Source organism: Lagenorhynchus albirostris, chromosome 4 (genome assembly GCF_949774975.1).
Source record: "Lagenorhynchus albirostris chromosome 4, mLagAlb1.1, whole genome shotgun sequence".
NCBI classification, from domain to species: domain Eukaryota; kingdom Metazoa; phylum Chordata; class Mammalia; order Artiodactyla; family Delphinidae; genus Lagenorhynchus; species Lagenorhynchus albirostris.
This window is the reverse complement of record NC_083098.1, coordinates 55823968-55968146: the sequence shown is the minus strand read 5'-3', so window position 1 is coordinate 55968146 and position 144179 is coordinate 55823968.

Genomic DNA, 144179 nt, shown 5'->3' with positions numbered 1-144179 from the left:
GAGCTCAGGGGCACTGTAATTCACAAACCTGCAGAGTTATAAATGACAGCTATCGTCCAAAAATATACTGAAGTAAGGCTGCCAAGAGGACTTGAAAGCGGGGCAGAATTGCAGGAAACCGATTTCAGGAGGTAGACTGGAATTGCATTTAAAGCATAGGAAAAGAGGCAGAACGTCCACAATGATGCACTTGGCCAAAAAGGGCGTATGCGTTTTTTCCTGAATATATTCAGGAAAAAACGCATACGCCCTTTTTGGCCAACCAAGCAAGCTTGCAAAGGAAATCTGCACTACAATGAAGTCTCACTTCCCCCCGGTCCAAAGGGCCATCTGAAAAAAGTGTAAAATCCAGAAAGGCAGGACAGGCCATGGAGAACTGGGAGCCTTGTTAGGCTGATGGGCGGGATGTAAATTGCCAACAGCCACTCGGGAGAAGTGTATGGTGTTTCCTGAAACATCTAAAAAACAAAGCAACAGAGCCTAGGGCACTTCCACTTATGGTCCTATAGCTTAGGGAAATTAAAATCAAAAGACACAGCCACCCCAAAGGTTGGGACGGCTCTGTTTACAAGAACCTGGTTTACGGTACAAGTTCAATATCGCAGAAAGTGAAAAATGGATAAAGAAGTTGTGGTACTTACGTACAATGCAGTATCACTCAGCAATGAAATCTATGTCATCAGGCCCGTAGCAGCATAATGAGTGGATTCAGGTACGATGATTCTAACTGAAATAAGTCACACAGGAAAAGAAACATCATAAGATATCACTAATACACGGAATGTAACCTTGGCTACACAGGAACTGAATTACAAAACAGAACAGGGTCTCAAATTTAGAAACCCAACTTATGCTTGCTTAATGGGAAAGGTGAGTTGGGGTGCTGCATAAAACCAGAGATTGAAATGAGCACAGATAAAGTTCCTTAAGCCAAATATGGAATAGACAAGAGCTACTCCTTGCTCAACGAAATGGACTCAACACCCCATATTAAATGCCTAAGAGTGTACCTGACTAGGAAGTATCTTAAAACCTATGGATTGCTATGTCTCTGAAAGAGAATCAAGTGTGTGTACAGGGGCATAAACGCAGCAGTGATAGGATTGGAGAGGTTCGGTGAGCAAATGAAGACCCTTTGAAGTCATATTGCATGGTACCCATTCCATGGGTCTCAACTCTCCAGGTTTAAGGTATTCTTCCTTCAGTTAAAACATGCATGTGGAACCCAGAGTATGATCAACCGTGTGATCGGGAGACGTGTTCCAATATGTCTCAGTTTTCGTCCCCTGGTACTCGGGTGCAACATTCCAGACGCTTTACTAACACTCTCCCGACTTGGAGAGTCAGTGCCTTTAACCTCCTGTTTGGCCCAGTTTGCAATTTCTGCGGAAGATGAACAGGAATAGGCAGAACCAATGACAGACTAGCTGGAGGTGTCTGGACGGGCAAATTTAACTCTCATTTCCCACCAGGAAGAGGAATTAACCAAAGGCTCAGCGTGCCGTGCCGGAACCAGATTAGGGCCTGAAGCCATCCTGTGGTGTTGCGGTCAGCTCACGAGAAAGCGAGTTGAAGAAAGGAGCTCAGGGGCACTGTAATTCACAAACCTGCAGAGTTATAAATGACAGCTATCGTCCAAAAATATACTGAAGTAAGGCTGCCAAGAGGACTTGAAAGCGGGGCAGAATTGCAGGAAACCGATTTCAGGAGGTAGACTGGAATTGCATTTAAAGCATAGGAAAAGAGGCAGAACGTCCACAATGATGCACTTGGCCAAAAAGGGCGTATGCGTTTTTTCCTGAATATATTCAGGAAAAAACGCATACGCCCTTTTTGGCCAACCAAGCAAGCTTGCATAGGAAGTCTGCACTACAATGAAGTCTCACTTCCCCCCGGTCAAAAGGGCCATCTGAAAAAAGTGTAAAATCCAGAAAGGCAGGACAGGCCATGGAGAACTGGGAGCCTTGTTATGCTGATGGGCGGGATGTAAATTGCCAACAGCCACTCGGGAGAAGTGTATGGTGTTTCCTGAAACATCTAAAAAACAAAGCAACAGAGCCTAGGGCACTTCCACTTATGGTCCTATAGCTTAGGGAAATTAAAATCAAAAAGACACAGCCACCCCAAAGGTTGGGACGGCTCTGTTTACAAGAACCTGGTTTACGGTACAAGTTCAATATCGCAGAAAGTGAAAAATGGATAAAGAAGTTGTGGTACTTACGTACAATGCAGTATCACTCAGCAATGAAATCTATGTCATCAGGCCCGTAGCAGCATAATGAGTGGATTCAGGTATGATGATTCTAACTGAAATAAGTCACACAGGAAAAGAAACATCATAAGACATCACTAATACACGGAATGTAACCTTGGCTACACAGGAACTGAATTAAAAAACAGAACAGGGTCTCAAATTTAGAAACCCAACTTATGCTTGCTTAATGGGAAAGGTGAGTTGGGGTGCTGCATAAAACCAGAGATTGAAATGAGCACAGATAAAGTTCCTTAAGCCAAATATGGAATAGACAAGAGCTACTCCTTGCTCAACGAAATGGACTCAACACCCCATATTAAATGCCTAAGAGTGTACCTGACTAGGAAGTATCTTAAAACCTATGGATTGCTATGTGTCTGAAAGAGAATTAAGTGTGTGTACAGGGGCATAAACGCAGCAGTGATAGGATTGGAGAGGTTCGGTGAGCAAATGAAGACCCTTTGAAGTCATATTGCATGGTACCCATTCCACGGGTCTCAACTCTCCAGGTTTAAGGTATTCTTCCTTCAGCTAAAACATGCATGTGGAACCCAGAGTATGATCAACTGTGTGATCGGGAGACGTGTTCCAATACGTCTCAGTTTTCGTCCCCTGGTACTCGGGTGCAACATTCCAGACGCTTTACTAACACTCTCCCGACTTGGAGAGTCAGTGCCTTTAACCTCCTGTTTGGCCCAGTTTGCAATTTCTGTGGAAGATGAACAGGAATAGGCAGAACCAATGAGAGACTAGCTGGAGGTGTCTGGACCGGCAAATTTAACTCTCATTTCGCACCAGGAAGAGGAATTAACCAAAGGCTAAGCGTGCCGTGCCAGAACCAGAATAGGGCCTGAAGCAATCCTGCGGTGTTGCGGCCAGCTCACGAGAAAGCGACTTGAAGAAAGGAGCTCAGGGGCACTGTAATTCACAAACCTGCAGAGTTATAAATGACAGCTATCGTCCAAAAATATACTGAAGTAAGGCTGCCAAGAGGACTTGAAAGCGGGGCAGAATTGCAGGAAACCAATTTCAGGAGGTAGACTGGAATTGCATTGAAAGCATAGGAAAAGAGGCAGAACGTCCACAATGATGCACTTGGCCAAAAAGGGCGTATGCGTTTTTTCCTGAATATATTCAGGAAAAAACGCATACGCCCTTTTTGGCCAACCAAGCAAGCTTGCAAAGGAAATCTGCACTACAATGAAGTCTCACTTCCCCCCGGTCAAAAGGGCCATCTGAAAAAAGTGTAAAATCCAGAAAGGCAGGACAGGCCATGGAGAACTGGGAGCCTTGTTATGCTGATGGGCGGGATGTCAATTGCCAACAGCCACTCGGGAGAAGTGTATGGTGTTTCCTGAAACATCTAAAAAACAAAGCAACAGAGCCTAGGGCACTTCCACTTATGGTCCTATAGCTTAGGGAAATTAAAATCAAAAGACACAGCCACCCCAAAGGTTGGGACGGCTCTGTTTACAAGAACCTGGTTTACGGTACAAGTTCAATATCGCAGAAAGTGAAAAATGGATAAAGAAGTTGTGGTACTTACGTACAATGCAGTATCACTCAGCAATGAAATCTATGTCATCAGGCCCGTAGCAGCATAATGAGTGGATTCAGGTATGATGATTCTAACTGAAATAAGTCACACAGGAAAAGAAACATCATAAGATATCACTAATACACGGAATGTAACCTTGGCTACACAGGAACTGAATTTCAAAACAGAACAGGGTCTCAAATTTAGAAACCCAACTTATGCTTGCTTAATGGGAAAGGTGAGTTGGGGTGCTGCATAAAACCAGAGATTGAAATGAGCACAGATAAAGTTCCTTAAGCCAAATATGGAATAGACAAGAGCTACTCCTTGCTCAACGAAATGGACTCAACACCCCATATTAAATGCCTAAGAGTGTACCTGACTAGGAAGTATCTTAAAACCTATGGATTGCTATGTCTCCGAAAGAGAATCAAGCGTGTGTACAGGGGCATAAACGCAGCAGTGATAGGACTGGAGAGGTTTGGTGAGCAAATGAAGACCCTTTGAAGTCATATTGCATGGAACCCATTCCACGGGCCTCAACTCTCCAGGTTTAAGGTATTCTTCCTTCAGCTAAAACATGCATGTGGAACCCAGAGTATGATCAACCGTGTGATCGGGAGACGTGTTCCAATACGTCTCAGTTTTCGTCCCCTGGTACTCGGGTGCAACATTCCAGACGCTTTACTAACACTCTCCCGACTTGGAGAGTCAGTGCCTTTAACCTCCTGTTTGGCCCAGTTTGCAATTTCTGCGGAAGATGAACAGGAATAGGCAGAACCAATGACAGACTAGCTGGAGGTGTCTGGACGGGCAAATTTAACTCTCATTTCCCACCAGGAAGAGGAATTAACCAAAGGCTCAGCGTGCCGTGCCGGAACCAGATTAGGGCCTGAAGCCATCCTGCGGTGTTGTGGCCAGCTCACAAGAAAGCGAGTTGAAGAAAGGAGCTCAGGGGCACTGTAATTCACAAACCTGCAGAGTTATAAATGACAGCTATCGTCCAAAAATATACTGAAGTAAGGCTGCCAAGAGGACTTGAAAGCGGGGCAGAATTGCAGGAAACCAATTTCAGGAGGTAGACTGGAATTGCATTTAAAGCATAGGAAAAGAGGCAGAACGTCCACAATGATGCACTTGGCCAAAAAGGGCGTATGCGTTTTTTCCTGAATATATTCAGGAAAAAACGCATACGCCCTTTTTGGCCAACCAAGCAAGCTTGCAAAGGAAATCTGCACTACAATGAAGTCTCACTTCCCCCCGGTCAAAAGGGCCATCTGAAAAAAGTGTAAAATCCAGAAAGGCAGGACAGGCCATGGAGAACTGGGAGCCTTGTTATGCTGATGGGCGGGATGTAAATTGCCAACAGCCACTCGGGAGAAGTGTATGGTGTTTCCTGAAACATCTAAAAAACAAAGCAACAGAGCCTAGGGCACTTCCACTTATGGTCCTATAGCTTAGGGAAATTAAAATCAAAAGACACAGCCACCCCAAAGGTTGGGCCGGCTCTGTTTACAAGAACCTGGTTTACGGTACAAGTTCAATATCGCAGAAAGTGAAAAATGGATAAAGAAGTTGTGGTACTTACGTACAATGCAATATCACTCAGCAATGAAATCTATGTCATCAGGCACGTAGCAGCATAATGAGTGGATTCAGGTACGATGATTCTAACTGAAATAAGTCACACAGAAAAAGAAACATCATAAGATATCACTAATACACGGAATGTAACCTTGGCTACACAGGAACTGAATTACAAAACAGAACAGGGTCTCAAATTTAGAAAACCAACTTATGCTTGCTTAAGGGGAAAGGTGTGTTGGGGTGCTGCATAAAACCAGAGATTGAAATGAGCACAGATAAAGTTCCTTAAGCCAAATATGGAATAGACAAGAGCTACTCCTTGCTCAACGAAATGGACTCAACACCCCATATTAAATGCCTAAGAGTGTACCTGACTAGGAAGTATCTTAAAACCTATGGATTGCTATGTGTCTGAAAGAGAATCAAGTGTGTGTACAGGGGCATAAACGCAGCAGTGATAGGATTGGAGAGGTTCGGTGAGCAAATGAAGACCCTTTGAAGTCATATTGCATGGTACCCATTCCACGGGTCTCAACTCTCCAGGTTTAAGGTATTCTTCCTTCAGCTAAAACATGCATGTGGAACCCACAGTATGATCAACCGTGTGAACGGGAGATGTGTTCAAGTATGTCTCAGTTTTCATCCACTGGTACTCGGGTGCAACATTCCAGACGCTTTACTAACACTCTCCCGACTTGGAGAGTCAGTGCCTTTAACCTCCTGTTTGGCCCAGTTTGCAATTTCTGCGGAAGATGAACAGGAATAGGGAGAACCAATGACAGACTAGCTGGAGGTGTCTGGACGGGCAAATTTAACTCTCATTTCCCACCAGGAAGAGGAATTAACCAAAGGCTCAGCGTGCCGTGCCGGAACCAGATTAGGGCCTGAAGCCATCCTGCGGTGTTGCGGCCAGCTCACGAGAAAGCGAGTTGAAGAAAGGAGCTCAGGGGCACTGTAATTCACAAACCTGCAGAGTTATAAATGACAGCTATCGTCCAAAAATATACTGAAGTAAGGCTGCCAAGAGGACTTGAAAGCGGGGCAGAATTGCAGGAAACCGATTTCAGGAGGTAGACTGGAATTGCATTTAAAGCATAGGAAAAGAGGCAGAACGTCCACAATGATGCACTTGGCCAAAAAGGGCGTATGCGTTTTTTCCTGAATATATTCAGGAAAAAACGCATACGCCCTTTTTGGCCAACCAAGCAAGCTTGCAAAGGAAATCTGCACTACAATGAAGTCTCACTTCCCCCCGGTCAAAAGGGCCATCTGAAAAAAGTGTAAAATCCAGAAAGGCAGGACAGGCCATGGAGAACTGGGAGCCTTGTTAGGCTGATGGGCGGGATGTAAATTGCCAACAGCCACTCGGGAGAAGTGTATGGTGTTTCCTGAAACATCTAAAAAACAAAGCAACAGAGCCTAGGGCACTTCCACTTATGGTCCTATAGCTTAGGGAAATTAAAATCAAAAGACACAGCCACCCCAAAGGTTGGGCCGGCTCTGTTTACAAGAACCTGGTTTACGGTACAAGTTCAATATCGCAGAAAGTGAAAAATGGATAAAGAAGTTGTGGTACTTACGTACAATGCAGTATCACTCAGCAATGAAATCTATGTCATCAGGCCCGTAGCAGCATAATGAGTGGATTCAGGTACGATGATTCTAACTGAAATAAGTCACACAGGAAAAGAAACATCATAAGATATCACTAATACACGGAATGTAACCTTGGCTACACAGGAACTGAATTACAAAACAGAACAGGGTCTCAAATTTAGAAACCCAACTTATGCTTGCTTAATGGGAAAGGTGAGTTGGGGTGCTGCATAAAACCAGAGATTGAAATGAGCACAGATAAAGTTCCTTAAGCCAAATATGGAATAGACAAGAGCTACTCCTTGCTCAACGAAATGGACTCAACACCCCATATTAAATGCCAAAGAGTGTACCTGACTAGGAAGTATCTTAAAACCTATGGATTGCTATGTGTCTGAAAGAGAATCAAGTGTGTGTACAGGGGCATAAACGCAGCAGTGATAGGATTGGAGAGGTTCGGTGAGCAAATGAAGACCCTTTGAAGTCATATTGCATGGTACCCATTCCATGGGTCTCAACTCTCCAGCTTTAAGGTATTCTTCCTTCAGTTAAAACATGCATGTGGAACCCAGAGTATGATCAACCGTGTGATCGGGAGACGTGTTCCAATATGTCTCAGTTTTCGTCCCCTGGTACTCGGGTGCAACATTCCAGACGCTTTACTAACACTCTCCCGACTTGGAGAGTCAGTGCCTTTAACCTCCTGTTTGGCCCAGTTTGCAATTTCTGCGGAAGATGAACAGGAATAGGCAGAACCAATGACAGACTAGCTGGAGGTGTCTGGACGGGCAAATTTAACTCTCATTTCCCACCAGGAAGAGGAATTAACCAAAGGCTCAGCGTGCCGTGCCGGAACCAGATTAGGGCCTGAAGCCATCCTGTGGTGTTGCGGCCAGCTCACGAGAAAGCGAGTTGAAGAAAGGAGCTCAGGGGCACTGTAATTCACAAACCTGCAGAGTTATAAATGACAGCTATCGTCCAAAAATATACTGAAGTAAGGCTGCCAAGAGGACTTGAAAGCGGGGCAGAATTGCAGGAAACCGATTTCAGGAGGTAGACTGGAATTGCATTTAAAGCATAGGAAAAGAGGCAGAACGTCCACAATGATGCACTTGGCCAAAAAGGGCGTATGCGTTTTTTCCTGAATATATTCAGGAAAAAACGCATACGCCCTTTTTGGCCAACCAAGCAAGCTTGCATAGGAAATCTGCACTACAATGAAGTCTCACTTCCCCCCGGTCAAAAGGGCCATCTGAAAAAAGTGTAAAATCCAGAAAGGCAGGACAGGCCATGGAGAACTGGGAGCCTTGTTATGCTGATGGGCGGGATGTCAATTGCCAACAGCCACTCGGGAGAAGTGTATGGTGTTTCCTGAAACATCTAAAAAACAAAGCAACAGAGCCTAGGGCACTTCCACTTATGGTCCTATAGCTTAGGGAAATTAAAATCAAAAAGACACAGCCACCCCAAAGGTTGGGACGGCTCTGTTTACAAGAACCTGGTTTACGGTACAAGTTCAATATCGCAGAAAGTGAAAAATGGATAAAGAAGTTGTGGTACTTACGTACAATGCAGTATCACTCAGCAATGAAATCTATGTCATCAGGCCCGTAGCAGCATAATGAGTGGATTCAGGTATGATGATTCTAACTGAAATAAGTCACACAGGAAAAGAAACATCATAAGACATCACTAATACACGGAATGTAACCTTGGCTACACAGGAACTGAATTACAAAACAGAACAGGGTCTCAAATTTAGAAACCCAACTTATGCTTGCTTAATGGGAAAGGTGAGTTGGGGTGCTGCATAAAACCAGAGATTGAAATGAGCACAGATAAAGTTCCTTAAGCCAAATATGGAATAGACAAGAGCTACTCCTTGCTCAACGAAATGGACTCAACACCCCATATTAAATGCCTAAGAGTGTACCTGACTAGGAAGTATCTTAAAACCTATGGATTGCTATGTGTCTGAAAGAGAATTAAGTGTGTGTACAGGGGCATAAACGCAGCAGTGATAGGATTGGAGAGGTTCGGTGAGCAAATGAAGACCCTTTGAAGTCATATTGCATGGTACCCATTCCACGGGTCTCAACTCTCCAGGTTTAAGGTATTCTTCCTTCAGCTAAAACATGCATGTGGAACCCAGAGTATGATCAACTGTGTGATCGGGAGACGTGTTCCAATACGTCTCAGTTTTCGTCCCCTGGTACTCGGGTGCAACATTCCAGACGCTTTACTAACACTCTCCCGACTTGGAGAGTCAGTGCCTTTAACCTCCTGTTTGGCCCAGTTTGCAATTTCTGTGGAAGATGAACAGGAATAGGCAGAACCAATGACAGACTAGCTGGAGGTGTGTGGACGGGCAAATTTAACTCTCATTTCCCACCAGGAAGAGGAATTAACCAAAGGCTCAGCGTGCCGTGCCGGAACCAGATTAGGGCCTGAAGCCATCCTTCGGTGTTGCGGCCAGCTCACGAGAAAGCGACTTGAAGAAAGGAGCTCAGGGGCACTGTAATTCACAAACCTGCAGAGTTATAAATGACAGCTATCGTCCAAAAATATACTGAAGTAAGGCTGCCAAGAGGACTTGAAAGCGGGGCAGAATTGCAGGAAACCAATTTCAGGAGGTAGACTGGAATTGCATTGAAAGCATAGGAAAAGAGGCAGAACGTCCACAATGATGCACTTGGCCAAAAAGGGCGTATGCGTTTTTTCCTGAATATATTCAGGAAAAAACGCATACGCCCTTTTTGGCCAACCAAGCAAGCTTGCAAAGGAAATCTGCACTACAATGAAGTCTCACTTCCCCCCGGTCAAAAGGGCCATCTGAAAAAAGTGTAAAATCCAGAAAGGCAGGACAGGCCATGGAGAACTGGGAGCCTTGTTATGCTGATGGGCGGGATGTAAATTGCCAACAGCCACTCGGGAGAAGTGTATGGTGTTTCCTGAAACATCTAAAAAACAAAGCAACAGAGCCTAGGGCACTTCCACTTATGGTCCTATAGCTTAGGGAAATTAAAATCAAAAGACACAGCCACCCCAAAGGTTGGGACGGCTCTGTTTACAAGAACCTGGTTTACGGTACAAGTTCAATATCGCAGAAAGTGAAAAATGGATAAAGAAGTTGTGGTACTTACGTACAATGCAGTATCACTCAGCAATGAAATCTATGTCATCAGGCCCGTAGCAGCATAATGAGTGGATTCAGGTATGATGATTCTAACTGAAATAAGTCACACAGGAAAAGAAACATCATAAGATATCACTAATACACGGAATGTAACCTTGGCTACACAGGAACTGAATTACAAAACAGAACAGGGTCTCAAATTTAGAAACCCAACTTATGCTTGCTTAATGGGAAAGGTGAGTTGGGGTGCTGCATAAAACCAGAGATTGAAATGAGCACAGATAAAGTTCCTTAAGCCAAATATGGAATAGACAAGAGCTACTCCGTGATCAGCGAAATGGACTCAACACCCCATATTAAATGCCAAAGAGTGTACCTGACTAGGAAGTATCTTAAAACCTATGGATTGCTATGTGTCTGAAAGAGAATCAAGTGTGTGTACAGGGGCATAAACGCAGCAGTGATAGGACTGGAGAGGTTCGGTGAGCAAATGAAGACCCTTTGAAGTCATATTGCATGGAACCCATTCCACGGGTCTCAACTCTCCAGGTTTAAGGTATTCTTCCTTCAGCTAAAACATGCATGTGGAACCCAGAGTATGATCAACCGTGTGATCGGGAGACGTGTTCCAATATGTCTCAGTTTTCGTCCCCTGGTACTCGGGTGCAACATTCCAGACGCTTTACTAACACTCTCCCGACTTGGAGAGTCAGTGCCTTTAACCTCCTGTTTGGCCCAGTTTGCAATTTCTGCGGAAGATGAACAGGAATAGGCAGAACCAATGACAGACTAGCTGGAGGTGTCTGGACGGGCAAATTTAACTCTCATTTCCCACCAGGAAGAGGAATTAACCAAAGGCTCAGCGTGCCGTGCCGGAACCAGATTAGGGCCTGAAGCCATCCTGCGGTGTTGCGGCCAGCTCACGAGAAAGCGAGTTGAAGAAAGGAGCTCAGGGGCACTGTAATTCACAAACCTGCAGAGTTATAAATGACAGCTATCGTCCAAAAATATACTGAAGTAAGGCTGCCAAGAGGACTTGAAAGCGGGGCAGAATTGCAGGAAACCGATTTCAGGAGGTAGACTGGAATTGCATTTAAAGCATAGGAAAAGAGGCAGAACGTCCACAATGATGCACTTGGCCAAAAAGGGCGTATGTGTTTTTTCCTGAATATATTCAGGAAAAAACGCATACGCCCTTTTTGGCCAACCAAGCAAGCTTGCATAGGAAATCTGCACTACAATGAAGTCTCACTTCCCCCCGGTCAAAAGGGCCATCTGAAAAAAGTGTAAAATCCAGAAAGGCAGGACAGGCCATGGAGAACTGGGAGCCTTGTTATGCTGATGGGCGGGATGTCAATTGCCAACAGCCACTCGGGAGAAGTGTATGGTGTTTCCTGAAACATCTAAAAAACAAAGCAACAGAGCCTAGGGCACTTCCACTTATGGTCCTATAGCTTAGGGAAATTAAAATCAAAAGACACAGCCACCCCAAAGGTTGGGACGGCTCTGTTTACAAGAACCTGGTTTACGGTACAAGTTCAATATCGCAGAAAGTGAAAAATGGATAAAGAAGTTGTGGTACTTACGTACAATGCAGTATCACTCAGCAATGAAATCTATGTCATCAGGCCCGTAGCAGCATAATGAGTGGATTCAGGTATGATGATTCTAACTGAAATAAGTCACACAGGAAAAGAAACATCATAAGATATCACTAATACACGGAATGTAACCTTGGCTACACAGGAACTGAATTACAAAACAGAACAGGGTCTCAAATTTAGAAACCCAACTTATGCTTGCTTAATGGGAAAGGTGAGTTGGGGTGCTGCATAAAACCAGAGATTGAAATGAGCACAGATAAAGTTCCTTAAGCCAAATATGGAATAGACAAGAGCTACTCCTTGCTCAGCGAAATGGACTCAACACCCCATATTAAATGCCAAAGAGTGTACCTGACTAGGAAGTATCTTAAAACCTATGGATTGCTATGTGTCTGAAAGAGAATCAAGTGTGTGTACAGGGGCATAAACGCAGCAGTGATAGGACTGGAGAGGTTCGGTGAGCAAATGAAGACCCTTTGAAGTCATATTGCATGGAACCCATTCCACGGGTCTCAACTCTCCAGGTTTAAGGTATTCTTCCTTCAGCTAAAACATGCATGTGGAACCCAGAGTATGATCAACCGTGTGATCGGGAGACGTGTTCCAATATGTCTCAGTTTTCGTCCCCTGGTACTCGGGTGCAACATTCCAGACGCTTTACTAACACTCTCCCGACTTGGAGAGTCAGTGCCTTTAACCTCCTGTTTGGCCCAGTTTGCAATTTCTGCGGAAGATGAACAGGAATAGGCAGAACCAATGACAGACTAGCTGGAGGTGTCTGGACGGGCAAATTTAACTCTCATTTCCCACCAGGAAGAGGAATTAACCAAAGGATCAGCGTGCCGTGCCGGAAGCAGATTAGGGCCTGAAGCCATCCTTCGGTGTTGCGGCCAGCTCACGAGAAAGCAACTTGAAGAAAGGAGCTCAAGGGCACTGTAATTCACAAACCTGCAGAGTTATAAATGACAGCTATCGTCCAAAAATATACTGAAGTAAGGCTGCCAAGAGGACTTGAAAGCGGGGCAGAATTGCAGGAAACCGATTTCAGGAGGTAGACTGGAATTGCATTTAAAGCATAGGAAAAGAGGCAGAACGTCCACAATGATGCACTTGGCCAAAAAGGGCGTATGCGTTTTTTCCTGAATATATTCAGGAAAAAACGCATACGCCCTTTTTGGCCAACCAAGCAAGCTTGCATAGGAAATCTGCACTACAATGAAGTCTCACTTCCCCCCGGTCAAAAGGGCCATCTGAAAAAAGTGTAAAATCCAGAAAGGCAGGACAGGCCATGGAGAACTGGGAGCCTTGTTATGCTGATGGGCGGGATGTAAATTGCCAACAGCCACTCTGGAGAAGTGTATGGTGTTTCCTGAAACATCTAAAAAACAAAGCCACAGAGCCTAGGGCACTTCCACTTATGGTCCTATAGCTTAGTTAATTTAAAATCAAAAAGACACAGCCACCCCAAAGGTTGGGACGGTTCTTTTTACTGGAATCTCTTCTACGGCACAAGTTAAATATCCCAGAGAGCAAATAATGGATAAAGATGTTGCGGTACTTATGTACAACAGAATACCACTCAGCAATGAAATCTATGTCACCAGGCCCGTACCAGCATAATGAGTGGATTCAGGTATGATGATTCTAACTGAAATAAGTCACACAGGAAAAGAAACATCATAAGACATCACTAATACACGGAATGTAACCTTGGCTACACAGGAACTGAATTACAAAACAGAACTGGGTCTCAAATTTAGAAACCCAACTTATGCTTGCTTAATGGGAAAGGTGAGTTGGGGTGCTGCATAAAACCAGAGATTGAAATGAGCACAGATAAAGTTCCTTAAGCCAAATATGGAATAGACAAGAGCTACTCCTTGCTCAACGAAATGGACTCAACACCCCATATTAAATGCCTAAGAGTGTACCTGACTAGGAAGTATCTTAAAACCTATGGATTGCTATGTGTCTGAAAGAGAATTAAGTGTGTGTACAGGGGCATAAACGCAGCAGTGATAGGATTGGAGAGGTTCGGTGAGCAAATGAAGACCCTTTGAAGTCATATTGCATGGTACCCATTCCACGGGTCTCAACTCTCCAGGTTTAAGGTATTCTTCCTTCAGCTAAAACATGCATGTGGAACCCAGAGTATGATCAACCGTGTGATCGGGAGACGTGTTCCAATATGTCTCAGTTTTCGTCCCCTGGTACTCGGGTGCAACATTCCAGACGCTTTACTAACACTCTCCCGACTTGGAGAGTCAGTGCCTTTAACCTCCTGTTTGGCCCAGTTTGCTATTTCTGCGGAAGATGAACAGGAATAGGGAGAACCAATGACAGACTAGCTGGAGGTGTCTGGACGGGCAAATTTAACTCTCATTTCCCACCAGGAAGAGGAATTAACCAAAGGCTCAGCGTGCCGTGCCGGAACCAGATTAGGGCCTGAAGCCATCCTGCGGTGTTGCGGCCAGCTCACGAGAAAGCGAGTTGAAGAAAGGAGCTCAGGGGCACTGTAATTCACAAACCTGCAGAGTTATAAATGACAGCTATCGTCCAAAAATATACTGAAGTAAGGCTGCCAAGAGGACTTGAAAGCGGGGCAGAATTGCAGGAAACCAATTTCAGGAGGTAGACTGGAATTGCATTGAAAGCATAGGAAAGGAGGCAGAACGTCCACAATGATGCACTTGGCCAAAAAGGGCGTATGCGTTTTTTCCTGAATATATTCAGGAAAAAACGCATACGCCCTTTTTGGCCAACCAAGCAAGCTTGCAAAGGAAATCTGCACTACAATGAAGTCTCACTTCCCCCCGGTCAAAAGGGCCATCTGAAAAAAGTGTAAAATCCAGAAAGGCAGGACAGGCCATGGAGAACTGGGAGCCTTGTTATGCTGATGGGCGGGATGTAAATTGCCAACAGCCACTCGGGAGAAGTGTATGGTGTTTCCTGAAACATCTAAAAAACAAAGCAACAGAGCCTAGGGCACTTCCACTTATGGTCCTATAGCTTAGGGAAATTAAAATCAAAAGACACAGCCACCCCAAAGGTTGGGACGGCTCTGTTTACAAGAACCTGGTTTACGGTACAAGTTCAATATCGCAGAAAGTGAAAAATGGATAAAGAAGTTGTGGTACTTACGTACAATGCAGTATCACTCAGCAATGAAATCTATGTCATCAGGCCCGTAGCAGCATAATGAGTGGATTCAGGTATGATGATTCTAACTGAAATAAGTCACACAGGAAAAGAAACATCATAAGATATCACTAATACACGGAATGTAACCTTGGCTACACAGGAACTGAATTACAAAACAGAACAGGGTCTCAAATTTGGAAAACCAACTTATGCTTGCTTAAGGGGAAAGGTGAGTTGGGGTGCTGCATAAAACCAGAGATTGAAATGAGCACAGATAAAGTTCCTTAAGCCAAATATGGAATAGACAAGAGCTACTCCTTGCTCAACGAAATGGACTCAACACCCCATATTAAATGCCTAAGAGTGTACCTGACTAGGAAGTATCTTAAAACCTATGGATTGCTATGTCTCCGAAAGAGAATCAAGCGTGTGTACAGGGGCATAAACGCAGCAGTGATAGGATTGGAGAGGTTCGGTGAGCAAATGAAGACCCTTTGAAGTCATATTGCATGGTACCCATTCCACGGGTCTCAACTCTCCAGGTTTAAGGTATTCTTCCTTCAGCTAAAACATGCATGTGGAACCCAGAGTATGATCAACCGTGTGATCGGGAGACGTGTTCCAATACGTCTCAGTTTTCGTCCCCTGGTACTCGGGTGCAACATTCCAGACGCTTTACTAACACTCTCCCGACTTGGAGAGTCAGTGCCTTTAACCTCCTGTTTGGCCCAGTTTGCAATTTCTGCGGAAGATGAACAGGAATTGGCAGAACCAATGACAGACTAGCTGGAGGTGTCTGGACGGGCAAATTTAACTCTCATTTCCCACCAGGAAGAGGAATTAACCAAAGGCTCAGCGTGCCGTGCCGGAACCAGATTAGGGCCTGAAGCCATCCTGCGGTGTTGTGGCCAGCTCACAAGAAAGCGAGTTGAAGAACGGAGCTCAGGGGCACTGTAATTCAAAAACCTGCAGAGTTATAAATGACAGCTATCGTCCAAAAATATACTGAAGTAAGGCTGCCAAGAGGACTTGAAAGCGGGGCAGAATTGCAGGAAACCAATTTCAGGAGGTAGACTGGAATTGCATTTAAAGCATAGGAAAAGAGGCAGAACGTCCACAATGATGCACTTGGCCAAAAAGGGCGTATGCGTTTTTTCCTGAATATATTCAGGAAAAAACGCATACGCCCTTTTTGGCCAACCAAGCAAGCTTGCAAAGGAAATCTGCACTACAGTGAAGTCTCACTTCCCCCCGGTCAAAAGGGCCATCTGAAAAAAGTGTAAAATCCAGAAAGGCAGGACAGGCCATGGAGAACTGGGAGCCTTGTTATGCTGATGGGCGGGATGTAAATTGCCAACAGCCACTCGGGAGAAGTGTATGGTGTTTCCTGAAACATCTAGAAAACAAAGCAACAGAGCCTAGGGCTCTTCCACTTATGGTCCTATAGCTTAGGGAAATTAAAATCAAAAAGACACAGCCACCCCAAAGGTTGGGACGGCTCTGTTTACAAGAACCTGGTTTACGGTACAAGTTCAATATCGCAGAAAGTGAAAAATGGATAAAGAAGTTGTGGTACTTACGTACAATGCAGTATCACTCAGCAATGAAATCTATGTCATCAGGCCCGTAGCAGCATAATGAGTGGATTCAGGTACGATGATTCTAACTGAAATAAGTCACACAGAAAAAGAAACATCATAAGATATCACTAATACACGGAATGTAACCTTGGCTACACAGGAACTGAATTACAAAACAGAACAGGGTCTCAAATTTAGAAAACCAACTTATGCTTGCTTAAGGGGAAAGGTGAGTTGGGGTGCTGCATAAAACCAGAGATTGAAATGAGCACAGATAAAGTTCCTTAAGCCAAATATGGAATAGACAAGAGCTACTCCTTGCTCAACGAAATGGACTCAACACCCCATATTAAATGCCTAAGAGTGTACCTGACTAGGAAGTATCTTAAAACCTATGGATTGCTATGTCTCTGAAAGAGAATCAAGTGTGTGTACAGGGGCATAAACGCAGCAGTGATAGGATTGGAGAGGTTCAGTGAGCAAATGAAGACCCTTTGAAGTCATATTTCATGGTACCCATTCCACGGGTCTCAACTCTCCAGGTTTAAGGTATTCTTCCTTCAGCTAAAACATGCATGTGGAACCCAGAGTATGATCAACCGTGTGATCGGGAGACGTGTTCCAATATGTGTCAGTTTTCGTCCCCTGGTACTCGGGTGCAACATTCCAGACGCTTTACTAACACTCTCCCGACTTGGAGAGTCAGTGCCTTTAACCTCCTGTTTGGCCCAGTTTGCAATTTCTGCCGAAGATGAACAGGAATAGGGAGAACCAATGACAGACTAGCTGGAGGTGTGTGGACGGGCAAATTTAACTCTCATTTCCCACCAGGAAGAGGAATTAACCAAAGGCTCAGCGTGCCGTGCCGGAACCAGATTAGGGCCTGAAGCCATCCTGCGGTGTTGCGGCCAGCTCACGAGAAAGCGAGTTGAAGAAAGGAGCTCAGGGGCACTGTAATTCACAAACCTGCAGAGTTATAAATGACAGCTATCGTCCAAAAATATACTGAAGTAAGGCTGCCAAGAGGACTTGAAAGCGGGGCAGAATTGCAGGAAACCGATTTCAGGAGGTAGACTGGAATTGCATTTAAAGCATAGGAAAAGAGGCAGAACGTCCACAATGATGCACTTGGCCAAAAAGGGCGTATGCGTTTTTTCCTGAATATATTCAGGAAAAAACGCATACGCCCTTTTTGGCCAACCAAGCAAGCTTGCAAAGGAAATCTGCACTACAATGAAGTCTCACTTCCCCCCGGTCAAAAGGGCCATCTGAAAAAAGTGTAAAATCCAGAAAGGCAGGACAGGCCATGGAGAACTGGGAGCCTTGTTATGCTGATGGGCGGGATGTAAATTGCCAACAGCCACTCTGGAGAAGTGTATGGTGTTTCCTGAAACATCTAAAAAACAAAGCAACAGAGCCTAGGGCACTTCCACTTATGGTCCTATAGCTTAGGGAAATTAAAATCAAAAGACACAGCCACCCCAAAGGTTGGGACGGCTCTGTTTACAAGAACCTGGTTTACGGTACAAGTTCAATATCGCAGAAAGTGAAAAATGGATAAAGAAGTTGTGGTACTTACGTACAATGCAGTATCACTCAGCAATGAAATCTATGTCATCAGGCCCGTAGCAGCATAATGAGTGGATTCAGGTATGATGATTCTAACTGAAATAAGTCACACAGGAAAAGAAACATCATAAGATATCACTAATACACGGAATGTAACCTTGGCTACACAGGAACTGAATTACAAAACAGAACAGGGTCTCAAATTTAGAAACCCAACTTATGCTTGCTTAATGGGAAAGGTGAGTTGGGGTGCTGCATAAAACCAGAGATTGAAATGAGCACAGATAAAGTTCCTTAAGCCAAATATGGAATAGACAAGAGCTACTCCTTGCTCAGCGAAATGGATTCAACACCCCATATTAAATGCCAAAGAGTGTACCTGACTAGGAAGTATCTTAAAACCTATGGATTGCTATGTGTCTGAAAGAGAATCAAGTGTGTGTACAGGGGCATAAACGCAGCAGTGATAGGATTGGAGAGGTTCGGTGAGCAAATGAAGACCCTTTGAAGTCATATTGCATGGTACCCATTCCACGGGTCTCAACTCTCCAGGTTTAAGGTATTCTTCCTTCAGCTAAAACATGCATGTGGAACCCACAGTATGATCAACCGTGTGAACGGGAGATGTGTTCAAGTATGTCTCAGTTTTCATCCACTGGTACTCGGGTGCAACATTCCAGACGCTTTACTAACACTCTCCCGACTTGGAGAGTCAGTGCCTTTAACCTCCTGTTTGGCCCAGTTTGCAATTTCTGCGGAAGATGAACAGGAATAGGGAGAACCAATGACAGACTAGCTGGAGGTGTCTGGACGGGCAAATTTAACTCTCATTTCCCACCAGGAAGAGGAATTAACCAAAGGCTCAGCGTGCCGTGCCGGAACCAGATTAGGGCCTGAAGCCATCCTGCGGTGTTGCGGCCAGCTCACGAGAAAGCGAGTTGAAGAAAGGAGCTCAGGGGCACTGTAATTCACAAACCTGCAGAGTTATAAATGACAGCTATCGTCCAAAAATATACTGAAGTAAGGCTGCCAAGAGGACTTGAAAGCGGGGCAGAATTGCAGGAAACCGATTTCAGGAGGTAGACTGGAATTGCATTTAAAGCATAGGAAAAGAGGCAGAACGTCCACAATGATGCACTTGGCCAAAAAGGGCGTATGCGTTTTTTCCTGAATATATTCAGGAAAAAACGCATACGCCCTTTTTGGCCAACCAAGCAAGCTTGCAAAGGAAATCTGCACTACAATGAAGTCTCACTTCCCCCCGGTCAAAAGGGCCATCTGAAAAAAGTGTAAAATCCAGAAAGGCAGGACAGGCCATGGAGAACTGGGAGCCTTGTTAGGCTGATGGGCGGGATGTAAATTGCCAACAGCCACTCGGGAGAAGTGTATGGTGTTTCCTGAAACATCTAAAAAACAAAGCAACAGAGCCTAGGGCACTTCCACTTATGGTCCTATAGCTTAGGGAAATTAAAATCAAAAGACACAGCCACCCCAAAGGTTGGGACGGCTCTGTTTACAAGAACCTGGTTTACGGTACAAGTTCAATATCGCAGAAAGTGAAAAATGGATAAAGAAGTTGTGGTACTTACGTACAATGCAGTATCACTCAGCAATGAAATCTATGTCATCAGGCCCGTAGCAGCATAATGAGTGGATTCAGGTACGATGATTCTAACTGAAATAAGTCACACAGGAAAAGAAACATCATAAGATATCACTAATACACGGAATGTAACCTTGGCTACACAGGAACTGAATTACAAAACAGAACAGGGTCTCAAATTTAGAAACCCAACTTATGCTTGCTTAATGGGAAAGGTGAGTTGGGGTGCTGCATAAAACCAGAGATTGAAATGAGCACAGATAAAGTTCCTTAAGCCAAATATGGAATAGACAAGAGCTACTCCTTGCTCAACGAAATGGACTCAACACCCCATATTAAATGCCTAAGAGTGTACCTGACTAGGAAGTATCTTAAAACCTATGGATTGCTATGTCTCTGAAAGAGAATCAAGTGTGTGTACAGGGGCATAAACGCAGCAGTGATAGGATTGGAGAGGTTCGGTGAGCAAATGAAGACCCTTTGAAGTCATATTGCATGGTACCCATTCCATGGGTCTCAACTCTCCAGGTTTAAGGTATTCTTCCTTCAGTTAAAACATGCATGTGGAACCCAGAGTATGATCAACCGTGTGATCGGGAGACGTGTTCCAATATGTCTCAGTTTTCGTCCCCTGGTACTCGGGTGCAACATTCCAGACGCTTTACTAACACTCTCCCGACTTGGAGAGTCAGTGCCTTTAACCTCCTGTTTGGCCCAGTTTGCAATTTCTGCGGAAGATGAACAGGAATAGGCAGAACCAATGACAGACTAGCTGGAGGTGTCTGGACGGGCAAATTTAACTCTCATTTCCCACCAGGAAGAGGAATTAACCAAAGGCTCAGCGTGCCGTGCCGGAACCAGATTAGGGCCTGAAGCCATCCTGTGGTGTTGCGGTCAGCTCACGAGAAAGCGAGTTGAAGAAAGGAGCTCAGGGGCACTGTAATTCACAAACCTGCAGAGTTATAAATGACAGCTATCGTCCAAAAATATACTGAAGTAAGGCTGCCAAGAGGACTTGAAAGCGGGGCAGAATTGCAGGAAACCGATTTCAGGAGGTAGACTGGAATTGCATTTAAAGCATAGGAAAAGAGGCAGAACGTCCACAATGATGCACTTGGCCAAAAAGGGCGTATGCGTTTTTTCCTGAATATATTCAGGAAAAAACGCATACGCCCTTTTTGGCCAACCAAGCAAGCTTGCATAGGAAGTCTGCACTACAATGAAGTCTCACTTCCCCCCGGTCAAAAGGGCCATCTGAAAAAAGTGTAAAATCCAGAAAGGCAGGACAGGCCATGGAGAACTGGGAGCCTTGTTATGCTGATGGGCGGGATGTAAATTGCCAACAGCCACTCGGGAGAAGTGTATGGTGTTTCCTGAAACATCTAAAAAACAAAGCAACAGAGCCTAGGGCACTTCCACTTATGGTCCTATAGCTTAGGGAAATTAAAATCAAAAAGACACAGCCACCCCAAAGGTTGGGACGGCTCTGTTTACAAGAACCTGGTTTACGGTACAAGTTCAATATCGCAGAAAGTGAAAAATGGATAAAGAAGTTGTGGTACTTACGTACAATGCAGTATCACTCAGCAATGAAATCTATGTCATCAGGCCCGTAGCAGCATAATGAGTGGATTCAGGTATGATGATTCTAACTGAAATAAGTCACACAGGAAAAGAAACATCATAAGACATCACTAATACACGGAATGTAACCTTGGCTACACAGGAACTGAATTAAAAAACAGAACAGGGTCTCAAATTTAGAAACCCAACTTATGCTTGCTTAATGGGAAAGGTGAGTTGGGGTGCTGCATAAAACCAGAGATTGAAATGAGCACAGATAAAGTTCCTTAAGCCAAATATGGAATAGACAAGAGCTACTCCTTGCTCAACGAAATGGACTCAACACCCCATATTAAATGCCTAAGAGTGTACCTGACTAGGAAGTATCTTAAAACCTATGGATTGCTATGTGTCTGAAAGAGAATTAAGTGTGTGTACAGGGGCATAAACGCAGCAGTGATAGGATTGGAGAGGTTCGGTGAGCAAATGAAGACCCTTTGAAGTCATATTGCATGGTACCCATTCCACGGGTCTCAACTCTCCAGGTTTAAGGTATTCTTCCTTCAGCTAAAACATGCATGTGGAACCCAGAGTATGATCAACTGTGTGATCGGGAGACGTGTTCCAATACGTCTCAGTTTTCGTCCCCTGGTACTCGGGTGCAACATTCCAGACGCTTTACTAACACTCTCCCGACTTGGAGAGTCAGTGCCTTTAACCTCCTGTTTGGCCCAGTTTGCAATTTCTGTGGAAGATGAACAGGAATAGGCAGAACCAATGAGAGACTAGCTGGAGGTGTCTGGACCGGCAAATTTAACTCTCATTTCGCACCAGGAAGAGGAATTAACCAAAGGCTAAGCGTGCCGTGCCAGAACCAGAATAGGGCCTGAAGCAATCCTGCGGTGTTGCGGCCAGCTCACGAGAAAGCGACTTGAAGAAAGGAGCTCAGGGGCACTGTAATTCACAAACCTGCAGAGTTATAAATGACAGCTATCGTCCAAAAATATACTGAAGTAAGGCTGCCAAGAGGACTTGAAAGCGGGGCAGAATTGCAGGAAACCAATTTCAGGAGGTAGACTGGAATTGCATTGAAAGCATAGGAAAAGAGGCAGAACGTCCACAATGATGCACTTGGCCAAAAAGGGCGTATGCGTTTTTTCCTGAATATATTCAGGAAAAAACGCATACGCCCTTTTTGGCCAACCAAGCAAGCTTGCAAAGGAAATCTGCACTACAATGAAGTCTCACTTCCCCCCGGTCAAAAGGGCCATCTGAAAAAAGTGTAAAATCCAGAAAGGCAGGACAGGCCATGGAGAACTGGGAGCCTTGTTATGCTGATGGGCGGGATGTCAATTGCCAACAGCCACTCGGGAGAAGTGTATGGTGTTTCCTGAAACATCTAAAAAACAAAGCAACAGAGCCTAGGGCACTTCCACTTATGGTCCTATAGCTTAGGGAAATTAAAATCAAAAGACACAGCCACCCCAAACGTTGGGACGGCTCTGTTTACAAGAACCTGGTTTACGGTACAAGTTCAATATCGCAGAAAGTGAAAAATGGATAAAGAAGTTGTGGTACTTACGTACAATGCAGTATCACTCAGCAATGAAATCTATGTCATCAGGCCCGTAGCAGCATAATGAGTGGATTCAGGTATGATGATTCTAACTGAAATAAGTCACACAGGAAAAGAAACATCATAAGATATCACTAATACACGGAATGTAACCTTGGCTACACAGGAACTGAATTTCAAAACAGAACAGGGTCTCAAATTTAGAAACCCAACTTATGCTTGCTTAATGGGAAAGGTGAGTTGGGGTGCTGCATAAAACCAGAGATTGAAATGAGCACAGATAAAGTTCCTTAAGCCAAATATGGAATAGACAAGAGCTACTCCTTGCTCAACGAAATGGACTCAACACCCCATATTAAATGCCTAAGAGTGTACCTGACTAGGAAGTATCTTAAAACCTATGGATTGCTATGTCTCCGAAAGAGAATCAAGCGTGTGTACAGGGGCATAAACGCAGCAGTGATAGGACTGGAGAGGTTTGGTGAGCAAATGAAGACCCTTTGAAGTCATATTGCATGGAACCCATTCCACGGGCCTCAACTCTCCAGGTTTAAGGTATTCTTCCTTCAGCTAAAACATGCATGTGGAACCCAGAGTATGATCAACCGTGTGATCGGGAGACGTGTTCCAATACGTCTCAGTTTTCGTCCCCTGGTACTCGGGTGCAACATTCCAGACGCTTTACTAACACTCTCCCGACTTGGAGAGTCAGTGCCTTTAACCTCCTGTTTGGCCCAGTTTGCAATTTCTGCGGAAGATGAACAGGAATAGGCAGAACCAATGACAGACTAGCTGGAGGTGTCTGGACGGGCAAATTTAACTCTCATTTCCCACCAGGAAGAGGAATTAACCAAAGGCTCAGCGTGCCGTGCCGGAACCAGATTAGGGCCTGAAGCCATCCTGCGGTGTTGTGGCCAGCTCACAAGAAAGCGAGTTGAAGAAAGGAGCTCAGGGGCACTGTAATTCACAAACCTGCAGAGTTATAAATGACAGCTATCGTCCAAAAATATACTGAAGTAAGGCTGCCAAGAGGACTTGAAAGCGGGGCAGAATTGCAGGAAACCAATTTCAGGAGGTAGACTGGAATTGCATTTAAAGCATAGGAAAAGAGGCAGAACGTCCACAATGATGCACTTGGCCAAAAAGGGCGTATGCGTTTTTTCCTGAATATATTCAGGAAAAAACGCATACGCCCTTTTTGGCCAACCAAGCAAGCTTGCAAAGGAAATCTGCACTACAATGAAGTCTCACTTCCCCCCGGTCAAAAGGGCCATCTGAAAAAAGTGTAAAATCCAGAAAGGCAGGACAGGCCATGGAGAACTGGGAGCCTTGTTATGCTGATGGGCGGGATGTAAATTGCCAACAGCCACTCGGGAGAAGTGTATGGTGTTTCCTGAAACATCTAAAAAACAAAGCAACAGAGCCTAGGGCACTTCCACTTATGGTCCTATAGCTTAGGGAAATTAAAATCAAAAGACACAGCCACCCCAAAGGTTGGGCCGGCTCTGTTTACAAGAACCTGGTTTACGGTACAAGTTCAATATCGCAGAAAGTGAAAAATGGATAAAGAAGTTGTGGTACTTACGTACAATGCAATATCACTCAGCAATGAAATCTATGTCATCAGGCACGTAGCAGCATAATGAGTGGATTCAGGTACGATGATTCTAACTGAAATAAGTCACACAGAAAAAGAAACATCATAAGATATCACTAATACACGGAATGTAACCTTGGCTACACAGGAACTGAATTACAAAACAGAACAGGGTCTCAAATTTAGAAAACCAACTTATGCTTGCTTAAGGGGAAAGGTGTGTTGGGGTGCTGCATAAAACCAGAGATTGAAATGAGCACAGATAAAGTTCCTTAAGCCAAATATGGAATAGACAAGAGCTACTCCTTGCTCAACGAAATGGACTCAACACCCCATATTAAATGCCTAAGAGTGTACCTGACTAGGAAGTATCTTAAAACCTATGGATTGCTATGTGTCTGAAAGAGAATCAAGTGTGTGTACAGGGGCATAAACGCAGCAGTGATAGGATTGGAGAGGTTCGGTGAGCAAATGAAGACCCTTTGAAGTCATATTGCATGGTACCCATTCCACGGGTCTCAACTCTCCAGGTTTAAGGTATTCTTCCTTCAGCTAAAACATGCATGTGGAACCCACAGTATGATCAACCGTGTGAACGGGAGATGTGTTCAAGTATGTCTCAGTTTTCATCCACTGGTACTCGGGTGCAACATTCCAGACGCTTTACTAACACTCTCCCGACTTGGAGAGTCAGTGCCTTTAACCTCCTGTTTGGCCCAGTTTGCAATTTCTGCGGAAGATGAACAGGAATAGGGAGAACCAATGACAGACTAGCTGGAGGTGTCTGGACGGGCAAATTTAACTCTCATTTCCCACCAGGAAGAGGAATTAACCAAAGGCTCAGCGTGCCGTGCCGGAACCAGATTAGGGCCTGAAGCCATCCTGCGGTGTTGCGGCCAGCTCACGAGAAAGCGAGTTGAAGAAAGGAGCTCAGGGGCACTGTAATTCACAAACCTGCAGAGTTATAAATGACAGCTATCGTCCAAAAATATACTGAAGTAAGGCTGCCAAGAGGACTTGAAAGCGGGGCAGAATTGCAGGAAACCGATTTCAGGAGGTAGACTGGAATTGCATTTAAAGCATAGGAAAAGAGGCAGAACGTCCACAATGATGCACTTGGCCAAAAAGGGCGTATGCGTTTTTTCCTGAATATATTCAGGAAAAAACGCATACGCCCTTTTTGGCCAACCAAGCAAGCTTGCAAAGGAAATCTGCACTACAATGAAGTCTCACTTCCCCCCGGTCAAAAGGGCCATCTGAAAAAAGTGTAAAATCCAGAAAGGCAGGACAGGCCATGGAGAACTGGGAGCCTTGTTATGCTGATGGGCGGGATGTAAATTGCCAACAGCCACTCGGGAGAAGTGTATGGTGTTTCCTGAAACATCTAAAAAACAAAGCAACAGAGCCTAGGGCACTTCCACTTATGGTCCTATAGCTTAGGGAAATTAAAATCAAAAGACACAGCCACCCCAAAGGTTGGGCCGGCTCTGTTTACAAGAACCTGGTTTACGGTACAAGTTCAATATCGCAGAAAGTGAAAAATGGATAAAGAAGTTGTGGTACTTACGTACAATGCAGTATCACTCAGCAATGAAATCTATGTCATCAGGCCCGTAGCAGCATAATGAGTGGATTCAGGTACGATGATTCTAACTGAAATAAGTCACACAGGAAAAGAAACATCATAAGATATCACTAATACACGGAATGTAACCTTGGCTACACAGGAACTGAATTACAAAACAGAACAGGGTCTCAAATTTAGAAACCCAACTTATGCTTGCTTAATGGGAAAGGTGAGTTGGGGTGCTGCATAAAACCAGAGATTGAAATGAGCACAGATAAAGTTCCTTAAGCCAAATATGGAATAGACAAGAGCTACTCCTTGCTCAACGAAATGGACTCAACACCCCATATTAAATGCCAAAGAGTGTACCTGACTAGGAAGTATCTTAAAACCTATGGATTGCTATGTGTCTGAAAGAGAATCAAGTGTGTGTACAGGGGCATAAACGCAGCAGTGATAGGATTGGAGAGGTTCGGTGAGCAAATGAAGACCCTTTGAAGTCATATTGCATGGTACCCATTCCATGGGTCTCAACTCTCCAGCTTTAAGGTATTCTTCCTTCAGTTAAAACATGCATGTGGAACCCAGAGTATGATCAACCGTGTGATCGGGAGACGTGTTCCAATATGTCTCAGTTTTCGTCCCCTGGTACTCGGGTGCAACATTCCAGACGCTTTACTAACACTCTCCCGACTTGGAGAGTCAGTGCCTTTAACCTCCTGTTTGGCCCAGTTTGCAATTTCTGCGGAAGATGAACAGGAATAGGCAGAACCAATGACAGACTAGCTGGAGGTGTCTGGACGGGCAAATTTAACTCTCATTTCCCACCAGGAAGAGGAATTAACCAAAGGCTCAGCGTGCCGTGCCGGAACCAGATTAGGGCCTGAAGCCATCCTGTGGTGTTGCGGCCAGCTCACGAGAAAGCGAGTTGAAGAAAGGAGCTCAGGGGCACTGTAATTCACAAACCTGCAGAGTTATAAATGACAGCTATCGTCCAAAAATATACTGAAGTAAGTCTGCCAAGAGGACTTGAAAGCGGGGCAGAATTGCAGGAAACCGATTTCAGGAGGTAGACTGGAATTGCATTTAAAGCATAGGAAAAGAGGCAGAACGTCCACAATGATGCACTTGGCCAAAAAGGGCGTATGCGTTTTTTCCTGAATATATTCAGGAAAAAACGCATACGCCCTTTTTGGCCAACCAAGCAAGCTTGCATAGGAAATCTGCACTACAATGAAGTCTCACTTCCCCCCGGTCAAAAGGGCCATCTGAAAAAAGTGTAAAATCCAGAAAGGCAGGACAGGCCATGGAGAACTGGGAGCCTTGTTATGCTGATGGGCGGGATGTCAATTGCCAACAGCCACTCGGGAGAAGTGTATGGTGTTTCCTGAAACATCTAAAAAACAAAGCAACAGAGCCTAGGGCACTTCCACTTATGGTCCTATAGCTTAGGGAAATTAAAATCAAAAAGACACAGCCACCCCAAAGGTTGGGACGGCTCTGTTTACAAGAACCTGGTTTACGGTACAAGTTCAATATCGCAGAAAGTGAAAAATGGATAAAGAAGTTGTGGTACTTACGTACAATGCAGTATCACTCAGCAATGAAATCTATGTCATCAGGCCCGTAGCAGCATAATGAGTGGATTCAGGTATGATGATTCTAACTGAAATAAGTCACACAGGAAAAGAAACATCATAAGACATCACTAATACACGGAATGTAACCTTGGCTACACAGGAACTGAATTACAAAACAGAACAGGGTCTCAAATTTAGAAACCCAACTTATGCTTGCTTAATGGGAAAGGTGAGTTGGGGTGCTGCATAAAACCAGAGATTGAAATGAGCACAGATAAAGTTCCTTAAGCCAAATATGGAATAGACAAGAGCTACTCCTTGCTCAACGAAATGGACTCAACACCCCATATTAAATGCCTAAGAGTGTACCTGACTAGGAAGTATCTTAAAACCTATGGATTGCTATGTGTCTGAAAGAGAATTAAGTGTGTGTACAGGGGCATAAACGCAGCAGTGATAGGATTGGAGAGGTTCGGTGAGCAAATGAAGACCCTTTGAAGTCATATTGCATGGTACCCATTCCACGGGTCTCAACTCTCCAGGTTTAAGGTATTCTTCCTTCAGCTAAAACATGCATGTGGAACCCAGAGTATGATCAACTGTGTGATCGGGAGACGTGTTCCAATACGTCTCAGTTTTCGTCCCCTGGTACTCGGGTGCAACATTCCAGACGCTTTACTAACACTCTCCCGACTTGGAGAGTCAGTGCCTTTAACCTCCTGTTTGGCCCAGTTTGCAATTTCTGTGGAAGATGAACAGGAATAGGCAGAACCAATGACAGACTAGCTGGAGGTGTGTGGACGGGCAAATTTAACTCTCATTTCCCACCAGGAAGAGGAATTAACCAAAGGCTCAGCGTGCCGTGCCGGAACCAGATTAGGGCCTGAAGCCATCCTTCGGTGTTGCGGCCAGCTCACGAGAAAGCGACTTGAAGAAAGGAGCTCAGGGGCACTGTAATTCACAAACCTGCAGAGTTATAAATGACAGCTATCGTCCAAAAATATACTGAAGTAAGGCTGCCAAGAGGACTTGAAAGCGGGGCAGAATTGCAGGAAACCAATTTCAGGAGGTAGACTGGAATTGCATTGAAAGCATAGGAAAAGAGGCAGAACGTCCACAATGATGCACTTGGCCAAAAAGGGCGTATGCGTTTTTTCCTGAATATATTCAGGAAAAAACGCATACGCCCTTTTTGGCCAACCAAGCAAGCTTGCAAAGGAAATCTGCACTACAATGAAGTCTCACTTCCCCCCGGTCAAAAGGGCCATCTGAAAAAAGTGTAAAATCCAGAAAGGCAGGACAGGCCATGGAGAACTGGGAGCCTTGTTATGCTGATGGGCGGGATGTAAATTGCCAACAGCCACTCGGGAGAAGTGTATGGTGTTTCCTGAAACATCTAAAAAACAAAGCAACAGAGCCTAGGGCACTTCCACTTATGGTCCTATAGCTTAGGGAAATTAAAATCAAAAGACACAGCCACCCCAAAGGTTGGGACGGCTCTGTTTACAAGAACCTGGTTTACGGTACAAGTTCAATATCGCAGAAAGTGAAAAATGGATAAAGAAGTTGTGGTACTTACGTACAATGCAGTATCACTCAGCAATGAAATCTATGTCATCAGGCCCGTAGCAGCATAATGAGTGGATTCAGGTATGATGATTCTAACTGAAATAAGTCACACAGGAAAAGAAACATCATAAGATATCACTAATACACGGAATGTAACCTTGGCTACACAGGAACTGAATTACAAAACAGAACAGGGTCTCAAATTTAGAAACCCAACTTATGCTTGCTTAATGGGAAAGGTGAGTTGGGGTGCTGCATAAAACCAGAGATTGAAATGAGCACAGATAAAGTTCCTTAAGCCAAATATGGAATAGACAAGAGCTACTCCGTGATCAGCGAAATGGACTCAACACCCCATATTAAATGCCAAAGAGTGTACCTGACTAGGAAGTATCTTAAAACCTATGGATTGCTATGTGTCTGAAAGAGAATCAAGTGTGTGTACAGGGGCATAAACGCAGCAGTGATAGGACTGGAGAGGTTCGGTGAGCAAATGAAGACCCTTTGAAGTCATATTGCATGGAACCCATTCCACGGGTCTCAACTCTCCAGGTTTAAGGTATTCTTCCTTCAGCTAAAACATGCATGTGGAACCCAGAGTATGATCAACCGTGTGATCGGGAGACGTGTTCCAATACGTCTCAGTTTTCGTCCCCTGGTACTCGGGTGCAACATTCCAGACGCTTTACTAACACTCTCCCGACTTGGAGAGTCAGTGCCTTTAACCTCCTGTTTGGCCCAGTTTGCAATTTCTGCGGAAGATGAACAGGAATAGGCAGAACCAATGACAGACTAGCTGGAGGTGTGTGGACGGGCAAATTTAACTCTCATTTCCCACCAGGAAGAGGAATTAACCAAAGGCTCAGCGTGCCGTGCCGGAACCAGATTAGGGCCTGAAGCCATCCTGCGGTGTTGCGGCCAGCTCACGAGAAAGCGAGTTGAAGAAAGGAGCTCAGGGGCACTGTAATTCACAAACCTGCAGAGTTATAAATGACAGCTATCGTCCAAAAATATACTGAAGTAAGGCTGCCAAGAGGACTTGAAAGCGGGGCAGAATTGCAGGAAACCGATTTCAGGAGGTAGACTGGAATTGCATTTAAAGCATAGGAAAAGAGGCAGAACGTCCACAATGATGCACTTGGCCAAAAAGGGCGTATGTGTTTTTTCCTGAATATATTCAGGAAAAAACGCATACGCCCTTTTTGGCCAACCAAGCAAGCTTGCATAGGAAATCTGCACTACAATGAAGTCTCACTTCCCCCCGGTCAAAAGGGCCATCTGAAAAAAGTGTAAAATCCAGAAAGGCAGGACAGGCCATGGAGAACTGGGAGCCTTGTTATGCTGATGGGCGGGATGTCAATTGCCAACAGCCACTCGGGAGAAGTGTATGGTGTTTCCTGAAACATCTAAAAAACAAAGCAACAGAGCCTAGGGCACTTCCACTTATGGTCCTATAGCTTAGGGAAATTAAAATCAAAAGACACAGCCACCCCAAAGGTTGGGACGGCTCTGTTTACAAGAACCTGGTTTACGGTACAAGTTCAATATCGCAGAAAGTGAAAAATGGATAAAGAAGTTGTGGTACTTACGTACAATGCAGTATCACTCAGCAATGAAATCTATGTCATCAGGCCCGTAGCAGCATAATGAGTGGATTCAGGTATGATGATTCTAACTGAAATAAGTCACACAGGAAAAGAAACATCATAAGATATCACTAATACACGGAATGTAACCTTGGCTACACAGGAACTGAATTACAAAACAGAACAGGGTCTCAAATTTAGAAACCCAACTTATGCTTGCTTAATGGGAAAGGTGAGTTGGGGTGCTGCATAAAACCAGAGATTGAAATGAGCACAGATAAAGTTCCTTAAGCCAAATATGGAATAGACAAGAGCTACTCCTTGCTCAGCGAAATGGACTCAACACCCCATATTAAATGCCAAAGAGTGTACCTGACTAGGAAGTATCTTAAAACCTATGGATTGCTATGTGTCTGAAAGAGAATCAAGTGTGTGTACAGGGGCATAAACGCAGCAGTGATAGGACTGGAGAGGTTCGGTGAGCAAATGAAGACCCTTTGAAGTCATATTGCATGGAACCCATTCCACGGGTCTCAACTCTCCAGGTTTAAGGTATTCTTCCTTCAGCTAAAACATGCATGTGGAACCCAGAGTATGATCAACCGTGTGATCGGGAGACGTGTTCCAATATGTCTCAGTTTTCGTCCCCTGGTACTCGGGTGCAACATTCCAGACGCTTTACTAACACTCTCCCGACTTGGAGAGTCAGTGCCTTTAACCTCCTGTTTGGCCCAGTTTGCAATTTCTGCGGAAGATGAACAGGAATAGGCAGAACCAATGACAGACTAGCTGGAGGTGTCTGGACGGGCAAATTTAACTCTCATTTCCCACCAGGAAGAGGAATTAACCAAAGGATCAGCGTGCCGTGCCGGAAGCAGATTAGGGCCTGAAGCCATCCTTCGGTGTTGCGGCCAGCTCACGAGAAAGCAACTTGAAGAAAGGAGCTCAAGGGCACTGTAATTCACAAACCTGCAGAGTTATAAATGACAGCTATCGTCCAAAAATATACTGAAGTAAGGCTGCCAAGAGGACTTGAAAGCGGGGCAGAATTGCAGGAAACCGATTTCAGGAGGTAGACTGGAATTGCATTTAAAGCATAGGAAAAGAGGCAGAACGTCCACAATGATGCACTTGGCCAAAAAGGGCGTATGCGTTTTTTCCTGAATATATTCAGGAAAAAACGCATACGCCCTTTTTGGCCAACCAAGCAAGCTTGCATAGGAAATCTGCACTACAATGAAGTCTCACTTCCCCCCGGTCAAAAGGGCCATCTGAAAAAAGTGTAAAATCCAGAAAGGCAGGACAGGCCATGGAGAACTGGGAGCCTTGTTATGCTGATGGGCGGGATGTAAATTGCCAACAGCCACTCTGGAGAAGTGTATGGTGTTTCCTGAAACATCTAAAAAACAAAGCCACAGAGCCTAGGGCACTTCCACTTATGGTCCTATAGCTTAGTTAATTTAAAATCAAAAAGACACAGCCACCCCAAAGGTTGGGACGGTTCTTTTTACTGGAATCTCTTCTACGGCACAAGTTAAATATCCCAGAGAGCAAATAATGGATAAAGATGTTGCGGTACTTATGTACAACAGAATACCACTCAGCAATGAAATCTATGTCACCAGGCCCGTACCAGCATAATGAGTGGATTGAGGCATGATGATTCTAACTGAAATAAGTCACACAAAAAAAGAAACATTGTAAGGTATCACTAATACACGGAATGTGAACTTGGCTACACATGAACTGAATTACAAAACAGAACAGGGTCTCAAGTTTAGAAAACTAACTTATGCTTGCTTAAGGGGGAAGGTGAGTTGGGGTGCTGCATTAAACCAGAGTTTGAAATTAACACAGATACCGTTCCATAAGCCAAATATGGAATAGACAAGACCTACCCCTTGCTCAACGAAATGGATTCAACAATGAGGTATCACCTCACACCTGGTAGAATAGGCATCATAGAAAATCTACAAGCAAAAAATGCTGGAAAGGGTGTGGAGAAAAGGAACCCTCTTCCACTATTGTTGGGAATATAAATTGATACAGTCACTATGGAGAACAAGATGGAATTTCTTAAGAAACTAACAATAGAATTCCATATGATACAGCAATCCCAGTACTGGACATATACCCAGACAAAACCATAAATCAAAAAGAGACATTCACCGCAATGTTCATTGCATCACTATTTACAATATCGAGGTAATGGAAGCAACCTAAATGCCCACAGACAGACGAATGCATAAAGCTGTGGTACGTATATAAAATGGAATATTACTAAGCCATGAAAAGGAATGAAATTGGGTCATTTGTAGAGACGTCGATGCATCTAGAGACTGTCATACAGAGTGAAGTAAGTCAGAAAGAGAAAAACAAATCTTGTATATTCATGCATATATGTGGAACCTAGAAAACCTGTACAGATTAACCATTTTGCAAGGCATAAATAGAGCAACAGATGTAGACAACAAACGTATGGACAACAAGGGGGGAAAGCTGTTGGGGGGGGTGGTGGGAGGAGTTGAGAGACTGGGATTGGCATGTATACATTTATATGTATAAAATAGATAACCAATAAGAACCTGCTGTATAAAAATATAAAATAAAATTCAAAATTAAAAAGAAATAAAATTTAAACAATAGAAAAAACAATTATTCCCTTCACATACATGTATTTATATGAATAAATTATTTCCATGCTTATATCTGTAAATACAAAAAAGAGGAATAAAATCTACCTTGAACCCAAAACGAAAAAGAGAAAAAAAACACAGAACCCACCAGTTCCACAGAGGAAAACCGTATCAGGGCACTTGCTCCAGTTGTAAACAATTCTGAAGTTGGTCAGTGGTGGGGAATCGTCTCCCATTCAGCCAGCAGCCCCCACGCAACAAGCGTCCTCATTGCAAAGCTGGGGACCGTGCCGAGGCATCTGTGAGTAAACGTGAGCTGAGCCCCAGGCCAGTTGCTGCTGAACTATTCCCACCCATCCCAGGTAAAACACCTGAATATAGACAAGGACTTGAAAGCCTAGAGGGAGGGCCATAGAGCCACACGAGTGACAGCATGCCGGCCGACTTGGTGCCTGCAGGCCAGCCAGGATGGTCCTGGCCCTGGGTGCTCTTCTGGAAGATTTCCATTTCCCTGCCTGAGATACCCGTCCTGTCCCTGCCCCCACTGCTTGTTTCCTTCCTCACCTCTGCCCAGGGAGAAATTCCAGCAGCAGGTATGGGTGACACATCTTCTTTAGCAGGTGGCAGCCTGGCAACTGCTGCAGAAAGTCCAGCAGAGCCCCACTCACACTGGGCCACCCACAAAGCCGTGGCCTCTCACTCCCTCCCACCAGCCCAGCCCCGAGACTGCTGACAGGGCAGAGAAAATGGCGTCAGGCACGGCTGCAGGGGCTCTTGCTGCCTGGAGCGGTATTTATAGTGATCTCAACCCAGGCACACCTGGGGAGGGCTGGCCGGCACGGTAAGGCTGCCCAGGTCAGCCAATCATCACCCCTCAGGGGCTCACAGTTGCAGAAAATGGAACTTGCTGAACCGGCCAGGTCCAAGGAACAGGTGTGGGCTCCTGAGAGTCAGGATAGACAAGGGGCTGCAGCTTTGGCTTGTTTTCTAATCATTTTATCTGGCCCATGAGTGGGAGACAACTTCAAGAAAACCCTCTCCTAATGAGAGGAACCCAGGAGTCAGGGAGAGGAGGGGTGGGTGGTGGTTGGAGACAGAGGCCTGGTGCCCCGGGTGCAGTGGAAGTCTCTGGAAGACCAGGTGGAGGGAGGCCTCACGGAGTGATGCCCAGGGTCACAGACCTGTCGCAGCTGCTGTTTGTTAGTTCAAGTCCTGCTCTGAGGTGCTCTGTGTCAGCTCTGAGCGACAGGTGAGCTGGGGGTGCTCTGCAATGAGGGCTATGTGCACGGTTCCTGTGTGCCCAGCCCTGCCACGGTACCTGCAAGGGTAGCTCTGTATCCTGGGAGGGGCCTGACCACGAGAGCCCTGTGGGCTGGGGTGGGGGTGGGGTACCTGCCCAGGTGAGCTCCATATTCTGGGATTGGTCTGACCACGAGAGCCCCATGGGCTGCTGGGGACCTGGTAAAGGATGTCAGGACAGTCAGTGAAGCCACCGAGGATATACCTCCAGTTGCTCCTAATTCCTACACCCTGCTGGTCATTCTACCAACCACCAGGACATGGTATTCTGTATTAGTCTTCAATGATGCCTTCTTTTGTATTCCATTAGTCCCAGAGTCACAAGAAATTTTGGCTTGTGAGTGGCAGGACTCAACATACAACTAAAACAATACTTCCGGGCCGTCTGGCCCCAAGGGTGCAAAAATTCCCACCCCATCTTTGGGGAAAGCTTAGCTAAAGACCTAAAAGTTCTACCTCTGGAAAAGGAAACCCTCCTTCAATATGCAGACGACATTCTGATCGCCAGCCCTACTAAGGAGGCCTCTGAACTACCAAGCCAATAAAGGATAGAAGTTGTCCAAGAAAAAGCTCAAATATCACAGACTGCCGTGACCTGCCTGGGCTTCATTCTCACAGAAGGTTGGAGAAGTCCATCCCAGGAAAGGGAAGAAACCATTTTCAGCCTTACCCCTTTCTAAAACTAGAAGACAGCTTAGGGGTTCCTGGGGAGGCCAGGGTTTGCTGCTTCTGGATCCCTAACTACAGTCTACTAGCTGGGCCTCTATATGAAACACTGAAAGGAAAAGATGATGATCCTTTTGAATAGAATCCAGAAGTGGCCTTTCAAGAATGGAAAGAGCAGTCAATTCAGACCCTTGCCCTGGAACTCCCTAATTTAGCTAAACCCTTTGACCTTTACATTCCCGGTGAAAGGTGAATCGCCATTGGAGAATTAGTGCAAAACCTGGGACCACTTGAAATGGAACAATGCAAGAATGCCATCCAGGTAGGATAAACTATGGTCACCAAGGGGCTTGGCCCACTGCCACATCTGGCCAAGATACTGGCGGTATCTAAAACCCTGGAAATCAGCAGCCCAAAAGGCCACCTCCCTCCTAAGGGAAAAGGACCCCACGTGGTGATCCTAACCACCAACCATGCCCTGAAGTTGCAGGGTTCGCTCCGTGGGCACACCGACCTCGAGTGAGGAGGCCCTCCAACTCCAACATCCAGAGAGATAACCGGGGGCAACAGGGCACCATGACGACTCGTGTGAACATCACTTGACCTGGAGTTTCTCTCATAAAACAACAAGAGTGTGTCCCAAAAGAGTAGACTACTGCTTGCCGGACTTACTGCACCCAGAGGGGAGCTAATAATCTTGGCGGGGGAACCGTATATCACACTGTCACCATAGAAAAGCCTACAGACACCGTGATGATGGTGGCCAGTAAGACCGGCTGGACTCTTGTTTACTTCAAAAGGCTGTTGACTCAGTGGCCATCATGGTCCTTGATCACCACTGACCCTGGACTGTCTGGGAGTTGAGCGGGCAGGGCTCTGACACCTGGTGCTGTTTGTACGTTAATTCAGGGGCCTAATTGAAGAAAGCGCAGACTACTGGTCAGAGCATCTAGGCTGGCAGAAACGGTCGGCCTAAGGTGGCCGAACAAATGTGGGGCGGGGTGAAACCGGCCCCCACAGCGTCTCTGCACATCTCTTTCCTGGACCCTTAAAGGTCATTAGAATCTATAACACTTCCAATGCTGCTGCTCAGGTGGACGAGCAGGGAGGCAGGGGGCCTGGGGACAATCAACGTCACCTGGAGGCTGCTGGGGAGAAGCTCTGACCCTCGCCCCAGGGTATGAGGGCTCCCAACTCAGCACTCAGCAGTTACAGAAGAAGGGTCTGCACCCTCAGCACTCCAAGAATGAGGAACGGGACAAAAGGCAGAGGGGGGGTTTGTCCCCAGCAAAGCCCATTAAAAATCCCTGGGAGATAAAAATAGAATCTGGGCAATAAAGTCAAGTCTAACCTTTTTTATCCTTTGTGCTTTGTCTAATTTCACGTGCTCCTAGGGTCCCGCATGCAGAGGTTCCACACCCGGCACTTCAGACCAGATTTCCTAGTGCAGAATGGCTGGGTCGACACCTCAGCTCCTGGGGCCCAGTGCAGACTCCGCGATATAGAGCCTGAGCTACAGCCAACCCGGCCCTCGAGAGCTCCGCCCCCTCCCTCCCACTGACTCTGACAGGATCTCTACACAGCAGCCCAGCCCACAGCCCACGGGGTAGTACATGCTCTCACCTCTCCATTCTCTGATCAAAATATAAAGTTTCCTTTGCTTGTGAACCAAACTCAGTCTCGATCTGTTGGCCCCAATGACACTGGGCAGGGGGACACTTGTTGGGGTCCACTCTGGAGGATCAGTAACAGAAATTGAGACTATTGTAACCTCAATGAACAGATGTGTGAGCCAAAGTGTAGTTAACATAGAACAGTGTATAAGGCTCGGGTAAAATAAGATGTTTCTAACACTTCCATTGGATATTTCCATCACTTTATTATAAGCAAGTTCAGTGAAAAGGTTTGTCTTATTTGTCAGCTCAATATTAGAGAAATGAAGTGATTTCTTTCCAAGGATGTACATCTAATAATCTTGGTTAAACCTTCAATCTTGTTTTAAATGCTTTTCCATTGAAAATGATACCTCTCTTTCAGCTCCCCCATTTCTGAGAAGTATAAAATCTTATAATTTATTATTACCAAAGGGGAAAGGTGGGAGGAGGGATAAATTAACAGTTTGGGATTAACACATACACACTGCTATGTATAAAATAGATCATCAACAAGGAACTACTGTATAGCACAGGGAACTACACTCAACATTTTGCAATAACCTATAAGGGGAAATAATCTGAAAAAGAATAGATATTTTTATTGACATCATCTATCAATGACAGTTAAAGTGTAACCTAAGGGAAGCTGGTGGTGAGTGCTTCTGACCCTGAAGACTTCAATCATCTAAAGTTTGGACTCTGCCTACTTCCCAAGGCCCTTAATGAACATATGTGTAGCCGTAGCTTAAAAAATTCCCCAGTTTGGGTTTCGGGGAGACACTGATTTTGAAAAAGCCCTGGTGTTCTCCTTACATGAATGGGACTCTTCCTACTGCTAAAACATGTCTGTCACACCCAGAGGATGGTATACCGTCTGATCGGGAAGAGTTTGGAAAAGGCATCTCATCTCCTCATCTCCTGGTGCTCGGGTTCACCCCTCCAGCATCTTTACTAACAGTCTCCCCACTTGGAGATGTCAGCACTGTCAACATCCTGTTGCGTACAGTTTGGAATTTGTCCAGAGGATGAAGCGGAAGGATGAGGAACAATGAGAGACAAGTCCTACGTGTTCAGACAGGCACATGTCACTCTAATTTCCAATCAGGAAGACGAATTGACCAAAGGCTAGGGTTGCCCATGGAAACAGTATAGGGCTTGAGGAAATCCCGCTGCTTTGTGGCCAGTTCCCATAAACACAAGTTGAACAATAGAACTCAGGGGCAGTAAAATTCACAAAACTGCAGAGTTGAAAATATCCATCACTGAAAAATGTCTTGAGGAAAGTCAGAGAAAAGGACTTGTAAGCAAGGGAGAATGGCAGGAAAGGGATTTGAGGAGGTAGAAAGGACTCGCCATTAAGCACAAGAAAAGGAGCTGAACATTGCCAACATTGCAGTTGGCCAAAAAGGGTGTATGCGTTTTTTTGTGTATATATTCAAGAAAAGAGCGTACACCTTTTTAGCCAACCAAACAGGTGGGCACTGGAAGTCAATACTACAAAAGACATCACTTCGCATCAGTCAGTAGAGCCATCCTCATAAAGCGTAAACAACAGAAATGCAGGACAGGGCAAGGAGAAGAGGGAGCCCTGTGAGACTTATAGTGGAAATGTATATTGCCAACGGCCATTCTGGAGAAGTGTATTGTGTTTACTAAAGCATCTAAACAATGAGCTACAGAGCATAGGGCACTTGCACTCATGGGCGTATATCTTGGGAAAAACAAAAATCGAGAGGACACAGGCACCCCAATGTTTACCCCCTCTCTGTTTAAAAGATCCTCGACTAAGATATAACTTAAATGTCTCTGGAGGGAAAAAATGGATAGAGATGTGGTACTTAGGTAGAGTGGAATATTATTCAGCCTGGAAATCAATGAAATATGGCCAGCTGTAACAACTCTGGAGGAGTTACGTATGATCATTCTAAGTGACAGAATTCAAAAAGAAGAAGACACATATCATAAGATATCACTTAAAGGTGGAATCCAAAATGGCTACACATGAAATAAATTACAAAACAAAAACATAGTCAAATATGTAGAAAACACGCATAAGGCTGCTAAACGGGAAAGGTGGGGAGGGGTGAGGCATCATCCAGGAGGTTGAAATTAGCAAAGATACCATTCCAAATACCAAACTGATAATCAACAAGGCCTACACGGTAGCTAAAAGAACTGCACTCAGCACACTCAAGTCACCAGAAAAGAATATATACGACTGGTAAGAATCTGAAAAAGAATTTATTGATGTCTCTCTGTACGTGAATCAAGTGGATGTACAGCAGCAAGAAACAGAGCTTTGAAAATCAGCTGTAACCAATATAGTAATAAATTGAAAAAAATAAACGACAGAGAGACAGAGAAAACCTCTTACAACTTTTCCTCAGGGACGGTGATGCAACATGGATTGAACACATCTAGACCCACAGCAGGATGAGACATAAGGCTGGAAACTGTTTGCGCTAAGAGAAATGTGAGGTTGGGTGAGGAAATGCACACCCTTTAAAGTAATACTACCTGGTACCCATTCAATGGGTCCCAAATCTGCAGGTTCAAGGGATCTTCCTACAGCTAAAACATGCATGGAAAACCCAGAGGACTGTACACCATGTGATCGGGAGATGTGTCTAAAATGCACCTCATTTATCCTCTCCTGGTGCTCCTGTTCACCATTCCAGCCACGTTACTTAGAAGCTCCCCACTTGGAGAATCAGCACATTTAAACTTCTGTTTCACACATTTTGCAAATTGTGAGGAGGATGAATGGGAAGAGGGGGAACCAATGAGAGAAGAGTTGTAGGGGTTTGGACGGGCACATATCACTCTAATTTCCCATTAAGAATAAGAATTAAAAAAAGGCTCAGCCTGCCTCGCCGGAGCCAAAATAGGGCCTGAAGCAATCCTGCACGTTTGAGGCCAGCTCACAAAAGAGCAACTTAAAACATGGAGCTCAGGGTCACTGCAATTCACAAACCTGCAGAGTTATAAATGAAAACTAACGTCCAAAAATATGTTGAGGTAAGGCAAAGAAGAGGATCTGAATGCAAGACAGAATTGCAAGAAACAGATTTCAAGAGATAGATTGGACTCGTCTTTAACGCACATGAAAAGCGGCAGAATTTCGACAATGATGCAGTTGGCCCAAAAGGGCGTATGCGATTTTTCCTGATTATATCCAGGAAAAAACGCATACGCACTTTATGGGCAACGAAGCAAGCAAGCAATGCAAATGTGCACAACAAAGAAGTCTCATTTCCCACCGGTCAAAAGGGCCATCCTAAAAAATTGTAAAAACCAGAAATGCAGGACAGGCCATGGAGAACAGGGAGCCTTTATATGCTGATGGGCAGTGTGTGAACTGCCGAGAGCCACTCTGGAGAAGTGTATGGTGGTTCCTAAATCATCTAAAAACAGAGCAACAGAGCATAGGACACTTCCAATCATGGGAGTATATCTAGGGAAGTCTAAAAATCAACAAGACACAAGCACACCACAGTTTAGGGCTACTCTGTTTACAAGAACCTCAACTTCAGTACACCTTAAATATCCCAGGAAAGAGAACAATGGATAAAGAAGATGTGGTACTTATGTACAATGGAATATCTCTTCACCATGAAATCAATGTAATAAGGCTAGTAGAAGGATAAAGAGTGGATTTAGGTCCGATAATACTACTTGAAATAAGTCAAACAGAAAAAGAAACATATCATAAGATATCACTTATAGAGGGAGGGTAAATATGGCTGCACAAGAAATGAATTACAGAACAGAACAGTGTCTCACATTTAGAAAACACACTTATGTCAGCTTAAGGGGAAAGGAGAGGTGGGGTGATGCATAAAACCAGAGTTTGAAATTAGCACAGATACCGTTCAAGAAACCAAATAGGTATTAGACAAGATCTACACCTTGCTCAATGAACTGGCCTCAACACACCCTATACACCGCAGAGAAATATATCTGAGTAATAAGAATCTTAAAACCCATGTATTGATATATCTCCATAAGGGAATCAAGTGTGTGCAGAGCGGCACAAACACAGCAGTGAAAATGAGCTAAACCCCATTATAGAAATAAATTTTAAAAACAAAACGCAGAAACAATGAAAGAGAGAAAAATTCTTACAAAATTCGCTCAGGGGCTGTGACGCAACCTGGATTGACCACATATAAACCCACAGCTGGATAAGACATAAGGCTGGACACTTGGGGCTGAGAGGATTGGTGAGCTTCGGTGAGCAACTGCCGAAAGTTTAATGCAATACTTCATGCTACTCATTCCAAGGGTCCCAACACTCCAGGTTGAAGGGAATCTTCCTACAGCTAAACCATGCTTGGGAAACCCAGCGACTGTTATACCATATGATCGGGAAAGGTTTCTAAAACGCACCACATTTTTCCTCTCCTGGGGCTCCGGATCGACATTCCAGCCGCTTCACTAACAACATCCCCACATGGAGAGTCAATGCCTTTAAGTTCTGGTATCGCACAGTCTTCAGTTAGTGCGGAGGATGAATGGGAATAGGGGGAACCAGTGAGAAACTAGCTGTAGCGGTTTCAATGGGCACATGTCACTCTAATTTCACATCAGTAAGAAGAATGAACCAAAGGCACAGCAAGGTGCCCCAGAAGAAGAATAGGGTTTCAAGGAATCCTGTGGTTATGGGGCAAGATCACAAAACTAAGAGCTGAAAAATGGAGCTAAGGGCCACTGCAATTCAAAAACCTGACTTGCCAAAAAGGGCGTATGTGTTTTTTCCTGAATATATTCAGGAAAAAACGCATACGCCCTTTTTGGCCAACCAAGCAAGCTTGCAAAGGAAATCTGCACTACAATGAAGTCTCAATTCCCCCTGGTCAAAAGGGCCATCTGAAAAAAGTGTAAAATCCATAAAGGCATGACAGGCCATGGAGAACTGGGAGCCATCTTATGCTGATGGGCAGGATGTAAATTGCCAACAGCCACTCTGGAGAAGTGTTTGGTGTTTCCTGAAACATCTAAAAAACAAAGCAACAGAGCCTAGGGCACTTCCACTTATGGTACTATAGTTTAGGGCAATTAAAATCAAAAAGACACAGCCACCCCAAAGTTTGGGATGGCTCTGTTTACAAGAACCTCATATACGGTACAAGTTCAATATCGCAGAAAGTGAAAAATGGATAAAGAAGTTGTGGTACTTACGTACAATGCAATATCACTCAGCAATGAAATCTATGTCATCAGGCCCATAGCAGCATAATGAGTGGACTAAGTACGATGAATCTAACTGAAATAAGTCACACAGAAAAAGAAACATCATAAGGTATCACTAATACACGGAATGTAAACTTGGCTACACAGGAACTGAATTGCAAAACAGAACAGGGTCTCAAATTTAGAAAACCAACTTATGCTTGCTTAAGGGGAAAGGTGAGTTGGGGTGCTGCATAAAACCAGAGATTGAAATGAGCACAGATAAAGTTCCTTAAGCCAAATATGGAATAGACAAGAGCTACTCCTTGCTCAACGAAATGGACTCAAGACCCCATATTCAACGCCTAGGAATATACCTGACTAGTAAGAATGATAAAACCTATGGATTTATATATCTCTGTAAGAGAATCCAGAGTGTGTACAGCGGCATTAAAGCAGTGAAAATCAGGTAAATCCCATAATAAAAATAAATTTCTTAAACAAAACACAATGACAGTGAAATAGAGACAAATACTTAAGTAATCATTCAAGGCTTCTGATGCAACCTGCATTTACCACATCTACACCCAGAGCTGGGTGACACATAAGGCTGGACACTTGGGGCTCATAAGATTGGTGAGGTTCGGTGAGCAAATGAAGACCCTTTGAAGTCATATTGCATGGTACCCATTCCACGGGTCTCAACTCTCCAGGTTTAAGGGATACTTCCTTCAGCTAAAACATGCATGTGGAAACCAGAGAATGATCAACAGTGTGATCGGGAGACGTGTTCCAATATGTGTCAGTTTTCGTCCCCTGGTACTCGGGTGCAACATGCCAGACGCTTTACTAACACTCTCCCGACTTGGAGAGTCAGTGCCTTTAACCTCCTGTTTGGCCCAGTTTGCAATTTCTGCGGAAGATGAACAGGAATAGGGAGAACCAATGACAGACTAGCTGGAGGTGTCTGGACGGGCAAATTTAACTCTCATTTCCCACCAGGAAGAGGAATTAACCAAAGGCTCAGCGTGCCGTGCCAGAACCAGATTAGGGCCTGAAGCCATCCTGCGGTGTTGCGGCCAGCTCACGAGAAAGCGAGTTGAAGAAAGGAGCTCAGGGGCACTGTAATTCACAAACCTGCAGAGTTATAAATGACAGCTATCGTCCAAAAATATACTGAAGTAAGGCTGCCAAGAGGACTTGAAAGCGGGGCAGAATTGCAGGAAACCGATTTCAGGAGGTAGACTGGAATTGCATTTAAAGCATAGGAAAAGAGGCAGAACGTCCACAATGATGCACTTGGCCAAAAAGGGCGTATGCGTTTTTTCCTGAATATATTCAGGAAAAAACGCATACGCCCTTTTTGGCCAACCAAGCAAGCTTGCAAAGGAAATCTGCACTACAATGAAGTCTCACTTACTCCCGGTCAAAAGGGCCATCTGAAAAAATTGTAAAATCCAGAAGGCAGGACAGGCCATGGAGAACTGGGAGCCTTGTTATGCTGATGGGCGGGATGTCAATTGCCAACAGCCACTCGGGAGAAGTGTATGGTGTTTCCTGAAACATCTAAAAAACAAAGCAACAGAGCCTAGGGCACTTCCACTTATGGTCCTATAGCTTAGGGAAATTAAAATAAAAAAGACACAGCCACCCCAAAGGTTGGGACGGCTCTGTTTACAAGAACCTGGTTTATGGTACAAGTTCAATATCGCAGAAAGTGAAAAATGGATAAAGAAGTTGTGGTACTTACGTACAATGCAATATCACACAGCAATGAAATCTATGTCATCAGGCCCGTAGCAGCATAATGAGTGGATTCAGGTATGATGATTCTAACTGAAATAAGTCACACAGAAAAAGAAACATCATAAGATATCACTAATACACGGAATGTAAACTTGGCTACACAGGAACTGAATTGCAAAACAGAACAGGGTCTCAAATTTAGAAAACCAACTTATGCTTGCTTAAGGGGAAAGGTGAGTTGGGGTGCTGCATAAAACCAGAGATTGAAATGAGCACAGATAAAGTTCCTTAAGCCAAGTATGGAATAGACAAGAGCTACTCCTTGCTCAAGGAAATGGACTCAACACCCCATATTAAACGCCTAAGAATGTACCTGACTAGGAAGTATCTTAAAACCAATGGATTGCTATGTCTCTGAAAGAGAATCAAGCGAGTGTACAGGGGCATAAACGCAGCAGTGATAGGACTGGAGAGGTTCCGTGAGCAAATGAAGACCCTTTGAAATCATATTGCATGGTACCCATTCCACGGGTCTCAACTCTCCAGGTTTCAGGTATTCTTCCTCAGGTAAAACATGCATGTGGAACCCAGAGTATGATCAACCATGTGATCGGGAGACGTGTTCCAATATGTGTCAGTTTCCGTCCCCTGGTACTCGGGTGCAACATTCCAGACGCTTTACTAACACTCTCCCGACTTGGAGTCAGCGCCTTTAAACTCCTGTTTGGCCCAGTTTGCAATTTCTGCGGAAGATGTACAGGAATAGGGAGAACCAATGAGATACTAGCTGGAGGTGTCTGGACGGGCAAATTTAACTCTCATTTCCCACCAGGAAGAGGAATTAACCAAAGGCTCAGCGTGCCGTGCCGGAACCAGATTAGGGCCTGAAGCCATCCTGCGGTGTTGCGGCAAGCTCACGAGAAAGCGAGTTGAAGAAAGGAGCTCAGGGGTACTGTAATTCACGAACCTGCAGAGTTATAAATGACAGCTATCATCCAAAAATATACTGAAGTAAGGCTGCCAAGAGGACTTGAAAGCGGGGCAGAATTGCAGGAAACCGATTTCAGGAGGTAGACTGGAATTGCATTTAAAGCATAGGAAAAGAGGCAGAACGTCCACAATGATGCACTTGGCCAAAAAGGGCGTATGCGTTTTTTCCTGAATATATTCAGGAAAAAACGCATACGCCCTTTTTGGCCAACCAAGCAAGGTTGCAAAGGAAATCTGCACTACAATGAAGTCTCACTTCCCCCCGGTCAAAAGGGCCATCTGAAAAAAGTGTAAAATCCAGAAAGGCAGGACAGGCCATGGAGAACTGGGAGCCTTGTTATGCTGATGGGCGGGATGTCAATTGCCAACAGCCACTCGGGAGAAGTGTATGGTGTTTCCTGAAACATCTAAAAAACAAAGCAACAGAGCCTAGGGCACTTCCACTTATGGTCCTATAGCTTAGGGAAATTAAAATCAAAAGACACAGCCACCCCAAAGGTTGGGACGGCTCTGTTTACAAGAACCTGGTTTACGGTACAAGTTCAATATCGCAGAAAGTGAAAAATGGATAAAGAAGTTGTGGTACTTACGTACAATGCAATATCACTCAGCAATGAAATCTATGTCATCAGGCCCGTAGTAGCATAATGAGTGGATTCAGGTATGATGATTCTAACTGAAATAAGTCACACAGAAAAAGAAACATCATAAGATATCACTAATAGACGGAATGTAAACTTGGCTACACAGGAACTGAATTACAAAACAGAACAGGATCTCAAATTTAGAAACCCAACTTATGCTTGCTTAAGGGGAAAGGTGAGTTGGGGTGCTGCATAAAACCAGAGATTGAAATGAGCACAGATAAAGTTCCTTAAGCCAAATATGGAATAGACAAGAGCTACTCCTTGCTCAACGAAATGGACTCAACACCCCATATTAAACACCTAAGAATATAACTGACTAGGAAATATCTTAAAACCTATGGATTGCTATGTCTCCGAAAGAGAATCAAGCGTGAGTGCAGGGGCATAAACGCAGCAGTGATAGGATTGGAGAGGTTCGGTGAGCAAATGAAGAGCCTTTGAAGTCATATTGCATGGTACCCATTCCACGGGTCTCAACTCTCCAGGTTTAAGGTATTCTTCCTTCAGCTAAAACATGCATGTGGAACCCTGAGTATGATCAACCGTGTGATCGGGAGACGTGTTCAAGTATGTCTCAGTTTTCGTCCCCAGGTACTCGGGTGCAACATTCCAGACGCTTTACTAACACTCTCCCGACTTGGAGAGTCAGTGCCTTTAACCTCCTGTTTGGCCCAGTTTGCAATTTCTGCGGAAGATGAACAGGAATAGGGAGAACCATTGAGAGACTAGCTGGAGGTGTCTGGACGGGCAAATTTAACTCTCATTTCCCACCAGGAAGAGGAATTAACCAAAGGCTCAGCGTGCCGTGCCTTAACCACATTAGGGCCTGAAGCAATCCTGCGGTGTTGCGGCCAGCTCACAAGAAAGCGAGTTGAAGAAAGGAGCTCAGGGGCACTGTAATTCACAAACCTGCAGAGTTATAAATGACAGCTATCGTCCAAAAATACTGAAGTAAGGCTGCCAAGAGGACTTGAAAGCGGGGCAGAATTGCAAGAAACCGATTTCAGGAGGTAGACTGGATTTGCATTTAAAGCATAGGAAAAGAGGCAGAACGTCCACAATGATGCACTTGGCCAAAAAGGGCGTATGGTTTTTTCCTGAATATATTCAGGAAAAAACGCATACGCCCTTTTTGGCCAACCAAGCAAGCTTGCAAAGAAAATCTGCACTACAATGAAGTCTCACTTCCCCCCGGTCAAAAGGGCCATCTGAAAAAAGTGTAAAATCCAGAAAGGCAGGACAGGCCATGGAGAACTGGGAGCCTTGTTATGCTGATGGGCGGGATGTCAATTGCCAACAGCCACTCGGGAGAAGTGTATGGTGTTTCCTGAAACATCTAAAAAACAAAGCAACAGAGCCTAGGGCACTTCCACTTATGGTCCTATAGCTTAGGGAAATTAAAATCAAAAGACACAGCCACCCCAAAGGTTGGGACGGCTCTGTTTACAAGAACCTGGTTTACGGTACAAGTTCAATATCGCAGAAAGTGAAAAATGGATAAAGAAGTTGTGGTACTTACGTACAATGCAGTATCACTCAGCAATGAAATCTATGTCATCAGGCCCGTAGCAGCATAATGAGTGGATTCAGGTATGATGATTCTAACTGAAATAAGTCACACAGAAAAAGAAACATCATAAGATATCACTAATACACGGAATGTAACCTTGGCTACACAGGAACTGAATTACAAAACAGAACAGGGTCTCAAATTTAGAAAACCAACTTATGCTTGCTTAAGGGGAAAGGTGAGTTGGGGTGCTGCATAAAACCAGAGATTGAAATGAGCACAGATAAAGTTCCTTAAGCCAAATATGGAATAGACAAGAGCTACTCCTTGCTCAACGAAATGGACTCAACACCCCATATTAAATGCCTAAGAGTGTACCTGACTAGGAAGTATCTTAAAACCTATGGATTGCTATGTGTCTGAAAGAGAATCAAGTGTGTGTACAGGGGCATAAACGCAGCAGTGATAGGATTGGAGAGGTTCGGTGAGCAAATGAAGACCCTTTGAAGTCATATTGCATGGTACCCATTCCACGGGTCTCAACTCTCCAGGTTTAAGGTATTCTTCCTTCAGCTAAAACATGCATGTGGAACCCAGAGTATGATCAACCGTGTGATCGGGAGACGTGTTCCAATATGTCTCAGTTTTCGTCCCCTGGTACTCGGGTGCAACATTCCAGACGCTTTACTAACACTCTCCCGACTTGGAGAGTCAGTGCCTTTAACCTCCTGTTTGGCCCAGTTTGCAATTTCTGCGGAAGATGAACAGGAATAGGGAGAACCAATGACAGACTAGCTGGAGGTGTGTGGACGGGCAAATTTAACTCTCATTTCCCACCAGGAAGAGGAATTAACCAAAGGCTCAGCGTGCCGTGCCAGAACCAGATTAGGGCCTGAAGCCATCCTGCGGTGTTGCGGCCAGCTCACGAGAAAGCGAGTTGAAGAAAGGAGCTCAGGGGCACTGTAATTCACAAACCTGCAGAGTTATAAATGACAGCTATCGTCCAAAAATATACTGAAGTAAGGCTGCCAAGAGGACTTGAAAGCGGGGCAGAATTGCAGGAAACCGATTTCAGGAGGTAGACTGGAATTGCATTGAAAGCATAGGAAAAGAGGCAGAACGTCCACAATGATGCACTTGGCCAAAAAGGGCGTATGCGTTTTTTCCTGAATATATTCAGGAAAAAACGCATACGCCCTTTTTGGCCAACCAAGCAAGCTTGCAAAGGAAATCTGCACTACAATGAAGTCTCACTTACCCCCGGTCAAAAGGGCCATCTGAAAAAAGTGTAAAATCCAGAAAGGCAGGACAGGCCATGGAGAACTGGGAGCCTTGTTATGCTGATGGGCGGGATGTCAATTGCCAACAGCCACTCGGGAGAAGTGTATGGTGTTTCCTGAAACATCTAAAAAACAAAGCAACAGAGCCTAGGGCACTTCCATTTATGGTCCTATAGCTTAGGGAAATTAAAATAAAAAAGACACAGCCACCCCAAAGGTTGGGACGGCTCTGTTTACAAGAACCTGGTTTATGGTACAAGTTCAATATCGCAGAAAGTGAAAAATGGATAAAGAAGTTGTGGTACTTACGTACAATGCAATATCACACAGCAATGAAATCTATGTCATCAGGCCCGTAGCAGCATAATGAGTGGATTCAGGTATGATGATTCTAACTGAAATAAGTCACACAGAAAAAGAAACATCATAAGATATCACTAATACACGGAATGTAAACTTGGCTACACAGGAACTGAATTGCAAAACAGAACAGGGTCTCAAATTTAGAAAACCAACTTATGCTTGCTTAAGGGGAAAGGTGAGTTGGGGTGCTGCATAAAACCAGAGATTGAAATGAGCACAGATAAAGTTCCTTAAGCCAAGTATGGAATAGACAAGAGCTACTCCTTGCTCAAGGAAATGGACTCAACACCCCATATTAAACGCCTAAGAATGTACCTGACTAGGAAGTATCTTAAAACCAATGGATTGCTATGTCTCTGAAAGAGAATCAAGCGAGTGTACAGGGGCATAAACGCAGCAGTGATAGGACTGGAGAGGTTCGGTGAGCAAATGAAGACCCTTTGAAATCATATTGCATGGTACCCATTCCACGGGTCTCAACTCTCCAGGTTTCAGGTATTCTTCCTCAGGTAAAACATGCATGTGGAACCCAGAGTATGATCAACCATGTGATCGGGAGACGTGTTCCAATATGTGTCAGTTTCCGTCCCCTGGTACTCGGGTGCAACATTCCAGACGCTTTACTAACACTCTCCCGACTTGGAGTCAGCGCCTTTAAACTCCTGTTTGGCCCAGTTTGCAATTTCTGCGGAAGATGTACAGGAATAGGGAGAACCAATGAGATACTAGCTGGAGGTGTCTGGACGGGCAAATTTAACTCTCATTTCCCACCAGGAAGAGGAATTAACCAAAGGCTCAGCGTGCCGTGCCGGAACCAGATTAGGGCCTGAAGCCATCCTGCGGTGTTGCGGCAAGCTCACGAGAAAGCGAGTTGAAGAAAGGAGCTCAGGGGTACTGTAATTCACGAACCTGCAGAGTTATAAATGACAGCTATCATCCAAAAATATACTGAAGTAAGGCTGCCAAGAGGACTTGAAAGCGGGGCAGAATTGCAGGAAACCGATTTCAGGAGGTAGACTGGAATTGCATTTAAAGCATAGGAAAAGAGGCAGAACGTCCACAATGATGCACTTGGCCAAAAAGGGCGTATGCGTTTTTTCCTGAATATATTCAGGAAAAAACGCATACGCCCTTTTTGGCCAACCAAGCAAGCTTGCAAAGGAAATCTGCACTAAAATGAAGTCTCACTTCCCCCCGGTCAAAAGGGCCATCTGAAAAAAGTGTAAAATCCAGAAAGGCAGGACAGGCCATGGAGAACTGGGAGCCTTATTATGCTGATGGGCGGGATGTCAATTGCCAACAGCCACTCGGGAGAAGTGTATGGTGTTTCCTGAAACATCTAAAAAACAAAGCAACAGAGCCTAGGGCACTTCCACTTATGGTCCTATAGCTTAGGGAAATTAAATTCAAAAGACACAGCCACCCCAAAGGTTGGGACGGCTCTGTTTACAAGAACCTGGTTTACGGTACAAGTTCAATATCGCAGAAAGTGAAAAATGGATAAAGAAGTTGTGGTACTTACGTACAATGCAATATCACTCAGCAATGAAATCTATGTCATCAGGCCCGTAGTAGCATAATGAGTGGATTCAGGTATGATGATTGTAACTGAAATAAGTCACACAGAAAAAGAAACATCATAAGATATCACTAATAGACGGAATGTAAACTTGGCTACACAGGAACTGAATTACAAAACAGAACAGGATCTCAAATTTAGAAACCCAACTTATGCTTGCTTAAGGGGAAAGGTGAGTTGGGGTGCTGCATAAAACCAGAGATTGAAATGAGCACAGATAAAGTTCCTTAAGCCAAATATGGAATAGACAAGAGCTACTCCTTGCTCAACGAAATGGACTCAACACCCCATATTAAACACCTAAGAATATAACTGACTAGGAAATATCTTAAAACCTATGGATTGCTATGTCTCCGAAAGAGAATCAAGCGTGAGTGCAGGGGCATAAACGCAGCAGTGATAGGATTGGAGAGGTTCGGTGAGCAAATGAAGAGCCTTTGAAGTCATATTGCATGGTACCCATTCCACGGGTCTCAACTCTCCAGGTTTAAGGTATTCTTCCTTCAGCTAAAACATGCATGTGGAACCCTGAGTATGATCAACCGTGTGATCGGGAGACGTGTTCAAGTATGTCTCAGTTTTCGTCCCCAGGTACTCGGGTGCAACATTCCAGACGCTTTACTAACACTCTCCCGACTTGGAGAGTCAGTGCCTTTAACCTCCTGTTTGGCCCAGTTTGCAATTTCTGCGGAAGATGAACAGGAATAGGGAGAACCATTGAGAGACTAGCTGGAGGTGTCTGGACGGGCAAATTTAACTCTCATTTCCCACCAGGAAGAGGAATTAACCAAAGGCTCAGCGTGCCGTGCCTTAACCACATTAGGGCCTGAAGCAATCCTGCGGTGTTGCGGCCAGCTCACAAGAAAGCGAGTTGAAGAAAGGAGCTCAGGGGCACTGTAATTCACAAACCTGCAGAGTTATAAATGACAGCTATCGTCCAAAAATACTGAAGTAAGGCTGCCAAGAGGACTTGAAAGCGGGGCAGAATTGCAAGAAACCGATTTCAGGAGGTAGACTGGATTTGCATTTAAAGCATAGGAAAAGAGGCAGAACGTCCACAATGATGCACTTGGCCAAAAAGGGCGTATGGTTTTTTCCTGAATATATTCAGGAAAAAACGCATACGCCCTTTTTGGCCAACCAAGCAAGCTTGCAAAGAAAATCTGCACTACAATGAAGTCTCACTTCCCCCCGGTCAAAAGGGCCATCTGAAAAAAGTGTAAAATCCAGAAAGGCAGGACAGGCCATGGAGAACTGGGAGCCTTGTTATGCTGATGGGCGGGATGTCAATTGCCAACAGCCACTCGGGAGAAGTGTATGGTGTTTCCTGAAACATCTAAAAAACAAAGCAACAGAGCCTAGGGCACTTCCACTTATGGTCCTATAGCTTAGGGAAATTAAAATCAAAAGACACAGCCACCCCAAAGGTTGGGACGGCTCTGTTTACAAGAACCTGGTTTACGGTACAAGTTCAATATCGCAGAAAGTGAAAAATGGATAAAGAAGTTGTGGTACTTACGTACAATGCAGTATCACTCAGCAATGAAATCTATGTCATCAGGCCCGTAGCAGCATAATGAGTGGATTCAGGTATGATGATTCTAACTGAAATAAGTCACACAGAAAAAGAAACATCATAAGATATCACTAATACACGGAATGTAACCTTGGCTACACAGGAACTGAATTACAAAACAGAACAGGGTCTCAAATTTAGAAAACCAACTTATGCTTGCTTAAGGGGAAAGGTGAGTTGGGGTGCTGCATAAAACCAGAGATTGAAATGAGCACAGATAAAGTTCCTTAAGCCAAATATGGAATAGACAAGAGCTACTCCTTGCTCAACGAAATGGACTCAACACCCCATATTAAATGCCTAAGAGTGTACCTGACTAGGAAGTATCTTAAAACCTATGGATTGCTATGTGTCTGAAAGAGAATCAAGTGTGTGTACAGGGGCATAAACGCAGCAGTGATAGGATTGGAGAGGTTCGGTGAGCAAATGAAGACCCTTTGAAGTCATATTGCATGGTACCCATTCCACGGGTCTCAACTCTCCAGGTTTAAGGTATTCTTCCTTCAGCTAAAACATGCATGTGGAACCCAGAGTATGATCAACCGTGTGATCGGGAGACGTGTTCCAATATGTCTCAGTTTTCGTCCCCTGGTACTCGGGTGCAACATTCCAGACGCTTTACTAACACTCTCCCGACTTGGAGAGTCAGTGCCTTTAACCTCCTGTTTGGCCCAGTTTGCAATTTCTGCGGAAGATGAACAGGAATAGGGAGAACCAATGACAGACTAGCTGGAGGTGTCTGGACGGCCAAATTTAACTCTCATTTCCCACCAGGAAGAGGAATTAACCAAAGGCTCAGCATGCCGTGCCGGAACCAGATTAGGGCCTGAAGCCATCCTGCGGTGTTGCGGCCAGCTCACGAGAAAGCGACTTGAAGAAAGGAGCTCAGGGGCACTGTAATTCACAAACGTGCAGAGTTATAAATGACAGCTATCGTCCAAAAATATACTGAAGTAAGGCTGCCAAGAGGACTTGAAAGCGGGGCAGAATTGCAGGAAACCGATTTCAGGAGGTAGACTGGAATTGCATTGAAAGCATAGGAAAAGAGGCAGAATGTCCACAATGATGCACTTGGCCAAAAAGGGCGTATGCGTTTTTTCCTGAATATATTCAGGAAAAAACGCATACGCCCTTTTTGGCCAACCAAGCAAGGTTGCAAAGGAAATCTGCACTACAGTGAAGTCTCACTTCCCCCCGGTCAAAAGGGCCATCTGAAAAAAGTGTAAAATCCAGAAAGGCAGGACAGGCCATGGAGAACTGGGAGCCTTGTTATGCTGATGGGTGGGATGTCAATTGCCAACAGCCACTCGGGAGAAGTGTATGGTGTTTCCTGAAACATCTAAAAAACAAAGCAACAGAGCCTAGGGCACTTCCACTTATGGTCCTATAGCTTAGGGAAATTAAAATCAAAAAGACACAGCCACCCCAAATGTTGGGACGGCTCTGTTTACAAGAACCTGGTTTACGGTACAAGTTCAATATCGCAGAAAGTGAAAAATGGATAAAGAAGTTGTGGTACTTACGTACAATGCAGTATCACTCAGCAATGAAATCTATGTCATCTGGCCCGTAGCAGCATAATGAGTGGATTCAGGTACGATGATTCTAACTGAAATAAGTCACACAGGAAAAGAAACATCATAAGATATCACTAATACACGAAATGTAAACTTGGCTACACAGGAACTGAATTACAAAACAGAACAGGGTCTCAAATTTAGAAACCCAACTTATGCTTGCTTAAGGGGAAAGGTGAGTTGGGGTGCTGCATAAAACCAGAGATTGAAATGAGCACAGATAAAGTTCCTTAAGCCAAATATGGAATAGACAAGAGCTACTCCTTGCTCAACGAAATGGACTCAACACCCCATATTAAATGCCTAAGAGTGTACCTGACTAGGAAGTATCTTAAAACCTATGGATTGCTATGTGTCTGAAAGAGAATCAAGTGTGTGTACAGGGGCATAAACGCAGCAGTGATAGGATTGGAGAGGTTCGGTGAGCAAATGAAGACCCTTTGAAGTCATATTGCATGGTACCCATTCCACGGGTCTCAACTCTCCAGGTTTAAGGTATTCTTCCTTCAGCTAAAACATGCATGTGGAACCCAGAGTATGATCAACCGTGTGATCGGGAGACGTGTTCCAATATGTCTCAGTTTTCGTCCCCTGGTACTCGGGTGCAACATTCCAGACGCTTTACTAACACTCTCCCGACTTGGAGAGTCAGTGCCTTTAACCTCCTGTTTGGCCCAGTTTGCTATTTCTGCGGAAGATGAACAGGAATAGGGAGAACCAATGACAGACTAGCTGGAGGTGTCTGGACGGCCAAATTTAACTCTCATTTCCCACCAGGAAGAGGAATTAACCAAAGGCTCAGCATGCCGTGCCGGAACCAGATTAGGGCCTGAAGCCATCCTGCGGTGTTGCGGCCAGCTCACGAGAAAGCGACTTGAAGAAAGGAGCTCAGGGGCACTGTAATTCACAAACGTGCAGAGTTATAAATGACAGCTATCGTCCAAAAATATACTGAAGTAAGGCTGCCAAGAGGACTTGAAAGCGGGGCAGAATTGCAGGAAACCGATTTCAGGAGGTAGACTGGAATTGCATTGAAAGCATAGGAAAAGAGGCAGAATGTCCACAATGATGCACTTGGCCAAAAAGGGCGTATGCGTTTTTTCCTGAATATATTCAGGAAAAAACGCATACGCCCTTTTTGGCCAACCAAGCAAGGTTGCAAAGGAAATCTGCACTACAGTGAAGTCTCACTTCCCCCCGGTCAAAAGGGCCATCTGAAAAAAGTGTAAAATCCAGAAAGGCAGGACAGGCCATGGAGAACTGGGAGCCTTGTTATGCTGATGGGCGGGATGTCAATTGCCAACAGCCACTCGGGAGAAGTGTATGGTGTTTCCTGAAACATCTAAAAAACAAAGCAACAGAGCCTAGGGCACTTCCACTTATGGTCCTATAGCTTAGGGAAATTAAAATCAAAAAGACACAGCCACCCCAAAGGTTGGGACGGCTCTGTTTACAAGAACCTGGTTTACGGTACAAGTTCAATATCGCAGAAAGTGAAAAATGGATAAAGAAGTTGTGGTACTTACGTACAATGCAGTATCACTCAGCAATGAAATCTATGTCATCTGGCCCGTAGCAGCATAATGAGTGGATTCAGGTACGATGATTCTAACTGAAATAAGTCACACAGGAAAAGAAACATCATAAGATATCACTAATACACGAAATGTAAACTTGGCTACACAGGAACTGAATTACAAAACAGAACAGGGTCTCAAATTTAGAAACCCAACTTATGCTTGCTTAAGGGGAAAGGTGAGTTGGGGTGCTGCATAAAACCAGAGATTGAAATGAGCACAGATAAAGTTCCTTAAGCCAAATATGGAATAGACAAGAGCTACTCCTTGCTCAACGAAATGGACTCAACACCCCATATTAAATGCCTAAGAGTGTACCTGACTAGGAAGTATCTTAAAACCTATGGATTGCTATGTGTCTGAAAGAGAATCAAGTGTGTGTACAGGGGCATAAACGCAGCAGTGATAGGATTGGAGAGGTTCGGTGAGCAAATGAAGACCCTTTGAAGTCATATTGCATGGTACCCATTCCACGGGTCTCAACTCTCCAGGTTTAAGGTATTCTTCCTTCAGCTAAAACATGCATGTGGAACCCAGAGTATGATCAACCGTGTGATCGGGAGACGTGTTCCAATATGTCTCAGTTTTCGTCCCCTGGTACTCGGGTGCAACATTCCAGACGCTTTACTAACACTCTCCCGACTTGGAGAGTCAGTGCCTTTAACCTCCTGTTTGGCCCAGTTTGCAATTTCTGCGGAAGATGAACAGGAATAGGGAGAACCAATGACAGACTAGCTGGAGGTGTCTGGACGGCCAAATTTAACTCTCATTTCCCACCAGGAAGAGGAATTAACCAAAGGCTCAGCATGCCGTGCCGGAACCAGATTAGGGCCTGAAGCCATCCTGCGGTGTTGCGGCCAGCTCACGAGAAAGCGACTTGAAGAAAGGAGCTCAGGGGCACTGTAATTCACAAACGTGCAGAGTTATAAATGACAGCTATCGTCCAAAAATATACTGAAGTAAGGCTGCCAAGAGGACTTGAAAGCGGGGCAGAATTGCAGGAAACCGATTTCAGGAGGTAGACTGGAATTGCATTGAAAGCATAGGAAAAGAGGCAGAATGTCCACAATGATGCACTTGGCCAAAAAGGGCGTATGCGTTTTTTCCTGAATATATTCAGGAAAAAACGCATACGCCCTTTTTGGCCAACCAAGCAAGGTTGCAAAGGAAATCTGCACTACAGTGAAGTCTCACTTCCCCCCGGTCAAAAGGGCCATCTGAAAAAAGTGTAAAATCCAGAAAGGCAGGACAGGCCATGGAGAACTGGGAGCCTTGTTATGCTGATGGGCGGGATGTCAATTGCCAACAGCCACTCGGGAGAAGTGTATGGTGTTTCCTGAAACATCTAAAAAACAAAGCAACAGAGCCTAGGGCACTTCCACTTATGGTCCTATAGCTTAGGGAAATTAAAATCAAAAAGACACAGCCACCCCAAAGGTTGGGACGGCTCTGTTTACAAGAACCTGGTTTACGGTACAAGTTCAATATCGCAGAAAGTGAAAAATGGATAAAGAAGTTGTGGTACTTACGTACAATGCAGTATCACTCAGCAATGAAATCTATGTCATCTGGCCCGTAGCAGCATAATGAGTGGATTCAGGTACGATGATTCTAACTGAAATAAGTCACACAGGAAAAGAAACATCATAAGATATCACTAATACACGAAATGTAAACTTGGCTACACAGGAACTGAATTACAAAACAGAACAGGGTCTCAAATTTAGAAACCCAACTTATGCTTGCTTAAGGGGAAAGGTGAGTTGGGGTGCTGCATAAAACCAGAGATTGAAATGAGCACAGATAAAGTTCCTTAAGCCAAATATGGAATAGACAAGAGCTACTCCTTGCTCAACGAAATGGACTCAACACCCCATATTAAATGCCTAAGAGTGTACCTGACTAGGAAGTATCTTAAAACCTATGGATTGCTATGTCTCTGAAAGAGAATCAAGTGTGTGTAAAGGGGCATAAACGCAGCAGTGATAGTATTGGAGAGGTTCGGTGAGCAAATGAAGACCCTTTGAAGTCATATTGCATGGTACCCATTCCACGGGTCTCAACTCTCCAGGTTTAAGGTATTCTTCCTTCAGCTAAAACATGCATGTGGAACCCAGAGTATGATCAACCGTGTGATCGGGAGACGTGTTCCAATATGTCTCAGTTTTCGTCCCCTGGTACTCGGGTGCAACATTCCAGACGCTTTACTAACACTCTCCCGACTTGGAGAGTCAGTGCCTTTAACCTCCTGTTTGGCCCAGTTTGCAATTTCTGCGGAAGATGAACAGGAATAGGCAGAACCAATGACAGACTAGCTGGAGGTGTCTGGACGGGCAAATTTAACTCTCATTTCCCACCAGGAAGAGGAATTAACCAAAGGCTCAGCGTGCCGTGCCGGAACCAGATTAGGGCCTGAAGCCATCCTGCGGTGTTGCGGCCAGCTCACAAGAAAGCGAGTTGAAGAAAGGAGCTCAGGGGCACTGTAATTCACAAACCTGCAGAGTTATAAATGACAGCTATCGTCCAAAAATATACTGAAGTAAGGCTGCCAAGAGGACTTGAAAGCGGGGCAGAATTGCAAGAAACCGATTTCAGGAGGTAGACTGGATTTGCATTTAAAGCATAGGAAAAGAGGCAGAACGTCCACAATGATGCACTTGGCCAAAAAGGGCGTATGGTTTTTTCCTGAATATATTCAGGAAAAAACGCATACGCCCTTTTTGGCCAACCAAGCAAGCTTGCAAAGGAAATCTGCACTACAATGAAGTCTCACTTCCCCCCGGTCAAAAGGGCCATCTGAAAAAAGTGTAAAATCCAGAAAGGCAGGACGGGCCATAGAGAACTGGGAGCCTTGTTATGCTGATGGGCGGGATGTCAATTGCCAACAGCCACTCGGGAGAAGTGTATGGTGTTTCCTGAAACATCTAAAAAACAAAGCAACAGAGCCTAGGGCACTTCCACTTATGGTCCTATAGCTTAGGGAAATTAAAATCAAAAGACACAGCCACCCCAAAGGTTGGGACGGCTCTGTTTACAAGAACCTGGTTTACGGTACAAGTTCAATATCGCAGAAAGTGAAAAATGGATAAAGAAGTTGTGGTACTTACGTACAATGCAGTATCACTCAGCAATGAAATCTATGTCATCAGGCCCGTAGCAGCATAATGAGTGGATTCAGGTACGATGATTCTAACTGAAATAAGTCACACAGGAAAAGAAACATCATAAGATATCACTAATACACGAAATGTAAACTTGGCTACACAGGAACTGAATTACAAAACAGAACAGGGTCTCAAATTTAGAAACCCAACTTATGCTTGCTTAAGGGGAAAGGTGAGTTGGGGTGCTGCATAAAACCAGAGATTGAAATGAGCACAGATAAAGTTCCTTAAGCCAAATATGGAATAGACAAGAGCTACTCCTTGCTCAACGAAATGGACTCAACACCCCATATTAAATGCCTAAGAGTGTACCTGACTAGGAAGTATCTTAAAACCTATGGATTGCTATGTGTCTGAAAGAGAATCAAGTGTGTGTACAGGGGCATAAACGCAGCAGTGATAGGATTGGAGAGGTTCGGTGAGCAAATGAAGACCCTTTGAAGTCATATTGCATGGTACCCATTCCACGGGTCTCAACTCTCCAGGTTTAAGGTATTCTTCCTTCAGCTAAAACATGCATGTGGAACCCAGAGTATGATCAACCGTGTGATCGGGAGACGTGTTCCAATATGTCTCAGTTTTCGTCCCCTGGTACTCGGGTGCAACATTCCAGACGCTTTACTAACACTCTCCCGACTTGGAGAGTCAGTGCCTTTAACCTCCTGTTTGGCCCAGTTTGCTATTTCTGCGGAAGATGAACAGGAATAGGGAGAACCAATGACAGACTAGCTGGAGGTGTCTGGACGGCCAAATTTAACTCTCATTTCCCACCAGGAAGAGGAATTAACCAAAGGCTCAGCATGCCGTGCCGGAACCAGATTAGGGCCTGAAGCCATCCTGCGGTGTTGCGGCCAGCTCACGAGAAAGCGACTTGAAGAAAGGAGCTCAGGGGCACTGTAATTCACAAACGTGCAGAGTTATAAATGACAGCTATCGTCCAAAAATATACTGAAGTAAGGCTGCCAAGAGGACTTGAAAGCGGGGCAGAATTGCAGGAAACCGATTTCAGGAGGTAGACTGGAATTGCATTGAAAGCATAGGAAAAGAGGCAGAATGTCCACAATGATGCACTTGGCCAAAAAGGGCGTATGCGTTTTTTCCTGAATATATTCAGGAAAAAACGCATACGCCCTTTTTGGCCAACCAAGCAAGGTTGCAAAGGAAATCTGCACTACAGTGAAGTCTCACTTCCCCCCGGTCAAAAGGGCCATCTGAAAAAAGTGTAAAATCCAGAAAGGCAGGACAGGCCATGGAGAACTGGGAGCCTTGTTATGCTGATGGGCGGGATGTCAATTGCCAACAGCCACTCGGGAGAAGTGTATGGTGTTTCCTGAAACATCTAAAAAACAAAGCAACAGAGCCTAGGGCACTTCCACTTATGGTCCTATAGCTTAGGGAAATTAAAATCAAAAAGACACAGCCACCCCAAAGGTTGGGACGGCTCTGTTTACAAGAACCTGGTTTACGGTACAAGTTCAATATCGCAGAAAGTGAAAAATGGATAAAGAAGTTGTGGTACTTACGTACAATGCAGTATCACTCAGCAATGAAATCTATGTCATCTGGCCCGTAGCAGCATAATGAGTGGATTCAGGTACGATGATTCTAACTGAAATAAGTCACACAGGAAAAGAAACATCATAAGATATCACTAATACACGAAATGTAAACTTGGCTACACAGGAACTGAATTACAAAACAGAACAGGGTCTCAAATTTAGAAACCCAACTTATGCTTGCTTAAGGGGAAAGGTGAGTTGGGGTGCTGCATAAAACCAGAGATTGAAATGAGCACAGATAAAGTTCCTTAAGCCAAATATGGAATAGACAAGAGCTACTCCTTGCTCAACGAAATGGACTCAACACCCCATATTAAATGCCTAAGAGTGTACCTGACTAGGAAGTATCTTAAAACCTATGGATTGCTATGTGTCTGAAAGAGAATCAAGTGTGTGTACAGGGGCATAAACGCAGCAGTGATAGGATTGGAGAGGTTCGGTTAGCAAATGAAGACCCTTTGAAGTCATATTGCATGGTACCCATTCCACGGGTCTCAACTCTCCAGGTTTAAGGTATTCTTCCTTCAGCTAAAACATGCATGTGGAACCCAGAGTATGATCAACCGTGTGATCGGGAGACGTGTTCCAATATGTCTCAGTTTTCGTCCCCTGGTACTCGGGTGGAACATTCCAGACGCTTTACTAACACTCTCCCGACTTGGAGAGTCAGTGCCTTTAACCTCCTGTTTGGCCCAGTTTGCTATTTCTGCGGAAGATGAACAGGAATAGGGAGAACCAATGACAGACTAGCTGGAGGTGTCTGGACGGGCAAATTTAACTCTCATTTCCCACCAGGAAGAGGAATTAACCAAAGGCTCAGCATGCCGTGCCGGAACCAGATTAGGGCCTGAAGCCATCCTGCGGTGTTGCGGCCAGCTCACGAGAAAGCGAGTTGAAGAAAGGAGCTCAGGGGCACTGTAATTCACAAACGTGCAGAGTTATAAATGACAGCTATCGTCCAAAAATATACTGAAGTAAGGCTGCCAAGAGGACTTGAAAGCGGGGCAGAATTGCAGGAAACCGATTTCAGGAGGTAGACTGGAATTGCATTGAAAGCATAGGAAAAGAGGCAGAACGTCCACAATGATGCACTTGGCCAAAAAGGGCGTATGCGTTTTTTCCTGAATATATTCAGGAAAAAACGCATACGCCCTTTTTGGCCAACCAAGCAAGCTTGCAAAGGAAATCTGCACTACAATGAAGTCTCACTTCCCCCCGGTCAAAAGGGCCATCTGAAAAAAGTGTAAAATCCAGAAAGGCAGGACAGGCCATGGAGAACTGGGAGCCTTGTTATGCTGATGGGCGGGATGTCAATTGCCAACAGCCACTCGGGAGAAGTGTATGGTGTTTCCTGAAACATCTAAAAAACAAAGCAACAGAGCCTAGGGCACTTCCACTTATGGTCCTATAGCTTAGGAAAATTAAAATCAAAAGACACAGCCACCCCAAAGGTTGGGACGGCTCTGTTTACAAGAACCTGGTTTACGGTACAAGTTCAATATCGCAGAAAGTGAAAAATGGATAAAGAAGTTGTGGTACTTACGTACAATGCAGTATCACTCAGAAATGAAATCTATGTCATCAGGCCTGTAGCAGCATAATGAGTGGATTCAGGTATGATGATTCTAACTGAAATAAGTCACACAGGAAAAGAAACATCATAAGATATCACTAATACACGGAATGTAACCTTGGCTACACAGGAACTGAATTACAAAACAGAACAGGGTCTCAAATTTAGAAACCCAACTTATGCTTGCTTAAGGGGAAAGGTGAGTTGGGGTGCTGCATAAAACCAGAGATTGAAATGAGCACAGATAAAGTTCCTTAAGCCAAATATGGAATAGACAAGAGCTACTCCTTGCTCAACGAAATGGACTCAACACCCCATATTAAATGCCTAAGAGTGTACCTGATTAGGAAGTATCTTAAAACCTATGGATTGCTATGTGTCTGAAAGAGAATCAAGTGTGTGTACAGGGGCATAAACGCAGCAGTGATAGGATTGGAGAGGTTCGGTGAGCAAATGAAGACCCTTTGAAGTCATATTGCATGGTACCCATTCCACGGGTCTCAACTCTCCAGGTTTAAGGTATTCTTCCTTCAGCTAAAACATGCATGTGGAACCCAGAGTATGATCAACCGTGTGATCGGGAGACGTGTTCCAATATGTCTCAGTTTTCGTCCCCTGGTACTCGGGTGCAACATTCCAGACGCTTTACTAACACTCTCCCGACTTGGAGAGTCAGTGCCTTTAACCTCCTGTTTGGCCCAGTTTGCAATTTCTGCGGAAGATGAACAGGAATAGGGAGAACCAATGACAGACTAGCTGGAGGTTTGTGGACGGGCAAATTTAACTCTCATTTCCCACAAGGAAGAGGAATTAACCAAAGGCTCAGCGTGCCGTGCCGGAACCAGATTAGGGCCTGAAGCCATCCTGCGGTGTTGCGGCCAGCTCACGAGAAAGCGAGTTGAAGAAAGGAGCTCAGGGGCACTGTAATTCACAAACCTGCAGAGTTATAAATGACAGCTATCGTCCAAAAATATACTGAAGTAAGGCTGCCAAGAGGACTTGAAAGCGGGGCAGAATTGCAGGAAACCGATTTCAGGAGGTAGACTGGAATTGCATTGAAAGCATAGGAAAAGAGGCAGAACGTCCACAATGATGCACTTGGCCAAAAAGGGCGTATGCGTTTTTTCCTGAATATATTCAGGAAAAAACGCATACGCCCTTTTTGGCCAACCAAGCAAGCTTGCAAAGGAAATCTGCACTACAGTGAAGTCTCACTTCCCCCCGGTCAAAAGGGCCATCTGAAAAAAGTGTAAAATCCAGAAAGGCAGGACAGGCCATGGAGAACTGGGAGCCTTGTTATGCTGATGGGCGGGATGTCAATTGCCAACAGCCACTCGGGAGAAGTGTATGGTGTTTCCTGAAACATCTAAAAAACAAAGCAACAGAGCCTAGGGCACTTCCACTTATGGTCCTATAGCTTAGGGAAATTAAAATCAAAAGACACAGCCACCCCAAAGGTTGGGACGGCTCTGTTTACAAGAACCTGGTTTACGGTACAAGTTCAATATCGCAGAAAGTGAAAAATGGATAAAGAAGTTGTGGTACTTACGTACAATGCAGTATCACTCAGCAATGAAATCTATGTCATCAGGCCCGTAGCAGCATAATGAGTGGATTCAGGTATGATGATTCTAACTGAAATAAGTCACACAGAAAAAGAAACATCATAAGATATCACTAATACACGGAATGTAACCTTGGCTACACAGGAACTGAATTACAAAACAGAACAGGGTCTCAAATTTAGAAACCCAACTTATGCTTGCTTAAGGGGAAAGGTGAGTTGGGGTGCTGCATAAAACCAGAGATTGAAATGAGCACAGATAAAGTTCCTTAAGCCAAATATGGAATAGACAAGAGCTACTCCTTGCTCAACGAAATGGACTCAACACCCCATATTAAATGCCTAAGAGTGTACCTGACTAGGAAGTATCTTAAAACCTATGGATTGCTATGTCTCTGAAAGAGAATCAAGTGTGTGTACAGGGGCATAAACGCAGCAGTGATAGGATTGGAGAGGTTCGGTGAGCAAATGAAGACCCTTTGAAGTCATATTGCATGGTACCCATTCCACGGGTCTCAACTCTCCAGGTTTAAGGTATTCTTCCTTCAGCTAAAACATGCATGTGGAACCCAGAGTATGATCAACCGTGTGATCGGGAGACGTGTTCCAATATGTCTCAGTTTTCGTCCCCTGGTACTCGGGTGCAACATTCCAGACGCTTTACTAACACTCTCCCGACTTGGAGAGTCAGTGCCTTTAACCTCCTGTTTGGCCCAGTTTGCAATTTCTGCGGAAGATGAACAGGAATAGGCAGAACCAATGACAGACTAGCTGGAGGTGTCTGGACGGGCAAATTTAACTCTCATTTCCCACCAGGAAGAGGAATTAACCAAAGGCTCAGCGTGCCGTGCCGGAACCAGATTAGGGCCTGAAGCAATCCTGCGGTGTTGCGGCCAGCTCACAAGAAAGCGAGTTGAAGAAAGGAGCTCAGGGGCACTGTAATTCACAAACCTGCAGAGTTATAAATGACAGCTATCGTCCAAAAATATACTGAAGTAAGGCTGCCAAGAGGACTTGAAAGCGGGGCAGAATTGCAAGAAACCGATTTCAGGAGGTAGACTGGATTTGCATTTAAAGCATAGGAAAAGAGGCAGAACGTCCACAATGATGCACTTGGCCAAAAAGGGCGTATGGTTTTTTCCTGAATATATTCAGGAAAAAACGCATACGCCCTTTTTGGCCAACCAAGCAAGCTTGCAAAGGAAATCTGCACTACAATGAAGTCTCACTTCCCCCCGGTCAAAAGGGCAATCTGAAAAAAGTGTAAAATCCAGAAAGGCAGGACAGGCCATAGAGAACTGGGAGCCTTGTTATGCTGATGGGCGGGATGTCAATTGCCAACAGCCACTCGGGAGAAATGTATGGTGTTTCCTGAAACATCTAAAAAACAAAGCAACAGAGCCTAGGGCACTTCCACTTATGGTCCTATAGCTTAGGGAAATTAAAATCAAAAGACACAGCCACCCCAAAGGTTGGGACGGCTCTGTTTACAAGAACCTGGTTTACGGTACAAGTTCAATATCGCAGAAAGTGAAAAATGGATAAAGAAGTTGTGGTACTTACGTACAATGCAGTATCACTCAGCAATGAAATCTATGTCATCAGGCCCGTAGCAGCATAATGAGTGGATTCAGGTACGATGATTCTAACTGAAATAAGTCACACAGGAAAAGAAACATCATAAGATATCACTAATACACGGAATGTAAACTTGGCTACACAGGAACTGAATTACAAAACAGAACAGGGTCTCAAATTTAGAAACCCAACTTATGCTTGCTTAAGGGGAAAGGTGAGTTGGGGTGCTGCATAAAACCAGAGATTGAAATGAGCACAGATAAAGTTCCTTAAGCCAAATATGGAATAGACAAGAGCTACTCCTTGCTCAACGAAATGGACTCAACACCCCATATTAAATGCCTAAGAGTGTACCTGACTAGGAAGTATCTTAAAACCTATGGATTGCTATGTCTCTGAAAGAGAATCAAGTGTGTGTACAGGGGCATAAACGCAGCAGTGATAGGATTGGAGAGGTTCGGTGAGCAAATGAAGACCCTTTGAAGTCATATTGCATGGTACCCATTCCACGGGTCTCAACTCTCCAGGTTTAAGGTATTCTTCCTTCAGCTAAAACATGCATGTGGAACCCAGAGTATGATCAACCGTGTGATCGGGAGACGTGTTCCAATATGTCTCAGTTTTCGTCCCCTGGTACTCGGGTGCAACATTCCAGACGCTTTACTAACACTCTCCCGACTTGGAGAGTCAGTGCCTTTAACCTCCTGTTTGGCCCAGTTTGCTATTTCTGCGGAAGATGAACAGGAATAGGGAGAACCAATGAGAGACTAGCTGGAGGTGTCTGGACGGGCAAATTTAACTCTCATTTCCCACCAGGAAGAGGAATTAACCAAAGGCTCAGCATGCCGTGCCGGAACCAGATTAGGGCCTGAAGCCATCCTGCGGTGTTGCGGCCAGCTCACGAGAAAGCGACTTGAAGAAAGGAGCTCAGGGGCACTGTAATTCACAAACCTGCAGAGTTATAAATGACAGCTATCGTCCAAAAATATACTGAAGTAAGGCTGCCAAGAGGACTTGAAAGCGGGGCAGAATTGCAGGAAACCGATTTCAGGAGGTAGACTGGAATTGCATTGAAAGCATAGGAAAAGAGGCAGAACGTCCACAATGATGCACTTGGCCAAAAAGGGCGTATGCGTTTTTTCCTGAATATATTCAGGAAAAAACGCATACGCCCTTTTTGGCCAACCAAGCAAGCTTGCAAAGGAAATCTGCACTACAATGAAGTCTCACTTCCCCCCGGTCAAAAGGGCCATCTGAAAAAAGTGTAAAATCCAGAAAGGCAGGACAGGCCATGGAGAACTGGGAGCCTTGTTATGCTGATGGGCGGGATGTAAATTGCCAACAGCCACTCGGGAGAAGTGTATGGTGTTTCCTGAAACATCTAAAAAACAAAGCAACAGAGCCTAGGGCACTTCCACTTATGGTCCTATAGCTTAGGGAAATTAAAATCAAAAGACACAGCCACCCCAAAGGTTGGGACGGCTCTGTTTACAAGAACCTGGTTTACGGTACAAGTTCAATATCGCAGAAAGTGAAAAATGGATAAAGAAGTTGTGGTACTTACGTACAATGCAGTATCACTCAGAAATGAAATCTATGTCATCAGGCCTGTAGCAGCATAATGAGTGGATTCAGGTATGATGATTCTAACTGAAATAAGTCACAGAGGAAAAGAAACATCATAAGATATCACTAATACACGGAATGTAAACTTGGCTACACAGGAACTGAATTACAAAACAGAACAGGGTCTCAAATTTAGAAACCCAACTTATGCTTGCTTAAGGGGAAAGGTGAGTTGGGGTGCTGCATAAAACCAGAGATTGAAATGAGCACAGATAAAGTTCCTTAAGCCAAATATGGAATAGACAAGAGCTACTCCTTGCTCAACGAAATGGACTCAACACCCCATATTAAATGCCTAAGAGTGTACCTGATTAGGAAGTATCTTAAAACCTATGGATTGCTATGTGTCTGAAAGAGAATCAAGTGTGTGTACAGGGGCATAAACGCAGCAGTGATAGGATTGGAGAGGTTCGGTGAGCAAATGAAGACCCTTTGAAGTCATATTGCATGGTACCCATTCCACGGGTCTCAACTCTCCAGGTTTAAGGTATTCTTCCTTCAGCTAAAACATGCATGTGGAACCCAGAGTATGATCAACCGTGTGATCGGGAGACGTGTTCCAATATGTCTCAGTTTTCGTCCCCTGGTACTCGGGTGCAACATTCCAGACGCTTTACTAACACTCTCCCGACTTGGAGAGTCAGTGCCTTTAACCTCCTGTTTGGCCCAGTTTGCAATTTCTGCGGAAGATGAACAGGAATAGGCAGAACCAATGACAGACTAGCTGGAGGTGTCTGGACGGGCAAATTTAACTCTCATTTCCCACCAGGAAGAGGAATTAACCAAAGGCTCAGCGTGCCGTGCCGGAACCAGATTAGGGCCTGAAGCCATCCTGCGGTGTTGCGGCCAGCTCACGAGAAAGCGAGTTGAAGAAAGGAGCTCAGGGGCACTGTAATTCACAAACCTGCAGAGTTATAAATGACAGCTATCGTCCAAAAATATACTGAAGTAAGGCTGCCAAGAGGACTTGAAAGCGGTGCAGAATTGCAGGAAACCGATTTCAGGAGGTAGACTGGAATTGCATTTAAAGCATAGGAAAAGAGGCAGAACGTCCACAATGATGCACTTGGCCAAAAAGGGCGTATGCGTTTTATCCTGAATATATTCAGGAAAAAACGCATACGCCCTTTTTGGCCAACCAAGCAAGCTTGCAAAGGAAATCTGCACTACAATGAAGTCTCACTTCCCCCCGGTCAAAAGGGACATCTGAAAAAAGTGTAAAATCCAGAAAGACAGGACAGGCATGGAGAACTGGGAGCCTTGTTATGCTGATGGGCGGGATGTAAATTGCCAACAGCCACACAGGAGAAGTGTATGGTGTTTCCTGAAACATCTAAAAAACAAAGCAACAGAGCCTAGGGCACTTCCACTTATGGTCCTATAGCTTAGGGAAATTAAAATCAAAAGACACAGCCACCCCAAAGGTTGGGACGGCTCTGTTTACAAGAACCTGGTTTACGGTACAAGTTCAATATCGCAGAAAGTGAAAAATGGATAAAGAAGTTGTGCTACTTACGTACAATGCAGTATCACTCAGCAATGAAATCTATGTCATCAGGCCTGTAGCAGCATAATGAGTGGATTCAGGTATGATGATTCTAACTGAAATAAGTCACACAGGAAAAGAAACATCATAAGATATCACTAATACACGGAATGTAACCTTGGCTACACAGGAACTGAATTACAAAACAGAACAGGGTCTCAAATTTAGAAAACCAACTTATGCTTGCTTAAGGGGAAAGGTGAGTTGGGGTGCTGCATAAAACCAGAGATTGAAATGAGCACAGATAAAGTTCCTTAAGCCAAATATGGAATAGACAAGAGCTACTCCTTGCTCAACGAAATGTATTCAACACCCCATATTAAACACCTAAGAATGTACCTGACTAGGAAGTATCTTAAAACCTATGGATTGCTATGTCTCCCAAAGAGAATCAAGCGTGTGTGCAGGGGCATAAACGCAGCAGTGATAGGATTGGAGAGGTTCGGTGAGCAAATGAAGACCCTTTGAAGTCATATTGCATGGTACCCATTCCACGGGTCTCAACTCTCCAGGTTTAAGGTATTCTTCCTTCAGCTAAAACATGCATGTGGAACCCAGAGTATGATCAACCGTGTGATCGGGAGACGTGTTCCAATATGTCTCAGTTTTCGTCCCCTGGTACTCGGGTGCAACATTCCAGACGCTTTACTAACACTCTCCCGACTTGGAGAGTCAGTGCCTTTAACCTCCTGTTTGGCCCAGTTTGCAATTTCTGCGGAAGATGAACAGGAATAGGGAGAACCAATGACAGACTAGCTGGAGGTGTCTGGACGGGCAAATTTAACTCTCATTTCCCACCAGGAAGAGGAATTAACCAAAGGCTCAGCGTGCCGTGCCGGAACCAGATTAGGGCCTGAAGCCATCCTGCGGTGTTGCGGCCAGCTCACGAGAAAGCGAGTTGAAGAAAGGAGCTCAGGGGCACTGTAATTCACAAACCTGCAGATTTATAAATGACAGCTATCGTCCAAAAATATACTGAAGTAAGGCTGCCAAGAGGACTTGAAAGCGGGGCAGAATTGCAGGAAACCGATTTCAGGAGGTAGACTGGAATTGCATTTAAAGCATAGGAAAAGAGGCAGAACGTCCACAATGATGCACTTGGCCAAAAAGGGCATATGCGTTTTTTCCTGAATATATTCAGGAAAAAACGCATACGCCCTTTTTGGCCAACCAAGCAAGCTTGCAAAGGAAATCTGCACTACAATGAAGTCTCACTTCCCCCCGGTCAAAAGGGCCATCTGAAAAAAGTGTAAAATCCAGAAAGGCAGGACAGGCCATGGAGAACTGGGAGCCTTGTTATGCTGATGGGCGGAATGTCAATTGCCAACAGCCACTCGGGAGAAGTGTATGGTGTTTCCTGAAACATCTAAAAAACAAAGCAACAGAGCCTAGGGCACTTCCACTTATGGTCCTATAGCTTAGGGAAATTAAAATCAAAAAGACACAGCCACCCCAAAGGTTGGGACGGCTCTGTTTACAAGAACCTGGTTTACGGTACAAGTTCAATATCGCAGAAAGTGAAAAATGGATAAAGAAGTTGTGGTACTTACGTACAATGCAGTATCACTCAGAAATGAAATCTATGTCATCAGGCCTGTAGCAGCATAATGAGTGGATTCAGGTATGATGATTCTAACTGAAATAAGTCACACAGGAAAAGAAACATCATAAGATATCACTAATACACGGAATGTAAACTTGGCTACACAGGAACTGAATTACAAAACAGAACAGGGTCTCAAATTTAGAAACCCAACTTATGCTTGCTTAAGGGGAAAGGTGAGTTGGGGTGCTGCATAAAACCAGAGATTGAAATGAGCACAGATAAAGTTCCTTAAGCCAAATATGGAATAGACAAGAGCTACTCCTTGCTCAACGAAATGGACTCAACACCCCATATTAAATGCCTAAGAGTGTACCTGACTAGGAAGTATCTTAAAACCTATGGATTGCTATGTGTCTGAAAGAGAATCAAGTGTGTGTACAGGGGCATAAACGCAGCAGTGATAGGATTGGAGAGGTTCGGTGAGCAAATGAAGACCCTTTGAAGTCATATTGCATGGTACCCATTCCACGGGTCTCAACTCTCCAGGTTTAAGGTATTCTTCCTTCAGCTAAAACATGCATGTGGAACCCAGAGTATGATCAACCGTGTGATCGGGAGACGTGTTCCAATATGTGTCAGTTTTCGTCCCCTGGTACTCGGGTGCAACATTCCAGACGCTTTACTAACACTCTCCCGACTTGGAGAGTCAGTGCCTTTAACCTCCTGTTTGGCCCAGTTTGCAATTTCTGCGGAAGATGAACAGGAATAGGCAGAACCAATGACAGACTAGCTGGAGGTGTCTGGACGGGCAAATTTAACTCTCATTTCCCACCAGGAAGAGGAATTAACCAAAGGCTCAGCGTGCCGTGCCGGAACCAGATTAGGGCCTGAAGCCATCCTGCGGTGTTGCGGCCAGCTCACGAGAAAGCGAGTTGAAGAAAGGAGCTCAGGGGCACTGTAATTCACAAACCTGCAGATTTATAAATGACAGCTATCGTCCAAAAATATACTGAAGTAAGGCTGCCAAGAGGACTTGAAAGCGGGGCAGAATTGCAGGAAACCGATTTCAGGAGGTAGACTGGAATTGCATTTAAAGCATAGGAAAAGAGGCAGAACGTCCACAATGATGCACTTGGCCAAAAAGGGCATATGCGTTTTTTCCTGAATATATTCAGGAAAAAACGCATACGCCCTTTTTGGCCAACCAAGCAAGCTTGCAAAGGAAATCTGCACTACAATGAAGTCTCACTTCCCCCCGGTCAAAAGGGCCATCTGAAAAAAGTGTAAAATCCAGAAAGGCAGGACAGGCCATGGAGAACTGGGAGCCTTGTTATGCTGATGGGCGGGATGTCAATTGCCAACAGCCACTCGGGAGAAGTGTATGGTGGTTCCTGAAACATCTAAAAAACAAAGCAACAGAGCCTAGGGCACTTCCACTTATGGTCCTATAGCTTAGGGAAATTAAAATTAAAAGACACAGCCACCCCAAAGGTTGGGACGGCTCTGTTTACAAGAACCTGGTTTACGGTACAAGTTCAATATCGCAGAAAGTGAAAAATGGATAAAGAAGTTGTGGTACTTACGTACAATGCAGTATCACTCAGCAATGAAATCTATGTCATCAGGCCTGTAGCAGCATAATGAGTGGATTCAGGTATGATGATTCTAACTGAAATAAGTCACACAGGAAAAGAAACATCATAAGATATCACTAATACACGGAATGTAACCTTGGCTACACAGGAACTGAATTACAAAACAGAACAGGGTCTCAAATTTGAAACCCAACTTATGCTTGCTTAAGGGGAAAGGTGAGTTGGGGTGCTGCATAAAACCAGAGATTGAAATGAGCACAGATAAAGTTCCTTAAGCCAAATATGGAATAGACAAGAGCTACTCCTTGCTCAACGAAATGTATTCAACACCCCATATTAAACACCTAAGAATGTACCTGACTAGGAAGTATCTTAAAACCTATGGATTGCTATGTTTCCAAAAGAGAATCAAGCGTGTGTGCAGGGGCATAAACGCAGCAGTGATAGGATTGGAGAGGTTCGGTGAGCAAATGAAGACCCTTTGAAGTCATATTGCATGGTACCCATTCCACGGGTCTCAACTCTCCAGGTTTAAGGTATTCTTCCTTCAGCTAAAACATGCATGTGGAACCCAGAGTATGATCAACCGTGTGATCGGGAGACGTGTTCCAATATGTCTCAGTTTTCGTCCCCTGGTACTCGGGTGCAACATTCCAGACGCTTTACTAACACTCTCCCGACTTGGAGAGTCAGTGCCTTTAACCTCCTGTTTGGCCCAGTTTGCAATTTCTGCGGAAGATGAACAGGAATAGGCAGAACCAATGACAGACTAGCTGGAGGTGTCTGGACGGGCAAATTTAACTCTCATTTCCCACCAGGAAGAGGAATTAACCAAAGGCTCAGCGTGCCGTGCCGGAACCAGATTAGGGCCTGAAGCCATCCTGCGGTGTTGCGGCCAGCTCACGAGAAAGCGACTTGAAGAAAGGAGCTCAGGGGCACTGTAATTCACAAACCTGCAGAGTTATAAATGACAGCTATCGTCCAAAAATATACTGAAGTAAGGCTGCCAAGAGGACTTGAAAGCGGGGCAGAATTGCAGGAAACCGATTTCAGGAGGTAGACTGGAATTGCATTGAAAGCATAGGAAAAGAGGCAGAACGTCCACAATGATGCACTTGGCCAAAAAGGGCGTATGCGTTTTTTCCTGAATATATTCAGGAAAAAACGCATACGCCCTTTTTGGCCAACCAAGCAAGCTTGCAAAGGAAATCTGCACTACAATGAAGTCTCACTTCCCCCCGGTCCAAAGGCCCATCGAAAAAAGTGTAAAATCCAGAAAGGCAGGACAGGCCATGGAGAACTGGGAGCCTTGTTATGCTGATGGGCGGAATGTCAATTGCCAACAGCCACTCGGGAGAAGTGTATGGTGTTTCCTGAAACATCTAAAAAACAAAGCAACAGAGCCTAGGGCACTTCCACTTATGGTCCTATAGCTTAGGGAAATTAAAATCAAAAAGACACAGCCACCCCAAAGGTTGGGACGGCTCTGTTTACAAGAACCTGGTTTACGGTACAAGTTCAATATCGCAGAAAGTGAAAAATGGATAAAGAAGTTGTGGTACTTACGTACAATGCAGTATCACTCAGAAATGAAATCTATGTCATCAGGCCTGTAGCAGCATAATGAGTGGATTCAGGTATGATGATTCTAACTGAAATAAGTCACACAGGAAAAGAAACATCATAAGATATCACTAATACACGGAATGTAAACTTGGCTACACAGGAACTGAATTACAAAACAGAACAGGGTCTCAAATTTAGAAAACCAACTTATGCTTGCTTAAGGGGAAAGGTGAGTTGGGGTGCTGCATAAAACCAGAGATTGAAATGAGCACAGATAAAGTTCCTTAAGCCAAATATGGAATAGACAAGAGCTACGCCTTGCTCAACGAAATGGACTCAACACCCCATATTAAATGCCTAAGAGTGTACCTGACTAGGAAGTATCTTAAAACCTATGGATTGCTATGTGTCTGAAAGAGAATCAAGTGTGTGTACAGGGGCATAAACGCAGCAGTGATAGGATTGGAGAGGTTCGGTGAGCAAATGAAGACCCTTTGAAGTCATATTGCATGGTACCCATTCCACGGGTCTCAACTCTCCAGGTTTAAGGTATTCTTCCTTCAGCTAAAACATGCATGTGGAACCCAGAGTATGATCAACCGTGTGATCGGGAGACGTGTTCCAATATGTCTCAGTTTTCGTCCCCTGGTACTCGGGTGCAACATTCCAGACGCTTTACTAACACTCTCCCGACTTGGAGAGTCAGTGCCTTTAACCTCCTGTTTGGCCCAGTTTGCAATTTCTGCGGAAGATGAACAGGAATAGGCAGAACCAATGACAGACTAGCTGGAGGTGTCTGGACGGGCAAATTTAACTCTCATTTCCCACCAGGAAGAGGAATTAACCAAAGGCTCAGCGTGCCGTGCCGGAACCAGATTAGAGCCTGAAGCCATCCTGCGGTGTTGCGGCCAGCTCACGAGAAAGCGAGTTGAAGAAAGGAGCTCAGGGGCACTGTAATTCACAAACCTGCAGAGTTATAAATGACAGCTATCGTCCAAAAATATACTGAAGTAAGGCTGCCAAGAGGACTTGAAAGCGGGGCAGAATTGCAGAAAACCGATTTCAGGAGGTAGACTGGAATTGCATTTAAAGCATAGGAAAAGAGGCAGAACGTCCACAATGATGCACTTGGCCAAAAAGGGCGTATGCGTTTTTTCCTGAATATATTCAGGAAAAAACGCATACGCCCTTTTTGGCCAACCAAGCAAGCTTGCAAAGGAAATCTGCACTACAATGAAGTCTCACTTCCCCCCGGTCCAAAGGGCCATCTGAAAAAAGTGTAAAATCCAGAAAGGCAGGACAGGCCATGGAGAACTGGGAGCCTTGTTACGCTGATGGGAGGGATGTAAATTGCCAACAGCCACTCGGAAGAAGTGTATGGTGTTTCCTGAAACATCTAAAAAACAAAGCAACAGAGCCTAGGGCACTTCCACTTATGGTCCTATAGCTTAGGGAAATTAAAATCAAAAGACACAGCCACCCCAAAGGTTGGGACGGCTCTGTTTACAAGAACCTGGTTTACGGTACAAGTTCAATATCGCAGAAAGTGAAAAATGGATAAAGAAGTTGTGGTACTTACGTACAATGCAATATCACTCAGCAATGAAATCTATGTCATCAGCCCCGTAGCAGCATAATGAGTTCATTCAGGTATGATGATTCTAACTGAAATAAGTCACACAGGAAAAGAAACATCATAAGATATCACTAATACACGGAATGTAACCTTGGCTACACAGGAACTGAATTACAAAACAGAACAGGGTCTCAAATTTAGAAACCCAAATTATGCTTGCTTAAGGGGAAAGGTGAGTTGGGGTGCTGCATAAAACCAGAGATTGAAATGAGCACAGATAAAGTTCCTTAAGCCAAATATGGAATAGACAAGAGCTACTCCTTGCTCAATGAAATGGACTCAACACCCCATATTAAATGCCTAAGAGTGTACCTGACTAGGAAGTATCTTAAAACCTATGGATTGCTATGTCTCTGAAAGAGAATCAAGTGTGTGTACAGGGGGATAAACGCAGCAGTGATAGGATTGGAGAGGTTCGGTGTGCAAATGAAGACCCTTTGAAGTCATATTGCATGGTACCCATTCCACGGGTCTCAACTCTCCAGGTTTAAGGTATTCTTCCTTCAGCTAAAACATGCATGTGGAACCCAGAGTATGATCAACCGTGTGATCGGGAGACGTGTTCCAATATGTCTCAGTTTTCGTCCCCTGGTACTCGGGTGCAACATTCCAGACGCTTTACTAACACTCTCCCGACTTGGAGAGTCAGTGCCTTTAACCTCCTGTTTGGCCCAGTTTGCAATTTCTGCGGAAGATGAACAGGAATAGGCAGAACCAATGACAGACTAGCTGGAGGTGTCTGGACGGGCAAATTTAACTCTCATTTCCCACCAGGAAGAGGAATTAACCAAAGGCTCAGCGTGCCGTGCCGGAACCAGATTAGGGCCTGAAGCCATCCTGCGGTGTTGCGGCCAGCTCACGAGAAAGCGAGTTGAAGAAAGGAGCTCAGGGGCACTGTAATTCACAAACCTGCAGAGTTATAAATGACAGCTATCGTCCAAAAATATACTGAAGTAAGGCTGCCAAGAGGACTTGAAAGCGGGGCAGAATTGCAGGAAACCGATTTCAGGAGGTAGACTGGAATTGCATTTAAAGCATAGGAAAAGAGGCAGAACGTCCACAATGATGCACTTGGCCAAAAAGGGCGTATGCGTTTTTTCCTGAATATATTCAGGAAAAAACGCATACGCCCTTTTTGGCCAACCAAGCAAGCTTGCAAAGGAAATCTGCACTACATAGAAGTCTCACTTCCCCCCGGTCCAAAGGGCCATCTGAAAAAATTGTAAAATCCAGAAAGGCAGGACAGGCCATGGAGAACTGGGAGCCTTGTTATGCTGATGGGCGGGATGTAAATTGCCAACAGCCACTCGGGAGAAGTGTATGGTGTTTCCTGAAACATCTAAAAAGAAAAGCAACAGAGCCTAGGGCACTTCCACTTATGGTCCTATAGCTTAGGGAAATTAAAATCAAAAGACACAGCCACCCCAAAGGTTGGGACGGCTCTGTTTACAAGAACCTGGTTTACGGTACAAGTTCAATATCGCAGAAAGTGAAAAATGGATAAAGAAGTTGTGGTACTTACGTACAATGCAATATCACTCAGCAATGAAATCTATGTCATCAGGCCCGTAGCAGCATAATGAGTGGATTCAGGTACGATGATTCTAACTGAAATAAGTCACACAGAAAAAGAAACATCATAAGATATCACTAATACACGGAATGTAAACTTGGCTACACAGGAACTGAATTACAAAACAGAACAGGGTCTCAAATTTAGAAAACCAACTTATGCTTTCTGAAGGGGAAAGGTGAGTTGGGGTGCTGCATAAAACCAGAGATTGAAATGAGCACAGATAAAGTTCCTTAAGCCAAATATGGAATAGACAAGAGCTACTCCTTGCTCAACGAAATGGACTCAACACCCCATATTAAATGCCTAAGAGTGTACCTGACTAGGAAGTATCTTAAAACCTATGGATTGCTATGTCTCTGAAAGAGAATCAAGTGTGTGTACAGGGGCATAAACGCAGCAGTGATAGGATTGGAGAGGTTCGGTGAGCAAATGAAGACCCTTTGAAGTCATATTGCATGGTACCCATTCCACGGGTCTCAACTCTCCAGGTTTAAGGTATTCTTCCTTCAGCTAAAACATGCATGTGGAACCCAGAGTATGATCAACCGTGTGATCGGGAGACGTGTTCCAATATGTCTCAGTTTTCGTCCCCTGGTACTCGGGTGGAACATTCCAGACGCTTTACTAACACTCTCCCGACTTGGAGAGTCAGTGCCTTTAACCTCCTGTTTGGCCCAGTTTGCAATTTCTGCGGAAGATGAACAGGAATAGGCAGAACCAATGACAGACTAGCTGGAGGTGTCTGGACGGGCAAATTTAACTCTCATTTCCCACCAGGAAGAGGAATTAACCAAAGGCTCAGCGTGCCGTGCCAGAACCAGATTAGGGCCTGAAGCCATCCTGCGGTGTTGCGGCCAGCTCACGAGAAAGCGAGTTGAAGAAAGGAGCTCAGGGGCACTGTAATTCACAAACCTGCAGAGTTATAAATGTCAGCTATCGTCCAAAAATATACTGAAGTAAGGCCGCCAAGAGGACTTGAAAGCGGGGCAGAATTGCAGGAAACCGATTTCAGGAGGTAGACTGGAATTGCATTTAAAGCATAGGAAAAGAGGCAGAACGTCCACAATGATGCACTTGGCCAAAAAGGGCGTATGCGTTTTTTCCTGAATATATTCAGGAAAAAACGCATACGCCCTTTTTGGCCAACCAAGCAAGCTTGCAAAGGAAATCTGCACTACAATGAAGTCTCACTTCCCCCCGGTCCAAAGGGCCATCTGAAAAAAGTGTAAAATCCAGAAAGGCAGGACAGGCCATGGAGAACTGGGAGCCTTGTTACGCTGATGGGCGGGATGTCAATTGCCAACAGCCACTCGGGAGAAGTGTATGGTGTTTCCTGAAACATCTAAAAAACAAAGCAACAGAGCCTAGGGCACTTCCACTTATGGTCCTATAGCTTAGGGAAATTAAAATCAAAAGACACAGCCACCCCAAAGGTTGGGACGGCTCTGTTTACAAGAACCTGGTTTACGGTACAAGTTCAATATCGCAGAAAGTGAAAAATGGATAAAGAAGTTGTGGTACTTACGTACAATGCAGTATCACTCAGCAATGAAATCTATGTCATCAGGCCCGTAGCAGCATAATGAGTGGATTCAGGTATGATGATTCTAACTGAAATAAGTCACACAGAAAAAGAAACATCATAAGATATCACTAATACACGGAATGTAAACTTGGCTACACAGGAACTGAATTACAAAACAGAACAGGGTCTCAAATTTAGAAAACCAACTTATGCTTGCTTAAGGGGAAAGGTGAGTTGGGGTGCTGCATAAAACCAGAGATTGAAATGAGCACAGATAAAGTTCCTTAAGCCAAATATGGAATAGACAAGAGCTACTCCTTGCTCAACGAAATGGACTCAACACCCCATATTAAATGCCTAAGAGTGTACCTGACTAGGAAGTATCTTAAAACCTATGGATTGCTATGTCTCTGAAAGAGAATCAAGTGTGTGTACAGGGACATAAACGCAGCAGTGATAGGATTGGAGAGGTTCGGTGAGCAAATGAAGACCCTTTGAAGTCATATTGCATGGTACCCATTCCACGGGTCTCAACTCTCCAGGTTTAAGGGATTCTTCCTTCAGCTAAAACATGCATGTGGAACCCAGAGTATGATCAACCGTGTGATCGGGAGACGTGTTCCAATATGTCTCAGTTTTCGTCCCCTGGTACTCGGGTGCAACATTCCAGACGCTTTACTAACACTCTCCCGACTTGGAGAGTCAGTGCCTTTAACCTCCTGTTTGGCCCAGTTTGCAATTTCTGCGGAAGATGAACAGGAATAGGGAGAACCAATGACAGACTAGCTGGAGGTGTCTGGACGGACAAATTTAACTCTCATTTCCCACCAGGAAGAGGAATTAACCAAAGGCTCAGCATGCCGTGCCGGAAACAGATTAGGGCCTGAAGCCATCCTGCGGTGTTGCGGCCAGCTCACGAGAAAGCGAGTTGAAGAAAGGAGCTCAGGGGCACTGTAATTCACAAACCTGCAGAGTTATAAATGACAGCTATCGTCCAAAAATATACTGAAGTAAGGCTGCCAAGAGGACTTGAAAGCGGGGCAGAATTGCAGGAAACCGATTTCAGGAGGTAGACTGGAATTGCATTTAAAGCATAGGAAAAGAGGCAGAACGTCCACAATGATGCACTTGGCCAAAAAGGGCGTATGCGTTTTTTCCTGAATATATTCAGGAAAAAACGCATACGCCCTTTTTGGCCAACCAAGCAAGCTTGCAAAGGAAATCTGCACTACAGTGAAGTCTCACTTCCCCCCAGTCAAAAGGGCCATCTGAAAAAAGTATAAAATCCAGAAAGGCAGGACAGGCCATGGAGAACTGGGAGCCTTGTTATGCTGATGGGTGGGATGTCAATTGCCAACAGCCACTCGGGAGAAGTGTATGGTGTTTCCTGAAACATCTAAAAAACAAAGCAACAGAGCCTAGGGCACTTCCACTTATGGTCCTATAGCTTAGGGAAATTAAAATCAAAAGACACAGCCACCCCAAATGTTGGGACGGCTCTGTTTACAAGAACCTGGTTTACGGTACAAGTTCAATATCGCAGAAAGTGAAAAATGGATAAAGAAGTTGAGGTACTTACGTACAATGCAGTATCACTCAGCAATGAAATCTATGTCATCAGGCCCGTAGCAGCATAATGAGTGGATTCAGGTACGATGATTCTAACTGAAATAAGTCACACAGGAAAAGAAACATCATAAGATATCACTAATACACGGAATGTAACCTTGGCTACACAGGAACTGAATTACAAAACAGAACAGGGTCTCAAATTTAGAAAACCAACTTATGCTTGCTTAAGGGGAAAGGTGAGTTGGGGTGCTGCATAAAACCAGAGATTGAAATGAGCACAGATAAAGTTCCTTAAGCCAAATATGGAATAGACAAGAGCTACTCCTTGCTCAACGAAATGGACTCAACACCCCATATTAAATGCCTAAGAGTGTACCTGACTAGGAAGTATCTTAAAACCTATGGATTGCTATGTCTCTGAAAGAGAATCAAGTGTGTGTACAGGGGCATAAACGCAGCAGTGATAGGATTGGAGAGGTTCGGTGAGCAAATGAAGACCCTTTGAAGTCATATTGCATGGTACCCATTCCACGGGTCTCAACTCTCCAGGTTTAAGGTATTCTTCCTTCAGCTAAAACATGCATGTGGAACCCAGAGTATGATCAACCGTGTGATCGGGAGACGTGTTCCAATATGTCTCAGTTTTCGTCCCCTGGTACTCGGGTGCAACATTCCAGACGCTTTACTAACACTCTCCCGACTTGGAGAGTCAGTGCCTTTAACCTCCTGTTTGGCCCAGTTTGCAATTTCTGCGGAAGATGAACAGGAATAGGCAGAACCAATGACAGACTAGCTGGAGGTGTCTGGACGGGCAAATTTAACTCTCATTTCCCACCAGGAAGAGGAATTAACCAAAGGCTCAGCGTGCCGTGCCAGAACCAGATTAGGGCCTGAAGCCATCCTGCGGTGTTGCGGCCAGCTCACGAGAAAGCGAGTTGAAGAAAGGAGCTCAGGGGCACTGTAATTCACAAACCTGCAGAGTTATAAATGACAGCTATCGTCCAAAAATATACTGAAGTAAGGCTGCCAAGAGGACTTGAAAGCGGGGCAGAATTGCAGGAAACCGATTTCAGGAGGTAGACTGGAATTGCATTGAAAGCATAGGAAAAGAGGCAGAACGTCCACAATGATGCACTTGGCCAAAAAGGGCGTATGCGTTTTTTCCTGAATATATTCAGGAAAAAACGCATACGCCCTTTTTGGCCAACCAAGCAAGCTTGCAAAGGAAATCTGCACTACAATGAAGTCTCACTTCCCCCCGGTCCAAAGGGCCATCTGAAAAAAGTGTAAAATCCAGAAAGGCAGGACAGGCCATGGAGAACTGGGAGCCTTGTTATGTTGATGGGCGGGATGTAAATTGCCAACAGCCACTCGGGAGAAGTGTATGGTGTTTCCTGAAACATCTAAAAAACAAAGCAACAGAGCCTAGGGCACTTCCACTTATGGTCCTATAGCTTAGGGAAATTAAAATAAAAAAGACACAGCCACCCCAAATGTTGGGACGGCTCTGTTTACAAGAACCTGGTTTACGGTACAAGTTCAATATCGCAGAAAGTGAAAAATGGATAAAGAAGTTGAGGTACTTACGTACAATGCAGTATCACTCAGCAATGAAATCTATGTCATCAGGCCCGTAGCAGCATAATGAGTGGATTCAGGTACGATGATTCTAACTGAAATAAGTCACACAGAAAAAGAAACATGATAAGATATCACTAATACACGGAATGTAACCTTGGCTACACAGGAACTGAATTACAAAACAGAACAGGGTCTCAAATTTAGAAAACCAACTTATGCTTGCTTAAGGGGAAAGGTGAGTTGGGGTGCTGCATAAAACCAGAGATTGAAATGAGCACAGATAAAGTTCCTTAAGCCAAATATGGAATAGACAAGAGCTACTCCTTGCTCAACGAAATGGACTCAACACCCCATATTAAATGCCTAAGAGTGTACCTGACTAGGAAGTATCTTAAAACCTATGGATTGCTATGTCTCTGAAAGAGAATCAAGTGTGTGTACAGGGGCATAAACGCAGCAGTGATAGGATTGGAGAGGTTCGGTGAGCAAATGAAGACCCTTTGAAGTCATATTGCATGGTACCCATTCCACGGGTCTCAACTCTCCAGGTTTAAGGTATTCTTCCTTCAGCTAAAACATGCATGTGGAACCCAGAGTATGATCAACCGTGTGATCGGGAGACGTGTTCCAATATGTCTCAGTTTTCGTCCCCTGGTACTCGGGTGCAACATTCCAGACGCTTTACTAACACTCTCCCGACTTGGAGAGTCAGTGCCTTTAACCTCCTGTTTGGCCCAGTTTGCAATTTCTGCGGAAGATGAACAGGAATAGGCAGAACCAATGACAGACTAGCTGGAGGTGTCTGGACGGGCAAATTTAACTCTCATTTCCCACCAGGAAGAGGAATTAACCAAAGGCTCAGCGTGCCGTGCCAGAACCAGATTAGGGCCTGAAGCCATCCTGCGGTGTTGCGGCCAGCTCACGAGAAAGCGAGTTGAAGAAAGGAGCTCAGGGGCACTGTAATTCACAAACCTGCAGAGTTATAAATGACAGCTATCGTCCAAAAATATACTGAAGTAAGGCTGCCAAGAGGACTTGAAAGCGGGGCAGAATTGCAGGAAACCGATTTCAGGAGGTAGACTGGAATTGCATTTAAAGCATAGGAAAAGAGGCAGAACGTCCACAATGATGCACTTGGCCAAAAATGGCGTATGCGTTTTTTCCTGAATATATTCAGGAAAAAACGCATACGCCCTTTTTGGCCAACCAAGCAAGCTTGCAAAGGAAATCTGCACTACAATGAAGTCTCACTTCCCCCCGGTCAAAAGGGCCATCTGAAAAAAGTGTAAAATCCAGAAAGGCAGGACAGGCCATGGAGAACTGGGAGCCTTGTTATGTTGATGGGCGGGATGTAAATTGCCAACAGCCACTCGGGAGAAGTGTATGGTGTTTCCTGAAACATCTAAAAAACAAAGCAACAGAGCCTAGGGCACTTCCACTTATGGTCCTATAGCTTAGGGAAATTAAAATCAAAAAGACACAGCCACCCCAAATGTTGGGACGGCTCTGTTTACAAGAACCTGGTTTACGGTACAAGTTCAATATCGCAGAAAGTGAAAAATGGATAAAGAAGTTGTGGTACTTACGTACAATGCAGTATCACTCAGAAATGAAATCTATGTCATCAGGCCCGTAGCAGCATAATGAGTGGATTCAGGTACGATGATTCTAACTGAAATAAGTCACACAGAAAAAGAAACATCATAAGATATCACTAATACACGGAATGTAAACTTGGCTACACAGGAACTGAATTACAAAACAGAACAGGGTCTCAAATTTAGAAAACCAACTTATGCTTGCTTAAGGGGAAAGGTGAGTTGGGGTGCTGCATAAAACCAGAGATTGAAATGAGCACAGATAAAGTTCCTTAAGCCAAATATGGAATAGACAAGAGCTACTCCTTGCTCAACGAAATGGACTCAACACCCCATATTAAATGCCTAAGAGTGTACCTGACTAGGAAGTATCTTAAAACCTATGGATTGCTATGTCTCTGAAAGAGAATCAAGTGTGTGTACAGGGGCATAAACGCAGCAGTGATAGGATTGGAGAGGTTCGGTGAGCAAATGAAGACCCTTTGAAGTCATATTGCATGGTACCCATTCCACGGGTCTCAACTCTCCAGGTTTAAGGTATTCTTCCTTCAGCTAAAACATGCATGTGGAACCCAGAGTATGATCAACCGTGTGATCGGGAGACGTGTTCCAATATGTCTCAGTTTTCGTCCCCTGGTACTCGGGTGCAACATTCCAGACGCTTTACTAACACTCTCCCGACTTGGAGAGTCAGTGCCTTTAACCTCCTGTTTGGCCCAGTTTGCAATTTCTGCGGAAGATGAACAGGAATAGGCAGAACCAATGACAGACTAGCTGGAGGTGTCTGGACGGGCAAATTTAACTCTCATTTCCCACCAGGAAGAGGAATTAACCAAAGGCTCAGCGTGCCGTGCCAGAACCAGATTAGGGCCTGAAGCCATCCTGCGGTGTTGCGGCCAGCTCACGAGAAAGCGAGTTGAAGAAAGGAGCTCAGGGGCACTGTAATTCACAAACCTGCAGAGTTATAAATGACAGCTATTGTCCAAAAATATACTGAAGTAAGGCTGCCAAGAGGACTTGAAAGCGGGGCAGAATTGCAGGAAACCGATTTCAGGAGGTAGACTGGAATTGCATTGAAAGCATAGGAAAAGAGGCAGAACGTCCACAATGATGCACTTGGCCAAAAAGGGCGTATGCATTTTTTCCTGAATATATTCAGGAAAAAACGCATACGCCCTTTTTGGCCAACCAAGCAAGCTTGCAAAGGAAATCTGCACTACAATGAAGTCTCACTTCCCCCCGGTCCAAAGGGCCATCTGAAAAAAGTGTAAAATCCAGAAAGGCAGGACAGGCCATGGAGAACTGGGAGCCTTGTTACGCTGATGGGCGGGATGTAAATTGCCAACAGCCACTCGGGAGAAGTGTATGGTGTTTCCTGAAACATCTAAAAAACAAAGCAACAGAGCCTAGGGCACTTCCACTTATGGTCCTATAGCTTAGGGAAATTAAAATCAAAAGACACAGCCACCCCAAAGGTTGGGACGGCTCTGTTTACAAGAACCTGGTTTACGGTACAAGTTCAATATCCCAGAAAGTGAAAAATGGATAAAGAAGTTGTGGTACTTACGTACAATGCAGTATCACTCAGCAATGAAATCTATGTCATCAGGCCCGTAGCAGCATAATGAGTGGATTCAGGTATGATGATTCTAACTGAAATAAGTCACACAGGAAAAGAAACATCATAAGATATCACTAATACACGGAATGTAACCTTGGCTACACAGGAACTGAATTACAAAACAGAACAGGGTCTCAAATTTAGAAAACCAACTTATGCTTGCTTAAGGGGAAAGGTGAGTTGGGGTGCTGCATAAAACCAGAGATTGAAATGAGCACAGATAAAGTTCCTTAAGCCAAATATGGAATAGACAAGAGCTACTCCTTGCTCAACGAAATGGACTCAACACCCCATATTAAATGCCTAAGAGTGTACCTGACTAGGAAGTATCTTAAAACCTATGGATTGCTATGTCTCTGAAAGAGAATCAAGTGTGTGTACAGGGGCATAAACGCAGCAGTGATAGGATTGGAGAGGTTCGGTGAGCAAATGAAGACCCTTTGAAGTCATATTGCATGGTACCCATTCCACGGGTCTCAACTCTCCAGGTTTAAGGGATTCTTCCTTCAGCTAAAACATGCATGTGGAACCCAGAGTATGATCAACCGTGTGATCGGGAGACGTGTTCCAATATGTCTCAGTTTTCGTCCCCTGATACTCGGGTGCAACATTCCAGACGCTTTACTAACACTCTCCCGACTTGGAGAGTCAGTGCCTTTAACCTCCTGTTTGGCCCAGTTTGCAATTTCTGCGGAAGATGAACAGGAATAGGGAGAACCAATGACAGACTAGCTGGAGGTGTCTGGACGGACAAATTTAACTCTCATTTCCCACCAGGAAGAGGAATTAACCAAAGGCTCAGCATGCCGTGCCGGAAACAGATTAGGGCCTGAAGCCATCCTGCGGTGTTGCGGCCAGCTCACGAGAAAGCGAGTTGAAGAAAGGAGCTCAGGGGCACTGTAATTCACAAACCTGCAGAGTTATAAATGACAGCTATCGTCCAAAAATATACTGAAGTAAGGCTGCCAAGAGGACTTGAAAGCGGGGCAGAATTGCAGGAAACCGATTTCAGGAGGTAGACTGGAATTGCATTGAAAGCATAGGAAAAGAGGCAGAACGTCCACAATGATGCACTTGGCCAAAAAGGGCGTATGCGTTTTTTCCTGAATATATTCAGGAAAAAACGCATACGCCCTTTTTGGCCAACCAAGCAAGCTTGCAAAGGAAATCTGCACTACAATGAAGTCTCACTTCCCCCCGGTCCAAAGGGCCATCTGAATAAAGTGTAAAATCCAGAAAGGCAGGACAGGCCATGGAGAACTGGGAGCCTTGTTATGTTGATGGGCGGGATGTAAATTGCCAACAGCCACTCGGGAGAAGTGTATGGTGTTTCCTGAAACATCTAAAAAACAAAGCAACAGAGCCTAGGGCACTTCCACTTATGGTCCTATAGCTTAGGGAAATTAAAATCAAAAAGACACAGCCACCCCAAATGTTGGGACGGCTCTGTTTACAAGAACCTGGTTTACGGTACAAGTTCAATATCGCAGAAAGTGAAAAATGGATAAAGAAGTTGTGGTACTTACGTACAATGCAGTATCACTCAGCAATGAAATCTATGTCATCAGGCCCGTAGCAGCATAATGAGTGGATTCAGGTACGATGATTCTAACTGAAATAAGTCACACAGAAAAAGAAACATCATAAGATATCACTAATACACGGAATGTAACCTTGGCTACACAGGAACTGAATTACAAAACAGAACAGGGTCTCAAATTTAGAAAACCAACTTATGCTTGCTTAAGGGGAAAGGTGAGTTGGGGTGCTGCATAAAACCAGAGATTGAAATGAGCACAGATAAAGTTCCTTAAGCCAAATATGGAATAGACAAGAGCTACTCCTTGCTCAACGAAATGGACTCAACACCCCATATTAAATGCCTAAGAGTGTACCTGACTAGGAAGTATCTTAAAACCTATGGATTGCTATGTCTCTGAAAGAGAATCAAGTGTGTGTACAGGGGCATAAACGCAGCAGTGATAGGATTGGAGAGGTTCGGTGAGCAAATGAAGACCCTTTGAAGTCATATTGCATGGTACCCATTCCACGGGTCTCAACTCTCCAGGTTTAAGGGATTCTTCCTTCAGCTAAAACATGCATGTGGAACCCAGAGTATGATCAACCGTGTGATCGGGAGACGTGTTCCAATATGTCTCAGTTTTCGTCCCCTGGTACTCGGGTGCAACATTCCAGACGCTTTACTAACACTCTCCCGACTTGGAGAGTCAGTGCCTTTAACCTCCTGTTTGGCCCAGTTTGCAATTTCTGCGGAAGATGAACAGGAATAGGGAGAACCAATGACAGACTAGCTGGAGGTGTCTGGACGGGCAAATTTAACTCTCATTTCCCACCAGGAAGAGGAATTAACCAAAGGCTCAGCGTGCCGTGCCGGAACCAGATTAGGGCCTGAAGCCATCCTGCGGTGTTGCGGCCAGCTCACGAGAAAGCGACTTGAAGAAAGGAGCTCAGGGGCACTGTAATTCACAAACCTGCAGAGTTATAAATGACAGCTATCGTCCAAAAATATACTGAAGTAAGGCTGCCAAGAGGACTTGAAAGCGGGGCAGAATTGCAGGAAACCGATTTCAGGAGGTAGACTGGAATTGCATTTAAAGCATAGGAAAAGAGGCAGAACGTCCACAATGATGCACTTGGCCAAAAAGGGCGTATGCGTTTTTTCCTGAATATATTCAGGAAAAAACGCATACGCCCTTTTTGGCCAACCAAGCAAGCTTGCAAAGGAAATCTGCACTACAATGAAGTCTCACTTCCCCCCGGTCAAAAGGGCCATCTGAAAAAAGTGTAAAATCCAGAAAGGCAGGACAGGCCATGGAGAACTGGGAGCCTTGTTATGCTGATGGGCGGGATGTCAATTGCCAACAGCCACTCGGGAGAAGTGTATGGTGTTTCCTGAAACATCTAAAAAACAAGGCAACAGAGCCTAGGGCACTTCCACTTATGGTCCTATAGCTTAGGGAAATTAAAATCAAAAGACACAGCCACCCCAAAGGTTGGGACGGCTCTGTTTACAAGAACCTGGTTTACGTTACAAGTTCAATATCGCAGAAAGTGAAAAATGGATAAAGAAGTTGTGGTACTTACGTACAATGCAGTATCACTCAGCAATGAAATCTATGTCATCACGCCCGTAGCAGCATAATGAGTGGATTCAGGTACGATGATTCTAACTGAAATAAGTCACACAGGAAAAGAAACATCATAAGATATCACTAATACACGGAATGTAACCTTGGCTACACAGGAACTGAATTACAAAACAGAACAGGGTCTCAAATTTAGAAAACCAACTTATGCTTGCCTAAGGGGAAAGGTGAGTTGGGGTGCTGCATAAAACCAGAGATTGAAATGAGCACAGATAAAGTTCCTTAAGCCAAATATGGAATAGACAAGAGCTACTCCTTGCTCAACGAAATGGACTCAACACCCCATATTAAATGCCTAAGAGTGTACCTGACTAGGAAGTATCTTAAAACCTATGGATTGCTATGTCTCTGAAAGAGAATCAAGTGTGTGTACAGGGGCATAAACGCAGCAGTGATAGGATTGGAGAGGTTCGGTGAGCAAATGAAGACCCTTTGATGTCATATTGCATGGTACCCATTCCACGGGTCTCAACTCTCCAGGTTTAAGGTATTCTTCCTTCAGCTAAAACATGCATGTGGAACCCAGAGTATGATCAACCGTGTGATCGGGAGACGTGTTCCAATATGTGTCAGTTTTCGTCCCCTGGTACTCGGGTGCAACATTCCAGACTCTTTACTAACACTCTCCCGACTTGGAGAGTCAGTGCCTTTAACCTCCTGTTTGGCCCAGTTTGCAATTTCTGCGGAAGATGAACAGGAATAGGGAGAACCAATGACAGACCAGCTGGAGGTGTCTGGACGGGCAAATTTAACTCTCATTTCCCACCAGGAAGAGGAATTAACCAAAGGCTCAGCGTGCCGTGCCGGAACCAGATTAGGGCCTGAAGCCATCCTGCGGTGTTGCGGCCAGCTCACGAGAAAGCGAGTTGAAGAAAGGAGCTCAGGGGCACTGTAGTTCACAAACCTGCAGAGTTATAAATGACAGCTATCGTCCAAAAATATACTGAAGTAAGGCTGCCAAGAGGACTTGAAAGCGGGGCAGAATTGCAGGAAACCGATTTCAGGAGGTAGACTGGAATTGCATTTAAAGCATAGGAAAAGAGGCAGAACGTCCACAATGATGCACTTGGCCAAAAAGGGCGTATGCGTTTTTTCCTGAATATATTCAGGAAAAAACGCATACGCCCTTTTTGGCCAACCAAGCAAGCTTGCAAAGGAAATCTGCACTACAATGAAGTCTCACTTCCCCCCGGTCAAAAGGGCCATCTGAAAAAAGTGTAAAATCCAGAAAGGCAGGACAGGCCATGGAGAACTGGGAGCCTTGTTATGCTGATGGGCGGGATGTAAATTGCCAACAGCCACTCGGGAGAAGTGTATGGTGTTTCCTGAAACATCTAAAAAACAAAGCAACAGAGCCTAGGGCACTTCCACTTATGGTCCTATAGCTTAGGGAAATTAAAATCAAAAGACACAGCCACCCCAAAGGTTGGGACGGCTCTGTTTACAAGAACCTGGTTTACGTTACAAGTTCAATATCGCAGAAAGTGAAAAATGGATAAAGAAGTTGTGGTACTTACGTACAATGCAGTATCACTCAGCAATGAAATCTATGTCATCACGCACGTAGCAGCATAATGAGTGGATTCAGGTACGATGATTCTAACTGAAATAAGTCACACAGGAAAAGAAACATCATAAGATATCACTAATACACGGAATGTAACCTTGGCTACACAGGAACTGAATTACAAAACAGAACAGGGTCTCAAATTTAGAAAACCAACTTATGCTTGCCTAAGGGGAAAGGTGAGTTGGGGTGCTGCATAAAACCAGAGATTGAAATGAGCACAGATAAAGTTCCTTAAGCCAAATATGGAATAGACAAGAGCTACTCCTTGCTCAACGAAATGGACTCAACACCCCATATTAAATGCCTAAGAGTGTACCTGACTAGGAAGTATCTTAAAACCTATGGATTGCTATGTCTCTGAAAGAGAATCAAGTGTGTGTACAGGGGCATAAACGCAGCAGTGATAGGATTGGAGAGGTTCGGTGAGCAAATGAAGACCCTTTGAAGTCATATTGCATGGTACCCATTCCACGGGTCTCAACTCTCCAGGTTTAAGGTATTCTTCCTTCAGCTAAAACATGCATGTGGAACCCAGAGTATGATCAACCGTGTGATCGGGAGACGTGTTCCAATATGTGTCAGTTTTCGTCCCCTGGTACTCGGGTGCAACATTCCAGACTCTTTACTAACACTCTCCCGACTTGGAGAGTCAGTGCCTTTAACCTCCTGTTTGGCCCAGTTTGCAATTTCTGCGGAAGATGAACAGGAATAGGGAGAACCAATGACAGACCAGCTGGAGGTGTCTGGACGGGCAAATTTAACTCTCATTTCCCACCAGGAAGAGGAATTAACCAAAGTCTCAGCGTGCCGTGCCGGAACCAGATTAGGGCCTGAAGCCATCCTGCGGTGTTGCGGCCAGCTCACGAGAAAGCGAGTTGAAGAAAGGAGCTCAGGGGCACTGTAATTCACAAACCTGCAGAGTTATAAATGACAGCTATCGTCCAAAAATATACTGAAGTAAGGCTGCCAAGAGGACTTGAAAGCGGGGCAGAATTGCAGGAAACCGATTTCAGGAGGTAGACTGGAATTGCATTTAAAGCATAGGAAAAGAGGCAGAACGTCCACAATGATGCACTTGGCCAAAAAGGGCGTATGCGTTTTTTCCTGAATATATTCAGGAAAAAACGCATACGCCCTTTTTGGCCAACCAAGCAAGCTTGCAAAGGAAATCTGCACTACAATGAAGTCTCACTTCCCCCCGGTCAAAAGGGCCATCTGAAAAAAGTGTAAAATCCAGAAAGGCAGGACAGGCCATGGAGAACTGGGAGCCTTGTTATGCTGATGGGCGGGATGTAAATTGCCAACAGCCACTCGGGAGAAGTGTATGGTGTTTCCTGAAACATCTAAAAAACAAAGCAACAGAGCCTAGGGCACTTCCACTTATGGTCCTATAGCTTAGGGAAATTAAAATCAAAAGACACAGCCACCCCAAAGGTTGGGACGGCTCTGTTTACAGGAACCTGGTTTACGGTACAAGTTCAATATCGCAGAAAGTGAAAAATGGATAAAGAAGTTGTGGTACTTACGTACAATGCAATATCACTCAGCAATGAAATCTATGTCATCAGGCCCGTAGCAGCATAATGAGTGGATTCAGGTATGATGATTCTAACTGAAATAAGTCACACAGAAAAAGAAACATCATAAGATATCACTAATACACGGAATGTAACCTTGGCTACACAGGAACTGAATTACAAAACAGAACAGGGTCTCAAATTTAGAAAACCAACTTATGCTTGCTTAAGGGGAAAGGTGAGTTGGGGTGCTGCATAAAACCAGAGATTGAAATGAGCACAGATAAAGTTCCTTAAGCCAAATATGGAATAGACAAGAGCTACTCCTTGCTCAACGAAATGGACTCAACACCCCATATTAAATGCCTAAGAGTGTACCTGACTAGGAAGTATCTTAAAACCTATGGATTGCTATGTGTCTGAAAGAGAATCAAGTGTGTGTACAGGGGCATAAACGCAGCAGTGATAGGATTGGAGAGGTTCGGTGAGCAAATGAAGACCCTTTGAAGTCATATTGCATGGTACCCATTCCACGGGTCTCAACTCTCCAGGTTTAAGGTATTCTTCCTTCAGCTAAAACATGCATGTGGAACCCAGAGTATGATCAACCGTGTGATCGGGATACGTGTTCCAATATGTCTCAGTTTTCGTCCCCTGGTACTCGGGTGCAACATTCCAGACGCTTTACTAACACTCTCCCGACTTGGAGAGTCAGTGCCTTTAACCTCCTGTTTGGCCCAGTTTGCAATTTCTGCGGAAGATGAACAGGAATAGGGAGAACCAATGACAGACTAGCTGGAGGTGTCTGGACGGGCAAATTTAACTCTCATTTCCCACCAGGAAGAGGAATTAACCAAAGGCTCAGCGTGCCGTGCCGGAACCAGATTAGGGCCTGAAGCCATCCTGCGGTGTTGTGGCCAGCTCACGAGAAAGCGACATGAAGAAAGGAGCTCAGGGGCACTGTAATTCACAAACCTGCAGAGTTATAAATGACAGCTATCGTCCAAAAATATACTGAAGTAAGGCTGCCAAGAGGACTTGAAAACGGGGCAGAATTGCAGGAAACCGATTTCAGGAGGTAGACTGGAATTGCATTTAAAGCATAGGAAAAGAGGCAGAACGTCCACAATGATGCACTTGGCCAAAAAGGGCGTATGCGTTTTTTCCTGAATATATTCAGGAAAAAACGCATACGCCCTTTTTGGCCAACCAAGCAAGCTTGCAAAGGAAATCTGCACTACAATGAAGTCTCACTTCCCCCCGGTCCAAAGGGCCATGTGAAAAAAGTGTAAAATCCAGAAAGGCAGGACAGGCCATGGAGAATTGGGAGCCTTGTTATGCTGATGGGCGGGATGTCAATTGCCAACAGCCACTCGGGAGAAGTGTATGGTGTTTCCTGAAACATCTAAAAAACAAAGCAACAGAGCCTAGGGCACTTCCACTTATGGTCCTATAGCTTAGGGAAATTAAAATCAAAAGACACAGCCACCCCAAATGTTGGGACGGCTCTGTTTACAAGAACCTGGTTTACGGTACAAGTTCAATATCGCAGAAAGTGAAAAATGGATAAAGAAGTTGTGGTACTTACGTACAATGCATTATCACTCAGCAATGAAATCTATGTCATCAGGCCCGTAACAGCATAATCAGTGGATTCAGGTACGATGATTCTAACTGAAATAAGTCACACAGAAAAAGAAACATCATAAGATATCACTAATACACGGAATGTAACCTTGGCTACACAGGAACTGAATTACAAAACAGAACAGGGTCTCAAATTTAGAAAACCAACTTATGCTTGCTTAAGGGGAAAGGTGAGTTGGGGTGCTGCATAAAACCAGAGATTGAAATGAGCACAGATAAAGTTCCTTAAGCCAAATATGGAATAGACAAGAGCTACTCCTTGCTCAACGAAATGGACTCAACACCCCATATTAAATGCCTAAGAGTGTACCTGACTAGGAAGTATCTTAAAACCTATGGATTGCTATGTCTCTGAAAGAGAATCAAGTGTGTGTACAGGGGCATAAATGCAGCAGTGATAGGACTGGAGAGGTTCGGTGAGCAAATGAAGACCCTTTGAAGTCATATTGCATGGTACCCATTCCACGGGTCTCAACTCTCCAGGTTTAAGGTATTCTTCCTTCAGCTAAAACATGCATGTGGAACCCAGAGTATGACAACCGTGTGATCGGGAGACGTGTTCCAATATGTCTCAGTTTTCGTCCCCTGGTACTCGGGTGCAACATTCCAGACGCTTTACTAACACTCTCCCGACTTGGAGAGTCAGTGCCTTTAACCTCCTGTTTGGCCCAGTTTGCAATTTCTGCGGAAGATGAACAGGAATAGGGAGAACCAATGACAGACTAGCTGGAGGTGTCTGGACGGGCAAATTTAACTCTCATTTCCCACCAGGAAGAGGAATTAACCAAAGGCTCAGCGTGCCGTGCCGGAACCAGATTAGGGCCTGAAGCCATCCTGCGGTGTTGCGGCCAGCTCACGAGAAAGCGAGTTGAAGAAAGGAGCTCAGGGGCACTGTAATTCACAAACCTGCAGAGTTATAAATGACAGCTATCGTCCAAAAATATACTGAAGTAAGGCTGCCAAGAGGACTTGAAAGCGGGGCAGAATTGCAGGAAACCGATTTCAGGAGGTAGACTGGAATTGCATTGAAAGCATAGGAAAAGAGGCAGAACGTCCACAATGATGCACTTGGCCAAAAAGGGCGTATGCGTTTTTTCCTGAATATATTCAGGAAAAAACGCATACGCCCTTTTTGGCCAACCAAGCAAGCTTGCAAAGGAAATCTGCACTACAGTGAAGTCTCACTTCCCCCCGGTCCAAAGGGCCATCTGAAAAAAGTGTAAAATCCAGAAAGGCAGGACAGGCCATGGAGAACTGGGAGCCTTGTTATGCTGATGGGCGGGATGTCAATTGCCAACAGCCACTCGGGAGAAGTGTATGGTGTTTCCTGAAACATCTAAAAAACAGCAACAGAGCCTAGGGCACTTCCACTTATGGTCCTATAGCTTAGGGAAATTAAAATCAAAAAGACAGAGCCACCCAAAAGTTTGGGATGGCTCTGTTTACTAGAAACTCATTTACGGTACAAGTTCAATATCGCAGAAAGTGAAAAATGGATAAAGAAGTTGTGGTACTTACGTACAATGCAATATCACTCAGCAATGAAATCTATGTCATCACGCCCGTAGCAGCATAATAAGTGGATTCAGGTATGATGATTCTAACTGAAATAAGTCACACAGAAACAGAAACATCATAAGATATCACTAATACACGGAATGTAAACTTGGCTACATAGGAACTGAATTACAATACAGAACAGGGTCTCAAATTTAGAAAACTAACTTATGCTTGCTTAAGGGGAAAGGTGAGTTGGGGTGCTGCATAAAACCAGAGATTGAATTGAGCACAGATAAAGTTCCTTAGGCCAAATATGGAAGAGACAAGAGCTACTCCTTGCTCAACGAAATGGACTCAACACCCCATATTAAATGCCTAAGAGTGTACCTGACTAGGAAGTATCTTAAAACCTATGGATTGCTATGTCTCCGAAAGAGAATCAAGCGTGTGTACAGGGGCATAAACGCAGCAGTGATAGGATTGGAGAAGTTCGGTGAGCAAATGAAGACCCTTTGAAGTCATATTGCATGGTACCCATTCCACGGGTCTCAAATCTCCAGGTTTAAGGTATTCTTCCTTCAGCTAAAACATGCATGTGGAACCCAGAGTATGATCAACCGTGTGATCGGGAGACGTGTTCCAATATGTCTCAGTTTTCGTCCCCTGGTACTCGGGTGCAACATTCCAGACGCTTTACTAACACTCTCCCGACTTGGAGAGTCAGTGCCTTTAACCTCCTGTTTGGCCCAGTTTGCAATTTCTGCGGAAGATGAACAGGAATAGGCAGAACCAATGACAGACTAGCTGGAGGTGTCTGGACGGGCAAATTTAACTCTCATTTCCCACCAGGAAGAGGAATTAACCAAAGGCTCAGCGTGCCGTGCCGGAACCAGATTAGGGCCTGAAGCCATCCTGCGGTGTTGCGGCCAGCTCACGAGAAAGCGAGTTGAAGAAAGGAGCTCAGGGGCACTGTAATTCACAAACCTGCAGAGTTATAAATGACAGCTATCGTCCAAAAATATACTGAAGTAAGGCTGCCAAGAGGACTTGAAAGCGGGGCAGAATTGCAGGAAACCGATTTCAGGAGGTAGACTGGAATTGCATTTAAAGCATAGGAAAAGAGGCAGAACGTCCACAATGATGCACTTGGCCAAAAAGGGCGTATGCGTTTTTTCCTGAATATATTCAGGAAAAAACGCATACGCCCTTTTTGGCCAACCAAGCAAGCTTGCAAAGGAAATCTGCACTACAGTGAAGTCTCACTTCCCCCCGGTCCAAAGGGCCATCTGAAAAAAGTGTAAAATCCAGAAAGGCAGGACAGGCCATGGAGAACTGAGAGCCTTGTTATGCTGATGGGCGGGATGTCAATTGCCAACAGCCACTCGGGAGAAGTGTATGGTGTTTCCTGAAACATCTAAAAAACAAAGCAACAGAGCCTAGGGCACTTCCACTTATGGTCCTATAGCTTAGGGAAATTAAAATCAAAAAGACACAGCCACCCCAAAGGTTGGGACGGCTCTGTTTACAAGAACCTGGTTTACGGTACAAGTTCAATATCGCAGAAAGTGAAAAATGGATAAAGAATTTGTGGTACTTACGTACAATGCAGTATCACTCAGAAATGAAATCTATGTCATCAGGCCCGTAGCAGCATAATGAGTGGATTCAGGTATGATGATTCTAACTGAAATAAGTCACACAGGAAAAGAAACATCATAAGATATCTCTAATACACGGAATGTAAACTTGGCTACACAGGAACTGAATTACAAAACAGAACAGGGTCTCAAATTTAGAAACCCAACTTATGCTTGCTTAAGGGGAAAGGTGAGTTGGGGTGCTGCATAAAACCAGAGATTGAAATGAGCACAGATAAAGTTCCTTAAGCCAAATATGGAATAGACAAGAGCTACTCCTTGCTCAACGAAATGGACTCAACACCCCATATTAAATGCCTAAGAGTGTACCTGACTAGGAAGTATCTTAAAACCTATGGATTGCTATGTGTCTGAAAGAGAATCAAGTGTGTGTACAGGGGCATAAACGCAGCAGTGATAGGATTGGAGAGGTTCGGTGAGCAAATGAAGACCCTTTGAAGTCATATTGCATGGTACCCATTCCACGGGTCTCAACTCTCCAGGTTTAAGGTATTCTTCCTTCAGCTAAAACATGCATGTGGAACCCAGAGTATGATCAACCGTGTGATTGGGAGACGTGTTCCAATACGTCTCAGTTTTCGTCCCCTGGTACTCGGGTGCAACATTCCAGACGCTTTACTAACACTCTCCCGACTTGGAGAGTCAGTGCCTTTAACCTCCTGTTTGGCCCAGTTTGCAATTTCTGCGGAAGATGAACAGGAATAGGGAGAACCAATGACAGACTAGCTGGAGGTGTCTGGACGGGCAAATTTAACTCTCATTTCCCACCAGGAAGAGGAATTAACCAAAGGCTCAGCGTGCCGTGCCGGAACCAGATTAGGGCCTGAAGCCATCCTGCGGTGTTGCGGCCAGCTCACGAGAAAGCGACTTGAAGAAAGGAGCTCAGGGGCACTGTAATTCACAAACCTGCAGAGTTATAATTGACAGCTATCGTCCAAAAATATACTGAAGTAAGGCTGCCAAGAGGACTTGAAAGCGGGACAGAATTGCAGGAAACCGATTTCAGGAGGTAGACTGGAATTGCATTTAAAGCATAGGAAAAGAGGCAGAACGTCCACAATGATGCACTTGGCCAAAAAGGGCGTATGCGTTTTTTCCTGAATATATTCAGGAAAAAACGCATACGCCCTTTTTGGCCAACCAAGCAAGCTTGCAAAGGAAATCTGCACTACAATGAAGTCTCACTTCCCCCCAGTCCAAAGGGCCATCTGAAAAAAGTGTAAAATCCAGAAAGGCAGGACAGGCCATGGAGAACTGGGAGCCTTGTTACGCTGATGGGCGGGATGTCAATTGCCAACAGCCACTCGGGAGAAGTGTATGGTGTTTCCTGAAACATCTAAAAAACAAAGCAACAGAGGCTAGGGCACTTCCACTTATGGTCCTATAGCTTAGGGAAATTAAAATCAAAAGACACAGCCACCCCAAAGGTTGGGACGGCTCTGTTTACAAGAACCTGGTTTACGGTACAAGTTCAATATCGCAGAAAGTGAAAAATGGATAAAGAAGTTGTGGTACTTACGTACAATGCAATATCACTCAGCAATGAAATCTATGTCATCAGCCCCGTAGCAGCATAATGAGTGGATTCAGGTATGATGATTCTAACTGAAATAAGTCACACAGGAAAAGAAACATCATAAGATATCACTAATACACGGAATGTAAACTTGGCTACATAGGAACTGAATTACAAAACAGAACAGGGTCTCAAATTTAGAAAACCAACTTATGCTTGCTTAAGGGGAAAGGGGAGTTGGGGTGCTGCATAAAACCAGAGATTGAAATGAGCACAGATAAAGTTCCTTAAGCCAAATATGGAATAGACAAGAGCTACTCCTTGCTCAACGAAATGTATTCAACACCCCATATTAAACACCTAAGAATGTACCTGACTAGGAAGTATCTTAAAACCTATGGATTGCTATGTCTCCAAAAGAGAATCAAGCGTGTGTGCAGGGGCATAAACGCAGCAGTGATAGGATTGGAGAGGTTCGGTGAGCAAATGAAGACCCTTTGAAGTCATATTGCATGGTACCCATTCCACGGGTCTCAACTCTCCAGGTTTAAGGTATTCTTCCTTCAGCTAAAACATGCATGTGGAATCCAGAGTATGATCAACCGTGTGATTGGGAGACGTGTTCCAATATGTGTCAGTTTTCGTCCCCTGGTACTCGGGTGCAACATTCCAGACGCTTTACTAACACTCTCCCGACTTGGAGAGTCAGTGCCTTTAACCTCCTGTTTGGCCCAGTTTGCAATTTCTGCGGAAGATGAACAGGAATTGGCAGAACCAATGACAGACTAGCTGGAGGTGTCTGGACGGGCAAATTTAACTCTCATTTCCCACCAGGAAGAGGAATTAACCAAAGGCTAAGCGTGCCATGCCGGAACCAGATTAGGGCCTGAAGCAATCCTGCGGTGTTGCGGCCAGCTCACGAGAAAGCGACTTGAAGAAAGGAGCTCAGGGGCACTGTAATTCACAAACCTGCAGAGTTATAAATGACAGCTATCGTCCAAAAATATACTGAAGTAAGGCTGCCAAGAGGACTTGAAAGCGGGGCAGAATTGCAGGAAACCGATTTCAGGAGGTAGACTGGAATTGCATTGAAAGCATAGGAAAAGAGGCAGAACGTCCACAATGATGCACTTGGCCAAAAAGGGCGTATGCGTTTTTTCCTGAATATATTCAGGAAAAAACGCATACGCCCTTTTTGGCCAACCAAGCAAGCTTGCAAAGGAAATCTGCACTACAATGAAGTCTCACTTCCCCCCGGTCCAAAGGGCCATCTGAAAAAAGTGTAAAATCCAGAAAGGCAGGACAGGCCATGGAGAACTGGGAGCCTTGTTATGCTGATGGGCGGGATGTAAATTGCCAACAGCCACTCGGGAGAAGTGTATGGTGTTTCCTGAAACATCTAAAAAACAAAGCAACAGAGCCTAGGGCACTTCCACTTATGGTCCTATAGCTTAGGGAAATTAAAATCAAAAAGACACAGCCACCCCAAAGGTTGGGACGGCTCTGTTTACAAGAACCTGGTTTACGGTACAAGTTCAATATCGCAGAAAGTGAAAAATGGATAAAGAAGTTGTGGTACTTACGTACAATGCAGTATCACTCAGCAATGAAATCTATGTCATCAGGCCCGTAGCAGCATAATGAGTGGATTCAGGTATGATGATTCTAACTGAAATAAGTCACACAGGAAAAGAAACATCATAAGATATCACTAATACACGGAATGTAACCTTGGCTACACAGGAACTGAATTACAAAACAGAACAGGATCTCAAATTTAGAAACCCAACTTATGCTTGCTTAAGGGGAAAGGTGAGTTGGGGTGCTGCATAAAACCAGAGATTGAAATGAGCACAGATAAAGTTCCTTAAGCCAAATATGGAATAGACAAGAGCTACTCCTTGCTCAACGAAATGGACTCAACACCCCATATTAAATGCCTAAGAGTGTACCTGACTAGGAAGTATCTTAAAACCTATGGATTGCTATGTCTCTGAAAGAGAATCAAGCGTGTGTACAGGGGCATAAACGCAGCAGTGATAGGATTGGAGAGGTTCGGTGAGCAAATGAAGACCCTTTGAAGTCATATTGCATGGTACCCATTCCACGGGTCTCAACTCTCCAGGTTTAAGGTATTCTTCCTTCAGCTAAAACATGCATGTGGAACCCAGAGTATGATCAACTGTGTGATCGGGAGACGTGTTCCAATACGTCTCAGTTTTCGTCCCCTGGTACTCGGGTGCAACATTCCAGACGCTTTACTAACACTCTCCCGACTTGGAGAGTCAGTGCCTTTAACCTCCTGTTTGGCCCAGTTTGCAATTTCTGCGGAAGATGAACAGGAATAGGGAGAACCAATGACAGACTAGCTGGAGGTGTCTGGACGGGCAAATTTAACTCTCATTTCCCACCAGGAAGAGGAATTAACCAAAGGCTCAGCGTGCCGTGCCGGAACCAGATTAGGGCCTGAAGCCATCCTGCGGTGTTGTGGCCAGCTCACAAGAAAGCGACTTGAAGAAAGGAGCTCAGGGGCACTGTAATTCACAAACCTGCAGAGTTATAAATGACAGCTATCGTCCAAACATATACTGAATTAAGGCTGCCAAGAGGACTTGAAAGCGGGACAGAATTGCAGGAAACCGATTTCAGGAGGTAGACTGGAATTGCATTTAAAGCATAGGAAAAGAGGCAGAACGTCCACAATGATGCACTTGGCCAAAAAGGGCGTATGCTTTTTTTCCTAAATATATTCAGGAAAAAACGCATACGCCCTTTTTGGCCAACCAAGCAAGCTTGCAAAGGAAATCTGCACTACAATGAAGTCTCACTTCCCCCCGGTCCAAAGGGCCATCTGAAAAAAGTGTAAAATCCAGAAAGGCAGGACAGGCCATGGAGAACTGGGAGCCTTGTTATGCTGATGGGCGGGATGTAAATTGCCAACAGCCACTCGGGAGAAGTGTATGGTGTTTCCTGAAACATCTAAAAAACAAAGCAACAGAGCCTAGGGCACTTCCACTTATGGTCCTATAGCTTAGGGAAATTAAAATCAAAAGACACAGCCACCCCAAAGGTTGGGACGGCTCTGTTTACAAGAACCTGGTTTACGGTACAAGTTCAATATCGCAGAAAGTGAAAAATGGATAAAGAAGTTGTGGTACTTACGTACAATGCAGTATCACTCAGCAAAGAAATCTATTTCATCAGGCCCGTAACAGCATAATGAGTGGATTCAGGTATGATGATTCTAACTGAAATAAGTCACACAGAAAAAGAAACATCATAAGATATCACTAATACACGGAATGTAACCTTGGCTACACAGGAACTGAATTACAAAACAGAACAGGGTCTCAAATTTGGAAAACCAACTTATGCTTGCTTAAGGGGAAAGGTGAGTTGGGGTGCTGCATAAAACCAGAGATTGAAATGAGCACAGATAAAGTTCCTTAAGCCAAATATGGAATAGACAAGAGTTACTCCTTGCTCAACGAAATGGACTCAACACCCCATATTAAATGCCTAAGAGTGTACCTGACTAGGAAGTATCTTAAAACCTATGGATTGCTATGTCTCCGAAAGTGAATCAGGGTGTGTACAGGGGCATAAACGCAGCAGTGATAGGATTGGAGAGGTTCGGTGAGCAAATGAAGACCCTTTGAAGTCATATTGCATGGTACCCATTCCACGGGTCTCAACTCTCCAGGTTTAAGGTATTCTTCCTTCAGCTAAAACATGCATGTGGAACCCACAGTATGATCAACCGTGTGAACGGGAGATGTGTTCAAGTATGTCTCAGTTTTCATCCACTGGTACTCGGGTGCAACATTCCAGACGCTTTACTAACACTCTCCCGACTTGGAGAGTCAGTGCCTTTAACCTCCTGTTTGGCCCAGTTTGCAATTTCTGCGGAAGATGAACAGGAATAGGGAGAACCAATGACAGACTAGATGGAGGTGTCTGGACGGGCAAATTTAACTCTCATTTCCCACCAGGAAGAGGAATTAACCAAAGGCTCAGCGTGCCGTGCCGGAACCAGATTAGGGCCTGAAGCCATCCTGCGGTGTTGCGGCCAGCTCACGAGAAAGCGAGTTGAAGAAAGGAGCTCAGGGGCACTGTAATTCACAAACCTGCAGAGTTATAAATGACAGCTATCGTCCAAAAATATACTGAAGTAAGGCTGCCAAGAGGACTTGAAAGCGGGGCAGAATTGCAGGAAACCGATTTCAGGAGGTAGACTGGAATTGCATTTAAAGCATAGGAAAAGAGACAGAACGTCCACAATGATGCACTTGGCCAAAAAGGGCGTATGCGTTTTTTCCTGAATATATTCAGGAAAAAACGCATACGCCCTTTTTGGCCAACCAAGCAAGCTTGCAAAGGAAATCTGCACTACAATGAAGTCTCACTTCCCCCCGGTCAAAAGGGCCATCTGAAAAAAGTGTAAAATCCAGAAAGGCAGGACAGGCCATGGAGAACTGGGAGCCTTGTTATGCTGATGGGCGGGATGTAAATTGCCAACAGCCACTCGGGAGAAGTGTATGGTGTTTCCTGAAACATCTAAAAAGCAAAGCAACAGAGCCTAGGGCACTTCCACTTATGGTCCTATAGCTTAGGGAAATTAAAATCAAAAAGACACAGCCACCCCAAAGGTTGGGACGGCTCTGTTTACAAGAACCTGGTTTACGGTACAAGTTCAATATCGCAGAAAGTGAAAAATGGATAAAGAAGTTGTGGTACTTACGTACAATGCAGTATCACTCAGCAATGAAATCTATGTCATCAGGCCCGTAGCAGCATAATGAGTGGATTCAGGTACGATGATTCTAACTGAAATAAGTCACACAGGAAAAGAAACATCATAAGATATCACTAATACACGGAATGTAACCTTGGCTACACAGGAACTGAATTACAAAACAGAACAGGGTCTCAAATTTAGAAACCCAACTTATGCTTGCTTAATGGGAAAGGTGAGTTGGGGTGCTGCATAAAACCAGAGATTGAAATGAGCACAGATAAAGTTCCTTCAGCCAAATATGGAATAGACAAGAGCTACTCATTGCTCAACGAAATGGACTCAACACCCCATATTAAATGCCTAAGAGTGTACCTGACTAGGAAGTATCTTAAAACCTATGGATTGCTATGTGTCTGAAAGAGAATCAAGTGTGTGTACAGGGGCATAAACGCAGCAGTGATAGGACTGGAGAGGTTCGGTGAGCAAATGAAGACCCTTTGAAGTCATATTGCATGGTACCCATTCCATGGTTCTCAACTCTCCAGGTTTAAGGTATTCTTCCTTCAGTTAAAACATGCATGTGGAACCCAGAGTATGATCAACCGTGTGATCGGGAGACGTGTTCCAATATGTCTCAGTTTTCGTCCCCTGGTACTCGGGTGCAACATTCCAGACGCTTTACTAACACTCTCCCGACTTGGAGAGTCAGTGCCTTTAACCTCCTGTTTGGCCCAGTTTGCAATTTCTGCGGAAGATGAACAGGAATAGGCAGAACCAATGACAGACTAGATGGAGGTGTCTGGACGGGCAAATTTAACTCTCATTTCCCACCAGGAAGAGGAATTAACCAAAGGCTCAGCGTGCCGTGCCGGAACCAGATTAGGGCCTGAAGCCATCCTGTGGTGTTGCGGCCAGCTCACGAGAAAGCGAGTTGAAGAAAGGAGCTCAGGGGCACTGTAATTCACAAACCTGCAGAGTTATAAATGACAGCTATTGTCCAAAAATATACTGAAGTAAGGCTGCCAAGAGGACTTGAAAGCGGGGCAGAATTGCAGGAAACCGATTTCAGGAGGTAGACTGGAATTGCATTTAAAGCATAGGAAAAGAGGCAGAACGTCCACAATGATGCACTTGGCCAAAAAGGGCGTATGCGTTTTTTCCTGAATATATTCAGGAAAAAACGCATACGCCCTTTTTGGCCAACCAAGCAAGCTTGCAAAGGAAATCTGCACTACAATGAAGTCTCACTTCCCCCCGGTCAAAAGGGCCATCTGAAAAAAGTGTAAAATCCAGAAAGGCAGGACAGGCCATGGAGAACTGGGAGCCTTGTTATGCTGATGGGCGGGATGTCAATTGCCAACAGCCACTCGGGAGAAGTGTATGGTGTTTCCTGAAACATCTAAAAAACAAAGCAACAGAGCCTAGGGCACTTCCACTTATGGTCCTATAGCTTAGGGAAATTAAAATCAAAAAGACACAGCCACCCCAAAGGTTGGGACGGCTCTGTTTACAAGAACCTGGTTTACGGTACAAGTTCAATATCGCAGAAAGTGAAAAATGGATAAAGAAGTTGTGGTACTTACGTACAATGCAGTATCACTCAGCAATGAAATCTATGTCATCAGGCCCGTAGCAGCATAATGAGTGGATTCAGGTATGATGATTCTAACTGAAATAAGTCACACAGGAAAAGAAACATCATAAGATATCACTAATACACGGAATGTAACCTTGGCTACACAGGAACTGAATTACAAAACAGAACAGGGTCTCAAATTTAGAAACCCAACTTATGCTTGCTTAATGGGAAAGGTGAGTTGGGGTGCTGCATAAAACCAGAGATTGAAATGAGCACAGATAAAGTTCCTTAAGCCAAATATGGAATAGACAAGAGCTACTCCTTGCTCAACGAAATGGACTCAACACCCCATATTAAATGCCTAAGAGTGTACCTGACTAGGAAGTATCTTAAAACCTATGGATTGCTATGTGTCTGAAAGAGAATCAAGTGTGTGTACAGGGGCATAAACGCAGCAGTGATAGGATTGGAGAGGTTCGGTGAGCAAATGAAGACCCTTTGAAGTCATATTGCATGGTACCCATTCCACGGGTCTCAACTCTCCAGGTTTAAGGTATTCTTCCTTCAGCTAAAACATGCATGTGTAACCCAGAGTATGATCAACCGTGTGATCGGGAGACGTGTTCCAATACGTCTCAGTTTTCGTCCCCTGGTACTCGGGTGCAACATTCCAGACGCTTTACTAACACTCTCCCGACTTGGAGAGTCAGTGCCTTTAACCTCCTGTTTGGCCCAGTTTGCAATTTCTGCGGAAGATGAACAGGAATAGGCAGAACCAATGACAGACTAGCTGGAGGTGTCTGGACGGGCAAATTTAACTCTCATTTCCCACCAGGAAGAGGAATTAACCAAAGGCTCAGCGTGCCGTGCCGGAACCAGATTAGGGCCTGAAGCCATCCTGCGGTGTTGCGGCCAGCTCACGAGAAAGCGACTTGAAGAAAGGAGCTCAGGGGCACTGTAATTCACAAACCTGCAGAGTTATAAATGACAGCTATCGTCCAAAAATATACTGAAGTAAGGCTGCCAAGAGGACTTGAAAGCGGGGCAGAATTGCAGGAAACCGATTTCAGGAGGTAGACTGGAATTGCATTTAAAGCATAGGAAAAGAGGCAGAACGTCCACAATGATGCACTTGGCCAAAAAGGGCGTATGCGTTTTTTCCTGAATATATTCAGGAAAAAACGCATACGCCCTTTTTGGCCAACCAAGCAAGCTTGCAAAGGAAATCTGCACTACAATGAAGTCTCACTTCCCCCCGGTCAAAAGGGCCATCTGAAAAAAGTGTAAAATCCAGAAAGGCAGGACAGGCCATGGAGAACTGGGAGCCTTGTTATGCTGATGGGCGGGATGTCAATTGCCAACAGCCACTCGGGAGAAGTGTATGGTGTTTCCTGAAACATCTAAAAAACAAAGCAACAGAGCCTAGGGCACTTCCACTTATGGTCCTATAGCTTAGGGAAATTAAAATCAAAAGACACAGCCACCCCAAAGGTTGGGACGGCTCTGTTTACAAGAACCTGGTTTACGGTACAAGTTCAATATCGCAGAAAGTGAAAAATGGATAAAGAAGTTGTGGTACTTACGTACAATGCAGTATCACTCAGCAATGAAATCTATGTCATCAGGCCCGTAGCAGCATAATGAGTGGATTCAGGTACGATGATTCTAACTGAAATAAGTCACACAGGAAAAGAAACATCATAAGATATCACTAATACACGGAATGTAACCTTGGCTACACAGGAACTGAATTACAAAACAGAACAGGGTCTCAAATTTAGAAACCCAACTTATGCTTGCTTAATGGGAAAGGTGAGTTGGGGTGCTGCATAAAACCAGAGATTGAAATGAGCACAGATAAAGTTCCTTCAGCCAAATATGGAATAGACAAGAGCTACTCCTTGCTCAACGAAATGGACTCAACACCCCATATTAAATGCCTAAGAGTGTACCTGACTAGGAAGTATCTTAAAACCTATGGATTGCTATGTGTCTGAAAGAGAATCAAGTGTGTGTACAGGGGCATAAACGCAGCAGTGATAGGACTGGAGAGGTTCGGTGAGCAAATGAAGACCCTTTGAAGTCATATTGCATGGTACCCATTCCATGGTTCTCAACTCTCCAGGTTTAAGGTATTCTTCCTTCAGTTAAAACATGCATGTGGAACCCAGAGTATGATCAACCGTGTGATCGGGAGACGTGTTCCAATATGTCTCAGTTTTCGTCCCCTGGTACTCGGGTGCAACATTCCAGACGCTTTACTAACACTCTCCCGACTTGGAGAGTCAGTGCCTTTAACCTCCTGTTTGGCCCAGTTTGCAATTTCTGCGGAAGATGAACAGGAATAGGCAGAACCAATGACAGACTAGATGGAGGTGTCTGGACGGGCAAATTTAACTCTCATTTCCCACCAGGAAGAGGAATTAACCAAAGGCTCAGCGTGCCGTGCCGGAACCAGATTAGGGCCTGAAGCCATCCTGTGGTGTTGCGGCCAGCTCACGAGAAAGCGAGTTGAAGAAAGGAGCTCAGGGGCACTGTAATTCACAAACCTGCAGAGTTATAAATGACAGCTATTGTCCAAAAATATACTGAAGTAAGGCTGCCAAGAGGACTTGAAAGCGGGGCAGAATTGCAGGAAACCGATTTCAGGAGGTAGACTGGAATTGCATTTAAAGCATAGGAAAAGAGGCAGAACGTCCACAATGATGCACTTGGCCAAAAAGGGCGTATGCGTTTTTTCCTGAATATATTCAGGAAAAAACGCATACGCCCTTTTTGGCCAACCAAGCAAGCTTGCAAAGGAAATCTGCACTACAATGAAGTCTCACTTCCCCCCTGTCAAAAGGGCCATCTGAAAAAAGTGTAAAATCCAGAAAGGCAGGACAGGCCATGGAGAACTGGGAGCCTTGTTATGCTGATGGGCGGGATGTAAATTGCCAACAGCCACTCGGGAGAAGTGTATGGTGTTTCCTGAAACATCTAAAAAACAAAGCAACAGAGCCTAGGGCACTTCCACTTATGGTCCTATAGCTTAGGGAAATTAAAATCAAAAAGACACAGCCACCCCAAAGGTTGGGACGGCTCTGTTTACAAGAACCTGGTTTACGGTACAAGTTCAATATCGCAGAAAGTGAAAAATGGATAAAGAAGTTGTGGTACTTACGTACAATGCAGTATCACTCAGCAATGAAATCTATGTCATCAGGCCCGTAGCAGCATAATGAGTGGATTCAGGTATGATGATTCTAACTGAAATAAGTCACACAGGAAAAGAAACATCATAAGATATCACTAATACACGGAATGTAACCTTGGCTACACAGGAACTGAATTACAAAACAGAACAGGGTCTCAAATTTAGAAACCCAACTTATGCTTGCTTAATGGGAAAGGTGAGTTGGGGTGCTGCATAAAACCAGAGATTGAAATGAGCACAGATAAAGTTCCTTCAGCCAAATATGGAATAGACAAGAGCTACTCATTGCTCAACGAAATGGACTCAACACCCCATATTAAATGCCTAAGAGTGTACCTGACTAGGAAGTATCTTAAAACCTATGGATTGCTATGTGTCTGAAAGAGAATCAAGTGTGTGTACAGGGGCATAAACGCAGCAGTGATAGGACTGGAGAGGTTCGGTAAGCAAATGAAGACCCTTTGAAGTCATATTGCATGGTACCCATTCCATGGTTCTCAACTCTCCAGGTTTAAGGTATTCTTCCTTCAGTTAAAACATGCATGTGGAACCCAGAGTATGATCAACCGTGTGATCGGGAGACGTGTTCCAATATGTCTCAGTTTTCGTCCCCTGGTACTCGGGTGCAACATTCCAGACGCTTTACTAACACTCTCCCGACTTGGAGAGTCAGTGCCTTTAACCTCCTGTTTGGCCCAGTTTGCAATTTCTGCGGAAGATGAACAGGAATAGGCAGAACCAATGACAGACTAGATGGAGGTGTCTGGACGGGCAAATTTAACTCTCATTTCCCACCAGGAAGAGGAATTAACCAAAGGCTCAGCGTGCCGTGCCGGAACCAGATTAGGGCCTGAAGCCATCCTGTGGTGTTGCGGCCAGCTCACGAGAAAGCGAGTTGAAGAAAGGAGCTCAGGGGCACTGTAATTCACAAACCTGCAGAGTTATAAATGACAGCTATTGTCCAAAAATATACTGAAGTAAGGCTGCCAAGAGGACTTGAAAGCGGGGCAGAATTGCAGGAAACCGATTTCAGGAGGTAGACTGGAATTGCATTTAAAGCATAGGAAAAGAGGCAGAACGTCCACAATGATGCACTTGGCCAAAAAGGGCGTATGCGTTTTTTCCTGAATATATTCAGGAAAAAACGCATACGCCCTTTTTGGCCAACCAAGCAAGCTTGCAAAGGAAATCTGCACTACAATGAAGTCTCACTTCCCCCCGGTCAAAAGGGCCATCTGAAAAAAGTGTAAAATCCAGAAAGGCAGGACAGGCCATGGAGAACTGGGAGCCTTGTTATGCTGATGGGCAGGATGTAAATTGCCAACAGCCACTCGGGAGAAGTGTATGGTGTTTCCTGAAACATCTAAAAAACAAAGCAACAGAGCCTAGGGCACTTCCACTTATGGTCCTATAGCTTAGGGAAATTAAAATTAAAAGACACAGCCACCCCAAAGGTTGGGACGGCTCTGTTTACAAGAACCTGGTTTACGGTACAAGTTCAATATCGCAGAAAGTGAAAAATGGATAAAGAAGTTGTGGTACTTACGTACAATGCAGTATCACTCAGCAATGAAATCTATGTCATCAGGCCCGTAGCAGCATAATGAGTGGATTCAGGTATGATGATTCTAACTGAAATAAGTCACACAGGAAAAGAAACATCATAAGATATCACTAATACACGGAATGTAACCTTGGCTACACAGGAACTGAATTACAAAACAGAACAGGGTCTCAAATTTAGAAACCCAACTTATGCTTGCTTAATGGGAAAGGTGAGTTGGGGTGCTGCATAAAACCAGAGATTGAAATGAGCACAGATAAAGTTCCTTAAGCCAAATATGGAATAGACAAGAGCTACTCCTTGCTCAACGAAATGGACTCAACACCCCATATTAAATGCCTAAGAGTGTACCTGACTAGGAAGTATCTTAAAACCTATGGATTGCTATGTGTCTGAAAGAGAATCAAGTGTGTGTACAGGGGCATAAACGCAGCAGTGATAGGATTGGAGAGGTTCGGTGAGCAAATGAAGACCCTTTGAAGTCATATTGCATGGTACCCATTCCACGGGTCTCAACTCTCCAGGTTTAAGGTATTCTTCCTTCAGCTAAAACATGCATGTGTAACCCAGAGTATGATCAACCGTGTGATCGGGAGACGTGTTCCAATACGTCTCAGTTTTCGTCCCCTGGTACTCGGGTGCAACATTCCAGACGCTTTACTAACACTCTCCCGACTTGGAGAGTCAGTGCCTTTAACCTCCTGTTTGTCCCAGTTTGCAATTTCTGTGGAAGATGAACAGGAATAGGCAGAACCAATGACAGACTAGCTGGAGGTGTCTGGACGGGCAAATTTAACTCTCATTTCCCACCAGGAAGAGGAATTAACCAAAGGCTCAGCGTGCCGTGCCGGAACCAGATTAGGGCCTGAAGCCATCCTTCGGTGTTGCGGCCAGCTCACGAGAAAGCGAGTTGAAGAAAGGAGCTCAGGGGCACTGTAATTCACAAACCTGCAGAGTTATAAATGACAGCTATCGTCCAAAAATATACTGAAGTAAGGCTGCCAAGAGGACTTGAAAGCGGGGCAGAATTGCAGGAAACCGATTTCAGGAGGTAGACTGGAATTGCATTGAAAGCATAGGAAAAGAGGCAGAACGTCCACAATGATGCACTTGGCCAAAAAGGGCGTATGCGTTTTTTCCTGAATATATTCAGGAAAAAACGCATACGCCCTTTTTGGCCAACCAAGCAAGCTTGCAAAGGAAATCTGCACTACAATGAAGTCTCACTTCCCCCCGGTCAAAAGGGCCATCTGAAAAAAGTGTAAAATCCAGAAAGGCAGGACAGGCCATGGAGAACTGGGAGCCTTGTTACGCTGATGGGAGGGATGTAAATTGCCAACAGCCACTCGGGAGAAGTGTATGGTGTTTCCTGAAACATCTAAAAAACAAAGCAACAGAGCCTAGGGCACTTCCACTTATGGTCCTATAGCTTAGGGAAATTAAAATCAAAAGACACAGCCACCCCAAAGGTTGGGACGGCTCTGTTTACAAGAACCTGGTTTACGGTACAAGTTCAATATCGCAGAAAGTGAAAAATGGATAAAGAAGTTGTGGTACTTACGTACAATGCAGTATCACTCAGCAATGAAATCTATGTCATCAGGCCCGTAGCAGCATAATGAGTGGATTCAGGTATGATGATTCTAACTGAAATAAGTCACACAGGAAAAGAAACATCATAAGATATCACTAATACACGGAATGTAACCTTGGCTACACAGGAACTGAATTACAAAACAGAACAGGGTCTCAAATTTAGAAACCCAACTTATGCTTGCTTAATGGGAAAGGTGAGTTGGGGTGCTGCATAAAACCAGAGATTGAAATGAGCACAGATAAAGTTCCTTAAGCCAAATATGGAATAGACAAGAGCTACTCCTTGCTCAGCGAAATGGACTCAACACCCCATATTAAATGCCAAAGAGTGTACCTGACTAGGAAGTATCTTAAAACCTATGGATTGCTATATGTCTGAAAGAGAATCAAGTGTGTGTACAGGGGCATAAACGCAGCAGTGATAGGACTGGAGAGGTTCGGTGAGCAAATGAAGACCCTTTGAAGTCATATTGCATGGAACCCATTCCACGGGTCTCAACTCTCCAGGTTTAAGGTATTCTTCCTTCAGCTAAAACATGCATGTGGAACCCAGAGTATGATCAACCATGTGATCGGGAGACGTGTTCCAATATGTCTCAGTTTTCGTCCCCTGGTACTCGGGTGCAACATTCCAGACGCTTTACTAACACTCTCCCGACTTGGAGAGTCAGTGCCTTTAACCTCCTGTTTGGCCCAGTTTGCAATTTCTGCGGAAGATGAACAGGAATAGGCAGAACCAATGACAGACTAGCTGGAGGTGTCTGGACGGGCAAATTTAACTCTCATTTCCCACCAGGAAGAGGAATTAACCAAAGGCTCAGCGTGCCGTGCCGGAACCAGATTAGGGCCTGAAGCCATCCTGCGGTGTTGCGGCCAGCTCACGAGAAAGCGACTTGAAGAAAGGAGCTCAGGGGCACTGTAATTCACAAACCTGCAGAGTTATAAATGACAGCTATCGTCCAAAAATATACTGAAGTAAGGCTGCCAAGAGGACTTGAAAGCGGGGCAGAATTGCAGGAAACCGATTTCAGGAGGTAGACTGGAATTGCATTTAAAGCATAGGAAAAGAGGCAGAACGTCCACAATGATGCACTTGGCCAAAAAGGGCGTATGCGTTTTTTCCTGAATATATTCAGGAAAAAACGCATACGCCCTTTTTGGCCAACCAAGCAAGCTTGCATAGGAAATCTGCACTACAATGAAGTCTCACTTCCCCCCCGGTCAAAAGGGCCATCTGAAAAAAGTGTAAAATCCAGAAAGGCAGGACAGGCCATGGAGAACTGGGAGCCTTGTTATGCTGATGGGCGGGATGTCAATTGCCAACAGCCACTCGGGAGAAGTGTATGGTGTTTCCTGAAACATCTAAAAAACAAAGCAACAGAGCCTAGGGCACTTCCACTTATGGTCCTATAGCTTAGGGAAATTAAAATCAAAAGACACAGCCACCCCAAAGGTTGGGACGGCTCTGTTTACAAGAACCTGGTTTACGGTACAAGTTCAATATCGCAGAAAGTGAAAAATGGATAAAGAAGTTGTGGTACTTACGTACAATGCAGTATCACTCAGCAAAGAAATCTATTTCATCAGGCCCGTAACAGCATAATGAGTGGATTCAGGTACGATGATTCTAACTGAAATAAGTCACACAGAAAAAGAAACATCATAAGATATCACTAATACACGGAATGTAACCTTGGCTACACAGGAACTGAATTACAAAACAGAACAGGGTCTCAAATTTAGAAACCCAACTTATGCTTGCTTAATGGGAAAGGTGAGTTGGGGTGCTGCATAAAACCAGAGATTGAAATGAGCACAGATAAAGTTCCTTAAGCCAAATATGGAATAGACAAGAGCTACTCCTTGCTCAGCGAAATGGACTCAACACCCCATATTAAATGCCAAAGAGTGTACCTGACTAGGAAGTATCTTAAAACCTATGGATTGCTATGTGTCTGAAAGAGAATCAAGTGTGTGTACAGGGGCATAAACGCAGCAGTGATAGGACTGGAGAGGTTCGGTGAGCAAATGAAGACCCTTTGAAGTCATATTGCATGGAACCCATTCCACGGGTCTCAACTCTCCAGGTTTAAGGTATTCTTCCTTCAGCTAAAACATGCATGTGGAACCCAGAGTATGATCAACCGTGTGATCGGGAGACGTGTTCCAATATGTCTCAGTTTTCGTCCCCTGGTACTCGGGTGCAACATTCCAGACGCTTTACTAACACTCTCCCGACTTGGAGAGTCAGTGCCTTTAACCTCCTGTTTGGCCCAGTTTGCAATTTCTGCGGAAGATGAACAGGAATAGGCAGAACCAATGACAGACTAGCTGGAGGTGTCTGGACGGGCAAATTTAACTCTCATTTCCCACCAGGAAGAGGAATTAACCAAAGGCTCAGCATGCCGTGCCGGAAGCAGATTAGGGCCTGAAGCCATCCTTCGGTGTTGCGGCCAGCTCACGAGAAAGCGACTTGAAGAAAGGAGCTCAGGGGCACTGTAATTCACAAACCTGCAGAGTTATAAATGACAGCTATCGTCCAAAAATATACTGAAGTAAGGCTGCCAAGAGGACTTGAAAGCGGGGCAGAATTGCAGGAAACCGATTTCAGGAGGTAGACTGGAATTGCATTTAAAGCATAGGAAAAGAGGCAGAACGTCCACAATGATGCACTTGGCCAAAAAGGGCGTATGTGTTTTTTCCTGAATATATTCAGGAAAAAACGCATACGCCCTTTTTGGCCAACCAAGCAAGCTTGCATAGGAAATCTGCACTACAATGAAGTCTCACTTCCCCCCGGTCAAAAGGGCCATCTGAAAAAAGTGTAAAATCCAGAAAGGCAGGACAGGCCATGGAGAACTGGGAGCCTTGTTATGCTGATGGGCGGGATGTCAATTGCCAACAGCCACTCTGGAGAAGTGTATGGTGTTTCCTGAAACATCTAAAAAACAAAGCCACAGAGCCTAGGGCACTTCCACTTATGGTCCTATAGCTTAGTTAATTTAAAATCAAAAAGACACAGCCACCCCAAAGGTTGGGACGGTTCTTTTTACTGGAATCTCTTCTACGGCACAAGTTAAATATCCCAGAGAGCAAATAATGGATAAAGATGTTGCGGTACTTATGTACAACAGAATACCACTCAGCAATGAAATCTATGTCACCAGGCCCGTACCAGCATAATGAGTGGATTGAGGCATGATGATTCTAACTGAAATAAGTCACACAAAAAAAGAAACATTGTAAGGTATCACTAATACACGGAATGTGAACTTGGCTACACATGAACTGAATTACAAAACAGAACAGGGTCTCAAGTTTAGAAAACTAACTTATGCTTGCTTAAGGGGGAAGGTGAGTTGGGGTGCTGCATTAAACCAGAGTTTGAAATTAACACAGATACCGTTCCATAAGCCAAATATGGAATAGACAAGACCTACCCCTTGCTCAACGAAATGGATTCAACAATGAGGTATCACCTCACACCTGGTAGAATAGGCATCATAGAAAATCTACAAGCAAAAAATGCTGGAAAGGGTGTGGAGAAAAGGAACCCTCTTCCACTATTGTTGGGAATATAAATTGATACAGTCACTATGGAGAACAAGATGGAATTTCTTAAGAAACTAACAATAGAATTCCATATGATACAGCAATCCCAGTACTGGACATATACCCAGACAAAACCATAAATCAAAAAGAGACATTCACCGCAATGTTCATTGCATCACTATTTACAATATCGAGGTAATGGAAGCAACCTAAATGCCCACAGACAGACGAATGCATAAAGCTGTGGTACGTATATAAAATGGAATATTACTAAGCCATGAAAAGGAATGAAATTGGGTCATTTGTAGAGACGTCGATGCATCTAGAGACTGTCATACAGAGTGAAGTAAGTCAGAAAGAGAAAAACAAATCTTGTATATTCATGCATATATGTGGAACCTAGAAAACCTGTACAGATTAACCATTTTGCAAGGCATAAATAGAGCAACAGATGTAGACAACAAACGTATGGACAACAAGGGGGGAAAGCTGTTGGGGGGGGGTGGTGGGAGGAGTTGAGAGACTGGGATTGGCATGTATACATTTATATGTATAAAATAGATAACCAATAAGAACCTGCTGTATAAAAATATAAAATAAAATTCAAAATTAAAAAGAAATAAAATTTAAACAATAGAAAAAACAATTATTCCCTTCACATACATGTATTTATATGAATAAATTATTTCCATGCTTATATCTGTAAATACAAAAAAGAGGAATAAAATCTACCTTGAACCCAAAACGAAAAAGAGAAAAAAAACACAGAACCCACCAGTTCCACAGAGGAAAACCGTATCAGGGCACTTGCTCCAGTTGTAAACAATTCTGAAGTTGGTCAGTGGTGGGGAATCGTCTCCCATTCAGCCAGCAGCCCCCACGCAACAAGCGTCCTCATTGCAAAGCTGGGGACCGTGCCGAGGCATCTGTGAGTAAACGTGAGCTGAGCCCCAGGCCAGTTGCTGCTGAACTATTCCCACCCATCCCAGGTAAAACACCTGAATATAGACAAGGACTTGAAAGCCTAGAGGGAGGGCCATAGAGCCACACGAGTGACAGCATGCCGGCCGACTTGGTGCCTGCAGGCCAGCCAGGATGGTCCTGGCCCTGGGTGCTCTTCTGGAAGATTTCCATTTCCCTGCCTGAGATACCCGTCCTGTCCCTGCCCCCACTGCTTGTTTCCTTCCTCACCTCTGCCCAGGGAGAAATTCCAGCAGCAGGTATGGGTGACACATCTTCTTCTTTAGCAGGTGGCAGCCTGGCAACTGCTGCAGAAAGTCCAGCAGAGCCCCACTCACACTGGGCCACCCACAAAGCCGTGGCCTCTCACTCCCTCCCACCAGCCCAGCCCCGAGACTGCTGACAGGGCAGAGAAAATGGCGTCAGGCACGGCTGCAGGGGCTCTTGCTGCCTGGAGTGGTATTTATAGTGATCTCAACCCAGGCACACCTGGGGAGGGCTGGCCGGCACGGTAAGGCTGCCCAGGTCAGCCAATCATCACCCCTCAGGGGCTCACAGTTGCAGAAAATGGAACTTGCTGAACCGGCCAGGTCCAAGGAACAGGTGTGGGCTCCTGAGAGTCAGGATAGACAAGGGGCTGCAGCTTTGGCTTGTTTTCTAATCATTTTATCTGGCCCATGAGTGGGAGACAACTTCAAGAAAACCCTCTCCTAATGAGAGGAACCCAGGAGTCAGGGAGAGGAGGGGTGGGTGGTGGTTGGAGACAGAGGCCTGGTGCCCCGGGTGCAGTGGAAGTCTCTGGAAGACCAGGTGGAGGGAGGCCTCACGGAGTGATGCCCAGGGTCACAGACCTGTCGCAGCTGCTGTTTGTTAGTTCAAGTCCTGCTCTGAGGTGCTCTGTGTCAGCTCTGAGCGACAGGTGAGCTGGGGGTGCTCTGCAATGAGGGCTATGTGCACGGTTCCTGTGTGCCCAGCCCTGCCACGGTACCTGCAAGGGTAGCTCTGTATCCTGGGAGGGGCCTGACCACGAGAGCCCTGTGGGCTGGGGTGGGGGTGGGGTACCTGCCCAGGTGAGCTCCATATTCTGGGATTGGTCTGACCACGAGAGCCCCATGGGCTGCTGGGGACCTGGTAAAGGATGTCAGGACAGTCAGTGAAGCCACCGAGGATATACCTCCAGTTGCTCCTAATTCCTACACCCTGCTGGTCATTCTACCAACCACCAGGACATGGTATTCTGTATTAGTCTTCAATGATGCCTTCTTTTGTATTCCATTAGTCCCAGAGTCACAAGAAATTTTGGCTTGTGAGTGGCAGGACTCAACATACAACTAAAACAATACTTCCGGGCCGTCTGGCCCCAAGGGTGCAAAAATTCCCACCCCATCTTTGGGGAAAGCTTAGCTAAAGACCTAAAAGTTCTACCTCTGGAAAAGGAAACCCTCCTTCAATATGCAGACGACATTCTGATCGCCAGCCCTACTAAGGAGGCCTCTGAACTACCAAGCCAATAAAGGATAGAAGTTGTCCAAGAAAAAGCTCAAATATCACAGACTGCCGTGACCTGCCTGGGCTTCATTCTCACAGAAGGTTGGAGAAGTCCATCCCAGGAAAGGGAAGAAACCATTTTCAGCCTTACCCCTTTCTAAAACTAGAAGACAGCTTAGGGGTTCCTGGGGAGGCCAGGGTTTGCTGCTTCTGGATCCCTAACTACAGTCTACTAGCTGGGCCTCTATATGAAACACTGAAAGGAAAAGATGATGATCCTTTTGAATAGAATCCAGAAGTGGCCTTTCAAGAATGGAAAGAGCAGTCAATTCAGACCCTTGCCCTGGAACTCCCTAATTTAGCTAAACCCTTTGACCTTTACATTCCCGGTGAAAGGTGAATCGCCATTGGAGAATTAGTGCAAAACCTGGGACCACTTGAAATGGAACAATGCAAGAATGCCATCCAGGTAGGATAAACTATGGTCACCAAGGGGCTTGGCCCACTGCCACATCTGGCCAAGATACTGGCGGTATCTAAAACCCTGGAAATCAGCAGCCCAAAAGGCCACCTCCCTCCTAAGGGAAAAGGACCCCACGTGGTGATCCTAACCACCAACCATGCCCTGAAGTTGCAGGGTTCGCTCCGTGGGCACACCGACCTCGAGTGAGGAGGCCCTCCAACTCCAACATCCAGAGAGATAACCGGGGGCAACAGGGCACCATGACGACTCGTGTGAACATCACTTGACCTGGAGTTTCTCTCATAAAACAACAAGAGTGTGTCCCAAAAGAGTAGACTACTGCTTGCCGGACTTACTGCACCCAGAGGGGAGCTAATAATCTTGGCGGGGGAACCGTATATCACACTGTCACCATAGAAAAGCCTACAGACACCGTGATGATGGTGGCCAGTAAGACCGGCTGGACTCTTGTTTACTTCAAAAGGCTGTTGACTCAGTGGCCATCATGGTCCTTGATCACCACTGACCCTGGACTGTCTGGGAGTTGAGCGGGCAGGGCTCTGACACCTGGTGCTGTTTGTACGTTAATTCAGGGGCCTAATTGAAGAAAGCGCAGACTACTGGTCAGAGCATCTAGGCTGGCAGAAACGGTCGGCCTAAGGTGGCCGAACAAATGTGGGGCGGGGTGAAACCGGCCCCCACAGCGTCTCTGCACATCTCTTTCCTGGACCCTTAAAGGTCATTAGAATCTATAACACTTCCAATGCTGCTGCTCAGGTGGACGAGCAGGGAGGCAGGGGGCCTGGGGACAATCAACGTCACCTGGAGGCTGCTGGGGAGAAGCTCTGACCCTCGCCCCAGGGTATGAGGGCTCCCAACTCAGCACTCAGCAGTTACAGAAGAAGGGTCTGCACCCTCAGCACTCCAAGAATGAGGAACGGGACAAAAGGCAGAGGGGGGGTTTGTCCCCAGCAAAGCCCATTAAAAATCCCTGGGAGATAAAAATAGAATCTGGGCAATAAAGTCAAGTCTAACCTTTTTTATCCTTTGTGCTTTGTCTAATTTCACGTGCTCCTAGGGTCCCGCATGCAGAGGTTCCACACCCGGCACTTCAGACCAGATTTCCTAGTGCAGAATGGCTGGGTCGACACCTCAGCTCCTGGGGCCCAGTGCAGACTCCGCGATATAGAGCCTGAGCTACAGCCAACCCGGCCCTCGAGAGCTCCGCCCCCTCCCTCCCACTGACTCTGACAGGATCTCTACACAGCAGCCCAGCCCACAGCCCACGGGGTAGTACATGCTCTCACCTCTCCATTCTCTGATCAAAATATAAAGTTTCCTTTGCTTGTGAACCAAACTCAGTCTCGATCTGTTGGCCCCAATGACACTGGGCAGGGGGACACTTGTTGGGGTCCACTCTGGAGGATCAGTAACAGAAATTGAGACTATTGTAACCTCAATGAACAGATGTGTGAGCCAAAGTGTAGTTAACATAGAACAGTGTATAAGGCTCGGGTAAAATAAGATGTTTCTAACACTTCCATTGGATATTTCCATCACTTTATTATAAGCAAGTTCAGTGAAAAGGTTTGTCTTATTTGTCAGCTCAATATTAGAGAAATGAAGTGATTTCTTTCCAAGGATGTACATCTAATAATCTTGGTTAAACCTTCAATCTTGTTTTAAATGCTTTTCCATTGAAAATGATACCTCTCTTTCAGCTCCCCCATTTCTGAGAAGTATAAAATCTTATAATTTATTATTACCAAAGGGGAAAGGTGGGAGGAGGGATAAATTAACAGTTTGGGATTAACACATACACACTGCTATGTATAAAATAGATCATCAACAAGGAACTACTGTATAGCACAGGGAACTACACTCAACATTTTGCAATAACCTATAAGGGGAAATAATCTGAAAAAGAATAGATATTTTTATTGACATCATCTATCAATGACAGTTAAAGTGTAACCTAAGGGAAGCTGGTGGTGAGTGCTTCTGACCCTGAAGACTTCAATCATCTAAAGTTTGGACTCTGCCTACTTCCCAAGGCCCTTAATGAACATATGTGTAGCCGTAGCTTAAAAAATTCCCCAGTTTGGGTTTCGGGGAGACACTGATTTTGAAAAAGCCCTGGTGTTCTCCTTACATGAATGGGACTCTTCCTACTGCTAAAACATGTCTGTCACACCCAGAGGATGGTATACCGTCTGATCGGGAAGAGTTTGGAAAAGGCATCTCATCTCCTCATCTCCTGGTGCTCGGGTTCACCCCTCCAGCATCTTTACTAACAGTCTCCCCACTTGGAGATGTCAGCACTGTCAACATCCTGTTGCGTACAGTTTGGAATTTGTCCAGAGGATGAAGCGGAAGGATGAGGAACAATGAGAGACAAGTCCTACGTGTTCAGACAGGCACATGTCACTCTAATTTCCAATCAGGAAGACGAATTGACCAAAGGCTAGGGTTGCCCATGGAAACAGTATAGGGCTTGAGGAAATCCCGCTGCTTTGTGGCCAGTTCCCATAAACACAAGTTGAACAATAGAACTCAGGGGCAGTAAAATTCACAAAACTGCAGAGTTGAAAATATCCATCACTGAAAAATGTCTTGAGGAAAGTCAGAGAAAAGGACTTGTAAGCAAGGGAGAATGGCAGGAAAGGGATTTGAGGAGGTAGAAAGGACTCGCCATTAAGCACAAGAAAAGGAGCTGAACATTGCCAACATTGCAGTTGGCCAAAAAGGGTGTATGCGTTTTTTTGTGTATATATTCAAGAAAAGAGCGTACACCTTTTTAGCCAACCAAACAGGTGGGCACTGGAAGTCAATACTACAAAAGACATCACTTCGCATCAGTCAGTAGAGCCATCCTCATAAAGCGTAAACAACAGAAATGCAGGACAGGGCAAGGAGAAGAGGGAGCCCTGTGAGACTTATAGTGGAAATGTATATTGCCAACGGCCATTCTGGAGAAGTGTATTGTGTTTACTAAAGCATCTAAACAATGAGCTACAGAGCATAGGGCACTTGCACTCATGGGCGTATATCTTGGGAAAAACAAAAATCGAGAGGACACAGGCACCCCAATGTTTACCCCCTCTCTGTTTAAAAGATCCTCGACTAAGATATAACTTAAATGTCTCTGGAGGGAAAAAATGGATAGAGATGTGGTACTTAGGTAGAGTGGAATATTATTCAGCCTGGAAATCAATGAAATATGGCCAGCTGTAACAACTCTGGAGGAGTTACGTATGATCATTCTAAGTGACAGAATTCAAAAAGAAGAAGACACATATCATAAGATATCACTTAAAGGTGGAATCCAAAATGGCTACACATGAAATAAATTACAAAACAAAAACATAGTCAAATATGTAGAAAACACGCATAAGGCTGCTAAACGGGAAAGGTGGGGAGGGGTGAGGCATCATCCAGGAGGTTGAAATTAGCAAAGATACCATTCCAAATACCAAACTGATAATCAACAAGGCCTACACGGTAGCTAAAAGAACTGCACTCAGCACACTCAAGTCACCAGAAAAGAATATATACGACTGGTAAGAATCTGAAAAAGAATTTATTGATGTCTCTCTGTACGTGAATCAAGTGGATGTACAGCAGCAAGAAACAGAGCTTTGAAAATCAGCTGTAACCAATATAGTAATAAATTGAAAAAAATAAACGACAGAGAGACAGAGAAAACCTCTTACAACTTTTCCTCAGGGACGGTGATGCAACATGGATTGAACACATCTAGACCCACAGCAGGATGAGACATAAGGCTGGAAACTGTTTGCGCTAAGAGAAATGTGAGGTTGGGTGAGGAAATGCACACCCTTTAAAGTAATACTACCTGGTACCCATTCAATGGGTCCCAAATCTGCAGGTTCAAGGGATCTTCCTACAGCTAAAACATGCATGGAAAACCCAGAGGACTGTACACCATGTGATCGGGAGATGTGTCTAAAATGCACCTCATTTATCCTCTCCTGGTGCTCCTGTTCACCATTCCAGCCACGTTACTTAGAAGCTCCCCACTTGGAGAATCAGCACATTTAAACTTCTGTTTCACACATTTTGCAAATTGTGAGGAGGATGAACGGGAAGAGGGGGAACCAATGAGAGAAGAGTTGTAGGGGTTTGGACGGGCACATATCACTCTAATTTCCCATTAAGAATAAGAATTAAAAAAAGGCTCAGCCTGCCTCGCCGGAGCCAAAATAGGGCCTGAAGCAATCCTGCGCGTTTGAGGCCAGCTCACAAAAGAGCAACTTAAAACATGGAGCTCAGGGTCACTGCAATTCACAAACCTGCAGAGTTATAAATGAAAACTAACGTCCAAAAATATGTTGAGGTAAGGCAAAGAAGAGGATCTGAATGCAAGACAGAATTGCAAGAAACAGATTTCAAGAGATAGATTGGACTCGTCTTTAACGCACATGAAAAGCGGCAGAATTTCGACAATGATGCAGTTGGCCCAAAAGGGCGTATGCGATTTTTCCTGATTATATCCAGGAAAAAACGCATACGCACTTTATGGGCAACGAAGCAAGCAAGCAATGCAAATGTGCACAACAAAGAAGTCTCATTTCCCACCGGTCAAAAGGGCCATCCTAAAAAATTGTAAAAACCAGAAATGCAGGACAGGCCATGGAGAACAGGGAGCCTTTATATGCTGATGGGCAGTGTGTGAACTGCCGAGAGCCACTCTGGAGAAGTGTATGGTGGTTCCTAAATCATCTAAAAACAGAGCTACAGAGCATAGGACACTTCCAATCATGGGAGTATATCTAGGGAAGTCTAAAAATCAACAAGACACAAGCACACCACAGTTTAGGGCTACTCTGTTTACAAGAACCTCAACTTCAGTACACCTTAAATATCCCAGGAAAGAGAACAATGGATAAAGAAGATGTGGTACTTATGTACAATGGAATATCTCTTCACCATGAAATCAATGTAATAAGGCTAGTAGAAGGATAAAGAGTGGATTTAGGTCCGATAATACTACTTGAAATAAGTCAAACAGAAAAAGAAACATATCATAAGATATCACTTATAGAGGGAGGGTAAATATGGCTGCACAAGAAATGAATTACAGAACAGAACAGTGTCTCACATTTAGAAAACACACTTATGTCAGCTTAAGGGGAAAGGAGAGGTGGGGTGATGCATAAAACCAGAGTTTGAAATTAGCACAGATACCGTTCAAGAAACCAAATAGGTATTAGACAAGATCTACACCTTGCTCAATGAACTGGCCTCAACACACCCTATACACCGCAGAGAAATATATCTGAGTAATAAGAATCTTAAAACCCATGTATTGATATATCTCCATAAGGGAATCAAGTGTGTGCAGAGCGGCACAAACACAGCAGTGAAAATGAGCTAAACCCCATTATAGAAATAAATTTTAAAAACAAAACGCAGAAACAATGAAAGAGAGAAAAATTCTTACAGAATTCGCTCAGGGGCTGTGACGCAACCTGGATTGACCACATATAAACCCACAGCTGGATAAGACATAAGGCTGGACACTTGGGGCTGAGAGGATTGGTGAGCTTCGGTGAGCAACTGCCGAAAGTTTAATGCAATACTTCATGCTACTCATTCCAAGGGTCCCAACACTCCAGGTTGAAGGGAATCTTCCTACAGCTAAACCATGCTTGGGAAACCCAGCGACTGTTATACCATATGATCGGGAAAGGTTTCTAAAACGCACCACATTTTTCCTCTCCTGGGGCTCCAGATCGACATTCCAGCCGCTTTACTAACAACATCCCCACATGGAGAGTCAATGCCTTTAAGTTCTGGTATCGCACAGTCTTCAGTTAGTGCGGAGGATGAATGGGAATAGGGGGAACCAGTGAGAAACTAGCTGTAGCGGTTTCAATGGGCACATGTCACTCTAATTTCACATCAGTAAGAAGAATGAACCAAAGGCACAGCAAGGTGCCCCAGAAGAAGAATAGGGTTTCAAGGAATCCTGTGGTTATGGGGCAAGATCACAAAACTAAGAGCTGAAAAATGGAGCTAAGGGCCACTGCAATTCAAAAACCTGACTTGCCAAAAAGGGCGTATGTGTTTTTTCCTGAATATATTCAGGAAAAAACGCATACGCCCTTTTTGGCCAACCAAGCAAGCTTGCAAAGGAAATCTGCACTACAATGAAGTCTCAATTCCCCCTGGTCAAAAGGGCCATCTGAAAAAAGTGTAAAATCCAGAAAGGCAGGACAGGCCATGGAGAACTGGGAGCCATCTTATGCTGATGGGCAGGATGTAAATTGCCAACAGCCACTCTGGAGAAGTGTTTGGTGTTTCCTGAAACATCTAAAAAACAAAGCAACAGAGCCTAGGGCACTTCCACTTATGGTACTATAGTTTAGGGCAATTAAAATCAAAAAGACACAGCCACCCCAAAGTTTGGGATGGCTCTGTTTACAAGAACCTCATATACGGTACAAGTTCAATATCGCAGAAAGTGAAAAATGGATAAAGAAGTTGTGGTACTTACGTACAATGCAATATCACTCAGCAATGAAATCTATGTCATCAGGCCCGTAGCAGCATAATGAGTGGACTAAGTACGATGAATCTAACTGAAATAAGTCACACAGAAAAAGAAACATCATAAGGTATCACTAATACACGGAATGTAAACTTGGCTACACAGGAACTGAATTGCAAAACAGAACAGGGTCTCAAATTTAGAAAACCAACTTATGCTTGCTTAAGGGGAAAGGTGAGTTGGGGTGCTGCATAAAACCAGAGATTGAAATGAGCACAGATAAAGTTCCTTAAGCCAAATATGGAATAGACAAGAGCTACTCCTTGCTCAACGAAATGGACTCAAGACCCCATATTCAACGCCTAGGAATATACCTGACTAGTAAGAATGATAAAACCTATGGATTTATATATCTCTGTAAGAGAATCCAGAGTGTGTACAGCGGCATTAAAGCAGTGAAAATCAGGTAAATCCCATAATAAAAATAAATTTCTTAAACAAAACACAATGACAGTGAAATAGAGACAAATACTTAAGTAATCATTCAAGGCTTCTGATGCAACCTGCATTTACCACATCTACACCCAGAGCTGGGTGACACATAAGGCTGGACACTTGGGGCTCATAAGATTGGTGAGGTTCGGTGAGCAAATGAAGACCCTTTGAAGTCATATTGCATGGTACCCATTCCACGGGTCTCAACTCTCCAGGTTTAAGGGATACTTCCTTCAGCTAAAACATGCATGTGGAAACCAGAGAATGATCAACAGTGTGATCGGGAGACGTGTTCCAATATGTGTCAGTTTTCGTCCCCTGGTACTCGGGTGCAACATGCCAGACGCTTTACTAACACTCTCCCGACTTGGAGAGTCAGTGCCTTTAACCTCCTGTTTGGCCCAGTTTGCAATTTCTGCGGAAGATGAACAGGAATAGGGAGAACCAATGACAGACTAGCTGGAGGTGTCTGGACGGGCAAATTTAACTCTCATTTCCCACCAGGAAGAGGAATTAACCAAAGGCTCAGCGTGCCGTGCCGGAACCAGATTAGGGCCTGAAGCCATCCTGCGGTGTTGTGGCCAGCTCACAAGAAAGCGAGTTGAAGAAAGGAGCTCAGGGGCACTGTAATTCACAAACCTGCAGAGTTATAAATGACAGCTATCGTCCAAAAATATACTGAAGTAAGGCTGCCAAGAGGACTTGAAAGCGGGGCAGAATTGCAGGAAACCGATTTCAGGAGGTAGACTGGAATTGCATTTAAAGCATAGGAAAAGAGGCAGAACGTCCACAATGATGCACTTGGCCAAAAAGGGCGTATGCGTTTTTTCCTGAATATATTCAGGAAAAAACGCATACGCCCTTTTTGGCCAACCAAGCAAGCTTGCAAAGGAAATCTGCACTACAATGAAGTCTCACTTACTCCCGGTCAAAAGGGCCATCTGAAAAAATTGTAAAATCCAGAAAGGCAGGACAGGCCATGGAGAACTGGGAGCCTTGTTATGCTGATGGGCGGGATGTCAATTACCAACAGCCACTCGGGAGAAGTGTATGGTGTTTCCTGAAACATCTAAAAAACAAAGCAACAGAGCCTAGGGCACTTCCACTTATGGTCCTATAGCTTAGGGAAATTAAAATAAAAAAGACACAGCCACCCCAAATGTTGGGACGGCTCTGTTTACAAGAACCTGGTTTATGGTACAAGTTCAATATCGCAGAAAGTGAAAAATGGATAAAGAAGTTGTGGTACTTACGTACAATGCAATATCACACAGCAATGAAATCTATGTCATCAGGCCCGTAGCAGCATAATGAGTGGATTCAGGTATGATGATTCTAACTGAAATAAGTCACACAGAAAAAGAAACATCATAAGATATCACTAATACACGGAATGTAAACTTGGCTACACAGGAACTGAATTGCAAAACAGAACAGGGTCTCAAATTTAGAAAACCAACTTATGCTTGCTTAAGGGGAAAGGTGAGTTGGGGTGCTGCATAAAACCAGAGATTGAAATGAGCACAGATAAAGTTCCTTAAGCCAAGTATGGAATAGACAAGAGCTACTCCTTGCTCAAGGAAATGGACTCAACACCCCATATTAAACGCCTAAGAATGTACCTGACTAGGAAGTATCTTAAAACCAATGGATTGCTATGTCTCTGAAAGAGAATCAAGCGAGTGTACAGGGGCATAAACGCAGCAGTGATAGGACTGGAGAGGTTCGGTGAGCAAATGAAGACCCTTTGAAATCATATTGCATGGTACCCATTCCACGGGTCTCAACTCTCCAGGTTTCAGGTATTCTTCCTCAGGTAAAACATGCATGTGGAACCCAGAGTATGATCAACCATGTGATCGGGAGACGTGTTCCAATATGTGTCAGTTTCCGTCCCCTGGTACTCGGGTGCAACATTCCAGACGCTTTACTAACACTCTCCCGACTTGGAGTCAGCGCCTTTAAACTCCTGTTTGGCCCAGTTTGCAATTTCTGCGGAAGATGTACAGGAATAGGGAGAACCAATGAGAGACTAGCTGGAGGTGTCTGGACGGGCAAATTTAACTCTCATTTCCCACCAGGAAGAGGAATTAACCAAAGGCTCAGCGTGCCGTGCCGGAACCAGATTAGGGCCTGAAGCCATCCTGCGGTGTTGCGGCAAGCTCACGAGAAAGCGAGTTGAAGAAAGGAGCTCAGGGGTACTGTAATTCACAAACCTGCAGAGTTATAAATGACAGCTATCATCCAAAAATATACTGAAGTAAGGCTGCCAAGAGGACTTGAAAGCGGGGCAGAATTGCAGGAAACCGATTTCAGGAGGTAGACTGGAATTGCATTTAAAGCATAGGAAAAGAGGCAGAACGTCCACAATGATGCACTTGGCCAAAAAGGGCGTATGCGTTTTTTCCTGAATATATTCAGGAAAAAACGCATACGCCCTTTTTGGCCAACCAAGCAAGCTTGCAAAGGAAATCTGCACTACAATGAAGTCTCACTTCCCCCCGGTCAAAAGGGCCATCTGAAAAAAGTGTAAAATCCAGAAAGGCAGGACAGGCCATGGAGAACTGGGAGCCTTGTTATGCTGATGGGCGGGATGTCAATTGCCAACAGCCACTCGGGAGAAGTGTATGGTGTTTCCTGAAACATCTAAAAAACAAAGCAACAGAGCCTAGGGCACTTCCACTTATGGTCCTATAGCTTAGGGAAATTAAAATCAAAAGACACAGCCACCCCAAAGGTTGGGACGGCTCTGTTTACAAGAACCTGGTTTACGGTACAAGTTCAATATCGCAGAAAGTGAAAAATGGATAAAGAAGTTGTGGTACTTACGTACAATGCAGTATCACTCAGCAATGAAATCTATGTCATCAGGCCTGTAGCAGCATAATGAGTGGATTCAGGTATGATGATTCTAACTGAAATAAGTCACACAGGAAAAGAAACATCATAAGATATCACTAATACACGGAATGTAACCTTGGCTACACAGGAACTGAATTACAAAACAGAACAGGGTCTCAAATTTAGAAAACCAACTTATGCTTGCTTAAGGGGAAAGGTGAGTTGGGGTGCTGCATAAAACCAGATATTGAAATGAGCACAGATAAAGTTCCTTAAGCCAAATATGGAATAGACAAGAGCTACTCCTTGCTCAGCGAAATGTATTCAACACCCCATATTAAACACCTAAGAATGTACCTGACTAGGAAGTATCTTAAAACCTATGGATTGCTATGTCTCTGAAAGAGAATCAAGTGTGTGTACAGGGGCATAAACGCAGCAGTGATAGGATTGGAGAGGTTCGGTGAGCAAATGAAGACCCTTTGAAGTCATATTGCATGGTACCCATTCCACGGGTCTCAACTCTCCAGGTTTAAGGTATTCTTCCTTCAGCTAAAACATGCATGTGGAACCCAGAGTATGATCAACCGTGTGATCGGGAGACGTGTTCCAATATGTCTCAGTTTTCGTCCCCTGGTACTCGGGTGCAACATTCCAGACGCTTTACTAACACTCTCCCGACTTGGAGAGTCAGTGCCTTTAACCTCCTGTTTGGCCCAGTTTGCAATTTCTGCGGAAGATGAACAGGAATAGGGAGAACCAATGACAGACTAGCTGGAGGTGTCTGGACGGGCAAATTTAACTCTCATTTCCCACCAGGAAGAGGAATTAACCAAAGGCTCAGCGTGCCGTGCTGGAACCAGATTAGGGCCTGAAGCCATCCTGCGGTGTTGCGGGCAGCTCACGAGAAAGCGAGTTGAAGAAAGGAGCTCAGGGGCACTGTAATTCACAAACGTGCAGAGTTATAAATGACAGCTATCGTCCAAAAATATACTGAAGTAAGGCTGCCAAGAGGACTTGAAAGCGGGGCAGAATTGCAGGAAACCGATTTCAGGAGGTAGACTGGAATTGCATTTAAAGCATAGGAAAAGAGGCAGAACGTCCACAATGATGCACTTGGCCAAAAAGGGCGTATGCGTTTTTTCCTGAATATATTCAGGAAAAAACGCATACGCCCTTTTTGGCCAACCAAGCAAGCTTGCAAAGGAAATCTGCACTACAGTGAAGTCTCACTTCCCCCCGGTCAAAAGGGCCATCTGAAAAAAGTGTAAAATCCAGAAAGGCAGGACAGGCCATGGAGAACTGGGAGCCTTGTTATGCTGATGGGCGGGATGTAAATTGCCAACAGCCACTCGGGAGAAGTGTATGGTGTTTCCTGAAACATCTAAAAAACAAAGCAACAGAGCCTAGGGCACTTCCACTTATGGTCCTATAGCTTAGGGAAATTAAAATCAAAAGACACAGCCACCCCAAAGGTTGGGACGGCTCTGTTTACAAGAACCTGGTTTACGGTACAAGTTCAATATCGCAGAAAGTGAAAAATGGATAAAGAAGTTGTGGTACTTACGTACAATGCAGTATCACTCAGCAATGAAATCTATGTCATCAGGCCCGTAGCAGCATAATGAGTGGATTCAGGTATGATGATTCTAACTGAAATAAGTCACACAGAAAAAGAAACATCATAAGATATCACTAATACACGGAATGTAACCTTGGCTACACAGGAACTGAATTACAAAACAGAACAGGGTCTCAAATTTAGAAAACCAACTTATGCTTGCTTAAGGGGAAAGGTGAGTTGGGGTGCTGCATAAAACCAGAGATTGAAATGAGCACAGATAAAGTTCCTTAAGCCAAATATGGAATAGACAAGAGCTACTCCTTGCTCAACGAAATGGACTCAACACCCCATATTAAATGCCTAAGAGTGTACCTGACTAGGAAGTATCTTAAAACCTATGGATTGCTATGTGTCTGAAAGAGAATCAAGTGTGTGTACAGGGGCATAAACGCAGCAGTGATAGGATTGGAGAGGTTCGGTGAGCAAATGAAGACCCTTTGAAGTCATATTGCATGGTACCCATTCCACGGGTCTCAACTCTCCAGGTTTAAGGTATTCTTCCTTCAGCTAAAACATGCATGTGGAACCCAGAGTATGATCAACCGTGTGATCGGGAGACGTGTTCCAATATGTCTCAGTTTTCGTCCCCTGGTACTCGGGTGCAACATTCCAGACGCTTTACTAACACTCTCCCGACTTGGAGAGTCAGTGCCTTTAACCTCCTGTTTGGCCCAGTTTGCAATTTCTGCGGAAGATGAACAGGAATAGGGAGAACCAATGACAGACTAGCTGGAGGTGTCTGGACGGGCAAATTTAACTCTCATTTCCCACCAGGAAGAGGAATTAACCAAAGGCTCAGCGTGCCGTGCCGGAACCAGATTAGGGCCTGAAGCCATCCTGCGGTGTTGCGGCCAGCTCACGAGAAAGCGAGTTGAAGAAAGGAGCTCAGGGGCACTGTAATTCACAAACCTGCAGAGTTATAAATGACAGCTATCGTCCAAAAATATACTGAAGTAAGGCTGCCAAGAGGACTTGAAAGCGGGGCAGAATTGCAGGAAACCGATTTCAGGAGGTAGACTGGAATTGCATTTAAAGCATAGGAAAAGAGGCAGAACGTCCACAATGATGCACTTGGCCAAAAAGGGCGTATGCGTTTTTTCCTGAATATATTCAGGAAAAAACGCATACGCCCTTTTTGGCCAACCAAGCAAGCTTGCAAAGGAAATCTGCACTACAATGAAGTCTCACTTCCCCCCGGTCAAAAGGGCCATCTGAAAAAAGTGTAAAATCCAGAAAGGCAGGACAGGCCATGGAGAACTGGGAGCCTTGTTATGCTGATGGGCGGGATGTAAATTGCCAACAGCCACTCGGGAGAAGTGTATGGTGTTTCCTGAAACAGCTAAAAAACAAAGCAACAGAGCCTAGGGCACTTCCACTTATGGTCCTATAGCTTAGGGAAATTAAAATCAAAAGACACAGCCACCCCAAAGGTTGGGACGGCTCTGTTTACAAGAACCTGGTTTACGGTACAAGTTCAATATCGCAGAAAGTGAAAAATGGATAAAGAAGTTGTGGTACTTACGTACAATGCAGTATCACTCAGCAATGAAATCTATGTCATCAGGCCTGTAGCAGCATAATGAGTGGATTCAGGTATGATGATTCTAACTGAAATAAGTCACACAGGAAAAGAAACATCATAAGATATCACTAATACACGGAATGTAACCTTGGCTACACAGGAACTGAATTACAAAACAGAACAGGGTCTCAAATTTAGAAAACCAACTTATGCTTGCTTAAGGGGAAAGGTGAGTTGGGGTGCTGCATAAAACCAGATATTGAAATGAGCACAGATAAAGTTCCTTAAGCCAAATATGGAATAGACAAGAGCTACTCCTTGCTCAACGAAATGTATTCAACACCCCATATTAAACACCTAAGAATGTACCTGACTAGGAAGTATCTTAAAACCTATGGATTGCTATGTCTCCAAAAGAGAATCAAGCGTGTGTGCAGGGGCATAAACGCAGCAGTGATAGGATTGGAGAGGTTCGGTGAGCAAATGAAGACCCTTTGAAGTCATATTGCATGGTACCCATTCCACGGGTCTCAACTCTCCAGGTTTAAGGTATTCTTCCTTCAGCTAAAACATGCATGTGGAACCCAGAGTATGATCAACCGTGTGATCGGGAGACATGTTCCAATATGTCTCAGTTTTCGTCCCCTGGTACTCGGGTGCAACATTCCAGACGCTTTACTAACACTCTCCCGACTTGGAGAGTCAGTGCCTTTAACCTCCTGTTTGGCCCAGTTTGCAATTTCTGCGGAAGATGAACAGGAATAGGGAGAACCAATGACAGACTAGCTGGAGGTGTCTGGACGGGCAAATTTAACTCTCATTTCCCACCAGGAAGAGGAATTAACCAAAGGCTCAGCGTGCCGTGCCGGAACCAGATTAGGGCCTGAAGCCATCCTGCGGTGTTGCGGCCAGCTCACGAGAAAGTGAGTTGAAGAAAGGAGCTCAGGGGCACTGTAATTCACAAACCTGCAGAGTTATAAATGACAGCTATCGTCCAAAAATATACTGAAGTAAGGCTGCCAAGAGGACTTGAAAGCGGGGCAGAATTGCAGGAAACCGATTTCAGGAGGTAGACTGGAATTGCATTGAAAGCATAGGAAAAGAGGCAGAACGTCCACAATGATGCACTTGGCCAAAAAGGGCGTATGCGTTTTTTCCTGAATATATTCAGGAAAAAACGCATACGCCCTTTTTGGCCAACCAAGCAAGGTTGCAAAGGAAATGTGCACTACAGTGAAGTCTCACTTCCCCCCGGTCAAAAGGGCCATCTGAAAAAAGTGTAAAATCCAGAAAGGCAGGACAGGCCATGGAGAACTGGGAGCCTTGTTATGCTGATGGGCGGGATGTCAATTGCCAACAGCCACTCGGGAGAAGTGTATGGTGGTTCCTGAAACATCTAAAAAACAAAGCAACAGAGCCTAGGGCACTTCCACTTATGGTCCTATAGCTTAGGGAAATTAAAATCAAAAGACACAGCCACCCCAAAGGTTGGGACGGCTCTGTTTACAAGAACCTGGTTTACGGTACAAGTTCAATATCGCAGAAAGTGAAAAATGGATAAAGAAGTTGTGGTACTTACGTACAATGCAGTATCACTCAGCAATGAAATCTATGTCATCAGGCCTGTAGCAGCATAATGAGTGGATTCAGGTATGATGATTCTAACTGAAATAAGTCACACAGGAAAAGAAACATCATAAGATATCACTAATACACGGAATGTAACCTTGGCTACACAGGAACTGAATTACAAAACAGAACAGGGTCTCAAATTTAGAAACCCAACTTATGCTTGCTTAAGGGGAAAGGTGAGTTGGGGTGCTGCATAAAACCAGAGATTGAAATGAGCACAGATAAAGTTCCTTAAGCCAAATATGGAATAGACAAGAGCTACTCCTTGCTCAACGAAATGTATTCAACACCCCATATTAAACACCTAAGAATGTACCTGACTAGGAAGTATCTTAAAACCTATGGATTGCTATGTCTCCAAAAGAGAATCAAGCGTGTGTGCAGGGGCATAAACGCAGCAGTGATAGGATTGGAGAGGTTCGGTGAGCAAATGAAGACCCTTTGAAGTCATATTGCATGGTACCCATTCCACGGGTCTCAACTCTCCAGGTTTAAGGTATTCTTCCTTCAGCTAAAACATGCATGTGGAACCCAGAGTATGATCAACCGTGTGATCGGGAGACGTGTTCCAATATGTCTCAGTTTTCGTCCCCTGGTACTCGGGTGCAACATTCCAGACGCTTTACTAACACTCTCCCGACTTGGAGAGTCAGTGCCTTTAACCTCCTGTTTGGCCCAGTTTGCAATTTCTGCGGAAGATGAACAGGAATAGGGAGAACCAATGACAGACTAGCTGGAGGTGTCTGGACGGGCAAATTTAACTCTCATTTCCCACCAGGAAGAGGAATTAACCAAAGGCTCAGCGTGCCGTGCCGGAACCAGATTAGGGCCTGAAGCCATCCTGCGGTGTTGCGGCCAGCTCACGAGAAAGCGAGTTGAAGAAAGGAGCTCAGGGGCACTGTAATTCACAAACCTGCAGAGGTATAAATGACAGCTATCGTCCAAAAATATACTGAAGTAAGGCTGCCAAGAGGACTTGAAAGCGGGGCAGAATTGCAGGAAACCGATTTCAGGAGGTAGACTGGAATTGCATTTAAAGCATAGGAAAAGAGGCAGAACGTCCACAATGATGCACTTGGCCAAAAAGGGCGTATGCGTTTTTTCCTGAATATATTCAGGAAAAAACGCATACGCCCTTTTTGGCCAACCAAGCAAGCTTGCAAAGGAAATCTGCACTACAATGAAGTCTCACTTCCCCCCGGTCCAAAGGGCCATCTGAAAAAAGTGTAAAATCCAGAAAGGCAGGACAGGCCATGGAGAACTGGGAGCCTTGTTACGCTGATGGGAGGGATGTAAATTGCCAACAGCCACTCGGGAGAAGTGTATGGTGTTTCCTGAAACATCTAAAAAACAAAGCAACAGAGCCTAGGGCACTTCCACTTATGGTCCTATAGCTTAGGGAAATTAAAATCAAAAGACACAGCCACCCCAAAGGTTGGGACGGCTCTGTTTACAAGAACCTGGTTTACGGTACAAGTTCAATATCGCAGAAAGTGAAAAATGGATAAAGAAGTTGTGGTACTTACGTACAATGCAATATCACTCAGCAATGAAATCTATGTCATCAGCATCGTAGCAGCATAATGAGTTCATTCAGGTATGATGATTCTAACTGAAATAAGTCACACAGAAAAAGAAACATCATAAGATATCACTAATACACGGAATGTAACCTTGGCTACACAAGAACTGAATTACAAAACAGAGCAGGGTCTCAAATTTAGAAACCCAACTTATGCTTGCTTAAGGGGAAAGGTGAGTTGGGGTGCTGCATAAAACCAGAGATTGAAATGAGCACAGATAAAGTTCCTTAAGCCAAATATGGAATAGACAAGAGCTACTCCTTGCTCAACGAAATGGACTCAACACCCCATATTAAATGCCTAAGAGTGTACCTGACTAGGAAGTATCTTAAAACCTATGGATTGCTATGTGTCTGAAAGAGAATCAAGTGTGTGTACAGGGGCATAAACGCAGCAGTGATAGGATTGGAGAGGTTCGGTGAGCAAATGAAGACCCTTTGAAGTCATATTGCATGGTACCCATTCCACGGGTCTCAACTCTCCAGGTTTAAGGTATTCTTCCTTCAGCTAAAACATGCATGTGGAACCCAGAGTATGATCAACCGTGTGATCGGGAGACGTGTTCCAATATGTCTCAGTTTTCGTCCCCTGGTACTCGGGTGCAACATTCCAGACGCTTTACTAACACTCTCCCGACTTGGAGAGTCAGTGCCTTTAACCTCCTGTTTGGCCCAGTTTGCAATTTCTGCGGAAGATGAACAGGAATAGGCAGAACCAATGACAGACTAGCTGGAGGTGTCTGGACGGGCAAATTTAACTCTCATTTCCCACCAGGAAGAGGAATTAACCAAAGGCTCAGCGTGCCGTGCCGGAACCAGATTAGGGCCTGAAGCCATCCTGCGGTGTTGCGGCCAGCTCACGAGAAAGCGAGTTGAAGAAAGGAGCTCAGGGGCACTGTAATTCACAAACCTGCAGAGTTATAAATGACAGCTATCGTCCAAAAATATACTGAAGTAAGGCTGCCAAGAGGACTTGAAAGCGGGGCAGAATTGCAGGAAACCGATTTCAGGAGGTAGACTGGAATTGCATTTAAAGCATAGGAAAAGAGGCAGAACGTCCACAATGATGCACTTGGCCAAAAAGGGCGTATGCGTTTTTTCCTGAATATATTCAGGAAAAAACGCATACGCCCTTTTTGGCCAACCAAGCAAGCTTGCAAAGGAAATCTGCACTACAATGAAGTCTCACTTCCCCCCGGTCAAAAGGGCCATCTGAAAAAAGTGTAAAATCCAGAAAGGCAGGACAGGCCATGGAGAACTGGGAGCCTTGTTATGCTGATGGGCGGGATGTAAATTGCCAACAGCCACTCGGGAGAAGTGTATGGTGTTTCCTGAAACATCTAAAAAACAAAGCAACAGAGCCTAGGGCACTTCCACTTATGGTCCTATAGCTTAGGGAAATTAAAATCAAAAGACACAGCCACCCCAAAGGTTGGGACGGCTCTGTTTACAAGAACCTGGTTTACGGTACAAGTTCAATATCGCAGAAAGTGAAAAATGGATAAAGAAGTTGTGGTACTTACGTACAATGCAATATCACTCAGCAATGAAATCTATGTCATCAGGCCCGTAGCAGCATAATGAGTGGATTCAGGTACGATGATTCTAACTGAAATAAGTCACACAGAAAAAGAAACATCATAAGATATCACTAATACACGGAATGTAAACTTGGCTACACAGGAACTGAATTCCAAAACAGAACAGGGTCTCAAATTTAGAAAACCAACTTATGCTTGCTTAAGGGGAAAGGTGAGTTGGGGTGCTGCATAAAACCAGAGATTGAAATGAGCACAGATAAAGTTCCTTAAGCCAAATATGGAATAGACAAGAGCTACTCCTTGCTCAACGAAATGGACTCAACACCCCATATTAAATGCCTAAGAGTGTACCTGACTAGGAAGTATCTTAAAACCTATGGATTGCTATGTGTCTGAAAGAGAATCAAGTGTGTGTACAGGGGCATAAACGCAGCAGTGATAGGATTGGAGAGGTTCGGTGAGCAAATGAAGACCCTTTGAAGTCATATTGCATGGTACCCATTCCACGGGTCTCAACTCTCCAGGTTTAAGGTATTCTTCCTTCAGCTAAAACATGCATGTGGAACCCAGAGTATGATCAACCGTGTGATCGGGAGACGTGTTCCAATATGTCTCAGTTTTCGTCCCCTGGTACTCGGGTGCAACATTCCAGACGCTTTACTAACACTCTCCCGACTTGGAGAGTCAGTGCCTTTAACCTCCTGTTTGGCCCAGTTTGCAATTTCTGCGGAAGATGAACAGGAATAGGCAGAACCAATGACAGACTAGCTGGAGGTGTCTGGACGGGCAAATTTAACTCTCATTTCCCACCAGGAAGAGGAATTAACCAAAGGCTCAGCGTGCCGTGCCGGAACCAGATTAGGGCCTGAAGCCATCCTGCGGGGTTGCGGCCAGCTCACGAGAAAGCGAGTTGAAGAAAGGAGCTCAGGGGCACTGTAATTCACAAACCTGCAGAGTTATAAATGACAGCTATTGTCCAAAAATATACTGAAGTAAGGCTGCCAAGAGGACTTGAAAGCGGGGCAGAATTGCAGGAAACCGATTTCAGGAGGTAGACTGGAATTGCATTGAAAGCATAGGAAAAGAGGCAGAACGTCCACAATGATGCACTTGGCCAAAAAGGGCGTATGCGTTTTTTCCTGAATATATTCAGGAAAAAACGCATACGCCCTTTTTGGCCAACCAAGCAAGCTTGCAAAGGAAATCTGCACTACAATGAAGTCTCACTTCCCCCCGGTCCAAAGGGCCATCTGAAAAAAGTGTAAAATCCAGAAAGGCAGGACAGGCCATGGAGAACTGGGAGCCTTGTTACGCTGATGGGCGGGATGTAAATTGCCAACAGCCACTCGGGAGAAGTGTATGGTGTTTCCTGAAACATCTAAAAAACAAAGCAACAGAGCCTAGGGCACTTCCACTTATGGTCCTATAGCTTAGGGAAATTAAAATCAAAAAGACACAGCCACCCCAAATGTTGGGACGGCTCTGTTTACAAGAACCTGGTTTACGGTACAAGTTCAATATCGCAGAAAGTGAAAAATGGATAAAGAAGTTGTGGTACTTACGTACAATGCAGTATCACTCAGAAATGAAATCTATGTCATCAGGCCTGTAGCAGCATAATGAGTGGATTCAGGTATGATGATTCTAACTGAAATAAGTCACACAGAAAAAGAAACATCATAAGATATCACTAATACACGGAATGTAAACTTGGCTACACAGGAACTGAATTACAAAACAGAACAGGGTCTCAAATTTAGAAAACCAACTTATGCTGGCTTAAGGGGAAAGGTGAGTTGGGGTGCTGCATAAAACCAGAGATTGAAATGAGCACAGATAAAGTTCCTTAAGCCAAATATGGAATAGACAAGAGCTACTCCTTGCTCAACGAAATGGACTCAACACCCCATATTAAATGCCTAAGAGTGAACCTGACTAGGAAGTATCTTAAAACCTATGGATTGCTATGTCTCTGAAAGAGAATCAAGTGTGTGTACAGGGGCATAAACGCAGCAGTGATAGGATTGGAGAGGTTCGGTGAGCAAATGAAGACCCTTTGAAGTCATATTGCATGGTACCCATTCCACGGGTCTCAACTCTCCAGGTTTAAGGTATTCTTCCTTCAGCTAAAACATGCATGTGGAACCCAGAGTATGATCAACCGTGTGATCGGGAGACGTGTTCCAATATGTCTCAGTTTTCGTCCCCTGGTACTCGGGTGCAACATTCCAGACGCTTTACTAACACTCTCCCGACTTGGAGAGTCAGTGCCTTTAACCTCCTGTTTGGCCCAGTTTGCAATTTCTGCGGAACATGAACAGGAATAGGCAGAACCAATGACAGACTAGCTGGAGGTGTCTGGACGGGCAAATTTAACTCTCATTTCCCACCAGGAAGAGGAATTAACCAAAGGCTCAGCGTGCCGTGCCGGAACCAGATTGGGGCCTGAAGCCATCCTGCGGGGTTGCGGCCAGCTCACGAGAAAGCGAGTTGAAGAAAGGAGCTCAGGGGCACTGTAATTCACAAACCTGCAGAGTTATAAATGACAGCTATTGTCCAAAAATATACTGAAGTAAGGCTGCCAAGAGGACTTGAAAGCGGGGCAGAATTACAGGAAACCGATTTCAGGAGGTAGACTGGAATTGCATTTAAAGCATAGGAAAAGAGGCAGAACGTCCACAATGATGCACTTGGCCAAAAAGGGCGTATGCGTTTTTTCCTGAATATATTCAGGAAAAAACGCATACGCCCTTTTTGGCCAACCAAGCATGCTTGCAAAGGAAATCTGCACTACAATGAAGTCTCACTTCCCCCCGGTCCAAAGGGCCATCTGAAAAAAGTGTAAAATCCAGAAAGGCAGGACAGGCCATGGAGAACTGGGAGCCTTGTTACGCTGATGGGCGGGATGTAAATTGCCAACAGCCACTCGGGAGAAGTGTATGGTGTTTCCTGAAACATCTAAAAAACAAAGCAACAGAGCCTAGGGCACTTCCACTTATGGTCCTATAGCTTAGGGAAATTAAAATCAAAAGACACAGCCACCCCAAAGGTTGGGACGGCTCTGTTTACAAGAACCTGGTTTACGGTACAAGTTCAATATCGCAGAAAGTGAAAAATGGATAAAGAAGTTGTGGTACTTACGTACAATGCAATATCACTCAGCAATGAAATCTATGTCATCAGCCCCGTAGCAGCATAATGAGTGGATTCAGGTATGATGATTCTAACTGAAATAAGTCACACAGGAAAAGAAACATCATAAGATATCACTAATACACGGAATGTAACCTTGGCTACACAGGAACTGAATTACAAAACAGAACAGGGTCTCAAATTTAGAAACCCAAATTATGCTTGCTTAAGGGGAAAGGTGAGTTGGGGTGCTGCATAAAACCAGAGATTGAAATGAGCACAGATAAAGTTCCTTAAGCCAAATATGGAATAGACAAGAGCTACTCCTTGCTCAACGAAATGGACTCAACACCCCATATTAAATGCCTAAGAGTGTACCTGACTAGGAAGTATCTTAAAACCTATGGATTGCTATGTCTCTGAAAGAGAATCAAGTGTGTGTACAGGGGCATAAACGCAGCAGTGATAGGATTGGAGAGGTTCGGTGAGCAAATGAAGACCCTTTGAAGTCATATTGCATGGTACCCATTCCACGGGTCTCAACTCTCCAGGTTTAAGGTATTCTTCCTTCAGCTAAAACATGCATGTGGAACCCAGAGTATGATCAACCGTGTGATCGGGAGACGTGTTCCAATATGTCTCAGTTTTCGTCCCCTGGTACTCGGGTGCAACATTCCAGACGCTTTACTAACACTCTCCCGACTTGGAGAGTCAGGGCCTTTAACCTCCTGTTTGGCCCAGTTTGCAATTTCTGCGGAAGATGAACAGGAATAGGCAGAACCAATGACAGACTAGCTGGAGGTGTCTGGACGGGCAAATTTAACTCTCATTTCCCACCAGGAAGAGGAATTAACCAAAGGCTCAGCGTGCCGTGCCGGAACCAGATTAGGGCCTGAAGCCATCCTGCGGTGTTGCGGCCAGCTCACGAGAAAGCGAGTTGAAGAAAGGAGCTCAGGGGCACTGTAATTCACAAACCTGCAGAGTTATAAATGACAGCTATCGTCCAAAAATATACTGAAGTAAGGCTGCCAAGAGGACTTGAAAGCGGGGCAGAATTGCAGGAAACCGATTTCAGGAGGTAGACTGGAATTGCATTTAAAGCATAGGAAAAGAGGCAGAACGTCCACAATGATGCACTTGGCCAAAAAGGGCGTATGCGTTTTTTCCTGAATATATTCAGGAAAAAACGCATACGCCCTTTTTGGCCAACCAAGCAAGCTTGCAAAGGAAATCTGCACTACAATGAAGTCTCACTTCCCCCCGGTCAAAAGGGCCATCTGAAAAAAGTGTAAAATCCAGAAAGGCAGGACAGGCCATGGAGAACTGGGAGCCTTGTTATGTTGATGGGCGGGATGTAAATTGCCAACAGCCACTCGGGAGAAGTGTATGGTGTTTCCTGAAACATCTAAAAAACAAAGCAACAGAGCCTAGGGCACTTCCACTTATGGTCCTATAGCTTAGGGAAATTAAAATCAAAAAGACACAGCCACCCCAAATGTTGGGACGGCTCTGTTTACAAGAACCTGGTTTACGGTACAAGTTCAATATCGCAGAAAGTGAAAAATGGATAAAGAAGTTGTGGTACTTACGTACAATGCAGTATCACTCAGAAATGAAATCTATGTCATCAGGCCCGTAGCAGCATAATGAGTGGATTCAGGTACGATGATTCTAACTGAAATAAGTCACACAGAAAAAGAAACATCATAAGATATCACTAATACACGGAATGTAAACTTGGCTACACAGGAACTGAATTACAAAACAGAACAGGGTCTCAAATTTAGAAAACCAACTTATGCTTGCTTAAGGGGAAAGGTGAGTTGGGGTGCTGCATAAAACCAGAGATTGAAATGAGCACAGATAAAGTTCCTTAAGCCAAATATGGAATAGACAAGAGCTACTCCTTGCTCAACGAAATGGACTCAACACCCCATATTAAATGCCTAAGAGTGTACCTGACTAGGAAGTATCTTAAAACCTATGGATTGCTATGTCTCTGAAAGAGAATCAAGTGTGTGTACAGGGGCATAAACGCAGCAGTGATAGGATTGGAGAGGTTCGGTGAGCAAATGAAGACCCTTTGAAGTCATATTGCATGGTACCCATTCCACGGGTCTCAACTCTCCAGGTTTAAGGTATTCTTCCTTCAGCTAAAACATGCATGTGGAACCCAGAGTATGATCAACCGTGTGATCGGGAGACGTGTTCCAATATGTCTCAGTTTTCGTCCCCTGGTACTCGGGTGCAACATTCCAGACGCTTTACTAACACTCTCCCGACTTGGAGAGTCAGTGCCTTTAACCTCCTGTTTGGCCCAGTTTGCAATTTCTGCGGAAGATGAACAGGAATAGGCAGAACCAATGACAGACTAGCTGGAGGTGTCTGGACGGGCAAATTTAACTCTCATTTCCCACCAGGAAGAGGAATTAACCAAAGGCTCAGCGTGCCGTGCCAGAACCAGATTACGGCCTGAAGCCATCCTGCGGTGTTGCGGCCAGCTCACGAGAAAGCGAGTTGAAGAAAGGAGCTCAGGGGCACTGTAATTCACAAACCTGCAGAGTTATAAATGACAGCTATTGTCCAAAAATATACTGAAGTAAGGCTGCCAAGAGGACTTGAAAGCGGGGCAGAATTGCAGGAAACCGATTTCAGGAGGTAGACTGGAATTGCATTTAAAGCATAGGAAAAGAGGCAGAACGTCCACAATGATGCACTTGGCCAAAAAGGGCGTATGCGTTTTTTCCTGAATATATTCAGGAAAAAACGCATACGCCCTTTTTGGCCAACCAAGCAAGCTTGCAAAGGAAATCTGCACTACAATGAAGTCTCACTTCCCCCCGGTCCAAAGGGCCATCTGAAAAAAGTGTAAAATCCAGAAAGGCAGGACAGGCCATGGAGAACTGGGAGCCTTGTTACGCTGATGGGCGGGATGTAAATTGCCAACAGCCACTCGGGAGAAGTGTATGGTGTTTCCTGAAACATCTAAAAAACAAAGCAACAGAGCCTAGGGCACTTCCACTTATGGTCCTATAGCTTAGGGAAATTAAAATCAAAAAGACACAGCCACCCCAAATGTTGGGACGGCTCTGTTTACAAGAACCTGGTTTACGGTACAAGTTCAATATCGCAGAAAGTGAAAAATGGATAAAGAAGTTGTGGTACTTACGTACAATGCAGTATCACTCAGAAATGAAATCTATGTCATCAGGCCCGTAGCAGCATAATGAGTGGATTCAGGTACGATGATTCTAACTGAAATAAGTCACACAGAAAAAGAAACATCATAAGATATCACTAATACACGGAATGTAAACTTGGCTACACAGGAACTGAATTACAAAACAGAACAGGGTCTCAAATTTAGAAACCCAACTTATGCTTGCTTAAGGGGAAAGGTGAGTTGGGGTGCTGCATAAAACCAGAGATTGAAATGAGCACAGATAAAGTTCCTTAAGCCAAATATGGAATAGACAAGAGCTACTCCTTGCTCAACGAAATGGACTCAACACCCCATATTAAATGCCTAAGAGTGTACCTGACTAGGAAGTATCTTAAAACCTATGGATTGCTATGTCTCTGAAAGAGAATCAAGTGTGTGTACAGGGGCATAAACGCAGCAGTGATAGGATTGGAGAGGTTCGGTGAGCAAATGAAGACCCTTTGAAGTCATATTGCATGGTACCCATTCCACGGGTCTCAACTCTCCAGGTTTAAGGTATTCTTCCTTCAGCTAAAACATGCATGTGGAACCCAGAGTATGATCAACCGTGTGATCGGGAGACGTGTTCCAATATGTCTCAGTTTTCGTCCCCTGGTACTCGGGTGCAACATTCCAGACGCTTTACTAACACTCTCCCGACTTGGAGAGTCAGTGCCTTTAACCTCCTGTTTGGCCCAGTTTGCAATTTCTGCGGAAGATGAACAGGAATAGGCAGAACCAATGACAGACTAGCTGGAGGTGTCTGGACGGGCAAATTTAACTCTCATTTCCCACCAGGAAGAGGAATTAACCAAAGGCTCAGCGTGCCGTGCCGGAACCAGATTAGGGCCTGAAGCCATCCTGCGGTGTTGCGGCCAGCTCACGAGAAAGCGAGTTGAAGAAAGGAGCTCAGGGGCACTGTAATTCACAAACCTGCAGAGTTATAAATGACAGCTATCGTCCAAAAATATACTGAAGTAAGGCTGCCAAGAGGACTTGAAAGCGGGGCAGAATTGCAGGAAACCGATTTCAGGAGGTAGACTGGAATTGCATTTAAAGCATAGGAAAAGAGGCAGAACGTCCACAATGATGCACTTGGCCAAAAAGGGCGTATGCGTTTTTTCCTGAATATATTCAGGAAAAAACGCATACGCCCTTTTTGGCCAACCAAGCAAGATTGCAAAGGAAATCTGCACTACAATGAAGTCTCACTTCCCCCCGGTCCAAAGGGCCATCTGAAAAAAGTGTAAAATCCAGAAAGGCAGGACAGGCCATGGAGAACTGGGAGCCTTGTTACGCTGATGGGCGGGATGTAAATTGCCAACAGCCACTCGGGAGAAGTGTATGGTGTTTCCTGAAACATCTAAAAAACAAAGCAACAGAGCCTAGGGCACTTCCACTTATGGTCCTATAGCTTAGGGAAATTAAAATCAAAAGACACAGCCACCCCAAAGGTTGGGACGGCTCTGTTTACAAGAACCTGGTTTACGGTACAAGTTCAATATCGCAGAAAGTGAAAAATGGATAAAGAAGTTGTGGTACTTACGTACAATGCAATATCACTCAGCAATGAAATCTATGTCATCAGGCCCGTAGCAGCATAATGAGTGGATACAGGTACGATGATTCTAACTGAAATAAGTCACACAGGAAAAGAAACATCATAAGATATCACTAATACACGGAATGTAAACTTGGCTACACAGGAACTGAATTCCAAAACAGAACAGGGTCTCAAATTTAGAAAACCAACTTATGCTTGCTTAAGGGGAAAGGTGAGTTGGGGTGCTGCATAAAACCAGAGATTGAAATGAGCACAGATAAAGTTCCTTAAGCCAAATATGGAATAGACAAGAGCTACTCCTTGCTCAACGAAATGGACTCAACACCCCATATTAAATGCCTAAGAGTGTACCTGACTAGGAAGTATCTTAAAACCTATGGATTGCTATGTCTCTGAAAGAGAATCAAGTGTGTGTACAGGGGCATAAACGCAGCAGTGATAGGATTGGAGAGGTTCGGTGAGCAAATGAAGACCCTTTGAAGTCATATTGCATGGTACCCATTCCACGGGTCTCAACTCTCCAGGTTGAAGGTATTCTTCCTTCAGCTAAAACATGCATGTGGAACCCAGAGTATGATCAACCGTGTGATCGGGAGACGTGTTCCAATATGTCTCAGTTTTCGTCCCCTGGTACTCGGGTGCAACATTCCAGACGCTTTACTAACACTCTCCCGACTTGGAGAGTCAGTGCCTTTAACCTCCTGTTTGGCCCAGTTTGCAATTTCTGCGGAAGATGAACAGGAATAGGCAGAACCAATGACAGACTAGCTGGAGGTGTCTGGACGGGCAAATTTAACTCTCATTTCCCACCAGGAAGAGGAATTAACCAAAGGCTCAGCGTGCCGTGCCGGAACCAGATTAGGGCCTGAAGCCATCCTGCGGTGTTGCGGCCAGCTCACGAGAAAGCGAGTTGAAGAAAGGAGCTCAGGGGCACTGTAATTCACAAACCTGCAGAGTTATAAATGACAGCTATCGTCCAAAAATATACTGAAGTAAGGCTGCCAAGAGGACTTGAAAGCGGGGCAGAATTGCAGGAAACCGATTTCAGGAGGTAGACTGGAATTGCATTTAAAGCATAGGAAAAGAGGCAGAACGTCCACAATGATGCACTTGGCCAAAAAGGGCGTATGCGTTTTTTCCTGAATATATTCAGGAAAAAACGCATACGCCCTTTTTGGCCAACCAAGCAAGCTTGCAAAGGAAATCTGCACTACAATGAAGTCTCACTTCCCCCCGGTCAAAAGGGCCATCTGAAAAAAGTGTAAAATCCAGAAAGGCAGGACAGGCCATGGAGAACTGGGAGCCTTGTTATGTTGATGGGCGGGATGTAAATTGCCAACAGCCACTCGGGAGAAGTGTATGGTGTTTCCTGAAACATCTAAAAAACAAAGCAACAGAGCCTAGGGCACTTCCACTTATGGTCCTATAGCTTAGGGAAATTAAAATCAAAAAGACACAGCCACCCCAAATGTTGGGACGGCTCTGTTTACAAGAACCTGGTTTACGGTACAAGTTCAATATCGCAGAAAGTGAAAAATGGATAAAGAAGTTGTGGTACTTACGTACAATGCAGTATCACTCAGAAATGAAATCTATGTCATCAGGCCCGTAGCAGCATAATGAGTGGATTCAGGTACGATGATTCTAACTGAAATAAGTCACACAGAAAAAGAAACATCATAAGATATCACTAATACACGGAATGTAAACTTGGCTACACAGGAACTGAATTACAAAACAGAACAGGGTCTCAAATTTAGAAAACCAACTTATGCTTGCTTAAGGGGAAAGGTGAGTTGGGGTGCTGCATAAAACCAGAGATTGAAATGAGCACAGATAAAGTTCCTTAAGCCAAATATGGAATAGACAAGAGCTACTCCTTGCTCAACGAAATGGACTCAACACCCCATATTAAATGCCTAAGAGTGTACCTGACTAGGAAGTATCTTAAAACCTATGGATTGCTATGTCTCTGAAAGAGAATCAAGTGTGTGTACAGGGGCATAAACGCAGCAGTGATAGGATTGGAGAGGTTCGGTGAGCAAATGAAGACCCTTTGAAGTCATATTGCATGGTACCCATTCCACGGGTCTCAACTCTCCAGGTTTAAGGTATTCTTCCTTCAGCTAAAACATGCATGTGGAACCCAGAGTATGATCAACCGTGTGATCGGGAGACGTGTTCCAATATGTCTCAGTTTTCGTCCCCTGGTACTCGGGTGCAACATTCCAGACGCTTTACTAACACTCTCCCGACTTGGAGAGTCAGTGCCTTTAACCTCCTGTTTGGCCCAGTTTGCAATTTCTGCGGAAGATGAACAGGAATAGGCAGAACCAATGACAGACTAGCTGGAGGTGTCTGGACGGGCAAATTTAACTCTCATTTCCCACCAGGAAGAGGAATTAACCAAAGGCTCAGCGTGCCGTGCCAGAACCAGATTAGGGCCTGAAGCCATCCTGCGGTGTTGCGGCCAGCTCACGAGAAAGCGAGTTGAAGAAAGGAGCTCAGGGGCACTGTAATTCACAAACGTGCAGAGTTATAAATGACAGCTATTGTCCAAAAATATACTGAAGTAAGGCTGCCAAGAGGACTTGAAAGCGGGGCAGAATTGCAGGAAACCGATTTCAGGAGGTAGACTGGAATTGCATTTAAAGCATAGGAAAAGAGGCAGAACGTCCACAATGATGCACTTGGCCAAAAAGGGCGTATGCGTTTTTTCCTGAATATATTCAGGAAAAAACGCATACGCCCTTTTTGGCCAACCAAGCAAGCTTGCAAAGGAAATCTGCACTACAATGAAGTCTCACTTCCCCCCGGTCCAAAGGGCCATCTGAAAAAAGTGTAAAATCCAGAAAGGCAGGACAGGCCATGGAGAACTGGGAGCCTTGTTACGCTGATGGGCGGGATGTAAATTGCCAACAGCCACTCGGGAGAAGTGTATGGTGTTTCCTGAAACATCTAAAAAACAAAGCAACAGAGCCTAGGGCACTTCCACTTATGGTCCTATAGCTTAGGGAAATTAAAATCAAAAAGACACAGCCACCCCAAATGTTGGGACGGCTCTGTTTACAAGAACCTGGTTTATGGTACAAGTTCAATATCGCAGAAAGTGAAAAATGGATAAAGAAGTTGTGGTACTTACGTACAATGCAGTATCACTCAGAAATGAAATCTATGTCATCAGGCCCGTAGCAGCATAATGAGTGGATTCAGGTACGATGATTCTAACTGAAATAAGTCACACAGAAAAAGAAACATCATAAGATATCACTAATACACGGAATGTAAACTTGGCTACACAGGAACTGAATTACAAAACAGAACAGGGTCTCAAATTTAGAAACCCAACTTATGCTTGCTTAAGGGGAAAGGTGAGTTGGGGTGCTGCATAAAACCAGAGATTGAAATGAGCACAGATAAAGTTCCTTAAGCCAAATATGGAATAGACAAGAGCTACTCCTTGCTCAACGAAATG